The following is a 144,179-nucleotide window of genomic DNA, read 5'->3' on the forward strand; positions in this document are numbered from 1 at the left end:
TGTTCTTTAACTGAATTGCAAACAAAGCAACACTATGCCTTGATATGAAAAGTCACATTTATTTTCATTTTGGACACTAGCTCTGTGGGATCTTTCAAGTGAATGTTGCTGTCATCCCCACTAGGACTTAGTCAGCTGAGCTGGAAGACATTTTGTGTTTGTTTTGTTTATTTATTTATTTAAAAGAAAGGAGATTAGTGAATACATGTCTGAAAGCGAATTCTATTTTGATCAAAACACCAGCTCCATGCCCTGGCGATGAGTCCTCTTTCATGCATCTTGTGATGCTGACCTGGGGTCGAGAATATTAGATAATGAAAGTCATTTAAAGGAGAATCCCAAGATAAAACTCTACCATTCCCTCGTCTCACAAATGCACATTTTTCTTTTCCTTTTATGCTCTTGTGCTACATCTTTTTGGAAGCTGTTTTCTCATTCAAACAACCCCTACTGGGCAAGCCTGTCTGCAAGAGCTGCAGGTGTTCTTGCAGCCCAGCTTACAAAGCCTGCTTGTTAATCAGCCCCCCATCACGTGTCTTTTGACCGCCGTCCTACCCAGCTTTCTCCATAACTCTCTCCCAGCCAACCACTACTACTACTTCTAAAAGAGAAAAAAAACCAACAGCCAATCAAAAGAGCTATTATCCTAAAGACTCCTTAACAAGGCCTGTGGCTCTCCAGGAAATTAGTCCAAGTTTGGTTCCCCTCCTCCTTCCTCGGCATGGCGCCCCCTCCTCCCGTTCATTGGTGGCTGCAAAACTTGTTGACCCTGCTACGTTCTGTGACCACTGGACATGCTACCAAGTGTCCCTCCAGAAGCCTCTCAGCCACCATTATTGTATGGTGTGGCCATAGGATAATGTACGGCCATTACTGTATGGCTTCCCCATCAGGACCAGTTACGAATGTAAATCCACAAGAAGATCATCCTCTGACCAAACAAAGTCCAACAGTGGTGACACCGTGCAGTGCCTTTAGAGAGTTTCAACAGGGGATCTGGAAGACAAATAAGTCACTTGCTTCCAATCTTCTATGTTTGATAACTGACTGGTTTGACTCTATTAGTCCTCCTCGCCTCAATTTCCTGAGATGCAAAATGAGAATGTTAATTCTATGCACCGTGACTGGGGGAGAAGTAATTTGCTAATAAGAGCCAGTGTTTGTAGAAGGCTCTGGGGTTGGCAGAGGTAGGTCATAACTAATCTATGTCAATCACGTACTGTGGATCTGAAATTGAAGGAAGGCTGCACATATCCACAGGCCCTAGAAGGGAGGTTTAGTTGCTCCCCTCTATCACCTCGTCCCACTCCACCCCAGGCGGAAATCAGACATCTGTCTCGTGACCGAATTAGTGCTCTCAGAAACTCAACAAAAGGAAGCAAGTTTTGTGTTTTGGGGGGTTTTACCGTGTGGTGTACTATGCAGAGAAATAAGTTTTCCCAGAGTTACTTGTGTCGTATCAAAATGGGATTTCCTCAATGCTTTTTATTAGTAAAATGCTGTAAGAGTCCAAAAGATTGTCTTAAAATCCTTTCATGGCCTCCAATCCCAGCACTTTGGGAGGCAATGCAGGTGGATCGCCTGACCTCATGAGTTCGAGACCACCCTGGGCAACATGGTGAAACTCCGTCTTTACTAAAATACAAAAAATTAGCTGGGTGTGTGGCATGTGCCTGTAGTTCCAGCTACTCAGGAGGCTGAGGCACAAGAATTGCTTGAGCCCCAGAAGTGGAGGTTGCAGTGAGCCGAGATCGCACCACTGCATTCCAGCTTGGGCTACAGAGTGAGACTCCGTCTCAAAAAAAAAAAAAAAAAAAAATCCTTTTATGGCTCTATTTATTATAAGAACCATAAGGAAAAAAAGGGAAAGAGAGAAGGCCACTCTATTTCAAGGATGAATAGGTCAAAGAAACACTATTTTTCAACAGGTTTATAAAACTATTAAAAATGGCAAATGACACATTCTTTTTAGATAAATAGAAACTTTCCTTTTCCTGCCACCAAACAGGCAGACCCCAGGAAAACTTGATTTAGAGCATCTGTTTACCTTTGCAAGTAAAACACCCTAATAGATGGTCCACGTCATGACATTTTCACAGCTGGATTTTGGCACATTTAGGTCTCAGAGGTATCATCACACAGAAGCCTTCTTGTAGAAGTCAACAAACACCACCCAGAGGTCAGGATGGACTGAAGCCTACTGACCTAGTAAAACTGAAAATACACAGCTGCCTCCGGAAGGACGGAGGGAAAAGCAACATTCAGGGATGGGACTGTTGAGCCACAAGAAAACATGTGACAAGTTTTCATCCATGGTTTATCAAGCAGCAATAGGCCTGAACTTTAGTTTACTGACAGAAACAATGTAACAATGTGGCCTCTCTCTCTCTCTACAATTATAGTTTAATTATATTAACTACAATTGTAACTAATTGTAATTATGTGTGTCTGTGCGCGTGTGTATATAACATAATAAAATTCATCATTTTAACCCTTTAAGTGCACAGTACATTGGCGCATTCATTAGTACATGCACATTTTCTTGCAACCATCACCCAAATACTTATCTTCCCGAACTGCAGTTCTGCACCCACTAAACATGACCTCCCCACTCACCTCTCCTCCAGCCTCTGGCTACCAACATTCTCTCTCTATAGGTTTGTCTACTCTAGGTCCTTCCTATACGTGGAATTATACAGTATGTGTCCTTTTGTGATTGACTTATTTCAGTTGGCATAATATTCTTGAGGTTCATCCATGTTGTAGCATATTAAGCATGAATAATATTCCTTTCCCTCCCTTCCTTTCTTCCTTCCTTCCTTCCTTTCCTCCTTCCTTCCTTCCTTCGTTCCTTCCTTCCTTCCTTCCTTCCTTCCTTCCTTCCTTCCTCCCTCCCTCTCTCCCTCCCTCCCTTCCCTTCTCCTTCCTTCCTTCCTTCCTTCTTTCCTTCCTTCCTTCCCTTCCTCCCCTCCCCTCCCCTCTTCTCTCCTCTTTTCCCCTCCTCTCTTCTTTTCTTTTTCCTTTTCTTTTCTTTTCTTTCCACGGTCACCCCAGGCTGGAGTACAGTGTTATGATCAGGGCTCCCTGCAGCTGGGCTCAAGCAATCCTCCCACCTCAGCCTCCCAAGTAGCTGGGACTATAGGTGGGCACCACCACACCAGGCTAATTTTAGTATTTTTTTGTAGAGATGGGGTTTCGCCATGTTGCCCAGGATGGGCGCAAGTGATCCTCCCACCTCAGATTCCCAAAGTGCTGGGATTACAGGCATGAGTCACGGCACCTGGCTGCATTCTCTCTGTTCTTACAAACAGTGTTATTGAAATATAATTTACGTATAAACTTCAACCATTTTGAGTGTACAGTTCAATACTTTTTAGTAAGTTTGTCAAGTTCTGTAATCATTGTCACAATCCAGTTTTAGGACATTTTTATTCTGCAGTGGGATGCTTTGTGTTCATCTCCAGCCCCAAATCCCTTTACCACCCCCAGCCCTAGGAAACCACTACTCTACTTTCTGGATTTGTCTTTTCTGGATATTTCATACAGATGGAATAATACCATAAGTAGCCTTTTGTGTCTGGCTTCTTTTTCTTTCTTTTTTTGTTTTTTTTTTTTTTCTTTTTTTGAGATGAAGTGTCGCTCTTGTTGCCCAGGCTGCAGTACAATGGCGGGATCTCAGGTCACCGTGACCTCTGCCTCCTGGGTTCACGTGATTCTCCTGCCTCAGCCTCCCAAGTAGCTGGGATTACAGGCATGAGCCACCACGCCCGACTAATTTTGTATTTTTAGTAGAGATGGAGTTTCTCCATGTTGGTCAGGCTGGTCTCGAATTCCTGACCTCAGGTGATCCGCCTGCCCTGGCCTCCCAAAATGCTGGGATTACAGGCTTGAGCCACCATGCCTGGCCATGTCTGGCTTCTTTCACTTAGCATAAGGCTTTTGAGGCTTATCCATTCTGTAGCATGGATCAGTATTTCATTATTTTTTATTTCTGAATAGTATTCCATTGTATGGCTACATCACATATTGTTTATTCATTCACCAATTGATGGACATTTGGGTTGCTTCCATTCTTTGGCTATTATAAATAATGCAGCATGAATATTTGTGTGCAAGTCTTGGTGTGGACATGTTTTCATTTATCTTAGGTAGATACCTAGGAGTGGGGCTGCTGGGTCAGACCACAAATTTATGTTTAACCTTTATGAAACTGTCAAACTGTTTTTCCAAAATGGCTGTACCCTGAAGAGGTTTTCTTTGGGTAAACTGAACAGAGTCTTCAGATGAATTAGTTTTTCCCTTTGGGACCCTTCCTAATGTGAAATACTTTGCTTCTTTTAGACTCTGACCTCGGCTCAGTCAGAAAGCCAAGCAGTGGGAGTCATGAATCAATTCCTTAAATATTTCTCATTTTCATATTCTTAACTCATTGCTGAGTTCATATTAAAACCAAACAACCTTGAAAGCTCAGAAGAACAGTGTAGTGAAGCCAGGGCCTGGCTCCGTGGCTCATGTCTGTAATCCTAGCACTTTGGGAGACCAAGGCAGGCAGATCACCTGAGGTCAGGAGTTCGAGACCAGTCTGGCCAACATGGCAAAACCCCCATCTCCACTAAAAAGAAAATACAAAAATTAGCTGGGAGTGGTGGTGGGAGCCTGTAATCCCAGCTACTCAGGAGACTGAAGCAAGAGAATCACTTGAACCTGGGAGGCAGAGATTGTAGTGAGTCAAGATCACGCCACTGCACTCCAGCCTGGGTGACACAGTGAGACTCCATCTCAAAAAAATTTAAATTAAAATTAAAAAAAAAGAAAGTGAAGGATCAGACCTGGATGATCCCTAATGTTTCCCCCATCCATCAATGCGTCTCTAGAAGTGTCTCTAGAAGTGTTTGTGGACCAAGAGTTGTCTCTTGATGGGCTTTGAGCTGTCTCGCTCCACACTATCTGAAAGTAGAGGTAGAGTTTCTAATCATTCACGTGCCCATTCAGCTAAGGAACCAGCCGTTTCTCCTGACCATAGACCCTAACATTTGAGGAGGAGGGAGCTGTAGATGAAAGGATGACCATTCTCCTCGTAGGCCAGATCAAATCTCCCATAGAGAGAATAAAGGGATATCCCATTTTCCTACTGTAGTGAACTGCCTGGCATTCCACCCATAGCAGCCACTAACATGTCTCCTGTATGCCACTTTCTTATGAGTTGATTTTTGGAAAAATATTAACTTTCTAACTAAGAGCATTAGTGTATATCAATCATTGGCATACTTTAAATTTTTTTTTTTTTTTTTTTTTTTTTTTGAGATGGAGTCTCGCTCTGTCGCCCAGGCTGGAGTGCAGAGGTGCGATCTCGGCTCACTGCAAGCTCCGCCTCCCAGGTTCACGCCATTCTCCTGCCTCAGCTTCCCGAGTGGCTGGGACTACAGGCACCTGCCTCCATGCCCAGCTAATTTTTTGTATTTTTAGTAGAGACGGGGGTTTCGCCATGTTAGCCAGGATGGTCTTGATCTGCTGACCTCGTGACCTGCCTGCCTTGGCCTACCAAAGTGCTGGGATTACAGGCGTCAGCCACTGCACCCGACCGGCATACTTTAATTTTAGTACCTTTTCTCCTTTGCTGTTTTTTTTTTTTTTTTTTTTAAACAAGGTCTCACTCTCTTTTCCAGGCTGGAGTGCAGTGGCACGATCTCAGCTCCCTGCAACCTCCACCTTCTCAGCTCTCTGCAGCCTCCACCTCCCTGGCTCAAGTGATCCTCCCACCTCAGCCTACCAAGTAGCTGGGACCACAGGCAGTGCCACCATGCCTGGCTAATTTTTTTTTTGTATTTTTGGTAGAGATGGGGTTTCACCATGTTGCCCAGGCTGCTCTCAAACTCATGGACTCAAGCAATCCACCTGCTTCAGCCTCCCAAAGCACTGAAATTATAGGCATGAACCACTATGCCCAGCCCCCTTTATTAGTTTTTTAGGGCTACCAGAACAATGTACCAAAAACTACATGGCTTAAAACAAGAGAAATTATCTTATAGTTCTGGGGACTAGAAGTCCCAAATCAATGTGTCAGCAGGGCCAGGCTCTCTTTGCTGACCCTAGAGGAGAAGCCTTCCTTGCCTCTCCTAGCTTTTGGTGTTTACTGGCAGTTCTTGGTGATCCTTGGCTTGTACCTGCATCACTCCCCTCACATGGCTGTCTCCATCTCTCTCTACAGATGAACACCAATCACTGGATTAGGGCCCATCCTAATGACCTCATTTCAACTTGATTACATCTGTAAAGACCCTAATTCTAAGAAAGTCACATTCTGTAGCACTGGGGGTTAGGACTTCAACATATCTTTTCTGGGGGGTTAGGTAGGGGGAGCCACACAATTTAGCCCATAACAGTAACATTTTGAAAAAACAACATTTGCAAAAACTTAATAATGTATCTGTCACTGAATGCACACCTACCTATGGTTATATATTGATATAGGTTGGCTGTGTTCCCATCCAAATCTCATCTTGAATTGTAGCTCCCATAATTTCCACATGTCATTCCACATGAGGAGCCCAGTGGGAGGTAATTGAATTACGGGGGTGGGTCTTTTTCATGCTGTTCTCATGATAGTAAGTCTCATGAGATCTCATGGTTTTTTTTTTTTTTCAGATGGAGTCTTGCTCTGTCACCCAGGCTGGAATGGAGTGGCACCATCTTGGCTCACTGCAACCTCTGCCTCCCAGGTTCAAGCAATTCTCCTGTCTCAGCCTCCTGAGTAGGTGGGATTACAGGCACCCACCACAATCCTGGCTAATTTTTGTATTTTTAGTAGAGATGGGGTTTCACCATGTTGGCCAGGCTGGTCTCGAACTCCTGACCTCAAGTGATCCACCTGCCTCTGCCTCCCAAAGTGCTGGGATTATAGGCGTGAGCCACCGGGACTGGCCCTGATGGTTTTATAAAGGGGAGTTTCCTACACAAGCTCTTTTTGCCTGTCGCCATGTAAGATGTGACTTCGCTCCTCATTTGCCTTCTGCCACGATTGTGAGGCCTCCCCAGCCCCATGCGGAACTGTGAGTCCCTGAAACCTCTCCTTTATAAATCACCCAGTCTCAGGTACATCTTTATTAGCAGCGTGAGAACAGATTAATACATATACAAAAGGGGAAAAAAGTGTTTTTCTTCTTTACCACTGACATCTGTGCTCTGTGGTGCTTAAGCACAAAAGAAAGATCATAACAACCTTGAACCCTTGGCTCTCAGTCTTGTGTGGTTTGAGATTCTGACATCTGCAGTCATTATTTAAATAATAGCTTTCAGTTTGGGCAAAAAAAATCTATTCAGTGTTTGGAATATGATACTATAAATTATTTAGAATGTTTTATCTTGTGTAGTGCTGCCTAGAATTAACATCTGAGAAGAATGGGATGTTGGATATGTTTTTCTTAAAAAACGTGGGACATGAGGATGTGATTCCATAATCACAGGACAGGGATTAACTGATAAGAGATGTGAATTTCCACACCTCAGAGAAGAAAGACATAGCTTTGGGGTGGCAAATGAAAGAGCCGGTTATCAGTTTGAGAGGAAAGAGAGGAGTGGGGCTGTGTGCGTTTGCTAGACCAAGCTCTAACTGGCTTGCTGAGACTGTTATCTCCTAGCAGGACAGAAGGAAGCTAGAACGGCTCATCACAGCAAGTTTTTGAAAGATGTTTTTCCTTCCCTCCCTACCCAGTCCTCTCCATGGTGGTTTTGGGACCCAAATTGCCACTAGGGCAGGCTTAGCTTTCAAGCCTGGAGCAGATGGTCAGGACGTCCAGGGCACCAACCTCTCCCATCTGCAATTACCCTCCTCCCCTTGTGAAATACTCCCTTTTATTTTGTTTTGTTTTGTTTTTCTTTTTGGAGTCAGTGTCTCACCCTTGCCCAGGGTGCAGTACAGAGGCACAATCATAGCTCACTGCAGCCTCAACCTCCCAGGCTCAAACAACTCTCCTGCCTCAGCTTCCTGAATAGCTGGGACTATAGACACACGCTACCATATCTGGCTAATTTTTTAATTTAATAGAGACAGGGTCTCACCGTGTTGACCAGGCTGGTCTTGAACTCCTGAGTTCAAGCAACCCTCCCACCTTGACCTCCCAAAGTCCTGGGATTCCAGACATGAGCCACTGCACCTGGCCAAAATACCCCTTTTTTCTGTCAGCATCCCTATCGAGCCTACCTTATCGATTCCATTTGTCCTCCCATCTAATTCCTTTCTTCCATGGGGTCCTTTAGAACCTCCTGTTACTATAAACAAAGTCACTAAGAGCTTAAGCTTGTCTCAGACACTCCCTGGCTCATGCAATTAACTGGAACCTGGAATTTCCGTGATAACATCTCTTTCCTTTTTGTCCTCCACAAGAGATCTCTCTTTAGACTGCTCTGCATTTTAAAAGGTCTGGAAGGGAAGGGGTCATGCTTCTTTTTTTCTCATGGCCTCTTCTGTATTCCTGGGTCCCCCAATTCTTCGCCTCTTCCTATCACTTTTGTGCCTTCTTCACAACACTCCTCCAACCCCTTCGTTTGTTCTGGGGGCTCCAACACCACTTCTGGCAGGATGACTTCATTCACCGAATGGTGGCTACACACTTCCAACCCAACAGACCACAAACTGAATTCAGTCACTTTCCTGTTTGTAATAATGATACCATCATTCTACCACTCTCTAGGGGCTAAAACGCTGCTGATCACCTTTGATTCCTTCCTCTCCCTCAGTAATAGCACCTACTCCAGTGTTTCTGCGAGGCTTACATGAGAAAAGCCAGGTACGTCATTGAGCACACAGGGCGTGATGCTGAGTAGGTGCTCCATAACGTAAGGGTTTATTCGTTAATAGGTTATTGCTCACAGTGAATCCGCGAAGCAACGAATCCCCATTTCTCCCTCTTCACGTCTCTCAAAACCACACACAGCATCATTCTTTCTGTTTCCCTTGCCATGTTCCTTATCAAAACACATCAACTGCCATCTGGACCAGGGATAGGAACGCTAAGCCAGACTCCTCGTCTCCAATCTCTTCTCCCACTTCCTAATCCATCTGGGATACAAGATCCAGAGAAAGCTAATGAAAAACTGCCTTCGTGATGTCATTCTGCTGCTCGGAAATGTCAACACTTTCTTGATGGCTCACCTGGAAACCAAGTTCTTCCCTTCTAGTGCCACACTCAGTTTCCAGGCCTGTCTCCAATAACCATGATCCAGCCAGGCTAGAATGCAAAACCTCTGAAAAGTCTTCCGCCTCTCCCACGTCCATTCCTTTGCAGATACCATTGTCTCAGTCTGGAAAGTCCCCATCGTCCACAGATTGAAATCGTTCTCATCTTCTAAAGCTCCCCTCCTCTATAAAGCCACTTTCTGTGTTTCTTCTGTCTGTTTCTCCCTTGAACCCCCACTGCCCCAGCTTATCTTCCTCTCATAGAGCTTATTTTTCTTGGCTCTTACTCGTCTTTCTTTTCCCAATAGGACCTCATGCAGTGCTTATAAGTAGAAGGTACTCAATATGTATTCATTGAGAAAAGTGAACATCTTTCTCACTTTTAGGTGAGATGCATGTCTCTATTATTTGAGATGTATTCTCTGACTGAGGAGATAACATGTGTGGGATTTCTTCGGCTCAATCTTCATACTCTCTGATCCCTCTCGAATACCCCAGCTTGTATTTTTCCAGTATAATTTAATGGCATGCCCTTCCTAATCCTGCCATTTTGCCTAATTCCAAACTACCTTACTTTACTCACCCCAAAGCACTCCCAGCCTTAACCTCTTGTCCCAATTTCCTAAAATATAACTGCTCTTGTACAGAATGGTGCTGCTGGACTAAAACTCTGACAAGGAATTGCTTTTCTTCAAGGTCTGGTCTGCATCAGGGAGCCCACGCCCTGCAGTTAAAAGTGTCATAAAAATGGACTGATAAGTAGCTGGAAGCAGGATGCTGTGTCTACACAAATTACACTGCATTGTTACAGTTTGGAGGTTCAAGCAAGAATTCTTTATGAAAATGCATGAGCTTACCGGAGCTTGACTGAGGATATAATATACTTAACAGTCGCTGGTAGAGCACTACATAAGAGTGTGGGTATTTTATGTGCATCTCAGTGACTCCTTTGAAGTGTTTCTTGATTCTTTTCATTAGGCAAGATGAAGCCGTCTCTATGGCCATGTTGCTGGCTTTTAAAAAGATGCACATTATATGTCAGCAACTACAGTATAATGCATTTACTTTGTGTGAGCACAGCAAACCACTTGAGAACACAGTTTATTTTGTAGACACACTGAATTAACCCTTCAAGTACTGCCCCATGCCACAGAAGTACAAGTCTTGCCGCATTATGGCTTTCTCTTATAATTATGCTCTCTAGCCTGTTCATGTATTAAGAATAAATTAGGGGCCAGGCGTGGTGGCTCACACCTGTAATCCTAGCACTTTAGGAGGCCGAGGCAGGCAGATCAGTTGAGGTCAGGAGTTCAAGACCAGCCTGGCCCAACATGGTGAAACGCCGTCTCTACTAAAAAATAGAAAAATTAGCAGGGCATGGTGGCGGGCGCCTGCAATACCAGCTACTCAGGAGGCTGAGGCAGCAGAATAGCTTGAACCTGGGGAGTGGAGGCTGCAGTGAGTCAGGATCTTGTCACTTCACTCCAGCCTGATCAAAAGACAAATCTCTGTTTCAGAAAAAAAAAAAAAAAAAAAGAATAAGTTAGGTAAAGAGAAGAAAATAAAGTGCAAAAGTAAGTGCCTCTTTTATAGGTTCAGTATGGCCTTTATTCTGTGAGGTCGGTGTCTCTCTTACAGAGGAAAGAAGTGAAACATTCAGCCTGAATTCTGAGAACCAGGAACTTCTCAAACATCTTAGTTTGCCCTCTCCCATTGTAAACGAATTGCACACTTTTTGAAGTCACTTTTGTATTTCTCCAGTGCAGACCACTTTGTACCTACATGTTTAATCAACATCTTCCCTTCTTGAGTCTCGGTAGGGTCTGGATCCTTCAGCTCTGTTGGATGCTCACGAAGTGTAACCAAAGTTTTCCTTCCTTTTTTTTTTTTTTTTTTTCGAGACAGGGTCTTGCTCTGTTACCCAAGCTGGAGTGTAGTGGTGTCATCTCAGCTCACTGCAACCTCCACCTCCCGGGCTCAAGCGAGTCTCCTGCCTCAGCATCCCGAGTAGCCAGGATTACAGGCACCCACCACCACACTGGACTAATTTTTGTATTTTTAGTAGAGACGAGGTTTCACTATGTTGCCCCTTTAACTCCTGACCTCAGGTGATCTGCTAGCCTCGGCCTCCCAAAATGCTGGGATTACAGGTGTGAGCCACCGTGCCCAGCCAGTATTTGTTCAAATGATTTCTCTTCACTTAGGGAAGAGAGAAAAATAGGGCTGGACTACCTGCACTTGGCGAGAGCGGAGTGTCAGAGTAGACTTGCCTACCAGCGAAGCCAGACAGCCTTTGGTTCCAATCTTAGTACTACTACTTTTCAGCTGAGGAACCCCGGCAAATTGTGCGGCCCCATGAGCCTCAGTTTTCTTATCTGTAGAATGGGGATAATGATGCTCTCCTCATAGGATTGCTTAGCGCTAGGTAGGTCCTTAAGGAATGTCAATTGCATTCCCGTCCCTCTACAGCTTTCCCCAGATTCTATCCTCTTAGGAGGCATGGGTGTCACTGGAACATGAGGAAGAATTCCCTGGATCCTTTTTTCCCCTTTCCTCACACAGAAGGGAAACCTCAAATGCACATCTTCCCTCTCTGTCCACACCCACAGCAGCAAAGAGGAGAGCCAGGGATCTGGGGGTGAGGGTGGGGGCCCATCTTCCTCCTCTCAGTGGGTGGGGGCTCGCAGGCTGACTGGCAGAGGACCTTCATTGGAGTCACAATAAACTACCTTTCTGGGGAGGGGGTAGAGGGCGAGAGAAGCCGCAGGTGTTGTGTTTTTTGAGAAGCCGCAGGTGTTGTGTTTTTTGGGGGAGGGGGGTCCTCTTCCTGTTCCATTTCACTGAATTCTCCCCACCTGGCATGGCCCTGGGAGGTGACCGTAGCTCTGGCTCCCCGAGTAAACACCCAGGTCAAGCTACAGGACTGACTGGGCCTTAAGCTATTATACTCCCAGTTGAAAGATTTTTTAGCCCGAGGACTATCTCGAACTCGTTCTATCTCAGTGAATGACTCACTGGAAAGGGTATACACACAGGTGTATTACTGGCCTGCGGAAGACTTGGATGTCCCAGCATGGTAGAAGGCCAGCTCTCTGCAGTGCAAGGCTTGCATTCTACATCCAGAAAACTAAAGTTCAAAGATTATTTGCCAGAGGCCTGCAGTCCAGGGACTGAGCAGAACGTGGAATCCACTACCGGGACTCCCAGCCCTGCTCCCTCCGGCGCCACCCTCTCCCCAGGAGTAGGGAGAGCTCGCTGTGCTCACGTGGCTTTCAGAGCCCGCCTCGGACCCTGACCTGTATTCCACTCCCGACCCCTCACTTCCTCGTTTCCCCTTCCTTTTCCCTCTCTTCCCGCAGGGCCAGCTGGATGAAGTGATGCCGGGCACCTATACACGCATGATGGCAAAAGGAGGATTGCAACGCCAGAGCTCGCCCCTGCAGGGCTGTGCAGGGTCCCCACTGAGGAGGGGGTGCAAACGGGTGCTGGGCTCGGGGGTCAGCGCGCGCCAAGTCTGGGGCTGGGGGCGGAGCCTGCCGGTCCGGGGCGGGAGGGTGGGCAAGAGGGAGGCCCGGGGCGTGGAGACTTTGGAGGAGTCAGGGCCCTGGGGGTAGGAGACCGCCGGGTGGGAGCGGCAGGCGCGAGCCGGGCGGCGGGGCGCGCGGGCCAGGCGGGGCCGGGCGGCGGCAGGGACTGCGGAGGTGCGGCGGGAGCTCGGGCGGGCGGCGTCACCGGAGGCGGAGGGGGCGGAGCCGCGCTTGCAGCTGCCACCCGGCCGCCGGGCCCAGGCAGACGGCAGCCGCCCGCGGCCGGGCACGCACAGCGCGCAGACCTTCAGCGAACAATGCTCCGGCCGGGCGGCTGGCGGCTCGGAGACCGAAGGAGGGGCCGGGGGAGCGCAGCCCCGAGGTGAGCCCGCGACGCGCTCTCCAAACTCGGCCTCTTTTTGTCTGGCGAGCGTGGTCGCAGAGGGGAGCTTTGGAGCGGCGCTGCAATCGCCGAGCGGGCGACCCCCCGGGGGACAGGCGGCCGCTCGGGGAGTGGGCAGCGCCGGGGCCGCGTGAGCCCGGGGTGGTGCCCGAAGGTGCAGGGAGGCGCCTGGCCGGGAGGACCGAGGAGCTGGAGGGTGTTTTTGATTCATTCGAGAATCGCGCCCTTTAAAACGGGGAAACTTTCCTACGAGTTCCAGGAGGTAGGACCGACTGTTAGGATGGTTTCTCTGGTCTTGCTGCTCTGTTTGCGGCCGGAGGCTGAAGCGCTTTGAGGACTGCTTTCCACCGCTAGAGTATTGTCAAGGGGCAGAGACGGAAGGCCGCCTGGCTGCTGGGACCAGGACCCGGGGGAATGGTTTGGGGGTCCAGGGTAGCTCCCAGGTATGCAGTAGCGGGGCTCCAGAGGCAACGAGATGATGCCGTTTTCCCCGAGCCCTGGCTGAGCCCTCTGAAACGCATGCTGTGAGCACGTTCTTAACCTTTGCTGGTATCCGGGGACACACACACGCTTAGAACATAGAATCTTCTGCTGGGCATGGAGGCGGCCGGGCATTCGCAGCGGAGAGCGCCAGCTCACGGTCTGTGCGTTTCTCTCAGGTAAGCTCGCCCTGCACATGGTTTTGCAGAGCCGATAGCAAAGCCCAGTGGTCTAGGGGCGAGGAGTTTTGCGATGCATTCAGTCCGGAGTCAGGTTCAGAAGGCTTTCCTGATCACTGGCCTGAACTATCCTTAACAACTCCTCTCCCCTTCCCTTTCTGAGAAGGAAATTTGACAGGAAACCCTAGGGAATTCCGCAGTTATTTTGCTCTCCTGAGGTCTGGTTGGTTTCGACTGTAGTGGGTGCAAAACCGCATTCCTCCCTCTGAGATCTTTCCTCCAGCACTGGAGGAAGAAAAAAGAAAAGGAAAAGTTGGGTGAATATCATAATTTACCCTCTGTGTGAGTAGGGAGGTAGGGGGCTAGCGGGTGGTAAAGTTGTCACTTTCTCCTTTCTGCCTGGTCAACCCTGGCCAGTGGAGTGTGCTGAAGTTCAGACACTTTCCACACATATTTCTTTCCTTTTTCTCGCGTTGCATTAATTTAACTGTAACATACAGAAAAAAATTTTAGGTGAATGTTTTCTGCAATTCTGTCACTTCAGGATAAGGCATAAGCAACTTCTGATATAAGTCTGAGGGGGTATTTTGGGCCAAAATATTTAATCGTAAGGATCTGGCCACCTTGATTCTTCAGATTCTTTTTCGAAACGGGGTGGGAGTGTATCTGACAGCTTCAGTCTTGCAAACTGTAGCCACAAATCTAGTGCAGAAGTTTGCAGAGGCAAAGACATTTTTTTCATGACTTGCATCAGAAGGAATGCTGAGCTCTTTTTTCTAATCTGACACTGCAGCCTCCTACTGAAATGGGGGGATTTGCATAATTCTGGGGGCTGGCTCCCCTCAGAGGTAAGGAATGTGGGCTGGGAAGTGCCTTCCCCATGCTGTGGAGAGCTGGCACTGCTGCACCAGGCAAGGCAAGGCAAGGCTTTGTGCGTGCCACTTGTGTTTCTCACCATCTTTTACTTAAAACAAATAGGAGATAATTCCAGGCACAGAAGTGCAACAGGAAGAGTTTTTTTTTTTTTTTTTTTTTTTTTTTTTTTGGCTGCACGCGGTGGTAAATTCTGTTTGCTGCCACTGAGAAACCAGTTTTAACAGGATGCAGTGACTCAATGACAGTGGGAAGCCCAGGGCTTCATTTGTTCTTTTCTTATTCAGTGACTTCCCTTTAAAAATCTTTGGGTCCATCCCTGGCAGTCGTGTGATGAAAGTTGCCTGTCTAAACATCCAAGGATTTCAGAGCTGAGGGTCGGAGCAAAGACTGCTCGTAAACTGATGAGACATTCTCAAGGAAACTTCCCCCATGCTGGCAATCTAGATCCTTTCACACTCCCAGGGCTGTGCGAAGGTTGGGGAATCTTAGAAAGTAGGGCCTCTGATACCAATGTCACCCCTTCCCCAAAAACAAGTTTGTGTTCTTACTTGCCTGTTGAGGAGGCAACATGTTGCCAAGCAAAACCGCTGCTTTGTGAATCTGTGGTAGCCCCTGAGGAAGTGGTTGGGCACCCACCTCCTCAGATAGCCCAGTGTCAGGAGGAACTGTGGGAACTTGCATAGCCCACACAGAGCTGGTTTCCAGGCTGTCTTCCTCCATCCCACGGAGCAGGCATGGGAGCATCTGCCTGCAGTGCAGGTGGGCTGGACAGTGTCCTTTCTGTGGCCTAGAAGGTGTAGGCAGTCTCCACCCATGAGCGTCCCAGGAAGGGACCTACTGCCTATTCCTGAAAGCTGGAATACCTCCTCTGCTTTTTCCCCCTCCCAAAACTTAGCAGCAAGCCTACATTTCTCTGTGGCCTGAGATTATAAGAGAAAGACAAAACCTGGCTGTTTCCTCTGCTTGTTGAAGCCCAGTGACCTCTTCTGGAGAACTTGGCAAAGAAGGAACCTGCTACTTGGGCGTATTTGGAGGAGAAGAACCTAGCTAACAGTCTTCTTAAAGAAAAGGACCTGTGAGACCCTAACAATGATTGCTAAAAGATACTTTTGTTTCAGAGGATTTATTTAGCTTAAAGATGCAGTAGGCTTTATTCTTAACTTTTTTTTTTTGGTTTTTAGACAGGGTCTCACTCTTGTCACCCAGGCTGGAGTGCAGTGGTGTGATCATGGCTCACCGCAGCCTTGACCTCCGGGGTTCAGGCAATCCTCCTACCCAGCCTCCCAAGTAGCTGGGACCACAGGCACGCACACCTACACCTGGATAATTTTTTTTAATAATTATTATTTTTGTAAAGACAGAGTGTCTCTGTGTTGCCCAGGCTGGTCTTAAACTCCTGGGCTCAAGCGATCCTCCTGCCTCAGCCTCCCAAAGTGGTGGGATTATAGGTGTGAGCCACCACTCCCAACCTATTTTTTTTTTTTTTTTGAGATGGAGTTTCACTCTTGTTGTCCAGGCTGGTGTGCAATGGCGCAATCTTAGCTCACCGTGACTTCTGCCTCCTGGGTTCAAGCAATTCTACTGCCTCAGCCTCCTGAGTAGCTGGGATTACAGGCATGCGCCACCATGCCCAGCTAATTTTGTATTTTTAGTAGAGACAGGTTTCTCTATGTTGGTCAGGCTGGTCTCGAACTCCTGACCTCAGGTGATCCACCCACCTTGGCCTCACAAAGTGCTGGGATTATAGGTATGAGCCACTGTGCCCGGCCCCAACCCATTTTTCACTTTGGAGGGAAAAGAGGCACATGTAGCTTCAGCACTTGTTGAATGAACACCCCTGTCTGTGAGTGTGGAGATAAGAGAGAGCACTCACCACAAAGACTCTGGGATGATTTTTGGGGTATCCGGCTCATTCCAGCTGTTTAGTCCTGTTGACAGTTTAGAGATTATAAAACTTCAGGCAGATCCTTATGGGAGGAAAGTGGAGAGAAAATCCTAAGGCAAAATGCTCCCTATTTAATAAGAACCTGTTCACCTTATGTTCTTAAGGAAGATTTTTCTCTTGAACATTCTCCTTATGGGAAGTCAGTTTATTTGAAATAGGCTAAGAAGAGCCAGGAGCCACAGGCAGATCACCACTGCAGTGAGGAGCCGCCTGCAAAGTTGGCTTCTGTTTCTAGAACGGGCAAACTCTGTGTCTATGGGCTGGTCCAAGTTCTTGTTTTTGCCGTAGTTTCCCCACCTGTAAAATTGGGACAACAGCTACCTGATGGAATGATTTCAAGGTAATTGGTTAATGGCTGGAACCGTTTGAGCTCCTTCTCAGTGGTGAATTTACAAGGGACCATGGTGCAAACTGTCACTTGCAGTTTTACTCTCAGAAGCACTGAATTTTTTGAGCAAGCCAATCGCCTTCTCTCCAGAGCCATCACTGGGAAATAGCTCTTCGTTAATCTCTTCTCTCTTTTATCATCTATCCAGCCACCTTTGACCATGAGTTTGTCTTGCTGCTGGTTTGACCCTTTGGCCTATAACACCCAGCATTGTGGACCTCAACAGCAGAGGGTCAAGTAATGTATATTAAGCAAGGGATATTTCTCAAGATGCCAGACCTCTCCATAAGGTCTAGAGGACAGGCCAGCACCCCACTTCTCCCCTTTCCCAACCATTCCTATCTCCACCTGGTTCTCAGTGTGGATTACAATGCACCTTTCAGGGCCTAAACCTGCCTCCCCTCTCACACAGTTCTTGGTCAAAAATTATTTTCCAAAAGCCGTTGTTTTTATTTGCTGTACTACTTGACAGTTCTTGTTTCTCTGGGTCAGCGTCCCAGACTCTAGGCCCCTGGTGTCAGGGAATACATGGATGAGGTACTGGCTTCTCATCTTAACCCCTATGTGTTTTCTTCCCATAACTGCCCCAAACCTCCAAGGATTTTAGGGCACTCCCCACCCAGGATTTTAGAGGACTGAAATGTCTTTTAAATACTCTTTTAAAGCAACAAGGCTATGTTTAGTTTTTACAGCTTCTGATAAGGCCACACCACCAGAGAATGTTTAAGAGCCCTGTGACAAATGGGTGAGGGTCCCAAAATAAATGGGATCCTAATCTTTACCTTTTTCTCCTCCTTCTCCTCCCTGATCAAATAATGAGACTCTAATTGATAATGCACCCGTTGTCTGACATGGCAAATCTCTAATCAGGAAAGTGTCCTGCCTTTCTAGGAAGCCGCTCTGTGACCCACCTCTGAATCCCACAAGACCACACAAGAGAGCCGGGAGCAAGATGAACCAGCACCCTGTGGGCTCAAGATGCACCAGACCCTCCGCCTGAACCCCGAGAGCCCGAAAATGTCTGCGTGCAGTGACTTTGTGGAGCACATCTGGAAACCCGGGTCCTGCAAGAACTGCTTCTGCCTGCGGAGTGACCACCAGCTGGTGGCCGGCCCTCCCCAGCCCAGAGCGGGCAGCCTGCCCCCTCCACCGCGCCTGCCTCCCAGGTCGGAGAACTGCCGCCTGGAAGATGAAGGTGTGAACAGCTCACCTTACTCCAAGCCCACAATTGCCGTGAAGCCCACCATGATGAGCTCCGAGGCCTCTGATGTGTGGACAGAGGCCAACCTGAGTGCCGAAGTCTCGCAGGTGAGGCTGACTAACACTCGTGGTATTTTTACAGGGACTGCTCCTGTTTGAACACTTGGTGACTGGCTGGCAGCCAGGGAGGGCTGTTCCAGCAAGAAACCTGCAGGATGGCTTCCTGTCAGTTTGCCCTGAGATGGCTCCTGCCTGGGATTCGCTGTAGCTGCTCTCCTTTTTCTCTGTCCCTTTAGGCTAAGAACCATTAATCCTGGCCGCCAGAATTTCCTCCTGTGATTTGCAGACTGTGTAGGGCAGACAAAAAATGAAGATATTTTTTAAAAAACTTATAAATTTTCTTAGTTGATCATTTTAAATATATACACAAGTAGCAGTAATTGCAAAGTGAATTGCATGCGCCCAATATATTTCAATATGAACTTCAGCAACCATCAACTCATAACCAATCTTGTTTCACCTCCCCCACACTGACCCCTCTTCCCTGTGATTTTAAAGCAAACCCCAGATATCACATCATTTCAATATATACCTTTCAAAGATAAAGTCTTTATGAAAAACATAACCACAATACCATTATCACACTTAAATTTTTTTTTTTTTTTTTTTGAAACAGAGTCTTGCTCTGTCATGCAGGCTGGAGTGTAGTGGTGCGATCTCGGCTCACTGCAACCTCCGACTCCCTGGTTCAAGCAATTCTCCTGCCTCAGCCTCCTGAGTAGCTGGGATTACAGGCGCCCACCACCATGCCCAGCTAATTTTTGTATTTTTAGTAGAGATGGGTTTCACCACGTTGGCCAGGATGGTCTCGATCTCTTGACCTTGTGATGTGCCCACCTCGGCCTTCCAAAGTCCTGGGATTATAGGCGTGAGGTACCGCTAATTTTTTTTTTCTGTCACTCAGGCTGGATCTCAGCTCACTGCACCTTCCACCTCCAGGGTTCAAGCTATTCTCCTGCTTCACCCTCCCAAGAAGCTGGGGCTCTAGGCACATACCACCATGCCCAACTAATTTTTGTATTTTTAGTAGAGACAAGGTTTTACCATGTTGGTTAGGCTGGTCTCTAACTCCTGACCTCAAGTGATCCACCCGCCTCGGCCTCCCAAAGTGCTGAGATTACAGGCGTGAGCCACTGCACCTGGCGTATTTATTTAGTTTTAAATTTTAATTTAATTTTATTTTATTTTTTGAGACGGTCTCATTGTTGCTCAGGCTGGAGTGCAGTGTTGCGATCTCGGCTCACTGCAATCTCCACCTCCCAGGCTCAAGTGATCCTCCTGCCTCAGCATCCTAGGAAGCTGAGACTAGAGGTACATGCCACCATGCTTGGCTAATTTGGCGTTTTTTTTGTTCGCTTGTTTTTTTGTTTTTTTGGGGTTTTTTTGGTGGAGATAGGATCTTGCTATGTTGCCCAGGCTGGTCTTAAATTCCTGGTCTCGAACTCCTAGGCTGAAGTGATCCATCTGCCTCAGCCTCCCATAGTGCTGGGATTATAGGCATAAGCCACCATGCCTGGCCCCCCACTTCAAAATATTAGCAGTAATTCCTTAATATTATCTAATACCCAGCCAGTACTCCTGTTTCCAATTTTGAAGCTTGGATTTTACCAGTTTTTTCTAGGGTCACTAAAAACAGTTACACTCTAGAGGCTAGACCATTCTGCTCATTCCACAGGTGACCTTTACAAAGTCAGAGGACACATAGCCCAGGTCTGCTGGCCTCTGCTGTCTTTAGACACATTTAGGAAGCTATGCGGCTAAGACATATTCCAGGAACTGCTTGCTACCTGTTTGACCTCTTTGCCTGTTACAGTTTTCTTGACAAATATGGTGAGTACGTCAGGAAGGCTGTGTGAGCATATATGAAAACTAAGGTCAATTCTAAATCGGGGGAGGCTTCACTGAGGAGAGGCATTTCGTTTGGTTGCAATGAACTTGATGTCCCCTTCCAGGCCGCTCTGTTTTTTCCTAAGCTGGTTACACCCATTCTCCAGGCCATTCTCAATACCTTCAACCTTCACCAACCTGAGCCGGGGACTCTTAAGTTCAGAACCACCTCGGAAAGAAGCCAGAGGCAGGCCCTGCTTTAAGGCTGCTTCTAAAAGTGGGGGTAAGGGAGGACTTTAGACCAGAAGGAGGAGGAAACGGTGACTTCAGGGATGGTAATGACCAGTCCACATCTCTGTCTCATAGCCCAGCGAGTCCGACCACTTGCACAGGCTCAGGTTGAGGTCACTGCTGTAGGTGGGAGAAAGAGGACATCTGGCATAGTTGGAAGCAAAGCACAGAAAGAAGCGAGGGAGCCCAGATCCAATTCAGAAGCCACCTCTCACCCTTATCTAGTTCAGAAACCACCCCTCACCCTGATCCGGTTCAGAACCCACCCCTCACCCTCCTGTTCTGCCCACACCCACCCACCCAATGTGTTTCTTTTTTCTTTATTATTATTATTATTTTTGAGACAGAGTCTGGCTCTGTCGCCCAGGCTGGAGTGTGGTGGCGTGATTTGGGTCACTGCAACCTCCACCTCCTGGGTTCAAGACATCCTTCCACCTCAACCTCCCAAGTAGCTGGGACTACAGGCGCACACCACCACACCCACCAAGTTTCTGTATTTTCTGTAGAGATGGGATTTTGCCATGTTGCCCAGGCTCGTCTTGAACTCCTGGGCTCAAGCAATCTGCCCTCCTCGGCCCCCCATAGTGCTGGGATTACAGATATGAGCCAGGGCATGTGGCTCCTGTGTGTTCAGTGTGTTTTAAAAACACTTAAGACTTCAATTTCTTCAGGCATGCACTGTGATTGGGTTATCAAAAAACCCACAAACTCAAAGCAAAAATTAGACAAAACCCCAAGCTCCATTTTCCAATCCAGTGGAACAACTTCTCTCACCCAGCAGCTGGTTGTAAGGGAGGAAGAAGGCAAAGTGTTCTTTTTCAGAGTTATATTTTTCTTTTCCTACTTCACACACTTAAGCCAAAAGCATTACAATCCATGGGTGGGAAGCGCAGCTCAGTGTGGGTGCCCCAGCAATGATCACAGGGCCGTCGGGAGATGAGAAGGTGGGCGTGCACTGACTCCCCAGCCCCAGCGCCCCTGCACTGCACTACAGAAGACAATCTACAGTATCACTGCCCTTCCCTCTCACTTTTCCTCTCTCTCTTTTTTCTATGACAAGTTCTAATATAAGTCTTTTTGCGTTGGGCTTGTGTGTAGGTCATCTGGAGACGAGCCCCTGGCAAGCTCCCCCTCCCGAAGCAGGAGGATGCCCCCGTCGTCTACCTGGGCAGCTTCCGAGGTGTACAGAAGCCTGCTGGTCCCTCTACCTCCCCTGATGGCAATTCTCGCTGTCCCCCAGCTTACACCATGGTCGGCCTGCACAACCTTGAGCCCCGCGGCGAGAGGAACGTTGCCTTCCACCCAGTGAGCTTCCCGGACGAGAAGGCTGGGCACAAAGAAAAACCCTCATTTCCTTATCAAGACCGGCCCTCCACCCAGGAGAGCTTCCGCCAGAAACTGGCTGCCTTTGCTGGGACCACATCTGGCTGTCACCAGGGCCCTGGGCCCCTGCGGGAATCCCTGCCCTCGGAGGATGACAGTGATCAAAGGTGCTCGCCCTCTGGGGACAGTGAGGGTGGAGAGTACTGCTCCATCCTGGACTGCTGCCCTGGGAGCCCTGTTGCCAAGGCTGCCTCCCAGACTGCATGTTCCCTGGGCAGGCAGGGTGGCAGGGACTGCTCACCCACGTGCTGGGAGCAGGGGAAGTGTGCGGGGCCCGCAGAGCAGGAGAAGCAGGGCCCGAGCTTCCCTAAGGAGTGCTGTAGCCAGGGCCCCACTGCCCACCCATCCTGCCTGGGCCCCAAGAAACCGTCCCTCACCTCGGAGGCTGCCATTTCTTCTGATGGCCTCTCTTGTGGTAGCGGCAGCGGCGCCAGTAGCCCCTTCGTCCCCCACCTCGAGAGTGATTACTGCTCCCTCATGAAGGAACCTGCCCCAGAGAAGCAGCAGGACCCTGGCTGCCCAGGGGTGACCCCTAGCAGATGCCTTGGGCTGACGGGGGAGCCCCAGCCCCCGGCCCACCCCCGGGAAGATACACAGCCTGAACCCATCTATGCTGAGAGCACCAAGAGGAAGAAGGCAGCTCCGGTGCCTTCCAAGCCACAGGCCAAGACAGAACATGCAGCGGCTGCCCAGGGCCAAGGCCAGGGTCAAGGCCACGGCCAGGTATGGACAGGTAATGCCTGGGCCCAGAAAACAGCATCTGGCTGGGGCCGGGACAGCCCAGACCCAACTCTCCAGGTGTCGGCCACCATTACAGTCATGGCAGCCCACCCGGAAGAGGACCATCGGACAATCTACCTGAGCAGCCCTGACTCTGCAGTGGGGGTGCAGTGGCCACGAGGGCCTGTGAGCCAGAGCTCCGAGGTGGGTGAAGAGGAGACTTCCGCCGGGCAGGGGCTGAGCTCCAGGGAAAGCCATGCTCACAGTGCCAGCGAGAGCAAGCCCAAGGAGAGGCCCGCCATTCCCCCCAAGTTGTCCAAGAGTAGCCCCGGAGGGTCCCCGGTGTCACCATCTGCTGGAGGGCCCCCAGTGTCACCGCTGGCTGACCTCAGTGACGGGAGTTCTGGCGGCAGTGGCATTGGGCCCCAGCCTCCATCCCGAGGTCCTGCTGACCCAGCTCCTCCCTGCCGGACCAACGGTGTCACTATCAGTGACCCATCCAGGTGTCCCCAGCCTGCGGCCTCCGCAGCCTTGGAACAGAGGCGGCCCAGGTTCCAGGCAGGCACCTGGAGTCGTCAGTGCCGGATAGAGGAAGAAGAGGAGGTGGAGCAGGAATTGCTGAGTCACAGCTGGGGAAGAGAGACTAAAAATGGCCCCACAGACCATTCAAACTCCACGACTTGGCACCGTCTCCACCCCACAGATGGCTCCTCTGGGCAGAACAGCAAAGTTGGGACCGGGATGAGCAAATCGGCCTCTTTTGCCTTTGAGTTCCCCAAGGACAGAAGTGGGATTGAGACATTCTCACCTCCTCCTCCGCCTCCAAAGTCAAGGTGAGTACCGTTGTCTGCCTAGGACTCTGTCTGCAGGGCAAAGGGCTCTTCCAGAAACCTTTGCCCTCATCAAAGCTTTCAGGCCCAGGTCCCAGAATCTGCCCAAAGGCCCTTGTGCCTTTATGTCAATTTCCCAGGGTCCCAGTGCAGCCCTCAGAGAGCAGGAGTTGTGGCCTTCTTTGTACCCAGCAAACAAATATACATGTGGGGCCCTGCTTGGGATTGGTGATTGAAACCAGTCTTTCACCAAGCTGTTGCCATTTGTTGGTGCCTGTATTTTTATAATCTGGTTGCCTTTTTATTCCCCAGTTCTCTGAAGTGTCTTCAGTGGGCTTTTTCCAGGAAGTCCTGAATATTTTCATTCAATTTTAATATGCAAAAGAGGGCAAAAGGAGGTTATGCTATAAGATTTAGGGAGAGCTGTGTATGATGGCTCACACCTGTAATCCTAACACTTTGGGAGGCCAAAGCGGGAGGATTACTTGAGCCCAGGAGTTTGAGACCAGCCTAGGTAACATAGTGAGATCCTGTCTCTACTTTCTTTAAATAATAAAATTTTTAAAGCTAAAGTTAAAAAACATTTTTTTAAAGATTTGGGGAGGCAAACAGTTAATGCTAAATAAATGTGTGCCCAATCAACTGTTACCACAATGGTGATTAGGTCTTGGGGCCAAAAGCAGAAAAGTGGAAGCTTTACACGTGGTTAGGAACCCTCAGATGTGGGTTTTTAAAGAAAAAAATGGGGCCGAGCATGGTGGCTCACACCTGTAATCTCAGCGCTTTGGGAGGCCGAGGCGGGCAGATCGCAAGGTCAGGAGATTGAGACCATCCTCACCAACACGGTGGAACCCCGTCTCTACTAAAAATACAAAAAATTAGCCGGGCGTGGTGGCAGGTGCCTGTAGTCCCAACTACTCGGGAGGCTGAGGCAGGAGAATGGCGTGAACCCGGGAGGTGGAGCTTGCAGTGAGTCGAGATGGCGCCACTACACTCTAGCGTGGGCGACAGAGCGAGACTGTCTCAAAAAAAAAAAAAGAAATGTAGTTTTGTGTTAGCATGCTGAAACTCAGTTTTCTCTGCTGCTTCCCTGCTATCTCCTATCAGTTTAAAGTACCTTTTAAAGGCTCCAAAAATATATATATATATATTTTTTTTAGTTATTGAGCTGTGCATGGGATTTAAATGCTGGGAAAAAAAAAAATTTCTCTCAATTAGAGCAAAACTGATTCCTGTTAGGAAAAGGAGAAACCTACTGTTTTTCAAAAAATTATAGCCTTTCTGAACAGACTTTCTCGAGTCATGTCATTTCCAGTGGTTCTGTTTCAGCTGATGTGCCTCTGGGCTGATGTCAGAAACAAGGAAATTGACCACAGAGAGAAGCAGTCAGGACACTTTGAACATCAAGGCGTCTCAGGCACTGATGTGATCTAACGTGGGTGTTTTTCTCATGACCACTACTTTGTTCTGGTATTGCATTGGCTGCCCACCATGGAGAACAGACATCTTCCAGACCCTGAGGTGACTGCAGACTCTTTGGCAGCTGCGTGAAGTCCCCGAATGAATGAGGGATTCAGCAGCTAAGATGAGCTTCCATTTATACGGCACTCACTATGGGCCAGGCATGGATTTAAAAGAGTTAGACATAACAACTCATTTCCTCCTCAGAACAGCCCTAAGAGGTAGGAATTGCCAGCCCCAATTTACAGATGACAAAGCAGAGACAGAGAGCTAGAGTAACCAGCCTAAGGTTCCTGCCGTACCTGCAAGACTCCTAAGTCTACCCTCCTCCTGAACCTACAGGACATCGAGGAGGATGGAAATTGAGCAGGGCGTGAGAGTAAAACATCCGAATTGTATCTGCCTGCCTCAGTCCTGGGTAAAGTAGTGGAAAGCACAGGTATTGGCACTAGAAAACCAAGTTCCGATTCCCTCTCTCTCACAAATGGAGTGAACTTGTGTAAGCCACTCACCGTGACTGAGTCTCCAGTCCCTTCTCTAGAAGAGTGGGTCTCTAAACTGAGAGTCTGGAGTCTCTTCTCTAAAAAGAGATGATAATAGTACTTTGATAACACCCTGCTATTGTAAACCTCTAATGAGACAAAAAATGGAATCCAATGCAGAGGTTAGTTATGATGTAGGCAGAAGCCACCCGGGCTGCTGATTGCGCAGTGACACCCACACCCCATGGGAACTATTGTGGCTCAATCCCAGGAACTCCACTCTGAGCCTTGGAGAAGTAACTAAAATTTACTCCTTTAAGAATCTCAGGGTTTGGAGAAATTCCAGTAACCATAGCAACATGACTCAGGTAGGGTTTTAATTAGCATCTGGGTTGAGATCAGAGTTTTTTCGGCCCAGTTTGTTATGATAAAACCCTTAGATTGCATATAGCTCAAGCTTGATGGGAATCTTGGAGGTTCAAGGTTTCAGCTCTTAAAAAATAAACAAGTTAGAGGAGAAAAAAGAATTAAAAAGAAGGGCCGGACTTAGTGGCTCATGCCCGTAATCATAGCACTTTGGGAGGCCAAGGCAGGTGGACCGCTTGAGCCCAGGAGTTTGAGACCAACCTGGGCAACATGGTGAAACCCAGTCTCCACCAAAAAAGATAAGAAAATCAGCCACGCATGGTGGCACATGCCTATCATCCCAGCTTCTCTGGGGGATGAGGTGGGAGGATGGCTTGAGCCTAGGAAGTGGAGGTTGCAGTGAGCTAGGATTGTGCCACTATACTCCTGCCTGAGCAACAGAGCAAGACCGTGTCTCAAAAAAAAAAAAAAAAAATCTATAAAATAAAATTAGCTTAAGAGAACACAGAAAAACAAGAGCATCTTATATTATTTAAAATGAACTAGAATATATTTTCATTTGGGGAAGCATTTTCATTTCTCAAGCATCACTGAGATTATCTTTGGAATCTCCCTGTGAGAAGATAAGAGGGCAGGCCTGGGAACATATGCTGACTTTTAATTCTGGAACTCAGTACCTCCTCTGGGGATTGTGCCAGGAACCCCAGAGTCTTCCAGCCTCGTAGGTCAGGGTGTTGGCAAATCAGAGTGTTAGTGAGAATGCAGCCAACAGTTGATCCGGCACCAATTCCAGTACATTGTGGCAGGCTGATGTCAGTTTTCCAAAATGGAAAAACGTGGAAGGTCTTCAGGCAACATACAAGGTCAACTTGATTTCTTCACATGGGCCCATTTGTGAAATAGATCCTGTTTCTAACAATCAGCTTCATTATGTGCGTTACCTACGCTCACACCTCTAGAGAAAGGCCTTGCTTCATACAGGACACTGTTCCTTTCCACTTATATGGTGTGAGAGAGTCAGATCGTCTGCTTCCTTAGGCCATTATGGAAGAACAGGGAATGATTTTCTCTTTTGCCTGTTGTTCTGTTTATCGCCGTATTTTACAAAACTGATTCTGACCTGGAGGAAAAAAAATAGATGTTAAGAATGACTTGGCTTTCCTGTGGTCCTGTTTTGAATGTTTGGCAATAGCTTATCTGTCTTTTTGAGATATTGTGCTCTGTAAACTCCCTTTCATGTTCCTGAGAAACCTCTTGTTGTGAGGGCCTGCAGGACAAAGGCTCTCCATGCTCATTTTATACACAGAACAGTTCTTCTTTGGAGGAGTTTAAGTGCATGCCCAACTCTCCTCCCCAGGCGGGTACGGCAAGGCCTGGATACTTCCTTCCCTGTTGCTGTCAACCTTTTATACCCACAAAGTCACACTCACTAAGAATGATGGATCTCACAGAGTCTCTGGGTCACCCCTTTCCCAATATAAGGCAGAATTATAAGATGAGGATCAACAAGTACTGCTGGTTAGGAAACAAAAATACTTCAGGAAAGAAGGGTGAACTCTTAGTTTAAATGTCATGCTTAAGACTTAATGGCAGTTTGGCCAGGCACTGTGGCTCACGCCTATAATCTCAACTTAGGGAGGCCAAGACAGGTGGATCCCTTGGGGTAAGGGGTTCGAGACCAGCCTGGCCAACATTAATGAGAACAGCAGAGCTGGGGAAACAATTAAGATGAGAAAGAACCAAATTGCTTTGTGCCTTTTGCTTTTTCACAGATGCAAACCCGGTTTTAAATGACTTAACGGCTTTGGGGTGACCAGGTCAGTTGAAAGAGAATCATCTGGTTAGTGCAGACAAGCGTTTCACAAAGAAACCTCAAATTAGGAGAAGAGGCCTGAGCCCAGGTGGAATTGAGGATGACAGGCGACTAAGAAATAAGACAGATTTATGTGGTTTCAGTGTCTAAATGGTCTGGCCCCAGGTGAGACTAATCAAAAGAAAAGTTTCCCCAAGAAAGTGGGTGACGTCTTTGTTTTTTGTGTGTTTTGTTTTGAGACAGTCTCACTCTGCTGCTCAGGCTGGAGTGCAGTGGTGCCATCTCACTGTAGCCTGCACTTGTCAGACTCAGGTGATCCTCTCACCCCAGCCTCCTGAGTAGCTGGGACCACCGGCACATAGCACCATGCCCCACTAATTTTTATATTTTTGTAGAGACAGTGTTTCACCATGTTTCCCAGGCTGGTCTCAAACTCCTGGGCTCAAACGATCCACCTGCCTCAGCCTCCGAAAGTGTTGGGATTGCAGGCATAAGCCACCACGCCCAGCGGATGTCTTTGTTTGAAAGTTATCACTCATGGCCGGGCACAGTGGCTCACACCTATAATCCCAGCACTTTGGTAGGCCGAGGCGGGTGGATCACGAGGTCAGGAGATCGAGACCATCCTGGCTAACATGGTGAAACCCCATCTCTACTAAAAATACAAAAAATTAGCCAGACGTGATGGCGGGTGCCAGTAGCTCCAGCTACTCAGGAGGCTGAGGCAGGAGAATGTCGTGAACCCGGGCGGCGGAGCTTGCAGTGAGCCAAGCTCGCGCCACTGCACTCCAGCCTGGGCCACAGAGCAAGACTCCACCTTAAAAAAAAAAGAAAGTTATCACTCAATTGAATTTGAATTTTAACCCACTACTTGCTAAATTCACCCCTTTTTTTGTGGGGCTGCTGGGAAGCAGAGGTTAAATCTATTCTTGGGCTTTTGCTCACCCTTTTTTTTTTTTTGAGTCAATCTCTGTCACTTAGGCTGGAGTACAGTGGTGGTACCTTGCCTTACTGCAACCTCCGCCTCCCGCGTTCAAGCAATTTTCCTACCTCAGCCTCCCAAGTAGCTGGGATTACAGGCGTGCCACCACGCATGGCTAATTTTTGTATTTTAGTAGAGATGGGGTGTCGCCATTTTGCTCAGGCTGATCTCGAACCCCTGACTTCGAGTAATCCACCTGCCAAAGTGCTGCTATTACAGGTGTGAGCTACAGCCCCCTGGTCTTTTGCTCACTCTTAATTCTCCTCCGAAGCTGCTTCTCAGTAGACAGGTAGTGACAGTGTCATGAGTGGAGTTCATTTCTGTCCACAGAGGTGGCCACATCAGTAACCAGAGGAACTGGCGTGATTTCACTGTGTGGTCTCTCCTGTAACATGATCTCTGGCCATGAACCGGGAGGATGGGCATAGGATGAGTGAGATGGGTGTTTGTCTCCAGTGTCCACATCCAATCTGATTAGAGCTTCCAATGTGTTCTTCTAGAGGCCCTTTCTGCTATAATGGATGACAGTTGGGTGGCAACATTTTACTAGGAAATCCCGTACTCTTGATGCATAACGGCCTTTTCTGGGCGGCATTTTGAAAATCACGGTTTGTATTCGGAAGCAGTGTATTTAGAGAATCTTCATGGACTGTGTTTAGTCTTTTTGACAAAACTTAAATAAGTAGGCTGGAGGTCAAGTTGGTCAGGGGAGAATGAATACTGGCTGTATTTCAGTGGCCCCCACAGATACACAGAGTTTGGCAAACAGAACAAAGCGTATGTACCAACAATGCATGTTTATATTCTGTTCCGTGCCAGGTTCATATTTGGCCTGTTCCCATAAGTATGGGGATGGAACCTTGAAACACAGGACGTCTAAAGATGCTGTAAGCAGGGACCATTGAAATTGATTCCCAGAGTCTTGTTCTACAATTTCTTTAAAAATTACTGAATTGACAGCAGTATGTATTCAACATTTAAGGCTTTCTGATTTTGAGCATACATTCTTGACTAACGCTAGCAATCAGAGATTCTTTATCAATTTAATTTATTAATTGATTTATATAATATATTTATATAATATAATATATACAATATATATTTATACAACATACAATATGTTGTATATAATTATATAATATATTATATGTATTATATATACAATATTTATTTATATAATATATAAATATACAATATTTATTTATATAATATTATATAAATATACAATATTTGTATAATATATAAATATACAATATTTATTTGTATAATATATATTTATTTATATAATAAATATATATACAATATATACAATATATAATTATATAATAAATTTTTAAATTGATAAATTTATTAATTTAATTTATCAATTTAATTTATTAATTTAATTGTCTACTTTTGATTAGGCTCTGTGCAAGGCGCTAAAAAGCCAGTTACTGGGGTTCTGTTCCTTAAGGATCCTGAGACTTGAGTTGGTAAGAATTAAATCAGCAGGTGTGCAATATGACTGTCAAAGTTTCACCCGTGCTTTGATTCCCTTTGTTGAGACAGGTTCTTATAGGACCTGGATTCTCACCACATCCTCTGTTCTGTTTAGGGAACACAAAGGTAAGCTCAGCTCTGTGTCCAGGAGTACCTTATAGTCCTCTCCCTTAACTGTGTTTGTTTCAGCTTGATCCTAGATCAGGATTAGTACAAGCTTGTAAAAAACAAACAAACAAAAATTTATTTTTTACAAAATAGACGAGATGTACTTTGAAGGTAAAGCACATGCTTAACCATCTGCAACTCCTAAGATTGAGCTCAACGCATCGCATGTAGTAGATGCTCAAGAAATGTTTGTTAAATGGGCAGTCGTAAACAGAGACAGTGCCGTGTTTATTTCATTTTCCAGAAAGACACCTGACTCCTTGCTTTGCACACAAGAGGTGCTCAAGAAATCTTGAAGAAAAAGGCAAATTGCCTTGAATGCAGTGTATCCTAAAACCAGATTTCCAGGTTGCCCCAGTACTCTGTTTAGGCCTCCGTTTTGGCTGTTAACACAGTGTATCTTTTATTACATTAAAATGGGTCCATGTTTGCATCTCCTCAAGAAATTATAAACTCCTGGGAGTGCCGAGAAGTGTCTCATACATTCTTCCTTGACTTCTCCATAGCATCACCTTAGCACAGAGTTGCATATGTAGTAGATATTCAATGGTAAGTTACTGAATTTTCTTAAAAAAAAAAGCAAGCCAGAGTGAACTACACATGTAATAGTTCCTGGCCTGATATTTCACTGGGGACCCATCATGATTCTGTAACTATTCTCGCTCAACAGAACATTACCACCTTGAGTTAAAGAAGCTAAGAGGCTAAGGTTAATCATTATTAATGATTCAAGGTGGGCAAACACCATGTGGGCACAATGCATCGTTTCATGGATTAATCACTCCCCAATGATTGTACATTTCACTCTTGCTACTGGTCTCTATTACCCTACTTTTTTTTTTTTTTTTTCAACCTGAGCAGGTGTGTAGAGCCAGCACACTCTTGCCAAAATAATGTTTTCTCAGGTAGTAATCATCTAAACACTTTTTTTTTTCCACCAGGGAGTTACAAGGAATTCCAGGGTGTGGTTTTGCTTCTCTGAGAATAGATTTTTCATGCTTTCTCAGGTGCATTGGAAAATACAAGCTTAGGCAGTATGGTCAGTCGCCCTCTGTCCCTCACGTCGTCAGAGGGACTTTGTTCCTAGAATGGCCAGCCTACATTTGGTCTGCATTATTGGTTGTGAAACTCACCAATTGGTAGGAAACTTTCTCTGTTAGTGGCCCAAGGAATTTTTTGTTCTTTTGGGATTGTTCATGTCCTCATTAAAGATCTTACATTTCCTCCTATCAGGGTTCATAGACCACTACAAAGAATATCCTGTGTGCCTTTCTGCAGTAATAAGTTTCAGAGTTTAAAGATCAGAGTCTGCATCTTCTGTGCTTGCATTGCTCATTATTTCTTTCTATTGACTTTTGGGCAGAGCCCTAAAAATGTTGGGCGTTAGGAGTGTTTATACTGTTCCCATACAACTCTGTAAAATTCCCTGCTTTAATTAGCTTCAGTTCGATGCACTGGTCGGCTTCTTGCTCTGTGCTTCTCTGACAGGCAGATTTATATAAACAGCTGTTCTTTGTTGGATGACGAGGGGAGCTTCTAGACCGAAGGCTACTTTAAAAAGTCATTCCTTTTTATTCTCAGATATTTTCTCTCCAGTATACCTATCTCTGTTAAATGTTCCCCCCAACTTCCCAGTAGTTTGGTTTTTAGCCATTTCATACCAGTTTATACGTGTGCTATGATATCTTTTCTAAAGTCTAAAACCTTTAGCTGGTGGTGACATTACTTTATGCTCCTGAGCTGTAGAAAGCTCTTCAGAATAGCTTCTGCTCTTTGCGAGCTCCATATGGCAGTCAAAATTAATGAAATTAAAAAACACTAGACACAGCCGGGTGCAAGCGCACATGCCTGCAATCCCACCATTTTGGTAGGCTGAGGCAGGTGGATCACAAGGTCAGGAGATTGAGACTATCCTGGCTAACATGGTGAAACCCCGTCTCTCCTAAAAAATATAACAAATTAGCTGGGCATGGTGGCACGCACCTGTAATCCCAGCTACTCGGGAGGCTGAGGCAGGAGAATCACTTGAACTCAGGAGGCGGAGGTTCCAGTGAGCTGAGATCGATCCACTGCACTCCCGCCTGGGCAACAGAGTGAGACTCCATCTCAAAAACAACAAAAACAAAAAACAAAAAACAAAACCACTAGATACATACGAGAACAGTTGAGATAAATTGACATAGTAGTAAGTAATATGACCTTATGATCTTGACGGTCAGGAAGAAAAGGAGGGAGAGTCCCGTTTTAAAAGCAGTGAGAGTGGTGGCATCACTTAACGTAATTCTTTTTTTTTTTTTTTTTTTTGAGATGGAGTCTTGCTCCTTTCACCCAGGCTGGAGTGCAGTGACATGACCTCAGCTCACTGCAACCTCCGCCTCCTGGGTTCAAGCAATTCCCCTGTCTCATCCTCCCAAGTAGCTGGGATTACAGGTGCCTGCCACCATGCCTGGCTGATTTTTGTATTATTAGTAGAGATGGGGTTCACCGTGTTGGCCAGACTGGTTTTGAACTCCTGACCTCAGGTGATCCACCCATAAATCTTATAATATGCACAGATCAAAAAGATGTTAAGATTTTATGACTGCATATTCTTGAACCTTGAGGACACTTGGGTTGTATCCTGCTTGCCAATTCTGATCATTTGGAGCCCATGCATCAGGAAAGCTGGCCATGATCTCCTCGTGGTGTCTGCAGGTTATAGGGAGGTGGGGGTGCAGATACATGTCATGTGCTGGATATTTGCTGATTCAGCCATAAAATCTAAAATTTGTTTTCTAAAATGCATACTGTGGCTGGGCACGGTGGCTCATACCTGTAATCCAAGCCGTTTTGGGAAGCGGAAGAATGACTTGCACCCAGAAGTTCAAGACCAGCCTGGGCAGCATAGTAAGACACTACCTCTAAAAAAATACAAAAATCAATAGAGCATGGTGGCACATACCTGTAGTCACAGCTACTTGGGAGGCTGAGGTGGGAGGATTGCTTGAGTCAGGGGATCAAGACTGCAGTCAGCCATGATCACACCACTGCACTCCACCCTGGGTGACAAGGTCAGATCTTGTCTCAAAAAAATAAAGTGCAAAATCTTCTGTGGTGAATACCCATTTTTGTTAGTAATTCAAGAGTTTAAGAATTTCCGGCTGGGCTCAGTGACTCACATTTGTAATCCCAGCACTTTAGAAGGCCTAGGCAGGAGGATCATCTGAGGTCAGGAGTTCAAGACCAGCTTGGCCAACATGGTCAAACCCTGTCTCTACTAAAAATACAAAAATTAGCCGCACATTGTGGCAGACGTCTGTAGTCTCAGCTACTCAGGAGGCTGAGGCAGGAGAATTGCTTGAATCCGGGCGATGGATGTTTCAGTGAGCCGAAATCATGCCATTGCACTCCAGCCTGGATGACAAGAGTGAAACTCAGTCTCAAAAAAAAAAAAAAAAAAAAAAAAAGAATTCCCATGTCTATGGGTGGTGGGGGGGACTCTATCTAGCCACTTCTGTTTGGCAGATGATGGCCATTCTCTTTGAATACAGGCTCTAATTTTAGACTGAAATGCCAAAATGTCTTGTTTCCTCTTAGTGAGTGATTATGAACGGCCCATGAATTTTAACCATTTTTGGAACTCTGAATTTTAGTAAATAACAGTTAAGTTTATTACCCATTATTTAAAGGATTATTTTCCTTTATAGACCTTCAATTTACTGTTTCTATCCTAAATCTTATTAAGCAATGTGTTTTCACTTAGCCTTATTTTGTTTGTTTGTTTGTTTGTTTTGAGACAGGGTCTCACTCTGTTGCCCAGGCTGGAGTGCAAGCGCGATCTCAGTTCACTGCAACCTCCGCCTCTTGGGTTCAAGAGATTCTCCTGCCTCAGCCTCCCAAGTAGCTGGGATTACAGGGGCATACCACCATGTCCAGCTAATTTTTATATATGTATATAGGGTTTCACTACATTGGCCAGGCTGATCTCAAACTCCTGACCGCAGGTGATCCGCCCTCCTTGGCCTCCCAAAGTGCTGGGATTACAGGGGTGAGCCACTGCACCCGGCCCACTTAGCCTTATTCTCTTTGGCTTGTTGCATGTATTTATTTATTTATTTATTTATTTTTGAGTTGGAGTTTCACTGTTGTTGCCCAGGCTGGAGTGCAATGGCGTGATCTCAGCTCACCACAACCTCCAACTCCGGGGTTCAAGTGATTCTCCTGCCTCAGCCTCCCAGGTAGCTGGGATTACAGGCACCTGCCACCATGCTGGGCCAATTTTTTGTATTTTTAGTAGAGACGGGGTTTCTCCATGTTGGTCAGACGGTCTGGAACTCCTGACCTCAGGTGATCCACCTGCTTCGCCTCCCACAGTGTTGGGATTACAGGTGTGAGCCGGCCATTGTATTGATTTTCAGTGTCCAGGATTGCGGAGTGAGGTGGCAGATGCAGGAGCTGTGTCAGAATCTTTGGGAGGGATAGTTGAACAATGAAAATTCAGTGACGTAATATAAATTTAAATTGGGAAGATGAAAACAAAACTATTGTTTTCCTAGCACATACTGCTTATAGTTTTTCTGAATCTTCTCCACTGGTGAAAAGATAGACCACCGTTTTTATAGAGATGCTTCATTGAAAACAGGTCATGTCTCCCTAGGAGAAAGTAGAAGAAAGCCAGGACAGAGATATTTGCCGATCTGTCATATTTCCTTGGTATCCTTTCTCCAAATCTTTCAAAATATCTTCTCTGTATTCACATCTTCAAGACGTGAAACAGGGAAATTGTCCATACAGACAATTTCCAGACCCTTGGTCTCAAACACTCTCGATGTTTGTCTGTGTTTCCTACAAAAAGCAGAAACCTGAGAAAGATAAGGAGTACTCTGCACGTAGAATAGACAAGATCCTTACAGTTCAGGGTCTGAGATTCCATCTTGACATTAATTTGATCGCTAAATATTGAAGACTTGTTGTAGGTGGAGCCATGACCATACATTGGTAGGAAAAGTACAGACTGCTTATGAGATGATTTTGGCACACTTGTTGACCGTATGGAGAAAAAAAAAACCACATTGAAATCCTACCATATAGTGTCATATAGTGTATGTAAAAGTGGACTGCAGATGGAATAATGATCCAAATGAGAAAAATAAGACCAAAAACCAAATTTAAAAACATTCACAGCATTTTTAAGACCCTAGAAGAATAAGCCATAAAATGATGGCTTTGACTTCATCAAATTAAGGATTTTTGTTGAACTGAGGATGCCATCAGCAGTTAATAGGTGGGTGAGAAATTAAAGCTGTGTATCAAAGACTGACAAGTGATTAACATGTAATGTGCTCTTCTAATTCAAGCAGAACAATATGTGGAAACCAGTAGAAAAACGGGCAAAAAACATGGATAGGCACTTAACAGGAGGGAAAAGCTAAATGCAGGGCAAGAATTTGAAGAGCTACTTAACTTCATTAATAATCAGAGAAGCATAAAGCAGGAAAATAGCATGTTATGTCCATCAGATTGATGAAAATTACAAAGTGGAATAATACCAAATTTCAGCAAAAATACAGGAAAATGGCTATTAAACAGCTGTTAAATTAAGTATGAGACTGCATCATGTCCCCACAACCTTCATTCCTGAGTATATATTCACACAGGTCAGTAAGGGGATATAAACAAGGAAGTTCGTCATAACATTATAGTAGCAGGGAGTTAGCGCAAGTCCAGGTATTCATCTCTAGTGAAATAGTTAAGTAAAATGTTATGATTATGAAATAAACTATTTCATAGCAGTCAGAAGCAATGAACTAGAAATATGTCCAGAAAAATGGGTGAACCTCATACTGGTATTGACTGAAATAACTAAGAGAATGAAATCTATAGCACAATATATTTAATATAAATAAAATATAAACAGATTCATAAAATAACACTATGTCTCTTTTTAAGGAAAGCTGCATTTTTACCTTTTATGTAGTTTTTAAAAAATAAACATACACATAAAATATGTATATATGCTACATATAACATAAAATTCACCATTGTAACCATTTTAAAGTATAAAGTTTAGTAGTATTTTCCATTTGTTGTATATTAAACCAGTCTGCAGGGAAGTCTTTTTGCAAAGCGGAAACTCTCCGCCTTTAAACAACTTCCTATTTCTCCCTTCCCTTAGCCTCTGGGAACCACCATTACTTTGTGTCTCTGATTTTGACTACTCTAGCTACCTCATAAAATGGAATCATCCAGTGTCTTTTTGTCGTTTGCTTGTTTCACTTAGCATAATGTTCTCAAGGTTCATCCATCTTGTAGCATGTGTCAGAATTTCCTTCCTTTTAAAAGTTGAGTGATATTCCATTGCATGTATATACCATTGTACTATTGTGAAATACATATTTGGTCTTTTTCCAGTGTCCTGACAAACAACTCCTAAAATTTTTGATATCTTCAAAGTTGTGAAAATTAACAAGTTCCTCTTCAAAGTTTCCTTTTTATTAAGGAATAAATCATAAGTGTTAGAACTAATAGTTTCTCTTAAAGACTAGCTTTTTGCAGTAACTGTTAAACCTTATATAGTCATTAAGTGTAAAAGGATAAGCATATTATATATATGTGTGTGTGTGTGTGTGTGTATATATATATACACATATATATATATATATCTTTATACTTTAACTACAGTATTAGTTTTGGCTTGCTCAGGCATGTCTCAGCATGCCCAGGCATGTCCCAGCTCACAGCTTATGTCTCTTCCTTATTTGGAAATGTTATTGCTTCTATAAGCCTTTACATAAGCAACTTCCTCTTTTCCTTTGTTCCACACATTCTTTACCTATTTAGGAAAGTTTTAGATTGTTAGCCAATCCGGCTAAGCTTAGACTGTGAGGTCCAGCTCCAGCCAGAGATAGGACACAGCAATAGGGACTTTACATGTAAGGGATAAACACTCCTGTGTCTCTTCGTTCAATGTGCTCTCGTGGCAGGATTGCTGACGGGCAGCACCCTTTCTGCAGAAAGTACTGAGAAAACTTTTTATCTGATTACTGATTCTTCTTTGTGGCACTGAGGAATAAGCATTTATTTCCAACAGTTTGGGGGCTCATCCAGGATCACCCATTCTCCTCTGGGGCAGGGTCTCTGATCTTTCCCTCAGGGGTGGTGCCCCACTGACTTTTTGCGGTGGCCTCAGGGGTTGGGAATCAGAACTCACCTGTTGCAATGAATAAACCCAGAGTCTCAGCAACATGGGAAAGGATGGACAGGCTTACACTGCCGTGGCAACCAGGTAAACTCTGTTCACAGACCAAGGTAAGAAACGTCACAAGAGTGTGACAAAGTACTTCCTTGGTGGTCCGGATACTCTGGAAGTTGAAAGTGTGTGTGAATGGTCTGAAGCCATGTGGTGTTGCATGTGTGGATGGTGACAAGTCCTGCTGGATGGAGTGGGTGGGTCCTACCTGCAGTTCCATGGCCACCTCATACACCTTAGGGTGGATCCTGCCATGAGGTTTATATCGGCATTCCAATGCTAAGAGGAGCCTAAATTTCCATTAGGGAAGCAGCCAGGTAGGACGAAGTGAGTGAAGAGTGTAAGAAACCTCCGGGGGTGGGGGAAGAGGAGCTAAGATCCTCCCCAGGGAAAATGAAACCTCAAGTGCCTGAGGTTAAGAATTTAAGCCAGCCAGGGAAAAACAGGATAGACAAGAAGTCTCTAGAATTAACAAGTTGATCAAGAAAAAAACAAACAACCCCATCAAAAAGTGGGCGAAGGACATGAACAGACACTTCTCAAAAGAAGACATTTATGCAGCCAAAAAACACATGAAAAAATGATCATCATTGGCCAGCAGAGAAATGCAAATCAAAACCACGATGAGATACCATCTCACACCAGTTAGAATGGCCATCATTAAAAAGTCAGGAAACAACAGGTGCTGGAGAGGATGTGGAGAAATAGGAACACTTTTACACTGTTGGTGGGACTGTAAACTAGTTCAACCATTGTGGAAGTCAGTGTTGCAATTCCTCAGGGATCTGGAACTAGAAATACCATTTGACCCAGCCGTCCCATTACTGGGTGTATACCCAAAGGACTGTAAATCATGCTGCTGTAGAGACACATGCACACGTGTATTTGTTGCGGCACTGTTCACAATGGCAAAGACTTGGAGCCAGCCCAAATGTCCAACAACGATAGACTGGATTAAGAAAATGTGGCACATATACCCCATGGAATACTATGCAGCCATAAAAAATGATGAGTTCATGTCCTTTGTAGGGACATGGATGAAACTGGAAACCATCATTCTCAGTAAACTATCACAAGGACAAAAAACCAAACACCGCATGTTCTCACTCATAGGTGAGAATTGAACAATGAGAACACATGGACACAGGAAGGGGAACATCACACTCTGGGGACCGTTGTGGGGTGGGGGGAGGGACAGCATTAGGAGATATACCTAATGCTAAATGACGAGTTAATGGGTGCAGCACACTAACATGGCATATGGATACATATGTAACAAACCTGCACATTGTGCACATGTACCTTAAAACTTAAAGTATAATAAAAAAAAATTGGTAGAGAATCCAGGAAAAAAAAAAAAGGTTGTGATCTCATTCTTTTCTGTGAATGAATGATATTCCATGGTGTATATGTGCCACATTTCCTTCAGCCAGTCTGTCATTCATGGGCATTGAAGTTGGGTTCGTGTCTTTGCTGTTGTGAACGGTGCTGTGGTGAACATTCATGTGCATTTGTCTTTATGGTAGAATGCTTTGTATTCCTCCGGATATACAACCAGTAATGAGATTGCTGGGTTGAATGTTAGTTCTGCTTTTATCTCTTCGAAGTATTACCATACTTCTTAATTAAAATAGTTATTGCTTTATTTAGATTCTCTCTCTCCAACATTTAGCCCTTATGTTAATAAAATACATTTTTTACAAAGCATTCTAATATATTAATTATACTTTAATTTTAATTTTGATTTTAATTACTTCCTTTTTCCTTCTTAAGCTGGTGTTACTGCTTATTTCTTAACTTTTTGCACTTAAAGAAATTTTTCTTTATTTTCTTACTTTCCTGTCCAGTAATAAATAGAAGTTTTTAAGACTCTGAAAAAAAAAATGAAGTTGAGTCTACCCAGCATTCAATATGGGAAATGTTTCTAGTAAATCTGGAGCGAAGAAAGATGCAAGTGATCAGATTCCCCCTAATAATCCTTTAGGGTTTATGTTAAAGATTGGTAAGATAATGAAATAACTAAATTCAAAAAGAAGTAGTAGATGATTAAGTACTGTTGCCTCATTTGGACTAAAGAGCCAATCCTCAAGATAGCAGTTTTTTGGCCAAAATTTGGGTCAGATGAAGATTGAGTCTGTCAACTTTTAATAATGTATGTTAATGACAAGAGTCCTGTATCACAAGAAGAAATAAATTATGCTCTATGCTGGGGGCAAGGGCCTGTTCTTCTTTACCCTCTGAAAACAGGTGAAGGGGGACAGGAGAACAAGAAAGAGTCAGAGATTGCCTCATCTGATAAGAAATGGGACCCTCTAGACCACCTTCCCCCATTTCTTAATAACCCAGCGCCACCTCCCCAGGCAGTTGCTGCTGCCCTGGACCCCCTTCCGGACCCGATCCCAGACCCGATCCCAGACCCGATTGCTGCTCCAGGCCCTTCCATGTTATTTGCCCCCAACATATAACCCAGATTCTTGGGAATTCCAGGAATCTGGGCATTCTAAATATCTTTCTTTAAAGAAAGGACTTCAGCGGGAGATAGAGCAATGTAAAAAGGATATTCAGAATCTTCCCTTTCCTCCCCTACTAAGAAGTCAACTTCAATGTTCTTTCCTTTAAGGGAAGGTCCTCATTGAAGGGGATGTTGACTTTGTAAATGCTCCCCTAACTGGGTCTGAAGCCTGAAGTCTGAAAAAGGAATTCAATCCACTGTTAGATGATCCTTATGGGATGTCAGATCAAATTCATCAGTTTTTAGGCCCTCAATTATATACTTGGGCTGAATTAATGTCCATCCTGGGTATCCTCTTTTCAGGGGAAGAAAGAAATATGATCCATAGAGCTGCTCTGGCAATTTGGGAATGTGAGCATCCTCCAGGTCAAAATATTCTGGCAGCAGATTACAAATTCCCTGTTCAGGACCTGCAGTAGGATAAGAATAATGCTGCCCGCTGAGATAATATGAACGATTTAAGGGAAATAATAATCAAGGGGATTCGGCAATCAGCACCCTGAACTGAAAATCTTTCCAAGGCATTTAACATACAACAAAAAAAGGATGAAGGACCTATGAGTTTCTTAGATAGACTAAGAGAACAAATGAAAAAATTTGCAGATTTAGACCCAGAAAGCCCACTTGGGCAAGCAATATTAAAACTGCAGTTTGTTACTAAGAGTTGGCCAGACATTGCTAAGAAGTTACAAAAATTAGAGAATTGGAAGAATAAGTCAATAGAGGAGTTGTTAGGAGAAGCTCAGAAGGTATATGTGAGGAGAGATGAGGAAAGACAAAGGCAGAAAGTGAAAATCTTTTGGCAGAATTCACCAGGACAGATGATGTAGAGGGCTAAGTCTAGACCCACGCCTGTAGGATTTTCTAGAGGAGGCAAGAGGAGAAAGTTTGGTAATTCAGGAATGCAGAGAGAAAGAAGGCAAGGTCAGTATTTTAGAGGAGAAGGTAAAAGTAAGTGCCACAGGGGCTGTGGATGTGAAAATAGGAGAAGAAAAGGGGCGCTGGTCTTGGAAGACACGGAGGGCAAGACAGATGTTACAGATATGGGAGACCAGGTCATTTTAAGAAGGAATGTCCTGAAATGGAAAAAGCAGAGGAAGCTCACCCATTTGTGACTAGTTTTGAAGACGAATAGGGGGGTCAGGGGCTCTGTCTTTTCTATTTCAAGTCCCACCAAGAGCCCTTCATAAATTTGGAGGTGGGACCCAAACATGAATTAATCACCTTTTTGATCGACTCAGGAGCAGCTCACTCATCTGTTGGTTTTCCTCCAGCTGATTTAGCTCGTTCCCCACAGGAACTGACAGTTTCCAGGGTCAAAGGAGAAGGTTTTAAGGCAAAAATTTTAGAAAATACGGAAGTTAAATAACAAGATCAGTTGACTTGTATACAATTTTTATTAATTCCTGAAGCAGGAACCAATTTGTTAGGAAAGGATTTAACGTTAAAATTCTTACTTCTATGCCAACTGTAATAGGCATACTCCTTCTTCTTGGGTGTTGTATTATACCATGCATCTGGGAATTAGTAATAAGATTAATAAAAGCAACTCTTACTAAAACCCATCTTAACTCTCCTCCACCTTATTCAGAAAAAATTCTCCTTTTAGAAACTCAATCAGAGCAATTAAGCCAAGAAATATTAAAACAGTTTGAAGAGGAAAACCTATAAAAAAAAAAAGAGGAGGGAATTGTGAAAAGTAAAAAGTTCCTCTTCAAACTTACCTTTTTTATTATGGAATAAATCATAAGTATTAGAACTAATAGTTTATCTTAAAGACTAGCTCTTAACAATAACTCTTCATTAAAGCTTATATAGTCATTTAGTGTAAAAGGATAAGCATTTTATGTATATGTGTATATATATATATATATATGTATATACTTTAACTACCATATGAGTTTTGGCTTGCTCAGGCATGTCCCAGCTCACAGCTTATGTCCCTTCCTTATTTGGAAATGTTATTGCTTCTATAAGCCTTTACGTAAGCAACTTCCTCTTTTCCTTTGTTTCGCACTGTCTTTACCTATTTAGGAAAGTTTTAGATTGTTAGCCAGTTGGGCTAAGCTTAGACTGTGAGGTCCAGCTCCAGTCAATGGAGGTAGGGCAAAGCAATAGGGACTTCACGCATAAGGGGTAAATATCCCTGTGTCTGTTTGTTCAGTGTGCTCTTGTGGCAGGATTGCTGATGGGCAGCACTCTTTCTGCAGAAAGTAAAATTGTCTTGCTGAGAAAACTTTTTGTCTGAATGCTGATTGTTCTTTGTAGCACCAAGGAATAAGCATTCCTTTCCAACAGAAATGATGTGTCTTTTTGTATGCTTATGAATTGACTGAGGGCGGCCGCCCCTTGGTCACTTCAGGAGGGGAGTTGGTCACCTGAAAAACCAAGACAAGATTAGAGGGTTGAGACTTTCAGTCCCACCCAAACCCACAGGGTTGGGGAGAGAGGCTGAAGGTTAAGTTGATCACTAGTGGCTGATGCTTTAATTAATCATGACTATGTAATGAGGCCTCCATAAAAACCTAAAGGACAGAGTTCAGAGAGTTTCTGAAGAGCATAACCTCTGGGGTTTCCTTGAGGGTGGTGTGCCCAGAGAGGGCATGGAAGCATCGTACCCCTTCCCACATGCCTTGCCCCATGCTTCTCTTCTGTATCCTTTGTGATATACTTTATAATAAACTTGTAAGCATTTCCCAGAGTTCTATGTGCTGCTCTAACAAATTAATTGAACCCAAGGAGGAGGTTATGGGAGCCCGAATTTGTAATTGATTGATCAGAAACACAGATAAAACAACCTGGGCTTTGGATTGGCATTGGAAGTAGGGGGAAGTCTTCTGAAACTGAACCCTCAACCTGTGGGATCTGACTCTACTTCTAGGTAGATAGTGTCAGAATTGAATTGAATTTGGTAGCAACCAGCTGGTGTTTGCTGCAGAATTGATTGCTTGCATGGTGTCGGGGTGGACAACTAACAAGATCTGAGGTCACAGAAGTATTTTGTATTGTGACAGTATAGGAGGAGCTGAATTTGTTTTTCCCACACATTCACAGAACCATATTGTGTTTATTTATTCATCTGTTAACAGATACTTAAGTTGCTTCTACATTTTGGCTATTGTGAATAATACTGCTATGAACACAGGTATGCAAGTACCTCTTAGAGACCCTGTTTTCAGTTCTTTGGAATATATACCCCAAAGTGGAATTGTTGGCTCATTTGGTGATTCTATTTCTAATTTTTTGAGGGACTGCCTGTTTTCTGTAGCAGCTGTACCATTTTGTATTCCCACCCATAGTGCACAAGGGTTCCAATTTCTCCACATGTGTCTTCAAAACTTGTTTTGTTTTTGTTTTTGTTTCTTATAGTATGCATCCTAATGAGATGAGTTGTCTCATTGTGCTTTTGATTTGTATTTTCCAAATGATTAGAGATGTTAAGTATCTTTTCATGTGTTTACTGGCCCCTGTGGGTTTTTGTTTTGTTTTCTTTTTTGACAAATTTAAGTTCTTTGACCAGTTTTTAATTGGATTGTTTGGTTTCTTGTTGTTGAGTTTTAAGTGTTGTTTGTTTATTTTGGATATTAACCCCTTATCAGATGTATGATTTGAAATATATTCTCCCAACCCATGCATTGCCTTTTCACTGTTGATTATGTCCTTTGATGCACAACATGTTTTTATACTCATGTAATCCAATTTATCTATTTTTGCCTTTGTTGTCTTTGCTTTTGTTGTCATATCCAAGAAATCATTGCGAAATCCAATGTCGTTAAGGTTTTTTCTTTTTGTTTTCCACAAGGAATTTTATAGTTTTAGGTCTTAAGTTTAGGTCTCTTTCCCATTTTTAGATAATTTTTGTATACAATATTAGGCAAGGGTCCACTTTCATTTTTTTGCATGTGGATATTCACTTTTACCAGCACCATTCGTTGAAAAGACTGTCATTTCCACATTGAATGCTCTTGGCACTCTTGTTGAAAATCACTTGACCATATACATGAGGGTTTATTTCTGGGCTTTCTAGTCTATTACATTAGTCTGTATGTCTATGTGCCAGTACCCCACTTTTTTAATTACTGTAGTTTTGTATCAGTTTTGAAATCAGAAGGTGTGAGACCTCCAACTTTGTTCTTTTTCTAGATTGTTTTGGCTATTAGGATATGTTGAGGTTTTATATGAATTTTAGGATGTATGTTTCTATTCCTGCAAAAAATGCCGCTGAGAACCTCTAGGCCAGTCGTGGTGGTTCAAGCCTGAAATCCCAGCACTTTGGAAGGCTGAGATGGGCAAATTCATTGAACCCAGGAGTTCGAGCCCAGTCTGAGAAACATAATGAAACCTCATCTCTACAAAAAATACAAAAAAGTTAGCTGGGCATAGTGGCACATGCCTGTAGTAACAGCTACTTGGGAGGCTGAGGCAGGAGGATCACCTGAACCCAAGAGGTCAAGGCTGTGGTGAGCCGTGATTGCACCACTGCACTCCAGCCTAGGTGATAGAGTGAGACCCTGTCTCAAAACAAACAAACAAAACAAAACAAAACAAAAACCTGTATATTTTTCATAATGATTTACATTTCCACCAAAAAATGCACTAGGGTTCTCTTTTCTCCACACCCTCACCCACATTTGTTGTCTTTCATATTGATAATAGCCATCCTAATGGGTGCGAGGTGATATCTCACAGTGGTTTAAATTTGCATTTCCCTGATTAGTGATGTTGAACACCTTTTCATATATCTGTTGGTGAGTTTTATGTCTTCAGATAAATGTCTGTTCAGATCCTTTGCCCATATTTAATTTGGTTACTTATTGCTCTGCTATTGAGTTGTAAGGATTCTTCATAAGTTTTGGACATTAACCCCTTATCAGACACATGGTTTGCAAACATTTTTTCCCAGTTCCTAAGTTGCCTTTTCATTTTGTTGATTGTTTCCTTTGCTGTGTGGAAAGTTTTCTGTTTGATGTAGTTCTATTTATTTATTTTCGCTTTTGTAGTCTGAGCTTTTGGTGTGATATCCAAAGAATCATTTCCAAGGCCAATATCAAAGAGATTTTCCTATGTTCTTTTCTCATAGTTTTATGACTTCAGGTCCTACATTTAGGCCTTCTATCCATTTTGAGTTCATTTTTGTGTATGATATAAGATAAGGGTTCAGTTTCATTCTTTTTCATGTGGAAATACAGTTTTCCCAGCACCATTTATTGAAGAGATTATCTTTTCTATTGTGCCCTTTTGATGCTCTTGTCAAAAACTGGTTGACCATATATGTCTGGATCAATTTCTGAGCTCTCTATTCTGTTTCATTGCTCTATGGTTCTGGTTTTATGCCACTACCATACTCTTTTCTGATTAGTATAGCTTTGTAATATAATTTAAAATCAGGATGTATGAAGGCTCCAAATTCATCTTTCCTTTTTTCTTTCTCAATATTGCTTTTACTATTTGAAGGGGTTTTTTTGTCGTTCCATATGAATTTTAGGATTGTTTTTTCTATTTCTGTGAAGAATGCCATTGGAATTTTGATAGAGATTGCGTTAAATCTGTATATCGCTTTTGGTGGTGTGGACATTTCAACAATATTAATTCTTCTGATCCATGAACATGGTATATCTTTGCATTTAATTATGTCCTCTTCAATTTCTTGCATTTAATGTTTTATAGTTTTCAGTATACAAATCTTTCACCTCATTGGTTAAATTTATTCCTAACTGTTTTTGCCATTGTAAGTTGGATCGTTTTCTTGATTTTTGTTTTTTCAGCTAGATTGTTTTGTGTAGAAATGCTACTGGTTTTCGTATGTAGATCTTCTATCCTGCAACTTTACTGAATTCACTTTAGTTCTTTTTTTGGTGGAATTCTTGGTATTTTCTACATAAATATTATGTCATCTGTAAATACAGATAATTTTACTTCTTCCTTTTTTATTTGGATGCCTTTTATTTTTCTTGTCTGATTGCTCTTGCTAGTACCTCCAATACAATGATGAATATGAAGTGGTAGAAGTGGGTGTATTTGCTTACTACTGGATCTTAATGGAAAAACATTTAGTTGTTCCCCATTGATTATTATATTAGCTGTGAGTTTTTCATAAATGGCCTTTATTATGTTGAGGAACTTTTCTTTTATACCCAAGCTGTTAAGAGTTTTTATCAAGAAAGGATGCCGGACCTTGTCAAATGCTTTTTCAATGTCAATTTAGATGTGGTTTCTATCTTTCATTCTGTTAATGTGACATATCACAATGATTTATTTGTATATGCCAAACCAGCCTTGCATGCCAGGGATAAATCCCACTTGGTCACATTACCTAATCTTTTGAACGTATTGTTGAATTCAGTCTGCAATACTTTATTGAGAATTGAAGTAATGTTCATCAGCAACATTGGCCTGTACTTTTTCTTTTCTTGCGGTATCTTTGTCAAGCTTCAGTATCAAGGTGATGCTGGCCTCATAAAATGTTTTTGGAAGTATTTCCTCTAGCTTTATTGTTTTTTTTGTAAGAATTTAAGAAGTATTGGTAATAATTGTTCTTTGAATATTTGGCGGAATTCAGCTGTGAAGCCATCTGGTCCTCGGGTTATCTTCGTTGGAAGGTTTTTAATTACTTCTTCAATCTCTTTATTTGTCACTGGTCTGTTCAAGCTTTTTGTTTCTTCCTGATTCAATATTGAATCTAGGAATTTATCCATTTTCTCTCTGTCATCCAATTTGTTGGCATATAATTGTTCATAATAGTTCCTTATGATCATTTTTATTTCTGAGACATCTGTTACAGTGTCCCCACTTTCATTTCTGATTTTATTTGAGTCTTCTCTCCTTATTTTCTTAGTCTATCTAGGGGTTTGTTGATTTTGCTTGTTTTTTTTCAGAGAACCAATTCTCAGTTCTGTTGACTTTTTTTTTCCTTATGTGGCTTTTCTGTTCTTTGTTTTATTTATTTTTGTTCTAATCTTTATTATTTCCTCCCTTGTGCAATGCGTGGTCTTCCTCTTCCTCTTCCACTACTACTACTACTACTACCACTCCTACTTCTTCTTCTTCTTCTTCCTCTTCTTCATCTTCTTCCCTTTTGAAACAGGGCCTCACTCTGTCACTCAGGCTAGAGTGCAGTCGATCAATCATAGCTTACTACGGACTCAAACTCCTAGGCTCAAACAGTCTTTCAGCCTTGGCCTCCCAAAGCACTGGGATTATGGGCATAAGCCACCACACCTGGTTTTGTCCTTTTTCTACTTCCTTGAGGTATATAATGTTATGCTATTTATTTGGGATGTTTCTCTCTTTTTTAATGAAGGCATTTATTGCTATAAAATTTCATCTTAGAACTACTTTTTCTGCATCTTATACGTTTTGATATGTTGTGTTTCTTTTGTCATGTTTCTCGACAATTTTTTAATTTCTGTGATTTTTTTCTTTAACTACTGGTTGTTGTGGGAGCATGTTGTTTAATTCTTACATATCTGTGAGTTTTACAAAATTCCTCATATTATTGTATTCTAATTTCACACTGTTGTGGTTGGAAACAATGCTAGATATGATTTCAATTTTCCTGAATTTCTAAGACTTGTTTTACGGCCCAACATGTGGTCTATCCTGGAAAAAGTTCCATGTGTGCTAGAGAAGAATGCTGCTGTTACATGGAAAGTTCTATATATGCTTTTTAGGTCCATTTGGTCTAAAGCTTAATTCTAGTTCAGTATTTATTAATTTTCTGTCTGGTTGATCTATCACATTGTTGAAAATGAGGTGTTGAAGTCTCCTACTATAATTATACTGCTATCTATTTCTTCTTTTTTGTTCATTAACATTTTCTTTTTATATTTAGGTACTTTAATGTTTGTACCTATGTATTTACAATTGTTATGTCCTCTTGATAAATTACCCCCTTTATTATTAAATGATCTCCTTCTTTGACTCTTGTAACCATTTTTGACTTGGAGTCTATTTTATCTCATATAAGTATTGCCACCTCTGCTCTCTTTTGGTTGTTATTTGCATGGAATATCTTCTTCCATCCCTTCACCTTCAGCTTATGTATGCCCTTAAAGCTAAAATGGATTTTTTGTAAGCAAGTACAAAATCTTTATTCAAAGAAAAACTCACGATATACAACAAACATACAGGTATACCAAATATAGTGTGTATACCTAGAAGTGAGATACTGGGAAAGTGAAGAATTAGAGTAGAGGTAGAGATGAAGGGAAAAAGTAAAATAATGCAGACCAATGTAAAAATGTATCATTAATTAGGCATATGATCATCTCACTACTCTGCACTTAAGAACTAACAGGAAGAGAAACTGTGAGTCATGGAGAAGTAGAGAGAGGACTTAGTTGAGAGAGATGAGTATGGTGACTAAGAAGATGAATAAAAGTGATGAATGCTTGGAACAGCTGATTTGGGTCAAGTAGAAGCATTACCAGGGAACCCTGAGAGCTGGTATGAATTAACTGTGGCCCCAACCTGCATAGTTGTGGACTTTCCTGGAGAAGCACTGGGCTGCCTGGTACAGGAATGAGGATGGAAAATGCTTGGGGATATCCAGAATGGGGAGGTCAACTGAGTCTGAAGACAGAGAGCTAGACCTGTTGAGATGCAGGTAAGAGAGTGAAGAATTGATCAGGGAGTGTGGAGAGAACCTGTGATGGTGTCTGCTCCTTATTGGGCAAAAGGCTGCCCCAGCATGAAGAATGGGGAAGTAGCTCATCCTAAGAGCTTTGGTCCAAATAACCTCCCAAGCTAGGAGGGTAGAAATGAAGTCTAGTATAAAATACACTGAAGCTGGGTCAACAAAGTGGATTTGGGAAATTCACCAAATCAAGAAAATTAGGGTCTGAGAATTCTGAAAGCAAGGTCACCAAAACCATTAGTCTAGAAACACAAAGATCTTGGTCAGGCACAAGTGATCTTGGTGGGAATTCAATAGGATTCGATCAAGCTCAGAACTGCAGTGACTCCCAAGTGGGTAACAACTCACTAGTGTTTTTGTTTAACCAAACACCAGAGGTAGGTGTGTGCTGGGGGATGAGGAGACGGTGTGAAGGGAGAAAGGAAAGTTCTAGGAGGCTAAGGGTATTCATGGGAGATTCTTTTTTTGCACGGGGAAGGCAGGCTGATGTAATAGAATAGGTTGTTCTCTTTCTAGATCTTTATATACTGAAAGGGAAGTGATAGAGCTAAGCAACCTGATTAGCTGAGGAATATGTCAACTCCTGGATCTGGGGCTATACTATAAATTATTTAGTTCTTGAACACACAAATTCAAAATGAGGTCTCATCAATGGACAAATCAACTCTTTCTCATGATTTTAGAATAATGGATATCCTCAAAGCATCATTATATTTATCTTTCCTTGCAGATCTTTGAAGTGTTGTAGTAAAAGTAGAGAGATCAAAGTAGGGTGAACTTCTAGACTATCTGAAGATTTCTGCTTCTGTCGATAGCAAAAAGAATTACTCAGTCATATGGTTTGGATCTGTGTCCCCACCTAAATCTCATGTTGAATTATAATCCCCAATATTGGAGATGGGGTCTGTTGGGAGGTGATTCGATCATGGGAGTGGATTTCCTCCTTTGGTGCTGTTCTCATGATAGGGTTCTCATGAGATCTGGTTGTTCAAAAGAGTGTGTGGCACCTCCCTCACTCTCTTCCTCCTACTCTTGCCATGTGAAGTGCTCACTCCCCATTTGCCTTCTGCCATGTTTGTAAGTTTCATGAGGCCTACCCAGAAGCCCACCATGTGCCAATATCATGCTTCCTGTACAGCCTGTGGAACCATGAGCCAATTAAACCTCTTTTCTTTATACATTACCCGTCCCAGGTATTTCTTTATAGCAATATGAGAACAAACTAATACACTCAGTTTACTGGAGACTGCAGAAGTCCTCTGTCTGCCTGTTTATCCATCCATTGATCCATCCATCCATCCATCCATTTAACCAGCACTTTCTATGTACATGGTGCTGTTTTTAGCAGTTTATAAATATTAACTCATTGAATCTTTCTAATAACTGCATGAGGTATGTATTGTCGTTATCCACATTTTATAGATGGGAAGCTGAAACAGAGAGAGATTAAGGGCCTTTTCCAAAACACACAGCCAATAAGCAGTGAGTCAGGACCTGAACCCAGGCGGTGAAGCACCAGTGTTCATGCTTTTAACCACCACATCATTGGCCATCCTTGGTGACTCTGAAATCCGTCCAGGAAGTTACTCAACTGCTAGCATCATTGTTCTTCCCAGTAGCTCCTGAGGGCCCTGGGACACTGTGCTTGCCTGTAGGCAAGGCAGCTGGTAGGAGAGGCCATTTGTGGATTGCAGTTACTCTGTCTTTAGTTCCCACTTTTCCTCTTTTCGTCTCCTTCTCTTCCCATCTGCTCGTCTTGTGTGAACAGATGTTGAGTTTCCTCCTTGACTTTCCAGGCCATGAGTTGGAACACATTGTTCTTAGGTGATCATTGTAGAGATGAAAGTGTAGTGTAGAAGGGTGATGGAGCCATGCTATGAGTTCTTTATCACTCTCTTACCTGCTCTCAGCAGCTCCATCTCCCTGTCTGCAGCCTCAGCTGAAACCTCCGCACCTGGATACCCCCAAACATCTGCCATTCTCACTGCTGCACCAGGCAGCGCAGCACTTCTTTGGAAAACTCCGCAAGTATGTAGGCTGGGGCCACAAATAAAAGACTTGCTTTTCTGAAATCTGAATGGTCATCTTTAAAAAAATGTTTGTATCTCTCATGCTAAAGTATATCTGTATATAGTCAGCGCAGACTTCCATCTGACCAATTTAAGAATTTTTATCCTTGACTGAAACCAACTAGTAACCCAAATGTGTGTGTGTGTGTGTGCAGGTATGTGTGTTTGTGTGGTGTATGTGTGTGTGTGTGTGTATTTTCCTATCTTTTAGTGTAACTATGACTTTACTCTTGTGTTAAATGGTTTCTACTGAATATGAAGTTAAAATAAAGGGCTTTTAAACTTGTAGAGCTCCAGAAGAGTCACTAGTGCATTAACTGAAAATGCAAATTAACAGGCCTGCACCATGGGGACCACAGAGATCATCTGACCAAAGATGAAACTGCTTTCCTATATTTATGCATGCTAATAAATCAGCAGGGGGAAAGCATGCCCCCAGAGCAGATTGGCCCTATCAGTTTCTTCAGGTGGCATTTAGACATTTGCAAAATAGCTCCCTTAGCATCTTCATCAAAAAGCTCCAACGATAAAAATAATAGAAACTGTCAGGGCGCGGTGGCTCACGCCCGTAATCCCAGCACTTTGGGAGGCCAAGGTGGGTGGATCACGAGGTCAGCAGATTGAGACCATCCTGGCTAACACGGTGAAACCCTGTCCCTACTAAAAATATAAAAAAATTAGCCGGGCGAGGTAGCGGGTTCCTGTAGTCCCAGCTACTAAGGAGGCTGAGACAGGAGAATGGTGTGAACCTGGGAGGAGGATCTTGCAGTAAGGCGAGATTGCGCCACTGCACTCCAGCCTGAGTGACAGAGCGAGACGCCATCTCAATAAATAAATAAATAAATAAATACATAATAGAAACCTCCCCAGCTTAGTTGTCTGCCTTTCTCATCTTATCTTCTGGATAAAAAAGCATTTAAAAACTACAAGATTTGTGAAAATTCAGAATATTTTAGAACGGGTGTATTTTGTACTAATGGCAAAAACCACAATTACTTTTGTACCAACCTAGTAGATATGAGAAAATTTCAGCTATTGAATCTGGTATTCTTGATGGTTATTAGTTGCTCTGTGTTCCTGCCTTTTGTAAGTTTTGCTGGGCAAGTGTAATTCTTTCTTAAAGGAAACATTTATTCTCCCAGATGCCACTGTGGCCTCCAAACAGAGGCAGATAAACTTAATCAAGAACTATTTAATAATGACTCTGTGTTCCAGCACGTCTCAACTGTGACACAGCTCCTCAAACCATTTATAATTTTGGGATGGTTACAAGCCTATTTCACATCAAACAATTACAATAATTTAACCAGGATTATAACCAAATTCTCAGTGATGTGATTCAGACTCAGTGCAGTGTGAGCTCCAGAAGGATGAGAAGGGTCAGAGAAGACTGAAATAGTTTGGGAGGAATTCGTAGGTAAGTGAAACTGATGCTGGGTTTTGAGGATGGAGATGGTTTGAAAGGGAGAGAGGAGCATTTCCTCTGAGCCACAGTTAGGAGAAGAGAAGGAGCACTTTGGTGCTTTGGGGACAATCAGAAGACAAAGATCAGCCTGCTTGGAACAGAGGAGTTAGGAGAGGAAATAGCAGTTTGTTAAGGAAAATGGTGATACTTTGTTTTCTAAACCAGAAGTCTAGGAATGTGTACAATGGAATGAATAGACTATGGGGGGAATATTGGAAATTGAGATTGTCAAAGAAAATTTGAGATGTGTGTTTCTGTCACTACAGAGGACCTGAGTCAATCCAACATGGTGGGTAAGCTAGAGAGAATCCTTATAGGAGTGCCAGGTAGGACCCTTTCAGGATCGTCCGTCATTATGAGAACAGTATTTTACAAAGATTTTGAGTCAGAGTGCTTTCACCAAGGTTGCAAATATTCTCTGAAGATGTGAATTGCTGGGTGTGGTGGCTCATGCCTGTAATCCCAGAACTTTGAAAGGCCGAGGCAGGTGGATTACTTCAGGTCAGGAGTTCGGGACCAGCCTAGCCAACATGGAGAAACCCTGTCTCTATTAAAAATACAATACTTAGCTGTGTGTGGTGGTGTGCACCTGTAGTCCCAGCCACATGGGAGCCTGAAGCATGAGAATCTCTTGAACCTGGGAGGCAGAGGTTGTAGTGAGCCAAGATCACGCCACTGCACTCCAGCCTGGGTGACAGATTGAGACTTTGCCTCAAAAAATAAAAAAAAAAGATGTGAACTGATCTCTCACTAGAGGAGCTTGATAAATATTTCTCTTCTAGGTCTGCAGGTTTGTTCAAGCACAGGGATCTTGTCAGCTCTGTTAACCACTGTGTCCCCAACACTTGACAGCACTTGGCACAGAGTAGGCTTAATGCTGAAAAGCCTGGGAAAAGTATTCAGGATAGACAAGGAGGAAGATCCCCTGCAGGTAACACAGGCATATGATAAGTTAAAAACAGGGTGTTCTTATTCACCAAGAAAACTCGAATTGCTTAATGATTTTGACTTTAGTAAGTGGCTAAATAGTAGAGAATAAATGAAGAGAAACTTAATGTGTTTTAGAGCATAGTTGAATTGCTTTGAATCATGGAGCCAAATAAGACAATTGGAGATTGAAAGCTGCAGGTCAGAGAGGCAGAGCCGTCTCTGTTTTCCTGTGCTTTTGCAGGAAGTGCATTTTATAGAAAAGTCAGAGAGGAACTGAGGGGAAACAGAGAGCTCTGAGCTGGTGAATTCACAGCAGCCTGGAGAAGCATTCCGGCTGCCTCTTCACCCCCAAGGGCTGCCCCCTGGGACCCTGAAGTCACTGTCCCAGCTAGTCACAAGGCCGGGGAGGCCTCACTGATGAGGACAGCACTACGGGCCCAGAATGGTAAGAGGTTCTCAGTCTTTGATTGAGACAATTATTGGTTGTTTGAGTTTAAAACCAGTCTTTTCCTTTCTTCTTCGTAATTGAAAAAACATGTATAGACTTTTTAAAAACTTGTTTATGCTTTCAGAGCATTCTGTTGATTCTCTAAAACTTTCCTTTAGATCTTCTCCAGATCATTACTAAACTTACTAGTGTGTTTGACCAATCCCAAGAGCCAGCGGTGTGAATGCGTGCTGGGATTGCGAGAGCCAGTCTGAAACTGCATGCTGGCACTATGTGGGTTTTCAAACGTTCCGCTCCAGTGGTGGAAAGCTCTCGGCCAAATGCATGTGAACCGAACAAAAGTCAGGGGCAGTGACAATGAAAATTGGCCTCAATCACACTTTGAATATCGCTGTCATATGAAGATTCTAACAGCCACGGAAAGTCTGAGATTCACTCTCTGCTGCACACTGGGGCCCGGCATCCGTTAAGGATTGTGGCCATTCTGAAAGCTCTCATTCTGAAAGCTTCGGGGGTATTTTTAGATGAGGCTTGTTCCTACAAATGCGGAAGTCTGGCAGATGGCTCTTCCGGCTGGAGTCTTTTTTTCCAGCTTTCCACCAACACAGTACGGAGACCTATGGCAAGACCTCTCTCTCTAAGGACAATGGAGGGAAAAGCTATTCTCAAAACACTGGGCAGCAGCTGCAAGGCTGGGGCTCTGAGGACACCGTGCCACTGGCCTGTACATTTCACCCTGCCGGCCTGGACTGTATGTAATCAACAGTGGGAGGCAGAAAGGAAGTTTGAGGTTAAGCACAAGACGTCTTTTATCACACTACGTGAGTGAAGACATCTGTGGAGACTGTACTCTCACTGTAGATGATAAGAATGTTATTCACCAACCAGAGAGAAAAGACTGAAGTATGAGGTTTTTGTCTGTGGAAGTATTTTGCAGATGGTTTGCACCAGTTTTGTGAAAGACAGATCAAATTATTATTAATGAGGGAAAAGTGCCTTTAAAAAAACTAAGTAGTATTGCTATACCGTGTTGAGTACACTCATTGTCATTTGGCCTCACATCTGATAGAACAATCCGTTAGGGCTCGGAAAAGTCACCTTTGCAATAGTAAGCCTTTTCCTGGGATTCTTAAAAAGTCTATTTTACACACGGTGTAAAGACACAAAAACAACTTGATTGCAAATCTGTGCTTTGATGGCAAGCTTCCTTTTCATTTTTAAATTTGATGTGGTTTTGCTCATGCCCTAATTAAAGTGGCAGTTCTCAAAAAGTGCAGATTGCACAGATTTCCAGGGCAGATGTTTTTTAATGCAGTTCATAGGAAAGAGTCATCAGTCCTAAGGTTTTGTTTTGTTTTATTTTATTTATTATTATTATTTTTTGAGACGGAGTCTCGCTCTGTCACCCAGGCTGGAGTGCAGTGGTGCCATCTCAGCTCACTGCAACCTCCGCCTCCTGGGTTCGAGCGATTCTCCTGCCTTAGTCTCCTGAGTAGCTGGGACTACAGGCATACACCACCATGCTGGGCTAATTTTTTGGTTTGTTTTTAGTGGAGATGGCATTTCACCATGGTGGCCAGGGTGGTCTCAAACTCCTGGCCTCAAGTGATCCACCCGCCTCTGCCTCCCAAAGTGCTGGGATTACACGTGTGAGCCATTGTTCCCAGCCTTAAGATTTTGCTATTAAGCAAAAGGCTCACCTACGTGTGTATTAGAAGACCTGTTATATCCCCATTTACAACTGAGCATTCCAAATGCCTACTGATTTCTGATTTTCTTCTTTCTTTCTTTCTTTCTTTGTGGAGACAGGGTCTCACTATGTTGCTTAGGCCGGTCTCAAACTTCCAGGCTGAAGTGATCCTCCCACCTCAGCCTCCTAAAGTGCTGGGATTACAGGCTTGGGCCACGATGCCTGGTCACTTATTGGGTTTTAGCGACCTGGCAGGAACCTGGATTTCTTGAGCTTTTCCAGTAAAGAAGCAGCGGTTAGATCCCAAAAGCCATGAAAATTCCACTTGTGGCTTAGAAACTAAGGTTTACCAAAGTCCACTTTGGGAGGCTCCCTTCCTCCCTAAAACACACACACGCACACACACACACACACACACACACACACACACACCCTGTGGATAATTTATCCTGTAATTACAGGGATAGACTAATTTTGTCTGCATTCACTTGATGAGAGTTTTGACAGCAGTGACTTCTGCCTCATATGAACTATAGACAGAAGAATTAACTCCCAAGTCTTAAAAGAGTGGTTAGGTCTATGATGCAACTGTTTCCAGCCACAGGGGTGCTCTGTGGTGGAACCAACCCTCGTTGATTCTGCCTGTTCCCGCTGAGGGGTCTGATGGAAATCCCACTGTGTTATTTTGTGTGTTCCTTGCCTCCCAGAGGCCCAACAACAGATCAACAGGAGCAGCCACCCCTGCCTCATTCAGGCGCTGTGATTTGCTTTCTCACTAGAAATTTTCATTTTTAGTGTGTCAGATATTCCAAGCATGCAATGAAGTTCAGATAATAATTTAACTGACCTGCAGGTGTTCCCTAACATTTTTCAAATATTAACATTTTGCCATTTGCTTTAGATTTTTTTAAAGTAAAATATTACTGCTACTGTGGAAGATCCCTCCCTATCCAATTCCCATTTCAACCTCCCATTGCTACCCAGAGCAATCACTGTCTTGAAGTTGATGAGTATTATTTACATTTTATTATGTGCTCCATAAAACATGGATATATCCTTATACGTTTTTAATCTGTATACAAATGGCATCACACTTGAGCCTTTTGTAAATTACCTTTAATACTCAGCATTTTAAAATATTTTTTCATATTGCTACCCTAAAATCCAGTTCATTTTTTTGACTGCTATAAAGTATCCCACCAAAAGACTATACCACAATGTTTTCATTCCTTTGTTGAAGCGCAGTTCAACAGTTTACAAGGTTATTTGCTATTGGTAACATTGTGAACACCTTTCTCCACTTATAAGAGTTTCTCTAGCTCTGTACTGCACAGTATGGTAGCCAGTAGCTTAAAATGTGGTGAGTCAGAATTGCAATGTGAGTAAATATAAAATGCATGCCATTGCATTTTATATTAATTTAGGGTTAGAGTTAGGGTTAATTATTAATAATTAATAATTTACTTGATTGTAAATCTGTAATTATTAATAATTGAGATGGGTTATACTGATTACAGATTAAAATGACAATATTTTGAATACATTATGTTAAATAAAATATATTACTAAAATTATTTTTTCCCATTTATTTTACATTTTTTAAATGTGGCTACTAGAAAACTTAAAATTACATATATGGCTTGCATTATAATTCTATTGGACAAGGCTGGTCAAGACCAGCCAGTAACTGATTGCCCACATGCCAGCCATCTGTTTTTGTAAATAAAGCTTTATTAGAAAACATGCCACTAATTTCTATGGTGGCTTTCCAGCTACAACAGCAGAGTTCTGTAGTTGCAACAGAATCCTTATGGTCCACGAGCCTACAATGTTTACCATCTGGCCCTTTAAGGAAAAGTTTGTTCACTCATATTCTAGAGCAGTAATTTTTAACCTTTTTTAAAATCCATGACCCACAGTAAGGAACATATTTAATATCATGACCCAACAAACACACATCTGAAACAAAAGTTTTACAAAACAAAGTTTTATAAATCGTTTCTGTTTATTTTCATATTTTCTGTTCTGTTCTATTTTGTTAAAATAAACTGCTGGTCAATAAACTGCTAGTGACCCACTCAAGTGACTTAGCCATTCATTCATTACTAGTTATTTAAGTAACATTGCTCAAGGACATATACCCAAAAATGGAGTGACTGGATTATAGGAATGTGTATATTTAATTTTACAAGATTCATCACATTGTTGTCCTGTGTGTGAGTTTACCAATCTACAGTCTCACAAACAGTGTAAGAGAGTTCCTATTTCCCTATAACTTTAGCAAAATCTGATGTTGCCAGTCTGATCTGATGGGTATGAAATGGAATCTTGTTTTAATTATAATCTGATCATTCATAAATTTAATCATCTTTTCATGTGTCGACTGGCCTCTCGTGTTTCATTTGTGAGTTGCCTGTTCATTTCCATTTTAAAAATGGAGTCATTTGTCTGTTTCTTAGATTTATAAGCACTCTTTTTCTATTCTGCATACCAATACTTTATTAGTTGTGTGGGTTGCAAAGATGTGAGTTGGCCACTCCAAGGTTTGTTTTTTTTCGCTTTTTAATGGTGCCTTTTATGTTATCAGGCAGAAGTTTTAAATTTTAAAGTAGTCAGATTTATCTTTTTCTTTATATTGCTAATTTTTAGCCCTTATTTTAAAAATTATTTCCTACCCCAAGTCCATAAAGTTTTCTGTTACATTTTCTGATGAATTTAAAATTTAATGGGTGTTTCTTTTCTGTTGAAAATTCGTGTTTCTGCATGGTATGAGGTGTGGCTCTACTTTCTTTTTTTCTTCACATCATAAATAGCTGGTGTGAGTACCATGAATTGACTTGTTAATCCTCCAGTCTGTTTCTTAGGTCTCTGTCCTGGAAATGTTGGTCCTAGATTTATCAGAACCAGATCTTTACTGATCTCATTTATACAGCAACTGGTCCTTGATGGTTTTATAGGCAAGTTTTCGCAATCTTTCAGAGAACACATAATGTTTATCTTATAAAAATTACATGAGCTAAGGCCGGGCGCAGTGGCTCACACCTCTAATCCCACCACTTTGGGAGGCCGAGGCGGGTAGATCACGAGGTCAGGAGGTCGAGACCATCCTGGCTAACACGGTGAAACCCCGTCTCTACTAAAAATACAAAAAAATTAGCGGGGCGTGGTGGCGGGCACCTGTAGTCCCAGCTACTCAGGAGGCTGAGGCAGGAGAATGGCGTGAACCCGGGAGGCATAGCTTGTGTGAGCCAAGATGGTGCCACTGCACTCCAGCCTGGGCAACAGAGTGAGACTCAGTCTCAAAAAAAAAAAAAAAAAAAAAAAAAAAATTACATGTGAGATAACTGAAAAAGTGAAAGTTACTCAATTCATTTTATTATTATTATTATTTTTTTGAGACACTGTTTCACTCTGTCACCCAGGGTGGAGTGCAGTGGCGCCATCTTGGCTCACTGCAACCTCCGCCTCCTCAGTTCAAGTGATTGTACTGCCTCAGTTTCCCAAGTGGCTGGGATTACAGGCACACGCCACTATGCCTGGCTAAGTTTTTGTATTATTAGCAGAGATGGGGTTGGCCTGTTGGCCAGGCCAGTCTTGAACTCCTGACCTCAAGTGATCTGCCCGCCTTGACCTCCCAAAGTGCTGGGATTACAGGAGGGAGCCACCGTACCCAGCTGTCATTTTCAAATTCTAATTTAACCTTTATATCGAAATTGGACAAGGACAGAACAAGAAAGAAAAATTATGGGCTAGCCTCTATTTGAATGTAAATGTAAAAATCTTAAACTAAATATTAGTAAAACTGAATCCAGCAATGTGTAGTAAAATAAGTTCATACAACATGTGCAAGCATGGCTTAATTAAGAAAAGCTATTAACATAACTCATCACATTCACAGAGTAAAGGAGAAACATGATACGATTTTTTTCCCATAGATGTAGAAAAGGCATTTAATAAACCCTAATAGCCAAAAATGATTTTGAAATACAAAACCTTAGAAAACTTGAAATAGAAATAAAGATCCTTAGCCTGATAAAGAGTGTCTACTGAAACCTATAGTAAACATACAGTTAGTATTGAAGCATCCCTTGGACTACCTGTGTGTGGACTTCCGTCTTTGTATCTGGCACCTGAGAATTGTTCTTTCTTTTGATCTTGGCTGTTACTTTAAATAAGTGTGTGTGTGTGTGTGTGTGTGTGCATATGTATATGAGTATATATATACTCATACATTCACATATTTATGTATTTTTTAGTTTTGTCTATTTACATACATTTCATGAAGTTTGTGGAGTGGGAAGCTGTGCCAGCTCTGTAGCAATGGTGCTGGAGTTTCTCCCTTGGTGATTTTCTGGGCCTAAAGACCAAGAAACTCTAGAGAGCACTTTGGAAGGGGCAAAGTAGGGGGTAGCCACAGAGCTGGCTCTGGCTTCTCTCCTAGACTGAGGAGTTGTTATGCATGACTTCATATCCTGGCTTCCCTTAGAGAAAACTATTAGTGAGAGATCTGATGTGAATATAAGAATATTGTATGAAACTGTCTTTGATTTTATTTTGCCAGGAGATTAAATAAGGATCCGTTACTGCCACAGCATTTCCTAAGGAACTGATATTTCCAAGATTCCAACAGCGATACTGAGATACAAAGATGAAGATTAGTCATAATGTTGCTGTCACTGTCACATTTTTTTGACAGCTTTAACACATTTTAAAAATACGATTCTAAAGATTGGGAGTGGGGAGAGGGACGTGTTTTCTAAGGAGCATTTTTTTGTGGTAGCAAACAAACTTTAAACCCTCGTGTTAATACACAAGGGATTCCTGTGACTGTGAAAATTAAAACAGGGCCTGGCAATGTTGAACACAAAGAACAGCCGATAAATTCTTGACTGTAAGGTGATGTGCATTAAATAAGGCAGTTCTGATGCCAAATCAATACTGTATTGTGTATTTCCCATAGCAGATATTGAGATATGGATCTGCTGTAGTAGGAACAGGAATGTCAGCAGGAAATATCAGTTCAGACAAATGTGGGTTTCCCCCAACAGGGAAAGAGCTGGACGTGGTGTGATCTGTCTCCCTTCATGGTGAAAATGTCAGATCAGAAATGAATATTCATGTGGCCCTTGGAAAGTGGGAAGGAGAAATCAATAAGCTAAACACCCAACCTAATAAAAGAGCTGTTTTCTCCAATGTGAGTGTTTTTCTCTTGAAGTTGGTATTTCTGTCCTTGATCTGTTGGTGGTGCTTTTTAGAGATGCAACAACAGATTTCATAGAAAAGCAAAAGGTTGGTTCCATTGTTCTGGAATAAGGGTTATGTCAACTTAGTTCTATCTAAGCATGTCACTGGAAGTCTGGTTCACATCTAAAGTTTTCCTTTAATTCCAAGAAACAGTCTAGACCCTTTGAAGCTTTGGCAAAAGAGTACCAGGTAAAAAAAGAAATCCCACTTGTAAAGGCCTAGTTTGCAATTCATTTGTCCTGGGATCTTGCAAAAACAACCCAATCTGTGTATATCTCTATACATTGGTGTGTATGATAATGTCTTCATTTCTCTTTGTAGAGATTTTACACAGGATATAATAGGTGACACAATTGTTTTGGCAGATGGGGTCAGAATATGAAGGCAGTTCCTTCCATGTAAGAGTTTTGGTGCTTGTTTAAATTTAATAGACTCGCTTCTCCTAACCACACTCCGGAAGTCTCCTGTCATTCATGCACATAAGAACTCAGAAGAGAACCTCTACTGTCTCCCCAGAATCTTTTTTTTTTTTTCCTTTTAATAAACTTGCTGACATTGGCCAGGTTTCAAGAGCATGGTAAGTTCATGATCCATCAGCCTGGTTTCTGAATGGAAACCAAATGAGTTATTTCTATTGTTTGTTCCTACCTTTTCCAGGCACCTTTTAAAAATGAACAAGAGCAGCTCTGATTTGGAAAAAGTGAGCCAGGGCTCTGCAGAAAGCCTCAGCCCATCCTTCAGGGGTGTCCACGTCAGCTTCACCACCGGCTCCACGGACAGCCTGGCCTCAGACTCCAGGACCTGCAGCGATGGAGGTAACAAACTTGACCTTGACGGAGAGGCTTAGGTTCTCCTGGACCTTCAAGACCAGTCCTGCGTTGCTTGCAGGATTGGAAGGGCTGAGCGAGGACTACTGTCTTGGTCCTGCTTTCTCAATGAAGTAGACTCTTCCAGGGAGCTGTTGAAGTCGATTATCTACTGAATATATGGCAAGCCAGCCCATCCATATTGCCCTCTCCAAATTATAAGAGTGTGTACGTGGCAACATGGTGGGAGGAAGATGAGGTTGAAAGGCTCCTATTTCCTTGGGCAGTGAACCATCTATGTACAGGCCTGCTTTCTACTTCTGTCCTCAGGATGAGTCCTGAACCACACGGTCTCACCATCTCTTTCTCTCTCTCTCTCTCTCTTTTGCATCTATATGTGCATGTCCGCACGTGCACACACTGGACACAGCAGATGTTTACATAATGTTTGCTGAATTAAGCATGAAGACTTCATTCGGCCACCATCTAGCCTGCTTTTTGGATTACGCTCTAAGGCCTGTGGGTGGGTCTGTCCTCCACTGGGCATGTCCCTAAAAAGGAATTCTTGTTTTTCCATAGTTGTGTCCTGGATGGGTCATATTTAAACTCTCTCACCCTTTCAGCATTCTTTGTGTATGTGTCCTCTCCTGCGTTTCTCTTAGACATGCGTTAGCATGTTGGATTTAGGCTTGTACTCACATGACTTCCTTTTTCACTCCTATGGAAATATTTCTTCTCAGTAGGCAGTGACACAGTAGAGGGTTCCACTGCAAATTTACTGTCAGCTACATTATTCTACCTAAACGATAGGTACTGGCTGAGACAAAAGTGTGTGTTATAAGTCAGTCTGTAGTGTGTTCTGGTGAGAAACCTCTGACAGTTCTTACTTAAAAACAGGAAATATCTTAGTCTTGATTTGGGAGGAATGTAGCAACAACAGATTTTCCTTTTCTGTAGATTTTTGTAGGCTCTTATCTTCTTCCTTTTCCCAGCCCATTGTACAACAAATTCAACAAGGCAGATTATTCCATAGAGGGCAGGGCATCTCGACCATGAGCCCCTGTGCTGTTCAGCTGTGATCCACTCTCTGGGAGATTGTAACCAGTTCTGGGGAGTGATCTACAATGAACCATCAGTCACCAGCCAGCGGGTGTCAGGCAAACTGGACTTCATGGCTTCACCACTTTGTTTCCCAGAAGCAGTAAATCATGACGTCCACTCGCAGGGTTCCTAAGAACTGACTAGGGAAGATAAGGTTAAAACACATGGCACATGGGCGGATGGGATACGGTAGGAAACTGGGCAGCCCATAACATGAGTGCTTCTTATAAAGGCTTCCAGAAGAGAGAGAAATCATTGAAGGCTGATGGAGGGTTTAGGGAAGACTTTATGAGAACATGGGATGTAGAGATCATATCTGAAATATGGCCAGAATTGGGTAGGTAGGGGGTGAGGACGAGAGGGCTTTCCAGGTTCAGAAAACAATAACAGAGAAACGAAGCCACAGGGATGGCAGTGCATGTGGGAGAAGGATGAGACCAGTCTGACGTGCTTATTAGACACCGGCAAGGGGAAATGGGACATGAGCTTGGTCGGAAGCTAATTGTACATGGCTGAATTGTACATGGCTCTCACAACAATCTGTGCAGGTAGGAGACAGAGCTGCTGGAGGTTTGTGAGTTCAATGCTGGAGGTTTGCGAGTTCGATGGGGAAACCTGTATTCAGACATTTTCTCATGTTCGTTTCTGAATAATAGGAATTAAAATGAATATATTGTCATGGTATTGCTTTATCACAAGCTAGTTGTTCAGTAGAAATGCACTTCAAAACTTGGACTCCCAGACCAACAAGAAGATATGTACCTTGTCCCTGGACTCTGGCCGCTGAAAGCCAACCATTCTATCTGCTGCCCCTGGGCATGGTTCTCTGTACCCGGAACCATGTTTTGAAACTGGCAAGAGACCAAAGGCATGACATTCTCTCTCTCTCTCTGTCTCTCTTCTTTTTGACGTCTTTTAAACACTAATCATTAATCTGGAGAATATACAGAACTACTGGTCATGTAATATGAGAAATCCTTCATTCACTTCTCACTGCTTACCAAAGCAGCTTATATCTGTTATTGCACAATTATCTTCCAGTCCCATGGATCCTTAACTCACTTTTATCTTGTAACTGAAATATTTATCCATTGCAACTTTAGTTGCTGTTTGGCATGCAGTACCGAAGCTGAGAGATTAGATCCAAATAGAAGCAGAACTAGTTCATGCTGAAGTTCTTTGAAACGAATGTAGTGTCTGCCTTTCTAATATTATACATTAAGCCAAAAGATACCATTAGACTCTACATTTATTTTGTCAGTAAGAATCTGCTAGTGAAAACTATGCGTTTCGTTGACTTTTTCCATCCACAGTATAGGCTGGCCTGCATGAGTGGAGGAAAAAGTCATTCCAGGGCATATCATGATAGTAGTTTGTGTAAATTCCTTGCAAATGTATCAGAGTTAATGGCTAAAGTTAGTGATTCAGGTTTTATGGCAGGGGGAGGGGGGCGGAGAGGGTGGGGGGAAGGTTTTAGTTGTATAGGGAAAACCCTAATAGAAATCTGTAACTTTGTTACATTTTTAAAACAGGTGTTTATTCTAAATGTTTCAGTGGCAAAATGCCACTTTTGTATCAATGTTAATTTCACCTTTTTATACTTTTATCAGAGTTAATGGCTAAAGTTAATGATTCGAGTTTTATGCGGGGCGGGGGGGGGGGAGGTTTTAGTTGTATAAGGAAAACCTAATCGAAATCTCTAACTTTGTTACATGTTTAAAACAGGTGCTTATTCTAAATGTTACAGTGGCAAACAAAATGCCACTTTTGTATCAATGTTAATTTCACCTCTTTATACTTGTATCAGATTACATATTCCTCCAGTGCATCTGTTATCCCATTTGTCCAATTCAATTGAACAGCCAGTCAACTCAGTGCAAGGAAAATTTGTTGAAGCAGTTGTTTGGTTTATGCTTGGTTTAGGAGGGACAGACTGCATGTGTCAGGACAGATCCATGAAGGCTGCCAAGGGGAAGGTTTTTGCAGGGAATGGATGGTTGGATGTATGAGGGAAATGATGATCAGAAATGGTCATCAGGAGACCTTTTTGCTTTAAGTGGTTACTTGTAAATTTGCAAACCTAATGTCTCATTGAGATCTTTTCCCTCTTTGATGTAGGATACCATTAAAATTCAGTTCAGCAGTTCAGCAAACATTTCTGAATGCCTGGAGATTAGAGGAGATTAGAGAGTTCTCTGTTGAACTGAAACCATTGGCACCAGCAGTAGATAAGAGGTCTGAAAATACAGCTCATATAGATATTCTCACTTGCATGAATACATGTGCCAGGGCAGTGATATCATTCTTATTTTTATAGCTGGCAAACCGGAGATACGGAACACTAATTAAATATATTGACGGTAGTCAGTCAGCTTGTTTTTCTCAACAAGCTGACTACTACTAGCAAATTTTTAAAAAAATGTATATTAATTCAGTCTTGCATTTGATAGATATTGTTGAGTGCAAACTCTGTGCTGGGTACAATTCTAGATGCTGAAATTTCAGCAATGGAAATCATTCCCAGTCCCTTCAAGGGGCTTACATTCTGGTAGGAGAGATAGACAATAAGAAAGATAAGATGTAAAGTAGCTACTGGTCAGAAGGCAGCGAGTGCCGGGAGAAATCTCAAGCCAGGAACAGGGTGGGGAAGGGTGGGAGTGCCCCAAGGGAAAAAAACATTTATTTTTAAAAATTTTCTGTGGCCTGAGCCATAATATCACTGAAGTGAAGCTTCAACTTAATTTAAACCTTCCCTGTTAAACTGAATTTTAAATAATATATTATTGCTCTGATAAAGTTAATACTTTTTTTATAAAAATTCAAACAACAGAGAAAGGAATAAAATAAAAAGTCAGTTTTCTGACACCCCATCCCAGCTCCTACCGTCATTTTTAAGATTTTTTTCTGTATCATCCTAAAAACATACGTGTATCCATATGTCAAATATAAAATTCAGTTCTACAGATTTTTGTACTTAATATATCTTGGGGCCTTTCAAATCAGAATGGTGGAGTTAGGAGCATTGTTTTGGGGGCAGGGGGTGGATCTCGCAAAGTACATTCTCAGGGGTGGGGAGAATTACAAAGAACCTTCTTAAGGGTGGGAGAAATTACAAAGTACATTGATCAGTTAGGGTGGGGCAGAAACAAATCACAATGGTGGAATGTCATCAGTTAAGGCTATTTTTACTTCTTTTGTGGATCTTCAGTTACTTCAGGCCATCTGGATGTATATGTGCAAGTCACAGGGGATGCGATGGCTTGGCTTGGGCTCAGAGGCCTGACATTCCTGCCTTCTTATATTAATAAGAAAAATAAAACAAAATAGTGTTGAAGTGTTGGGGTGGTGAAAATTTTTGGGGGGTGGTATGGAGAGAGAATGGGCGATGTTTCTCAGGGCTGCTTCAAGCGGGATTAGGGGCGGCGTGGGAACCTAGAGTGGGAGAGATTAAGCTGAAGGAAGATTTTGTGGTAAGAGGTGATACTGTGGGGTTGTTAGAAGAAACATTTGTCGTGTAGAATTATTGATGATGGCCTGGATACGGTTTTGTATGAATTGAAAAACTAAATGGAATAAGAGAAGGAGAAAAACAGGTATAAAAGGTCTAAGAATTGGGAGGACCTAGGACATCTGATTAGAGAGTGCGTAAGGAGATTCAGCATAGTCCTGCCAGCAAAGATTATTTATTTACTGCAAGAGCTAAGAGTGGCAGGTTGGGGATAACACCAGGAGATATCAGCTGCGATGGCTTGGAGAAACAGTGTAAACTGGCAGTGTAAACAAGAGCAGGGCATGTATGAGTAGTTGAGAATGGAGAATAGGAGTATGAGTAGACAGAAAATAGTAGGGATGACAAGTTTTTTGGGGGGCACAGTGTAAGTTGGTCTGGTGTCTGGAATGAGACTGGCGCCTAATAAAAAGGAGCGTCTATACAGGAGCTTAAATGGGCTGTACCTTGTAGCATTCTGTGGACAGGTCTGACTTCTGAGAAGGGAAAGTGGTAAAAGTATTGTCCAGTCCTTTTTAAGTTGGTGGCTGAGCTTGGTGAGGTGTGTTTTTAAAAGACCTTTAGTCCGTTCTACTTTTCTTGAAGATGTAGGACCGTAAGGGATATAAAGGTTTCACTGAATACTAAGAGCCTGAAAAACTGCTTGGCTGATTTGACTAATAAAGGCCGGTCTGTTATCAGACTGTATAGAGGTGAGAAGGCTAAGCTGAGAAATTATGTCTGACAGAAGGGAAGAAATGACCGTGGTGGCCTTCTTAGACCCTGTGAGAAAGGCCTCTACCTATGCAGTGAAAGTGTCTACCTAGACCAAGAGGTATTTTAGTTTCCTGACTCGGGGCACATTGAGTAAAGCTAATTTGCCAGTCCTGGGTGGGGGCAAATCCCTGAGCTTGATGTGTAGGGAAGGCAGGGGGCCTGAAGAATCCCTGAGGAGTAGTAGTATAGCAGATGGAACACTGAGAAGTTATTTCTTTGAGGATAGATTTCCACGATGGAAAGGAAATGAGAGGTTCTAAGAGGTGGGCTAGTGGCTTGTACTATAGCATAGCCTGCTTTTGCTGGTGTGTGGCGATTAGGCCTGGTGGAACAGCCATCAATAAACTAAGTGTGATCAGGGTGAGAAACAGGGAAGAAGGAAATGTGGGGAAATGGGGTGAATGTCAGGTGGATCAGAGAGATGCAGTCATGAGGGTCAGGTGTGGTATCCGGAATAATGTGGGAGGCCGGATTGAAGTCTGGGCCAAGAACAATGGTAATTGTGGGAGACTCAACAAAGAGTGAGTACAGCTGAAGGAGCTGGGGAGCAGACGGTATATGTGGCAGGTGTGAGGAAGAAAATAGATTTTGGAAATTATGAGAGCTGTAGAGAGTGAGCTGAGCATAGTTTGTGATTTTAAGGGCCTCTAAAAGTATTAGGGTGGCAGCAGCTGCTGTACGGAGACATAATGGCCAGCCTAAAACAGTAAGGTCAAGTTGTTTGGACAAAACGGCTACAGGATGCGATCGTGGTCCTTGTGTAAGAATTTCGACTGCACAGTACTGCACTTCGGCTGTATTTAATGAAAAGGGTTGGGATGAGTCAGGGAGAGGTAGGGTGGGGCAGTCTTTAAAGCTGTCTTCAAGGAATGGAAAGAGGAGTGGGGGAAGGATTTAGGATCTATGGGGTCAGCTAGGTTTCCTTTTGTGAGTCTATATAATGGTTTTGTTAGGATGGCAAAACCCGGTATCTAAAGGCGAAAGTATCCAACCATGCCCAGGAACGAAAGGAGTTGTTGTTTTGTAGAAAGGGTTGGGGTTGGAGAGATTACTCGGACACGATCAGCAGGGAGAGCACGTGTGTTTTCATGAGAATTATGCTGAGATAGGTAACAGATAAGGAAGAAATTTGGGCTTGGCTGAAGTAATGGGGGCTGTCTGTGAAACTTTGCGGCAGTACAGCCCAGGTAATCTGCTGAGCCTGATGGGTGTCAGGGTCAGTCCAAATGAAAGCGAAGAGAGGCTGGGATGAAGGGTGCAAAGGATTAGTAAAGAAAGCATGTTTGAGATCCAGAACAGAATAATCGGTTGTGGAGGGAGGAATTGAGGATAGGAGAGTATATGTGTTTGGCACCATGGGGTGGATAGGGAAAACAAGTTGGTTGATAAGGCATAGATCCTGAACTAACTTGTAAGGCTTGTCTGGTTTTAGGACAGGTAAAATGGGGGAATTGTAAGGAGAGTTTATAGGCTTTAAAAGGCCATGCTGTAGCAGGTGAGTGATAACAGGCTTTAATCCTTTCAAAGCATGCTGTGGGTTGGGATATTGGCATTGAGCGGGGTAAGGGTGATTAGGTTTTAATGAGATGGTAAGGGGTGCATGATCGGTCGCCAAGGAGGGAGTAGAGGTATCTTCTACTTGTGGGTTAAGGTGGGTGGCAATGAGATGTAACTGTAATCCAGGAATAGTCAGGGAAGCAGATAATTTAGTTAAAGTGTATCGGCCTAATAAGGGAACTGGGCAGGTGGGGATAACTAAAAGGGACTGCTTAAAAGAGTATTGCCTAAGTTGGACTAGAGTTGGGGAGTTTTAAGAGGTTTAGAAGCCTGGCTGTCAATACCCACAACAGTTATGGAGGCAAAGGAAACAGGCCCTTGAAAAGAAGGTAATGTGGAGTGGGTAGCTTCCGTATTGATTAAGAAGGGGATGGACTTACTCTCCACTGTGAGAGTTACCTAGAGTGTCTGTGATGGTCCTGTAGGCTTCGGAGGCGATCGATCGGGCAGTGTCAGTCTTCAGCTGCTAAGCCAAGAAGATCTGGGAAGGAGTCAGTCAGAGAGCCTTGGGCCAGAGTTCCAGGGGCTCTGGGAGTGGCTGCCAGGTGACTTGAATAGTCCGATTTCTAGTGGGGTCCCACACAGATGGGACATGGCTTAGGAGGAATCCTGGGCTGTGGGCATTCCTTGGCCTGGTGGCCAGATTTCTGGCACTTGTAGCAAGCTCCTGGGGGAGGCGGTTCTGGAGGAATGCCTGGCCACTGTGCTTTAGGTGTTTGGAAGTTCTTGTGTGCTGGAGATGTGGCTGGGGTTTGTCTCACAGTGGAGGCAAGGAATTGCAACTCAGAAATATGTTGCTGCTTGGCTGCCTCTACTCTATTATTGTACACCTGGAAGGCGAGGTTAATTAAGTCCTGTTGTGGGGTTTGAGGGCTGGAATTTAATTTTTGGAGCTTTATTTAATGTCAGGAGCAGATTGGGTAATAAAATGTATATTGAGAATAAAACGGCCTTTTGACCTTTTAGGGTCTAGGGCTGTAAAGCATCTCAGGGTTGCTGCCAAATGAGCCATGAACTGGGCTGGATTTTTATATTTGATGAAAAAGAGCCTAAATGCTCTCTGATTTGGGATAAAGGAAAAGGAGCATTTACCTTGACTATGCCTTTAGCTCCAGCCACCTTTTTAAGAGGAAATTGCTGGGCGGGTGGGGGAGGGCTAGTCACAGAATGAAACTGTAAGCTGGACCTGGTGTGAGGAGCGGAGGTGCTAAAAGGATTATAGGGTGGAGGAGTGGAGGCTGAGGAAGAATTGGGACCTAGTTCAGCCTGGCTAGGAGGGGAGAGGTCAGATGGGTCTGTAGAAAAGGAAGATTAGAAAGACTCAGGGACGCTTGGGGTTGGGACTAAGGTGACAGGTGGGAGGGAAAGAAGGAAGATATGGACAAGTTCCATTGGGAACAGAGACTAGGCAGGGACTGATGTGTAAAAGGATGCCTGGACATCAGGCACCTCAGACCGTTTGCCCATTTTATGACAAGAATTATCTAGATCTTGTAGGTTGGAAAAATTGAAAGTGCCATTTTCTGGCCATTTGAAACTACTGTTGAGTTTGTGTTGTGGTCAAGCGGCATTGTAGAAGAAAATAAGGCATTTAGGTTTTAGGTCAGGTATGAGTTGAAGAGGTTTCAGGTTTTTAAGAACACAGGCTAAGGGAGAAGAAAGGGGAATGGAGGGCGGAAGCTTGCTTGTAGTGAAGGAGGCAAGCCTAGAGAAAAGAGAGAGTAGAGACACAGAGAGAAGGGGTGGGGGGTTCTTGCCTTCCAGAAAAGTGGGAAAGGGGTCGGGGCACAGAAATAAAGGGTTGGGGTGTAGAGACAAGAGGTCGGGGCACAGAAATAAAGGGTTGAGGCAAATAAAGAGATAAGAGATCAGGTTGTGGAAATAGGGGATCGGGGCACAGAGATAAGAGGGCGGGGCATGGAAATAAGGGATCAGGGTGCAGAGATAAGAGGTCAGGGTTCCTGCCCCTCCCCCAGAAAAGCGGGACTTGCTGCTAAGGGTGAAGGAGAAGGGGTTGAGGGCTTCTTGCTCCTCCCCCAGAAAAGCGGGACTTGCTGCTAAGGGTGAAGGACCAAGGCAGGCATCCCTGCATGGTCTGACACCTCTGAAACCTGGGTGAATTATCAGAGAGGTATCTCTGCAATGATTAAACACCAAGGTAAGGCTGCCTTCCCGAGTCCGTGACTGGCGCCGGAGTTTTGGGTCCACGGATAAATCGTGTCTCCTTTGTCTCTACCAGAAAATGAAAGGAATTGAAATTAAGAGAAGGGAGACATTGAAGTGTGGTGCCAAGATTGAAAGGAGAAAGAGGTTGAGGGATAGTGAGGGAAGTTGGAGAAGAGAGTAAAAAGAAGCCGCTTATCAGATTTGAAATTGGTGAGATGTTTCTTGGGCTGGTTGGTCTGAGGACCTGAGGTCATACGTAGGTGGATCTTTCTCACGGAGAAAAGAGCAGGAGGACAGGGGATTGATGTCCCAAGGGAGGGCCCCCCATCTGAGTCACGGCACCAAATTTTATGTGCGTCCGTGTGAAGAGACCACCAAACAGGCTTTGTGTGAGCAACAAGGCTGTTTATTTCACCTGGGTGCAGGCGGGCTGAGTCTGAAAAGAGAATTAGCAAAGGGTGGTGGATTATCATTAGTTCTTACAGGTTTTGGGATAGGCGGTGGAGTTAGGAACAATGTTTTGGGGGCAGGGGGTGGATCTCGCAAAGTACATTCTCAGGGGTGGGGAGAATTACAAAGAACCTTCTTAAGGGTGGGAGAGATTACAAAGTACCTTCTTAATGGTGGGGGAGATTACAAAGTACATTGATCAGTTAGGGTGGGGGGCAGAAACAAATCACAATGGTGGAATGTCATTAGTTAAGGCTATTTTTACTTCTTTTGTAGATCTTCAGTTACTTCAGGCCATCTGGATGTATATGTGCAAGTCACAGGGGACGCGATGGCTTGGCTTGGGCTCAGAGGCCTGACGCTAGGACTGCCTCATTTTTTGAAATTGCTGCTTATTTTTTCATTGTATGAATTGGTTATAAATGCCTCTCTTGCTGATGCATGTCTAGGTTGATTTCATTGCAAGACTTACAGTAAGACTCTGTGCCATACATTGGCATGATTTGGTGAGCAAATCTATAAGATAAATCCTTAGAAGAAATGGAACTGACATATCAAACTGTATGTGTATTTTAAATAAATATTACCAAACTATCCTCTAAAAATGTCAATTTACTTTTCCATCACAGCATCTGAAAAGTGCTTTTTTTTTTTTTTTTTTTGAGACAGAGTCTTGCTCTGTTGCCCAGGCTGGAGTGGCACAATGTCTGCTCACTGCAAGCCCCACCTCCAGGGTTCAAACAATTCTCCTGCTTCAGCAGCTAGGACTGCAGGCGTGTCACCACGCCTGGCTAATTTTTCTGTTTTTAGTAGAGACGGAGTTTTGCCATGTTGGCCAGGCTGGTCTCAACTCCTGACCTCAAGTGATCCACTCACCTCAGCTTCCCAAAGTGCTAGGATTACAGGCATGAGCTACCGTTCTCAGCATGGAAAGTGCTTTGAATTAACTTTTAATTTTACTAACTTGGAAGAAAACCCTTAATGATTATGTTATAACAGGAGATTGAAAGATCACAATTCCAGGACCACATGTGAGCTGTAGGCAGGGCATTCGAGGTACTTAGAGCCTGTTTTCCAAAGTGAGACAGAGGTTTCTCTTCTTTTGCATGTAAATCACATTCACATCTTGATTATTGTTTCCTGGGATGATTAAGTGGTCTGGAGAGACTCCTCACAAATGCCACATTTTCCATCCAGTTGTAAAATGCTAATAACCTGCTTCCAGTTTCAGAACACGTTTATCTTCTTGAAAAAAGCAAAGCGTTTCTTTTAAAGAAACGCTTTGCTTTTTTTTTTTTTTTCTGAGATGGAGTCTCACTCAGTCACCAAGGCTGGAATGCAGTGGTGCAATCTCATTGCAACCTCCACTTCCAGGCTCAAGTGATTATTGTGCCTCAGCCTTCTGAGTAGCTGGGATTACAGGCAAGCACCACTATGCCCAGCTAATTTTTATATTTTTAGTAGAGGCGGGGTTTCACCATGTTGGCCAGGCTATTCTCAAACTCCAGACCTCAGGTGATCCGCCTGCCTCAGCTCACCAAATTACTGGGATTGCAGGCATGAGTCACCGAGCCCGGCCTGCTTTGCTTTTTGCTTTTGTTTTTTCTTCTGCATTTAATGTTGAGCCTGCTCTGATTGTGGAACCAAACAAGAGATTGCAAAACTTGCCTTCAGAGGAACAAGTCAATGTGAAGCCAAAGCATCCCTCTGCCCCACCCTTCATCCTCTCCGATGCAGGAATAGTTAATGGGGGTTGGCAGAAACCTGCATGACAGCCACTTCCTGGGTGATATTGGCAAGGTGCCCGTGCAGATGGCTTTAGTTTTCTCACCTCTCATATGAGAGAATTGCACTAGGGCCACAGGGCACAGGGTGTGGGTGAGGTTTTCTCCATCTATATTCCTCTTGCTTTACCTTACCCAAAGTTGGAGAATGGTCAAACACAAAAGCTAAAGGTTTGGGGAAACTTAATTGGGACGCTGCCCTTTGCTTCTGCATTTGTTCTGACCCAGCTGCTATCAGACAGCAGAGCTGTGCAAAGAAAGAGCCAAAACAGGACTGACCACTTCCTCTGTCAGCTCAGCTCTCATTTTGGCTGCAGAGAACAATGAAAGTGCCTATTAAACCCCAGCAAGAAGAGAGGACTCTATAATAAGGAAAACCTCAGAGTACCATGTTTGAACTTCTGGCCTGCATTTCTGCAGAGAGGTTAAGCTGTTCTTCCCAACCACTGAAATCCTGATTTCTCTTCTCTGCGTTCTAAATATAATGACACCAAACTAGTGCACCTTCCCTTGGTCTTTTTTTTTTTTTTTTTTTGAGACAGAATCTCGCTCTTTCGCCCAGGCCGGAGTGCAGTGGCGCTATCTCGGCTCACTGCAAGCCCCGCCTCCCGGGTTCCTGCCATTCTTCTGCCTCAGCCTCCCGAGTAGCTGGGACTACAGGCACCCACCACCGGCGCCCGCCTACTTTTTTGTATTTTTAGTAGAGATGGGGTTTCACCATGTTAGCCAGGATGGTCTCGATCTCGTGACCTCGTGATCCGCCCGCCTCGGTCTCCCAAAGTGCTGGGATTACAGGCGTGGGCCACCGCGCCCGGCCCCCTTGGTCTTTTTAAGATCCCTTCCAGTGCAGCATATGTGATATGTAGCTTCCCACTAGAAACGCTTTCTCTTCCCTGAAGCATATTCACTAAAGGCATGGAACGTGTTGTACTCTATAGCCAGGAACTTCCTTTATATGCAGAATTGGAAATTGGAAGGAAAACTTAGGACCTGGGGTTTGGAGCCCACTGGCCCAATTAGTATGCAAAATTATTAAAAACCAACAAATGAGGCAACTGAGATATAGGCCAAGGTCCCAGAAAAATGTTGTCCCCTCTCACCCCTTTTACACCCTTAACTGTAAGGCAGAATTTGGAAACAGCAATCCAACACCAGCATCAAACCAGGATGTGTTTGAATTAGTCTCATGTCCCTTGGGATCCAAGTCTGGAGAATATCGGCCGTTGGCTAAAGTCATGGAGGATTTTTTAGGCAGACTTTTCTGAACTGGTGGTTTGCCTGTGAATTCAGAACTATTTTAGGTGTCCGGGTATATTTGTTCCCTGTTATTTCCAGCTTTCCTAATCCAGAGTGTGGCAGCTGTTGCAAACAGTAAGAATGTAGCTGCTGTGTTGCCTAAGGCCGTGTTTATGGAGAGGTAGTTCCCCAGGTAAATCAGGAGAATTAGCCAGAGGAGGTCTTTAGGAGTGCCTTCAGATTCCCTAGAAGACAGCTACCATTTGCCATGTAGTGGAGAAATCAGTTTCATCTACAAGGGCTGCGTGTTAGCATCTATTTCAAAGTATCCCCAAGAATATTAACACCCGAGAGAGTGTAGGATCCTCAGAGGCCTGGAGTGGCCTGGAGGTGGTGGGGTGGGGGTGGGGGCTCCAAGAGTGAATTCTGACCTCTCACCAGCTGTAATTCCACACCTGGAGAGCTTTAAGCATCCCTAAGCTCAGAGGAAGGATGCATTAGGTTGGAATGTAGTATGCTTGTCATAGAACCAGGCACATCTTTTCTGAATACAAAAGTGATAATAGGCCGGGCACAGTGGCTCACACCTGGAATCCCAGCACTTTAGGAATCTGAGGTGGGTGGATCACCTGAAGGTCAGAAGTTCAAGACCAGCCTGGCCAACATGGTGAAACCCCGTCCCTACTAAAAATACAAAAAATTAGCTGGGCGTGATGGTGGGTGCTTGTAATCCCAGCTACTTGGGAGGCTGATGCAGGAGAATCACTTGAACCCAGGAGGCAGAGTTTGCAGTGAGCCGAGATCCCACCATTACACTCCAGTCGGGGCAACAAGAGCAAAACTTCATCAAAAAAAAAAAAAAATCATAATATGTGTAGATAATGCCCAGTTATCCCTGTGAAGTCCACATTTCAGGGGAGCTGTATTTCACCTGATGAGGTTTGTGTAGCTACAGGCCTTTACTTCTGCTGGGCAAGGGTGTGGTTAGGGAATGTTTGGGGATGCAGTGCTAGCCTCTGATGAGTGTGTGTATAATGCAGTGAGTACTGAGTTGGGTGCCCCAAACTGATAGCATCTAAGAAATAAAGAAAAATTAATCAGCGCATGTGCTAATCCTTGATATCAAGCTACTGTCCTAATACCTGGTACCCCTTGTCAGATTTACCCAAGTAGTGATAGGGTGTAGATCTGATCAAAGTCACTGACGAACAGCTCCCACAAGAAAGCAAGAGAAAACAGAGGGAGGGACAAAATCACTTCCTTTTACCTGAATACACGAAGTGTTTTTTGTGCTGGGACCTACCATACAGTCTAAAGCAGAACCTCTTGATTCTCTTTGGTCATCTAGGGAATTAGAAGTGTTACCGATTATGTTGCTAAAAGATCCCTGGTCTCCTCACAGATTGGAAAATGTACCAGTGGTAATTTGTGGGAACTACAGATAGAAGGAAGAACAATTGAAGCAAGATAACGATCTGCCTAGAGCTATTTGATTTCAGTGGCAGCTTTGAGACAAAATGCACGTTTAGAGAGGTTGAAAATGGAGAGACTAGCTGAAATTATAGACTATTAGTGCTGCAAGGGGCCTTCACAATGATGTCATCAGTCATTTTCTAAAGGAGGAAACTCAGGCGGGGCAGGCCAACAGCTGGTGAAGTGTTCACTCCACTGCTCACCCACAAATTGGAGCAGAAGCAGAAAGGGGCATACTGGTGGCATCAGGAGAGCCTTGTAGTAAAGACAAGGAAGACAAAACCAATTAACATGGAGAAATAAGCCTAAGGCTTAAAGAAGAGACTAACCAGGAAACTGATCTGTTATGAACCTCCCTGGCCGACTGGACTTGGCACGGGAAGGAATCCTGACCCTAGGCAGGTTGTTCTTGTCTCCTAGAGCACTGATGAAAGCATTGACCAGGGTTCTGATCACACCCCACTCCCATCCCCCAGCCTCAGCTTCTGTCATGTTGATGATAAACTGAGAATCAGACTCCTCGCTGGTGATGGTTTCTGCTGCCCAGAATGCAGAAAGGTCAGGAAGTGGATGTGTGCTCACGGCTCTCAGTCCTCCTGCTCATCAGGCTGGGAGTTTGGTGGCTGAGGCTTACAGTCCTTTGAGAGCCCCATAAGTAGGTGGTCTTGCTCTCCCTTTTTTATCCAGGAGGTGGCAAGTGATCCTCCAGCTCCTCCTCTCAGCCTCTTCTGCTAGAGGGAGGAGGGAGAGGAAGTGAATCATCTGCCCTAGCCTCCGTCTGTCCCCGTTGCTTTCCTGGGGAGCGTGGGATGGGGAGACCTGTGGACTGCAGGATTTCAGCACCTGCTGAGATCACTGCCATCTGGATCTTCCCTCTTCTGGCTCGCTATTTCTTGTGCACCCTTCATTCTGACTATTGAGGGGGAAATTCGTGGGCATGTAAAAGTGACTGGTCCAGACTGCACCACCACTGCTTGATTTATTATTAACTTGAGCCCTCCTGAAAGGGGTATAAATCACTCACTCAGCCTTGCTGCCAGGGGCCCCGCCTGTCATTAGCAAGTGGGAGGGACGATTCCCTATGATCTTAATAAACCACTGGGAAACAAGGATTGCTTACTACAGATGGGAAAGTGGGCAAGGCGAGCTTAAGAAACACGGTGCTCCCTCTTGAATTTCTTTTTCACTTCTCATAGTCTCACTCTGTAGCCCAGGTGGGAGTGCAGTGGCACAGTCTCGGCTCACTGCAATTTCTGCCTCCTGGGTTCAAGCGATCCTCCCCCTCAGCATCTTGAGTAGCTGGGATTATAGGCGCGCACCACCACGCCCAGCTAATTTTTGTATCTTTTGTAGAGTTGGGGGTTCGCCTTGTTGCCCAGGCGGATCTCGAACTCCTGAGCTCAAGTGATCCTCCCACCTTGGCCTTCCAAAGTGCTGAGATTACAGGCATAAGTCACTGTGCCCAGCCCCTGTTGAGTCTTATGATAGATGATAGAGCCCAGGAGGGTATTGGTGCAGGGACCCCATAAGTCTTGCTCAGCTGCCCAGGGCTTTTCTTTGCATGAACCCATTGGTTCTCTGCTCCTGTGTTCAACAGGTTGCGTGCACTGTGTTTGTCCTCCCGTCAGCGTTGCATTCAAGGTTGTGCCCTGCTGTCTCTCACTAATGCTGCCTCAGTCACTGAGGCTGAGGCATGAATGTCAGCCCATGGCCATCCATCTTGCTCCCTAGAGAGACCCTCCTCCCTGTGGAGCAGCAGAAATAAAGAGACCCAGTCTTGATCTGAGTGGCTTGTAACTGGTGTTTGAGCTCAGGGGTCTATTCTGCTCCCTCTTGGGTTGGAGAAAGCAGAGAAGGGCTCAGTGTGAGCTAGAAGGTTATTAACTGTTCAGGAGCAGCCCTAGAAATGTCCTGTGCAGCTGAGTGTGGTGACACAAGACTCCTAATTTGCTTCCTTTGGGGCCTTCTACCCCTTGTCTGCTGCTATGCTTTTGTTCTGCTTTTTTTTGTTGTTTTCTTGTCCCACTGCCAAGGTGTGGAAAGGCATAGAGACACTCCATGCTCTTCACTTAGGGTGATGTGGCGTGGAGAACTCAATGAGGGGTACACATCCTAAGTACGCATTTCCTTAGAGCTGAACCCATTATTTATTATTATTATTACTTTTAGATGAAGTTTCACTCTGTCACCCAGGCTGAGTATAGTGGCACAATCTTGGCTCACTACAACCTCCATCTCCCGGGCTCAAGCGATTCTCCTGCCTCAGACTACTTAGTAGCTGGGGTTATAGGCACGCACCACCACCCCCAGCTAATCTTTGTATTTTTAGTAGATACAGGATTTCACCATGTTGGACAGGCTGGTCTCAAACTCCTGAGCTCAAGTGAGCCATCCACCTCAGCCTCCCAAAGTGCTGGGATTACAGGTGTGAGCCACCACACCCCATCTGCAAGCTGTATTTCTTTCATATTTTAACCCTCAAGATAATAGGATGCATTTTACAAACTATGAATGTGATTTATTATTTCTTTTATCCCCCTAAAAGCTGTTATTAAAATAGCAGATAACACCTTAGAGCTGTTCTGAGAATATAGGAAATAAGTACTATTTCAGTTTGCCATTTGCTCTAATAGTGTATATCTCTTTTATATATACATATATATAATATATATATATATTTTTTTCTTTTACTTAAACTCTTCTTTCATTGTGAAGCCACTGTTTTATACCTTGATGCCAAGAGTGAGGTCAGCCCTCACCTTTGTAGAGACTGGACCTTCATCTCACCATTTTGTCTGCTACCTAGAAAGGTTTTCTGATTGTCCCCATGCCCTGCAGACACCTGTATCCCTGAGTGAGCGTTTGCCCAGGCAGACTCTTTATCCATATGCCCCACTCCGGGAACTGTGGGGCCTTGAAAAGACTCACTTTTCCTTAAGATCCATTTCCTCATTTCTAAAATCATGACCTTCCTGCCTTCTAAAATCTCTGTGGGCCCGCCTTGCCCACTAAGCCAGCAGGGTATACATGCAATCTCCAGGGACTGCATACTAAAAAGGGAGAATTTTTTTTTTTTTTTTGAGATGGAGTCTCACTCTTGTTTCCCAGGCTAGATTTCAGTGGCGCAATCTCAGCTCACTGCAACCTCCTCCTGCAATGTTCAAGTGGTTCTCCTGCCTCAGCCTCCCAAGTAGCTGGGATTACAGGCATCTGTCACCACGCCTGGCTAGTTTTTGTATTTTTAGTAGAGACGGGTTTTCGCCATGTTGGCCAGGCTGGTCTCAAACTCCTGACCTCAGGTGATCCACCCACCTCGGCCTCCCAAAGTGCTGGGATTGCAAGCATGAGCCACCACGCCCAGCCAAAACGGAGAATTTTACCATTGGCCAATTACACCCTCTATAAACCTGACTTTTAAAAAATTCCACTCAAACCATACATGTTCAAGTTCGTTATTGCTGTTGCAGCATTGTTTGCAAAATATTGGAAACAATTTAAGTGTCCATCAAAAAGGGATGGTTAAATAAATTATGATACTTGCATATGATGATATATTATGGTAAGACTGTTTAAAATAATTAAACAGATCTGCATATTTGATTAAAAAATCTCTCCAAGGTGTGAAAGGAAAGCATTATTCCAAGCAGTAGCCACTGTTTGCTCTTTTCTATGTAATTTTATGTGTGTGTGTGTGTGTGTGTGCGCGCGCGCGCACGCTCGCATTTGTTTGGATTGTTGGAGGGATGCATGAAACACTACTGGCAGTGGTTTCCTCTGATAAGACAGGCTGGGTGCTGAGGGACAGGGTAGGAGGAAGACTTAATTGTCAGTCTATACCTTTTTTGCATTTTGATTTTTTCCATTGTGCATATATTGTCTATTCGAGAAATAGAAAACAAGTAAAATAAAATTAATTGCTCTGACCAAATAAATAAATAAATAAAGGGAAAAAAGTCTGCAGGACCCTAGAATTGAGTGGCATTGGCCTTGGTCTTATGGTTTCTGTCTCTCCTCTTCAGGTCCCTCGTCTGAGCTGGCTCACTCGCCCACCAACAGCGGGAAGAAGCTCTTTGCTCCTGTTCCATTTCCTTCAGGCTCTACTGAGGATGTGTCCCCCAGTGGCCCCCTGCAGCCCCCTCCACTCCCCCAGAAAAAGATAGTGAGCCGGGCAGCCTCTTCACCGGATGGCTTCTTCTGGACCCAAGGCTCCCCCAGGCCCCGAACAGCAAGCCCCAAGCTGAACTTAAGCCATTCAGAAACCAACGTCCACGACGAGTCTCACTTTAGCTATTTGTTGAGCCCCGGGAACCGCCACCATCCTGTCTTCTCCTCTTCTGATCCTCTGGAGAAAGCTTTCAAAGGCAGTGGCCACTGGGTTCCAGCAGCAGGGCTGGCGGGCAACAGAGGCGGCTGCAGGAGCCCTGGCCTCCAGTGCAAAGGGGCCCCCTCCGTCTCGTCCTCCCAGCTGAGCGTGTCCAGTCAAGCCTCCACTGGGAGCACCCAGCTTCAGCTGCACGGTCTCCTGAGCAACATCAGCAGCAAGGAGGGCACCTATGCCAAGCTGGGGGGACTCTACACCCAGTCCCTGGCCCGCCTTGTAGCCAAATGTGAGGACCTCTTCATGGGCGGCCAGAAAAAGGAGCTCCACTTCAATGAGAATAACTGGTCGCTCTTCAAGCTGACTTGTAACAAGCCCTGCTGTGACTCAGGGGATGCCATTTATTACTGTGCCACCTGCTCTGAGGACCCCGGCAGCACCTACGCTGTGAAAGTAGGTACCACTCTCTCCTTGCATTCTGCTGTGCCACTGGCTGGTGCTGGCTTGGGCAGAACTGTGGCCTGAGCAAGTCATTTCACCTGTCTGGGCATTAGAAGGGGAGCCGATTCCTAACCATTCTTTTCCAAATAAGAGAGTCTCACTTTGTCGCCCAGGCTGGAGTACAGTGGCACAATCTTGGCTCACTACAGCCTCCACCTCCCACGTTAAAGTGATTCTCCTGCCTCATCCTCCCAAGTAGCTGGGATTATTTGTGTACACCACCATGCCCAGCTAATTTTTGCATTTTTAGTAGAAATGGGGTTTCACCGTGTTGGCCAGGCTGTTCTCGAACTCCTGACCTCAGGTGATCCACCCACCTCGGCCACCCAAAATGCTGGGATTACAGGTGTGAGCCACCACCCCTGACCCCTAAGCATTCTTTTAACACTTAGTGCTCGACAGCTTCACTCTCTCTCTGCCCCAGGACATGGTGCAATGAGATTTGTAGTATGAATATAAGACACATCCTGTGCTTTAGCTGAGTTAAGAAAACAGTTGCCTTTTAGTGCAACAGAGAGTTTATTCATTTACTGACCAGGTTTTTATTGAGTGTCTACTATATGCCAGGTACTTTGCCACAATCTGAGTATGTAGGGGTGAATATAAGCTTCCTTATAGACCTATGATGTAGTGAGGGAGATGGATAATGAGGTCATTCTTCTAATGTTAGATCCAGAAGGAGCATTTGACCTAGGAATCATCTCGAACAATAATAGTAATAATATCACTTTTGTGAGCATTCACTCTACAACTAGACTCTTACCTCTAATCCTAACAGTAATCCTACAGGTTAGGTAGGTTTTACAGATGGGGAATCTGAGGCTCAAAGTGGTTAAGTAATTTGCCCACAGCTAGTTGGTGGCTGAAACGGATTTGAGCTCTGTTGTGTCTGTCTCCAAAGCCTAAGTTATGTCCCTACCATTTAAGATAAATGAAGTTCAGAGACATTAAGCGACTAGCTCAAGGCAGCACAGCTCTTTAACCTTTGATGCTGGATCAGGCCTCTTGCTACCCACACTGCATTGCACTGTCAAAGTGCAGCTCTGTGTGAGCTAGTTCAGCCATGTGCACTCATTTGGACCACTGGGGTCTCTACCATGAACGCCAGTCCTTCCTGTGGTCTTATTTCTCATCTTCTTTTGCTGTTCCTTGATTACCTATTGAGAGCCTGGCCCTTCTATAAATGTAGGCTTTTACTGGGAGTCAGGAGAGAGACCCTGAGCTGTCTTCTCTCATCACCTGCCCTAAGACATCCTTTTTTTCTAGTTAGAAAAGTGCAAAGAATAAGCTAATTTGAAATGGCCTTGGTGGGGTAGCTTGCTTACCAACAATTTTAAAAAATAATGTTGCTAACATTTTTAAAATAATACTATTAAATAATATTTAAGTTATAATATTATTACTATTAATAACATTATTCAGTATATATAAATAATATATTGTAGTTATAATTAGTAGTAGTAATACTACTATTCAGTATATATTATTTATAATTATTTATTATTTACGTATACCAAATATTCTTAATAGTAGTAGTAATAGTGTTATTATAAATAATATATACTGAATAATATTAATCAGTATCAAGAGACAGCTGACCTTTCTGTTTTGAGGAGGAAAAAGCCTGGTGGAAGAGACTGAATTCCTCTTGTCCGTGGTATAGAAAGTGAGGTGACCCTTCTGCAAGAAGTAAGGGGCCCTTGGGACAAACGTTTTGTTTTTTTTTTTAATTATTATTAATGTATTTATTTAGAGACAGAGTCTCGCTCTGTTGCCCAGGCTGGAGTACGTGGTGCAATCTCGGCTCACTGCAACCTCCACCTCCTGGGTTAAAGCGATTTTCCTGTCTCAGCCTCCTGAGTAACTGGTACTACAGGCACTGCCCCCCCACCACGCCTGGCTAATTTTTGTATTTTTAGTAGAGATGGGGTTTCACCATATTGGCCAGGCTGGTCTCGAACTCCTGACCTTGTGATCCACCTGCCTCAGCCTCCGAAAGTGCTGGGATTATAGGCATGAGCCACCGTGCCCCGCCAGTTTTGTTTTTCACAAACATAAATAATTGTGCTGTGCAGCTTGGATTCTAGTGCCCCATATATTAATGCAGAATTAGCCGTATTCTCTAATAAACAACACAAAAGGAATTTAACTTTCCTTAAGAATGTTAAAAACAAGTATTGCTCCTTGTTTCATTAGAAATAGAAGCCACACAGAAACCAAAAGATAAGCCTTAGCCCTCTAAACAAGAGTGGCAGGGATTTCCTATTTGACTTTCCGGGAGACGTGGTAGCTCAAGGACCGTCTCTGTGCGACGTGAAAAAGGAAATTTGGATACTAGCATCCAATATGCAGAGGATGGTAATCCTGGGAACAAGGTTACCAGGAACAATATTAATTTGCAAATGTGCCTGGCCTGGTCATTGGGGGTGGGGGGCGGGTGGGCCGTGGGGGCCCTGGAGCATCATTTCGCACGGGCAGCTGTTCCACTTCATTAGCTCTCCAGTCTAGACGAAATACAGTCATCTGGGGATCCGCAGGAGGGAGAGTGGGTCTCCCTTCCCAGCCAGCGAGCTGCCTGTCTGAGGCTGAGCGTATTTCATCTGCGCATGTTAAACAGGGAGCCGGCACTGAAGGCACACAGAGCCTCGTTCGGTCGCGGAATCCCATTTAACAATAGCGGGGTCACACCTGCTCCTTGCTGATGCTGGAACCTACTCCTTTGGGCTCAGCGCCCTGCAGCAGTGAGGAGATAAAGCTGGTTCTTGTAGCTCCACCGCATGAATAGGTGACAGGAAAAAAAAAATCATGAGTTGTGTGTGCGTTTTCGAAGCAGTTTCATTTCTCAGCCATCTAGACAGAATTCTAGTTTGGTAATTAGGGACCCGTTTTAAGCTGCTGGGCCTTTTTTATTTAACAGACATGATTTAGCCCAGACTTTCGCCCGGGAATGAGGCCCTGACTCCAAAGTTTAAATGAGTCCTGGCTCAGCAAAACGTTTGAAACTTGAGCTGAACCAAGAGTCTGTGTAAAGTTCTAGAGCTAAAAATCTGAGTGCAGGGCTCCCTGAAAATGAAACGAGGTTGGGGGCAGGGAGTAGGGAGATGGAGATGGAGAAAAAGCCGCTCCCTCCCCCACCGCCCCTTCCGCCATCCAGTGCTGTAGAATGATCTCCGGCGCGGGCCCAGAGCTCACTCTCAGGGCTGGTTAGCATGCGCCCAACGCAGCCCTCTGCGTTGCTGGGCTTTGAGGAAGCTGCGGGTCTTGCCAAAGGCCCAGTGCACTGATTTTGAAATGCATCCAGCCCAGTTGCCATTTACTCTGCTCCTTCATTTACATCTCTGTGCAAAATGTCAGCAGCCTGACTGGAGCTCCAGGCCTCAAGTGTTTGCTGGGCCCAGGCTTTTCATATCCCTGAGAAAAAGGAGCCTTGAAAACTCTTCCCAGGCTCCTGGGCAGCTGTGCTCTTCGGGTTTGTACAATACCTCCGCACCACCAGAGGGCTACAGCCGAGATGGCAAGAGCAGTCACCATAGCAACTCTCCCCATTGTGCTTGCCCTGGGCTGGGCCTGGCGCTGAGAGCCCTGCCTGCATCATTTCATCTGATGCTCACAATGGCCCTACCAGGAAGGACTATCCCTGCCCCTGTCATTCGGAGGAGAGAACATGCTTTGAGATAAATACCATCCATCTTGATTATTTATGGATTCTGAATTTGCAAAATCATCTACCTGCTCAAATTTCTGTGTAATTCCAAAATCAATACTCGAAGCGATTTCCAGTGGTTTCTGGATATGTGTAAGGCAAGGAAAAATTTGAGTCACCTGATGTTTAGTTCTCACACTGCTAACAAAGACATACCTGAGACTGGGTAATTTACAAAGGAAAGAGATTTAATTGACTCACAGTTCAGCATGGCTGGAGAAGCCTGAGGAAACTTAGAATCATGGTGGAAGGGGAAGCAAACACGTCCTTCTTCACATGGCGGCAGCAAGGAGAAGCCAAACAAAAGGGGGCAAAGCAGCCAGGTGCAGTGGCTAATGTCTGTGATTCCAGCACTTTGGGAGGCAAAGGCAGGTGGATCACTAGGTCAGGAGTTCAAGACCAGCCTGGCCAACATGGTGAAACCCCATCTCTACTAAAAAATACAAAAATTAGCCAGGTGTGGTGGCAGGTACCTGTAATCCCAGCTACTCGGGAGGCTGAGGCAGAAGAATCACTTGAAGCCAGGAGGCGGAGATTGCAGTGAGCCGAGATGCGCCACTGCACTCCAGCCTGGGCAACAGAGGAAGACTCCGTCTCAAAAAAAAAAAAAAAAAAAACAAAAAGGGAGGGAAAAGGGAAAGCCCCTTATAAAGCCATCAGATCTCATGAGAACTCACTCACTATCATGAGAACATCACCAGGTTCCTCCCACCACATGTGGGGATTATGAGAAGTACAATTCAATATGAGATTTATTTGGGGACACAGCCAAACCATAGCACCCAATGTGCATGTTTCCAGCTGAAGGGGAATGAGGCAACAGTGTTTCAGCCCTCATCCTGGAAGCCAGGGTCATTTTTTGCAGTCTATTTAGTGTCTTGTTTTTCACATTTGTGTGCTTTTTGCTTGTCAATGAAAAGAGTCCAAGTCTGTAAAATATTTGAAAAGATGTATTCTGAGCCAAATATAAATCACCTATGGCCCATGACACAGCCCTCGGGAGATCCTGAGACTATGTGCCCAAAGTGGTCAGGCCACAACTTGGTTTTGTACATTTTAGGGACACATAGGTTTCAATCAATACATGTATGATGTACATTGAAGTTGAGGGGGCCGGGGGAGCTTCCAAGTCATAGATTCAAAGATTTTCTGATTGGCACTTGGTTGAGAGAGTTATTATCAACAGAAAGGAATGTCTGGGTTATGAGAAGGGTTATGGAGACCAAGGCTTTATCATGCAGTCGCAGCCTCCAGGTAGCAGGCTTCAGTGAGAACACATTGTAAATATTTTTATCAGACTTGAAGAGGCTGCCCTATCAGTAATCCCAACAGGGAGGAGGGTAGCATGAGGCATGTCCAGCTCCCCCTTCCCATCATGGCCTGAAGTCTTTTTTTTTTTTTTTTTTTTTTTTTTTTGAGACGGAGTCTCACTCTGTCGCCCAGGCTGGAGTGCAGTGGCGCAATCTCGGCTCACTGCAAGCTCCACCTCCCGGGTTCACACCATTCTCCTGACTCAGCCTCTCCGAGTAGCTGGGACTACAGGTGCCCGCCACCACGCCTGGCTAATTTTTTTTGTATTTTTAGTAGAGACGGGGTTTCACCGTGGTCTCGATCTCCTGACCTCCTGATCCGCCTGCCTCGGCCTCCCAAAGTGCTGGGATTACAAGCGTGAGCCACCGCGCCCGGCCTGAAGTCATTTTTTTATGTTCACTTTGGAATGCCCTTGGCTGAGAGGAGGGGTCCATTTCAGATGGTTGGAGGGCCTTAGAATTTTATTTTTGGGTTTACATGTTGGTGATTTTGCTGTTTAAAATGGCCCAAGCTGGAGATATATATATATATATAAAATAAAATGGCCCCAGCGTAGGGCTGAAGTGCTGTCTAGTATTCTTAACCACCACAAGGCTGGGATGTGCCTCATGGATAAAAACATGTGTGTTAGATAAGCTTTGTTCAGGGATGAGCTCTAGTGCTGTTGCCTGTGCGTTCATGTTAATGTCTCAACAAGGTATGTTAAACAAGGTGTCTCTAAACAGAAGCATACATGAAACAAGGTTGAATACTGGTGGATTAATGAAAATATTGTGATCAGAGGTTCCCAGGAAACTTACCTTGTATTTTTCCCCTAGGAGCAATGGTTCACTATTCACTAATTCAGTGTGTATGGCTTCTTCACAGAACATAACTCCTGCAAATAATGAAAATCTCCTGTAACTTGCCAAAGGTTACAGAGCCAATTCTTAAACCCAGGCCTTTTTTCACTCCAGAGCCCATGCTTTTGACCTCTGCAACACTTTTCAGTTGTATATTCCTGAGCAAATAATTTAACCTCTGGAAGCCCCAGTTTCCTCCTCTGTAATACCATCTTCCTCCTTGGATTTAATGAGATTGAATGAAATGCCGCATGGATCCCTCACAGTTGGCACAGTCCTTGCAAATGCAAGAGCCCAATCTGTATCTGTTAGGGGCGAGACAATAACAGTGATGTCCTCCCACATCTCCACTGACAACACAGCTGCGTACATGCAAGATGCTTTCTTTGAGGACTCTCCCCACCGCCATTGCCACAAATTTCCTTTAGTTTAATAGGGCTCCAGAAGCCTGCCATTTGAAAACCAAGTGCCGACCAGGCACCGTGGCTAATGCTTGTAATCTCAGCACTTTGGGAGGCCAAGGCGGGAGGATCACTTGATCCCAGGAGTTCAAGACCAGCCTGGGCAACATGGCAAAACCTTGTCTCTACAGAAATTCCAAAAATTAGTTGGACGTGGTGATGTGCACCTCTAGTCCCAGCTACTCGGGAGGCTGAGGTGGGAGGATTGCTTTAACCTGGGAGGTCAAAACTGCAGTGAGCTGTGATTGCACCACTGTACTCCAGCCTGTCTCAAAAAGTAGAAAATAAAAACCGAGTACAGTTGGGTAGGCCAGAATAAGAAAGAGCCTGAACAGTGTCTTTTAGACATGTATTTCAAAATCGTTTTTGTTAGTGTAATAGGAAGCAATGTCTGGGGTAAATGTCTTTCCCTTTTATTACCATTCTGCTTTTATAACAGAGAGATTACTAAATTAAATTGTTACCCACCATTCCCCACAATTAGCTTTAAAAACATCTCTTGGAGGCTGAGCTCTTGTATGCCAGGTTTCATACTGAGAAGGTTTGTGGAGCTGCAATATAAATAAATCTCCGTGAAAAGGTGCTTGCAATAGAACTTCTAAAAGTATCGCCTGTAAGCATTGAGGTACTTCAAAAACACTGCGTCATCATCATTCCAACACTGCAGCCTGAAGGCAGGGTTATTTTGGGAGTGTTTGCGGGAAAATATTTTATAGATAGATGTGAGATGCCTTTCTTCTCACATCTGATCTTTGTCTTTCTACATTACACACTGATCTTTGTCTTTCTACAAGGCCTGGGTGAGGTTGCATAATAATATTCATTTGCGAGAGGAGACTTCAGTCCCTTTCAGGGTAATGACAGGGAGATTGAGGCCTGACAGAGGACCATTACGGCTGGTTCAAGACTCTCTAGTTGAGTGGCAGCCAGATGACGACTAGGATTGCTAGAGATCCCCAGGTGGCTGGCACTGTCATTTGTACAAGAAGAAATGGAGGAGGCGAGAAAGACACAGTTGTGTGGATCCCCAGCTACGTTTCCCACAGAGAAGCTTGAGACCTTCCATCTTGTTTTTCCTACCTTCATCTCAGGTGGTGCCCTGGGGTTCCTATGAGGGTTCCTTCTGGTTCCTTCTTCCCTGGAGAGCTTTCTGGTTTCTTTCAGCTGCTGTGACTCACCTTGGAGGAAAAGTATGTGGGAAGTGAGGCTGCTTTCCTATAAACACTATTTGGCTTCGTGAGAATTTGTCCGCACTGTGCACAGAGGGATGTCTTCCTACCAATACCTCCCTACCACACTGTGTGTTGCTTGGCAGGGACCCCACTCACTGGGTCATATGATCATTTTATGTTGAACTTCTTAAGAAATTGACAAACTGCTCCAAAGGGTCTACCCCGTTTAAATTCCCATCAGCAATGTCTGAGGGTTCCCATTTCTGCTCATTTTCATAGACACTTGGGACTGTGTTTTTTTAGAACTCATTCTAGTGGGCATGAACTGATATCTCATTGTGGTTTTGACTTGCACTTGCCTGATGAATAATGATGTCCAACATCTTTTCACATGCTTGTGGCCATTTACAAATTTTTTTGGTGAATTGCCTGTTCATATCTCTTGCCCATGTTTTTTTTTTTTTTTTTCCTCCATGCCGTGATTCTGTATTCTTTTTTAGTTGGGTTGTTTGTATTATTGAGTTGTAAAAGAGTGATTTTTTAATATAAATTCCAGAAACAAGTCCTTTATCAGGTGCGTTTTGGCAGATATTTTCTCCCAGTCTATTACTTGTCTTTCCACTTTCTTAACGGTGTCTTTTGAAGCCCAAAAGTTTAGAACTTTGAGGTTAAGTTTGTGATTTTTTTTTTTCTTCTGTGAATGATGCTCTTGGTGTGGCAGTTAAAAAATCTTTGCCCAACCCAAGGCTTCAAAGACTCTGTCCCATGTTTTCTTCTAGCATGTGTATGGATTGCTCTTACCCTTAAGCCTATGAGGATAGGCTTATTGCACGTAGATACTCAAATGTTTCCACACTCTTTGTTGGGCAGAACCATGGGCCCCACTCTTGATTTCACTTCTCCTTCTCCCTACAGATCTGTAAAACCCCTGAGCCCAAAACAGTCTCCTACTGCAGCCCGTCTGTGCCCGTGCACTTTAACATCCAGCAGGACTGCGGCCACTTCGTCGCCTCGGTGCCCTCCAGCATGCTTACCTCCCCCGACACGCCCAAGGACCCTGTGCCTGCCCTGTCCGGACACCCCCCTGCCCAGGAGCAGGACTGCGTGGTGGTCATCACCCGAGAGGTGCCACATCAGACCGCCTCCGACTTCGTGCGGGACTCGGCGGCCAGCCACCAGGCGGAGCCCGAGGCGTACGAGCGGCGCGTGTGCTTCCTGCTTCTGCAACTCTGCAACGGGCTGGAGCACCTGAAGGAGCACGGGATCATCCACCGGGACCTGTGCCTGGAGAACCTGCTACTGGTGCACTGCACCCTCCAGGCCGCACCCGGGCCCGCCCCCGCCCCCGCCCCCGCCCCCGCTGCCGCCGCGCCTCCCTGCTCCTCTGCCGCCCCGCCAGCTGGTGGCACTCTCAGCCCTGCAGCCGGCCCCACCTCCCCGGAAGGGACCCGGGAGAAGCAGCTGCCCCGGCTCATCATCAGCAACTTTTTGAAGGCCAAGCAGAAACCGGGCGGCACCCCAAACCTGCAGCAGAAGAAGAGCCAGGCCCGGCTGGCCCCCGAGATCGTGTCTGCCTCCCAGTACCGCAAGTTCGATGAGTTCCAGACAGGCATCCTCATCTACGAGCTGCTGCACCAACCCAACCCGTTTGAGGTGCGCGCCCAGCTGCGGGAGCGGGACTACAGGCAGGAGGACCTGCCGCCGCTGCCCGCGCTGTCCCTCTACTCAGCCGGCCTGCAGCAGCTGGCACATCTGCTGCTGGAGGTCGACCCCATCAAGCGTATCCGCATCGGCGAGGCCAAGCGCGTGCTGCAGTGCCTGCTGTGGGGGCCCCGACGCGAGCTGGTGCAGCAGCCGGGCACCTCCGAGGAGGCGCTGTGCGGCACACTGCACAACTGGATCGACATGAAGCGGGCCCTGATGATGATGAAGTTTGCGGAGAAGGCGGTGGATCGCAGGCGGGGCGTGGAGCTGGAGGACTGGCTTTGCTGCCAGTACCTGGCGTCTGCGGAGCCCGGGGCCCTCTTACAGTCGCTGAAGCTCCTGCAGCTGTTGTGAGCCAAGCCCCAGCCTGCACTGTCGCTGCCGCTTCCCTGCCTAACCCTTGCCTTGGAAGCGCCCGTGTCTTCCTGGGAAATGGTACAGATGACTGTTATACCTGGATGTAAAATATATAAATATATAGAGAGAAAATACATATACCATATATAAATATGAAAGACTAAGGATGTTGTTGCCCGTCCACACTGGTCTCCTCTCTGCACCAAGTCCTCCCTGTTTTCTTCTGTAATTATATACATTTCTAGTTCCATGCAACGTCCTGAGGACAGTTCTGTGAACAGAATGCAGCCTGGACACTGGCCTCAATACCTTTAGGATTTCTTCACCCTTTTGTCAAATTGTTATTTAAAGAAAAAAAGAAGAAGAAGAAAATTCCATTAAAAATTTTTTTGCTTGAGTCATGAGCAAAACTCTTTATCCTTAAGTGCCTGAGTGCATTAATATGTTTGATGGGTAAAACGAAGCTGTCTTTGGTATTACGCTTTTCAGGAGATAGAGCAGCAGTCTACAAAGGACCAGGCAAGTGGGCACCAATTAATCTTCCCTGTTTCTCTTCCCACCTGCCAGCCTCCTGGAAAGAATCCAGACACAGCCGCTGTGATCCCAGTGGTTTGGAATTCAAACCCATTTCCAGTTTGCTAAAGCTGGTTGCCATTTGTATCATTCAGAGACGTGCCTGAAAACACAGTCCACCCCAGATGGCTCAGATGCAAAGACCTTAAGGGGACCACTTAGCTAGGTGTGATCAGGGTTATGAGAACAAAGGGTGACAAGGCCAAAAGCAAGGGCCAGAACAGCAGGACAGGGGAACGTACAGGAGGTATTTGCACTGAGATCTCTACAGCCAGAGATGGGAGTCTCTGTTTCCCATCTGTCATCTCCAACCTAATAGGATGCCAGACAGCAAGGGATCTTGGTGATGCAGTCTGAAGGATCAGCCTCCTGGGGCAGGGAGGAGGGAGAGAATGCGTGGGATGCCAGGTGGCAAACAGCCCACTGTTCCTACCGTACTGGATGCTGGCAGGGCAAGAATAGAATTCAGGTGTTTCAACTCCCAGGCCAGTACTCCCTCTGCTGTTCGGGCCTCCTTCAAGTCTCCTTTTCTAAAAGCTCATTTAACACATCTATTGGCACCTACAACTTACTGTAGTCAATATTTGTTACTATGCCTTTAAAAACACCCAAAGAAAATGAGGAGGCATTAGATCTTTCCTCCTCTAAACTAGATACAAGCACAAAAGTCAAAAATTACCTATTTGAAGAGAAATAGCCCCAAGACTCTTGTATTTCTACCTAATGGGTAATCTTCCAACTACAGAACTAATTAATTTCTTAAACCTTGTTAATAACTCTGGACAAATTAAAACAAATACAAGGATCTGAATGGATGTTTTAGAAACCTGGGGATGCGCTTAGCAGAAAGCGTAGGGAACTCTCCCAGGTCCTGTTCTGCATATTAATTTCAATCCTTTTGTGAGTTCCACCTTCCAGCCCCTGACTACATGTAAACACATTCATATTTCCATGCATCGGTGGTGAAGACAGCACCTGGGGCACATTTGTAATTTCAATTGTTTTCTGAGCATTGAGGAAAGAGCTGAACCAAAACCAGCTCCCAACCCATTTGTACAAGAGAAAGAGTCTGCAAACGTGGAAATCTTATTTCTCCCTAGGACCTATCTGTTTCGGGGTGGGGGGGGCATTATTTGCCAGTTCTTTCTTTGTTCCTCAGAATTTTCCAGGCAAACCTTCTGCCATCAATTTGCTGTCTTTTGCTTTTTTGTCCTTTTTCACTTCAAGGAAATAAACAATGGAGGGGGAGGAGCAAATATTCTGCCAGGGGAATGCAGTGCCATTAGAAAATAAGGCCCGGTGTGGCGGCTCATGCCTGTAATCCCAGCACTTTGGGAGGCCAAGACAAGTCAATCACCTAAGGTCAGGAGCTTGAGACCAGCCTGGCCAACATGGAGAAACCCTGTCTCTACTAAAAATACAAAAATTAGCCGGTGTCGTGGCGCATGCCTGTAATCCTAGCTACTTGGGAGGCTGAAGCAGGAGAACTGCTTGAACCCAGGTGGTGGAGGTTACAGTGAGCCAAGATCATACCACTGCACTCCAGCCTGGGTAACACAGTGAGACTCTATCAAAAAAAAAGAAAAGAAAGAAAAAGAAAGAGGGAAGGAAAAAGGAAGGAAGGAGAAAGAGAAAGAAAAAAAGAGAAGAAAGAAAAGAAAGGAAAGAAAGAAAGAAAGAAAGAAAGAAAGAAAGAAAGAAAGAAAGGTCTTAGGAGCCACATTTTTAATTCCTGAATTAATTGCAACTTTTTTATGCCACCCACTTCAGAAAAAAAAAAAAAAAACAAGGTTGTAAAAACTGTTCTAAGAACCAACATGAACCAAAAAGTAAAGGGTAAAGAAGAAACAATAGCAATAAATTCTGAATGAGAGGAATAAGAGCAATTAAACATAAAACTTACTTCTGAGCTGCCCACCAACCTATAAAAAGAAAACTGGTTGCGGAATTCTTTTTTGTGTGCAATTTTAGGAAATAGTTCATCAGGAGGCAGAAATTTTTGCCCAGTGCTTGGTTCTGAAGGAAATTTGTCAAGGATTCTGTGTTTGAAGACGTTGAATAACGCCCTAATAGCAGTTTTAAAAAGAAAAAAAAAAAAAGAATTTTTTGAAGATAGGTGTCATAAGTGATGCCAGGTTAAAAATAACCAGGTCCACACATGCTTGTGTCTTTCCACAATGTCAGGCTTTCATTGATGCTAATTCAGTCACAAAAGCGAGAAGCTACATGGAGTTCCCAAGGAGGCAATTCTCTTTATTACCTCCTCTTCTGTTGGTAGTCAGACCCACAGGCACACAGGCTTGAGCCACTCCGCAAATCTCAGTATGGCAAACCATACATAATAGTATGCTTAATCAATATACATATGTTACAGATTAAACATTCCACAATAAACAAAGTAGCATTGAACATCAAGAGGAGAAAGAGATAGGAGAAAGGTTAAGGAACCAGTCCAGTGGGAGCAGGTCAGTCTTCCAAGGAAGAGTGTTTGAGGTGGCAGAAGCAGATGCCAAGTTCTTATCATGAGTGGCTGCAAGACAGTGTAGTGTCAGTTAAGACAGGCCCGTTTGGAGCTGCTGAAGGCCTGATATTTTAAAGTCACAGAGTCCTCTGGTGAGAACTGATCTTGGATCAATGTGCTTGTTTGTGTCTTTATCTGATTGGATGCAATCTTTATCTTTTTTATTTATTAAACAAAACATCTTATCCTTGTTGGCAAAGTGCCCTCTGAAACATAAAATGAAGTCTTATTCTGAGATGGAGTTTGTTATGTCAAGGGTACTCTATATGATAGGGCATTTTTTTATCACTACCATTGGTGAAGTTTAAATATGGAGTGTTAAAACCTAGTTTCCTCAAGTTCTCTCAAAATGATTGCCACTCATTCCTCTCCATGGATTGGCCTTTTCCATAAATGATTAGTCATGTGGCTATAAATACTAGGTTTAGCAAACAACTTCAGTCGCACTAAGTTCAGAGGTTCAATATAATTGGTTTTTTGTTACTTCAAAATACACCTAGGCTGCATGGCTTTATCTCACAGAAAACTCTAGCATGAAATCCATTATACCCAGAAACAGTAGTTTGTTCTGCAGAACTGAGGTTCAGAAATAATCAGGGACTTTTGTACGAGGACAGTTGCAGGGCATCTGGCAATTTAATACTCCTGTTATCAGTGACTTCATCTCCCATTTTTCTTGTCTCTAAACCCAAATACTGGTATTTAAATCTCCAGTTTTTCTTCTCTCCCACTGAGTCAAGTCACCCCCATTATGCTTTCCACTATGTAATTTTTGTTGTTTGTAAGCCGTTCTCATTTTCATGCCAAGATGTGGAATCGTTTTTCTTCTAATTTTTTAATGTAGGCGTTATAAAGCCTCATATCTAAATGGTTATATCCTTGCCAGAAGTCAGATAAGCGCTTTAGGGATTATTTATTTATCATAACATATGGCTCAGATCTGAAAAGACTGGTTCTGGGGAGCCGTAGTTACCACTTTATATAACACTTCATGGTTTCCAAGAGCTTAGGGCTGAAAAAACTCTTTTGAGATGTACGCATGTATACAAAATAATTATAAAGATTTTTTAAAAAGAAGACACATGTTACTTTAGTGAGTTCTAAATTTGCTCTTAAAATACACAATCAATAAATGAGGCAGCCCTTTTCTGCTCTGTTGAATATCTGAAAATCTTTGGAGATCTAAAGATTAGCATACCAAATCCCACTAAAAGTAGTAGATTTGTAACATAAAACCAACTTGCCATTTTTAAGAGAGGGTGATGTGAATGGAATTTATTTATTAGAAATCAAAGTTTAACCCAGCTGATGTCATTGCTGAAAAAAAAAAAAAAACTAAAGGCAAGAATAAAATGGTTGGAACAAGTACCATGGGGTGACTGTCTTGACAAATTACCCTTTCTTTCTTTTTTGCAGGGCTAATTAATGCAGGCAATGGGGCAACCTCCCTGTAAAAGATGCCCTAGAGGAAGGAATTGCACCCCGGGAAAGTGGTCAGCAGGTAGCCCGATGGACTCTAGGGTTCCGGAAAAACAGGCCAAATTCATTCAGAAGTGATATTGTTGGTTTAGGGGACTCTGGGGTTGGGCCAGAACTTCTGTGACCAATCTGCATCTTTACCAGATCCAGGATACTCAGTCTTGTCTGATCTGGATCTTTTCCCCCAGAACTTGACTACGTCCATGCCAAGCTTATGGAACTGGGGAAGGAAAGTCAAGTTCAGTCAAGATTTTTCTGCATGTCAACAGGCTGACTTTGTATTGCATTATCCCCATGGGGTTTGAACATAGACATTGATCACATATTCTAAATGTTAGATTCAATTATTTCCAGCTCCTATACCAGAGGTGATTACAGCTATTCCCTAAAAAAATACTGCCCTAGACACCAGATGGGCTTAGATTGTTAAGATGTTTGTGCATTGTAACAAACTTAAAGGCCACTCTGCAGACTTCTGCTTTACTGCCTTATCAGGGCAAAGCAGACATGGAGACAGGTTGAGGGAATTGAATGTGGAGGTCTAAGGAGAGAAGACAAGGCAGGAATTGAGATCACAAGATTCGAAGACAAACTACCTGCTCTGTTCACTTGGTGCAAAAGTTATTGTGGCTTTTGCCATTACTTTTTAATTAATTTTAATGGCAAAAACAGCAATAGCCTTTGCGCCAATTTAATATCGTATGTGTGGATCCAGTCCTGGTGACTTTCCACAATCTTGAAAGGGTAATCATGCCTTCACTCCTTTACTAGGATTACACAGACATTTGTATGTCTATTCTCTTCTGAAAGATTTCCAGGAATGAGGAAGCTGTAACCATTTCCTCTTTTCTAGATTGTGTAGAGTTCAATTTCAGAACTTACAGCAGATTCCTTAAAAAGTCAGAAAGACTTTAACAATTGAGCCTTTTATTTAAACCCTTTATTTACTGCCCATTCCCACCACCACAATGACATAAGCAAGTTCTGGTTTTCCTAAAAGAGAAATGGATTTTCTTTTTCCTACCCCTCAGCTTTGTTGGTTTTATTTATTTGAGTAGGCAAGCCCTAACATGGCACTCAAAAATAAAACTATCCAACAGGTATACTCAGGGATTGGCACAGTGGCTCACGCCTGTCACAGCATTTTGGAAGGCCAAAGCTATAATTCCAACACTTTGGGAGGCCAAGAATTCCTTGATGCCGGGAGTTCGAGACCAGCCCAGAGCAATAATGAGAGACTCTGTCTCTACAAAAAAATAAAAAATAAAAAAATTAGCCAGGCATGGTGGCACACACCTGCAGTCCTAGCTACTCAGGAGGCTGAGGTGAGAGGATCACTGGATCCCGAATGATGAAAGCTGCAGTGAGCTAGGGTGGTACTACTGCACTCCAGCTTGGGCAACAGAGAGACAGGGAGAGTCTGTCTTAAAAAAAAAAAAAAAAAAGGATGCTCAGAGCACTCAGAGCAGGTGTCAATCCCAATCCTCCATGCTTTCTCCTCCATGCCATTCTCCCCTCCTTTCCCCTGTGAGCACCCACCAACTGTGGTCACCAAACTCACCAATTTCTGCTTGATACTTCTTGTGTTTGTCCACAAATGAGCAGATACAAGTATATCCTTCTTTCTTACACAGAAGTTACCATGCCTGAGATGCCAGAGCACTTTGCTTTCCTCACTTAGCAGTATGTCAACAAGAACTTTCTTTCTTTTCTTTTTTTTTTTTTTTGAGATGGAGTTTCGCTCTTGTTGCCCAGGCTGGAGTGCAATGGTGCAATCTCGGCTCATCACAACCTCCTTTTCTGGGATTCAAGCAATTGTCCTGCCTCAGCCTCCTGAGTAGCTAGGATTACAGTCATGCGCCACCACACCCGGCTTATTTTGTATTTTTAGTAGAGATGGGGTTTCTCCATGTTGGTCAGGCTGGTCTCAAGCTCCCGACCTCAGGTAATCTGCCCCCCTGAGCCTCCCAAAGTGCTGGGATTACAGGTGTGAACCACCGCGCTCAGCTGGAACTTTCTTAAAGAGCAGAAGTGACTTGATTTCTCCCCTGAGTCAGGGAATTGACAGGTTTCATCACCTTTTCCCCAGGTGTTAAAACATCATTTGCACTGCTTGGAGAGCATTAATTCATCAAAATTTTAATGATCTATTATTGGTATTGCTCCTTGTTTTTGGTCTTAGGACAACTCATTTAATTTCCATTGGGAGATACAGACTCTTTTTCTTCCCAGATGGAAATCCTGAGGCTTGCTCTAAAATGCAGTTAACACTGGCAGCAGAGCCCTGAGTTAATGATAAAATTCACCCTCAGGCCCTTACTAGTCCCTGGAGTGACTCTGCTAGTCTTTGCACTTGCAACTCAACACTTCTTTGACAAGGTCTGTATTGGTCCCTTGAGGCAAACCCAACCGGGTGGCTATGGTTGGTTCTTCAAGGAAAATGCTTGAGGATGATGTTTCAGAGACAGTGTTTAAGGAAGAGTAAGGTTGTGCTACTCTGTGCCTTGGCTTTTCTCTGGCTCCAGTGTGGTCATTTCTTTCCATGACTTTAGAGAGCTGCAATGTAAGCAACAAGGACTCCACTCATTGAAATCGTTCATGGAACTTGGAGTCAGCTCTTGAACAATAGAAGCCTGATGCTGTTAGTCTTGGCTGAGTACAACATGAGTCATGTGCTGTTTCAAGTACCCAACTGAACATGGGTAGAAAGTAGGGGCTCCCTGGGTGAGAGCCAGCGGAACAATTCCATGTGGAGATAGGGTTGGGGGAATGAGGTGGGATGGGGGCTGCGCTCCCAGCACAGGAAGCAGACAAGGGTGCAGATCAGCGCGCCTTCCCGGCCAGTGCGGACTGTGTCCTGCAGCCGGGGTTGGCAGCCACCTCCCAACTATGAGTCACACATTTGATTGCAGCGTTCATCCTGCAGACAGGCCTCGCTGGAGCCGGCTGCTGGGCCATGGCTTATTACCCAACAACCCCTTTTGTTTCATCTCTGAAAAGACAACACTTCATTGGAGAAAGAGTCAAAATGAAGAAAACCAAGGGCGATGTCAAATGGCGAAGGCAGCCATTTATTCTTTTGGTAGGATATTCATTTCTATTTTTTTTTTTTTTTTTCAGAGATAGAGCCTTGCTCCATTGCCCAGATGGAGTGCAGTGGTATGATCATAGCTCACTGCAGCCTCAACTTCCTGGGCTCAAGTGATCCTCCGACTTCAGCCTCCCAAGTAGCTGGGGCTACAGGTTCATGCCACCATACCAGACTAATTTTTTTGTAGAGATGGGGTCTCACTGTGTTGCCCAGGCTGGTCTCGAACTCCTGGTTTCAAGCCATCCTCCCACCTCCATCACCCAAAGTGCTGGAATTGGATGAGCTACCACATCTAGGCCGAGATAACCATTTCTAAACAACACCTGTCACAGGTGCTCCCATAAAAGGGATTTTCACTGGGTCACAGGCCTCCGGTAGCAGTTTGATGAAGGGTTGGAATCACGACCTTCAGTAGGACAGGCTTGGTGAGGTCTGGAGTGTTTCCTTTGTGGTAACCGTAAGGTTGTCAGGAAGGGAAAGAAACAATGCAGGAGACAGACAGTGAATATTCCTGCAGTGATGTTAAGAGCATAATACAAGCCCTGATAATGGCCACAGCTTGGCTCTGCAGGGTATCTGTGTTTCTGTAAATGGACACTACTCAGTTTAGCAAACAGAAACTGGCATTACATCCAGGTCCTCTGTCTCATTTTCATTCACAGATCCTTGTGGGCTGAGCACTGAGAAAGGAATTCATTAATGCCACTGACCTGTCATTCAAAGACTCCCTGGGTTGCTTGAACAGAAGATTTTAGTTTGGTGTCTGATGACAATGTTGGAAAACTATGAATGACAGAATAAGAGTGTCTTTGTTTACCTGACTTCTCTGCTCCAAGATTTAAAGTCTTGTCATTTGAAATATTATTTTACCTTCTTAAAACATTCCTCTGATATATGGAGAAATCTAGAAAGATAATCTCTATTTTAAGAGAAAATTAAGGTGTGGAAAAGTGAATTGATAAGTGAAGTGTAAATTCAGGACTAGAGTCTAGGCTGTATGCCTTCCATTCTCTACTAAGTACCCTGTACCTCCATGTGTATACCCTAGTGTTTACTGGGTACCCATCAGCATCTTGCCCGTCCTTCAGTTTTTTGTTTTTTTTTTTTTTTTGAGATGGAGTCTCACTCTGCTGCCCAGGCTGGAGTGCAGTGGCATGATCTGGGCTCACTGCAACCTCTGCCTCCCGGCTTCAAGCAATTCTCCTGCTTCAGCCTCCCAAGTAGCTGGAATTATAGGTGCCCACCACCATGACCGGTTAATTTTTGTATTTTTAGTAGAGATGAGGTTTTGCCACGTTGGCCAGGCTGGTCTCGAACTCCTGACTTCAGGTGATCCGCCCACCTTGGCCTCCCAAAGTGCTGAGATTACAGGCAAGACCCGCCACACCCAGCCAGTCCTTCAATGTTTGACTCAAGCCACACCTAATTCAAGAACATAGTATAAGGATGGTTACCAGAGGCTGGGAAGGGTAGCAGGGGGCTTAATGGGGGGAGGTGAGCATGGTTAATGGGTGCAAAAAAATAGAAAGAATAAAATCTACTATTTGATAGTACAACAGGTGACTATAGCCAATAATAACTTAATTGTACATTTTAAAATAGGGAGTGTCACTGGATTGTTTGTAACTTTAAGGAAAAATGCTTGAGGGGATGGATACCTCATTTTCCATGATGTGCTTATTTCACATTGCACATAATATTTATCTCATGTACCCCATAAATATATACACTTACTATGTAGTCCCCCAAATTAAAAACAATAAAAAAGAATAACTAATAAAAATAAAAATAAAAAAGTCCTCCCCTGCTTATGAAAGCTAGTGTCCCTTTCTCCTCTGCAATTATCCACTACTGCATCCCTCTGAACCTGGGAGGCAGGCAGTTTTTAAAAATCTGAACATAAGTATATTCTTTCTCACTGAGTAGACTGTAGGACCATTGAGAGCAATGACAATGTCCTACACTGCTTGCTTCCTCAGTCCCCCACCCCCCTGCATTGTATGCAGTAGGCGCTTAATAAATGTGTTGAGGACATTTATGATGATGCCTGGTTTTTAGTTAATGACTGTGTCAACCGCTTAAGAAGAATGATGTTCCACAAATGACACAGAGCTTTACAGTTGGCAAAACACTTTCATGTTCCTTATCGCCCAACAACCCTCTGAAGTCATACAACATCCTCACCTGTAGAGCATGACAGGGAGCCTCTGAGAGTCAAAGCAACTTGCCAGAGAGTCCTTATGACTGGCTGGTGAGAGGACTCAGATTGCAACCAAGGTCTTCTGTATTCAAACCCAATGTTCTCTCCACCCCAGCACAGCCTCACCTCTGTTTCTGATCAATGGTGCCCCGGCCATCACCCTAGGATCCACACAGCCTCTGTCTTTTACACTAAAGCTGGTATTTACTTTTCCTGTATTGAGTGGCTTCCACTGCAAGAGTGACTATGTAGTGAGTGCTCTATTGGTGACATCAAAACTTGGGTTCACGGAGACATTTTCTATTTTCTTGGGCATGTCATCCAAACACCATCCACCTCTCTGCAATGTGTAGCAATGAGGGGTGTCACAGATGCACACAAACTTTGTTAAAACCATTTTCAGTTGCAGTACCCTAAAGGCATTCCCAGGGTGATGAAGCCCCTCCAGTATCCTGGAGGGAGAATATTCTTTCTTGGTTTATCTGCTCCATCCAACCGTGGACTATGCCAAGCTGCCCCGCTGCTTAGAGGCCTTGTGGGGCTAGTCAGGTGGGCATGTGGGGGATTTCAAGGTGCTTGCCCAGTTTAGCCCCTGCCAGGCCCTGCCGCAGGCTCTGCTCCTGCCCACCTGCCGCACCACCAATCCTCCTAGGCAGCAAACCTGCAGGCAAGTGGCTGCGCCTCCACAATCACCTGCCCAAGTGACCCCCACCTCAGGCTTGTCAGTTGGGTGTCCAATTTTAGCAGGACAGGTGGACAAAAGGCATAGTACTGTTCTGCTGCCATACTGCTACAAAACATCACATTCCGTTTTCTCCACCAAACTACCAGGACAGAAAGGGAGCAAGAGTCCTCAAACCTCCCAAGCTGCTTATTTTTCCCTCTGTATTGTAAGATTTTTCTCCTTAAAACTGAGGCTGGGCTGAGTGCAGTGACTAATGCCTGTAATCCCAGCATTTTGGGACGCCGAGGTGGATAGATCACCTGAGTCAGTAGTTCGAGACCAGCCTAGCCAACATGGCGAAAACTATCTCTACTAAAAATACAAAAATTAGCCAGGCATGGTGGCACGTGCCTGTAGTCCCAGCTACTCAAGAGGCTGAGGCAGGGGAATTGCTTGAACCCAGGAGGCGGAGGTAGCAGTGAGCTGAGATTGTACCATTGCACTCCAGCCTGGGCAACAAAGTGAGACTGTGTCTCAGAAAAAGACAAAAACTGAGGCTGAGTGTTAATGAAACGGCAGCCTGATGAGCCACCTCAGGTTTATGCTGAGGCTGTCCCTGCACTATTAGGAACTGAACCTCTTTCAGGGGTCTCAGGTCAGCAAGATTTGGTGCTGAAAGGCATTGATATGGTTAGGCTTTGAGTCCCCACCCAAATCTCATCTTGACTTGTAATCTCCCTCCAGGTGTTGAGGGAGAGACCCGGTGGGAGGAGATTGGATCATGGGGGCAGTTCCCCCATGCTGTTCTCATGATAGTGAGTGAATGCTCATGAGATCTGATGAAGCATCTGGCATTTCCCCTGCTTGCACTTTTCTCTCCTGTCACCATGTGAAGAAGTTCCTTGCTTCCACTTCACCTTCCGCCATGACTGTAAGTTTCCTGAGGCTTCCCCAGCCATGTGGAACAGTGAGACAATTGAACCTCTTTCCATTATCAATTATCCAGTTTCAGGAAGTATCTTTATAGCAGCATGAAGATGAACTAACATAGGCATGCTAGACACATACAGATAACTTAAAAGTTTGTCAGCGATTCTTAGGGAATATTGACAAAATTCCATGAGCAAAATATTCCATGTATGTAGGGTTAAACGCTCTCTAGGTTTCCCCAAATTTGGATCGGCTTTCAAAGACACACTTCTATTTCTTGGCTATGGATCATGGATGCCTTCTTTTTGAGATGTTTCCTAATGTTATGTTTTTATAGCAGGAATTCAGTTTTCCAAAATAATTCCTGAGAACTTATGGAACCTACTGCAGTGTCCCTGACAGCTACAGTTAGCAGGGTCCAGACCTTGGCCTAGTTTCTTTCCTATTTCTGGTCAGAAGGGTCTGTCAAAGTGAACTAAACCCTGGGCTGATTATTTCATCAGCCCCAATAAAGGCTTGTCTGAGTTCTGCCAGGAAGAATCTGGTTTCTGAAGCAACTTTCCTTTTAAAGTGCCAGGGTAATCGCTTCTGCCCAGACTCATGAAGTTTGCATTGCAGGAAGTAAAAATATGATAGCACAGCATCTTGGCAGAGAAGCTTTTCCCTGTCTCAGCCTCCAAACAAACAGCTCTCTGGGGGAGTGATGTCTACATCAAAAGCTACTTGTCACTCAGTGGGCCTCCCAGATGGAGAACTGTTTATTTTGGCTGTGACAGACAATATTTTCTATGTCCAGACCTGGGGGCTGTCTGCAATGGACTCTTTCTGGCAGCAACAGGGCAGATTTGTGGTTGCCATGCCTTTTCCCTGGCTCCCATTATCCAGAAAGATCAGAGGAAGTTAAGACCAGAAATCCAACCATCTTTCCAAGGGCCATCAACATGAACTGAAAATCTCTGAAAATGGGCTGAGGCTACTGGGTATGGCAAAAGGCCGTAGAACCTCTTCTTAGTCCTCTGGCTAAGTTGGTAATATCTAGTTCTGGGTAAAATCTGGGATCTTGAGATTCGCTTAAATTTGGTTGTTTAGAAATAGCACATACAAGGTAGAAATATGTGAGTCTTACTATCTGACTTGTTCTCATACCCATAGTCCTCCTCAGGAAATTTGTCTGCATTCAAAAGTAAATGAAACAGACAAACCAGAATCCTGGAGTGAGAAGGCATGCTTCTCATGACTTCTCATGACATTAAACAGTTTAATGTCCCCAATCATAAACAATGTCCTCAATTATTGCTTTTTTCACTGATAGAAATCTGTAACCTTGTGCAGTTATTAAGAGCTATGATAACCTCAGAAAGTTTTCCCAAATCACTTTTTACAGCCAGGTAAGACTCTCACTCTCAGTTTGTGCACCACCTGTCCAGCCTCCTTTAGTAAGGAACAGGGTAGCCTGTTGGTCCATTCATCAGTTGATGGACCTCTGGTTTGTCCACTCTTTGGCTGTTATGAATAAAGTTGCTTTGAACATTCACATACAAGTGTTTGTATGAACATCTATTTTCAGCCAGGCACAGTGGCTTACACCTATAATTCCAGCACTTTGGGAGGCCAAGATGGTCAGATTGTTGAAGGCTGGGAGTTTGAGACCAGCCTGGCCAAAAAGGTGAAACCCCATATCTACTAAAAATACAAGAATTAGCCGGGCGTGGTGGTAGTTACCTGTAGTCCCAGCTACTCAGGGGGCTGAGGCACAAGAATCGCTTGAACCTGGGAGGCGGAATTTGCAGTGAGCCAAGATCAAACCACTGCGCTCCAGCCTGGGTGACGGAGGGAAACTCTGTCTCAAAAACACAACAAAAAAAAATCTATTTTCATCTCTTTTTGGTATATACCTAGGAGAGGAATTACTGAGGCATGCCTTAGGTTTTTAAAGTATTTTCTTCTTGTAATCCAGACAGCAAGTTCTGCTGTCCACGTTTAAAAGATGAGGAAACTGAAATTCAAGGGGTTGACTTACCTGTCTAAGGGGCGATGGTCTAGTCCTGTCTTTTGACTTTTAGTTCATTAGACTGGTAGATGGAATAACTGAAAGAGAATAAGTTAGTTGGTCTTTCCAAGATCACCCAAAAGATTTAGTTTAATGAAGGAAAAGAATGATCTTGAATTTACAATACTCTTTCTCCCAGTCCTAGAGTATAACTGGAAGCCTCATAGAGTTCTTTGGCTTTTAGACTGAATTTAAGTCAGAAAATGAAGTGTTTTATAACTGTCAATTTCCAATCAATGTTTGAAGTATACAAGACAGTCTGAAGGGGAGCCACTTTTAAAGACAATCACACACACACACACACACAAAAACAAGAACAAGACAAGGTCTCTTTATTCCCTTTGCTGTTTTGCTAATTAAACTGCGTGGTTCTTTTTGCTTTCTGCCAGGCATTACAAGTTGATGTCTTGAGGGTTGCCTTTAGTAGAACATTAACTTTAAGCTTTTCTTTAGGACTTATGTATGAGATTTCTGTTGTACCTTTCTGGTTAGAAGCTCAAGGTGCTTGTCATATCATCTTTAGGATGTTATTTTTATCATAAACTTTTCTAAGCATCTTAATGCTGATGGGAACATCAACAGGAATGCTTCCAGTGTAACTAAAAAGAAAAGGCAACAAAAAATTATTAGTGACTTAAATATGAGCTATAATGGAAAAATGATCTAAGGTGCAAGGAGTGTACACAGGAAGAAAAAGCTAATTGAGGCTCGTGAGGTGGATGAGAAGAGGAACTGGAAAGGTCACAGAGGGACTTGTATTGAAGGTGAATTTTGTTGTTTGTTGGTGTTGTTGCTTTTGAGACAGGGCCTGGCTCTATCGCCCGGGCTGGAGTACAGTGGCACAATCTCTGCTCACTGTAACCTCCACCTCCTGGGCTCAAGCCATCCTCACACCTCAGCCTCCTTCATGAGTAACTGGGTCTACAGGCACTCACCATCAAGCCTGGCTAATTTTTTTTTCTTTTTCTTTAGAGACAGAGTTTTGTCACATTGCCCAGGCTGGTCTCAAACTCGTGAGCTCAAGCAATCCACCCACCTTGGTCTCCCGGAGTGCTGAGATTACAGCCATGAGCTACCTCACCCAGCCTTGAAGGTGAATTTTGAAGGATAATTCGAAGTCTACAAGACGGACAAGATTGGGAGGGACTTTTTATTTTTTAACAGCTAGTTTGAGGTATAATTGATTTTCATAATAAACTGTATATGTGTAAGTGTAAATAAACTTTATAAATAAAAAGTTGATAAGTTTGGACATACATATACGCCCATAAAATCTTTGCCATAATCAAGATGATCAACATTTTCTTCTTCTTCTTCTTTTTTTTTTTTTTTTTTGAGATGGAGTCTCATTCTTGTCCCCCAGACTGGAGTGCAGTGGCGCAATCTTAGCTCACTGCAACCTCCACTTCCCCGCCTCCCGATTCAAGCGCTTCTCCTGCCTCAGCCTCCCAAGTAGCTGGGATTACAGGCACCTGCCTGCACACCTGGCTAATTTTCATAAACGATGAACATTTTCATCACCCACAAAGATTTCCTGTGTTTCTCTGTAATTCCTCCCTCCTGCCTTGCTGCCCACCCATCCCGAGGAAGCCACTGATATGTTTCCTTTCCCTATACATTAATTTGTATTTCTCTAGAATTTGATATCATTAAAATAAGAGAATTCATATCCTTTTTGTCTGACTTCTTTCATTTGGCATTAAACATTTTGAGACTGACCTGTGTTGTTATGTATATCAGGAGTTTATTCCTTTTTATTGTTGAATGATATTCTGCCATATGGCTATACCGTAGTTTGTTGTATTCATCATTTTTTGGTGGATATTTGAATGCTGTCAGCTTGGGGCTACTCTAAATAAAACCACTAGGGACACTTACATACAAGTCTCTGTATAGGCATGCCTTGTTTAACGCATTCTGCATTATTGCTCTTCACATATATTACCATTTTTACCAATTGAAGATTTGTGGCAACCTTGCATTGAGTAAGTCTGTTGACGCCGTTCTTCCAACAGTACATGCTGACCTCATGTCTCTGTGTCACATTTTGGTAGTTCTCGCGATATTTCAAACTTTTTCATTATTATTATGTCTGCATTGAAGTCAAAATAAAAATGTAGAGACAAATCTCTAAATTTAAAGTTTTTTTGGGGAAAAAATTGCAATTTGGGGCATACACAGAGACTAGGTGGTCTCCGGGATGTCCAAAAAACAAAGAGAAGGTTAGAAGTTTTATAAAAAAAGAAGAAATGTTACATATTGCTTTTTCACAAAGTTTACTGGTGCTAGTAAGTGTTTGGGGAGATGGCAAACTCTGATTTGTGAGCGATGGCAGTGGGCAAAATTAGTCCTAGAGTTGCAGCAAGTTATCACCAAAGATAAATAATGCTGGTTTCAGGTTACCACAAGCAGTTACAGCAGTCAGGCTTGCAGAGAATTGCGTTCTTTAAACAGTCTTTTGTACCCTGAGTGCCTTTTCCTCCCTGGCTTCTGGTCTCTGTTTCAGTTGGGTATGACAAGTATGACCCAATTCTTATGATCAGCTTTGACATCTGTTACGTGATCTGTAATCGGTGTGATCATTGATGCTTTTCGTTGTAATTGTTTTGCAGCAAAACAAATCGTGCTCACATTATATTATTAAGGGATAAATGCTGTGTGTGTTCTGAGAGCTCCACTGACCAGCTGTTCCCCCATCTCTCTGCCTCTTCTCAGACCTCCCTATTCTCAAAGATGCAACAATATTAAAATTAAGCCAATTAATAATCCTACAATGACCTCTAAGTGTTCAAGTGAAAGGAAGAGTCACATGTCTGTCAATTTAAATCAAAAGCTAGAAATGATGAAGCTTAGTTTCATAATAAGAACTTTCAAGCCTTTTTATCTAAGAAATACATTTAATAAGGCTATATACTGCCATAGATAGAAGAAGATATGGTGAAAGCCAAGATAGGCCAAAACTGGCTTCTTGTACCAAACATCCAAGCTGTGAATGCAAAGAAAAAGTTCCTGAAGAAAATTAAAAGTGCTATTCCTGTGAACACACAAATGATAAGAAGTGAAACAACCTTATTGCTGAGATGGAGAAAGTTTAGTGGTCTGGATGGAAGATCAAACCAGCCACATTTCCTTAAGCCAAAGCCTAATTCAAAGGAAGGCCCTACCTCTCTTCAGTTCTATGGAGGCTGAAACAGATGAGCAATCTGCAGAAGAAAACTTGAAAGCAGAGGTTGGTTCATAAGGTTTAAGGAACTAAAACATCTCCATAACATACAAGTCCAAAATGAAAGCAACAAGGGCTGATACAGAATTACAGCAAGTTATCCAGGAGATCTAGCTAAGATCATTGATGAAGGTGGCTACACTAACAACAGATTTTTAATGTAGATGAAGCAGCCTTCTCTTGGAAGAAGATGCCATCTAGGACTTTTATAGCTAGAGAGAAAAAGCTCATACCTGGCTTTAAACTTCAAAGGACAGGCTGGCTCTCTTGTTAGGGGCTAATGCAGCTGGAGACTTCGAGTTGAAACCAATGCTTATTTACCATTGCAAAAATCCTAGGATCCTGAGAAATTATGCTAAATCTTCTCTGTCTGTGCTGTATAAATGGAACACCAAAGCCTGCTAACAACACATCTGTTTACAGCATGGTATGCTGAATATTTTAAGCTCACTGTTGATATCTACTGCTCAGAAAAAGATTCCTTTCAAAATATTACTGTTCATTGACATTGCACCTGGTTACCCAAGAGCTCTGATGGAGATGTCCAAGGAGATAAATGTTGTTTTCATGCCTTCTAACCCAACATGCATCTGCAGCCCACGAATCAAGAAGTAATTTTGACTTTCAAGTCTTATTATTTAAGAAATACATTTCATAAGGCTGTAACTGCCATGCATAGTGATTCCTCTGATGGATCTAGGCAAAATCAGTTGAAAACCTTACGAAAAGGATTTACTATTCTAGATGCCATTAAGAACATTCTTATTCATGGAACAGGTCGAAACATCAACATTAACAGGGGTTTGGAAGAAATTGATTCCAACCCTCATAGATGACTTTGAGGGGCTTATGTCTTCAGTGAGGAAGTAACTGCAGAGCTGGTGGAAACAATAAGAGAACCAGAATAGGAAATGAGCCTGAAGATGTGACTGAATTGCTGCAATCTCAAAATAAAGTTTGAACAGATGAAAAGTTGCTTCTTATGGATGAGCAAAGAAAGTGGTTTCTTGAGATGGAATCTATCACTAGTGAAGACACTGTGAACATTGCTGAAATGACAACAAAATATTTCAAATATTACATAAATTTGGTTAATAAAGCAGGGGCAGGATTTGAGAGAGTTGACTACAATTTTGAAAGTGCTATTATAGATAAAATTCTACGCAACATTCTTACATGCTACAGAGAAATCTTTTGTGAAAAGAAGAGTCAATCAATGGTGGAAACTGCATTGTTGTCTTATTTAAAGAAACTGTCATAGCCACCCTCACTTTCAGCAACCACCATCCTGATCAGTCAGCAGCCATCAATATTAAAGCAAGACCCTCCACCAGAAACAGATTACAACTCCCTGAAGACTCAGATGATCGTTGGCATTTTTTAGCAATAAACTATTTTAAAATTAAGGTGTGTATATTTTTTTCAGACATAATGCTATTACACCCTTAAGAGAGTACAGCATATTGTGAAAATAACTTTTATATGCACTGGGAAATCAAAAAAACCTTATGACTCGCTTTATTGAGGTATTCGCTTTATTGAAGTGGTCTGGAACTGAACCCACAATATCTCTGCGGTATCTCTGTGTAGACATGCTTTCTTTTCTCTTGGGTAAATACATAGCAGTAGAATGACTGGGTCATAAAGTAGGTGTTAGCTTAACTTTTTAGAACCTGCCAAATAGTTTTCCAAAGTGGTTGTGCCATTATATATATAATCGCCTGCTGTCTATGAGAGTTCCAGTTCTTCTATGTGACTTGGCATGACCAGTCTTTATCATTTTAATTTTACATATTTGTGTGTGTTTTGTGTGCGGGTTTGGGGGAAGGATTTCTTGTGATTTTTTGGGAGAAGAGTCATTGAGGTGATATGAACATTTTAACTCTTTTGTTTCATATCGTAAATTGTTTTTCACAAAATTCTGCTTTCTGTTTACCTTCCTACCAAAGATTTCATCTTATTGGACTTCACATCTAAAATCCCCTTCATTTCCCTCCAAATTCCTGTACTGCAAGGCCCCATGTACCATCCATCAGTTGGGGTAGTGTGTGTGGAGAAGAAAGGTTTTGGGGGGTTTCTTGATATTATTGTTGGCCTCCACTATGGCCCCCTGCTCTTCCTTGAATCTTTTCAGGGGTAAAGATCTCAAAGCATAAGGTAGGATGGAGTTGATGAGGTAGAGATCGAGGAAATGCAGACTGTGGTGGGAATGGGAAGGTATTGTTATGAGCATCCAAGGCTGATTTCCAGACCATGAGCTGGCTTTTGCCCAAGAGTAGGATTTAACTGGAGTTCCTAAAAGCCTGATTAAAACTGCAGCTTTTATTTTTCTGTCTCTCGAGCAACACTTCACTATTTGTAATCACTTATGGATATGCTTTTTTTTAAATAATTGCTCCATCTATAATATCTTCTTGGAAAAATTCAGCCCAGGGGTTACATTAGAAGGTCATCTTTCATGTCGTTTACAGTTTTATGGTTCTCCTAAGGCTATTTTCCCTTAAAAAAAAAAAAAAATTCAATGACTACTGCATCTGTCTCTTTCGCAGTGAAGGTTTCTGCTCTTGCACAGATGTTAGAGAACTTTATCATGGCTGCAGCCCCATCATCTTACCTGAGCGCTGAGCTTGGGGATCCACGAATTTATTTTTCCTGTCAAGTTTTAGCCCGTTAGCATTCTTCGTATGGGCAGTTTGGCAGAATGTGGAGGTTTATTTGCTTGGACAACTGGCTCAGCCCAACCTCTAAGGGACTGGATGGGATGACTCTTTTCAAACCTCAGCCAGACCTAGCCGAGGGCCTGCACCAAGGTGATCCCTTCCCAGCCTGGCTAGCTCACATTGGGGTCTAGGCAGGGGAGTCTGACGTGCCCCCTTGTTTTGATGGTCACAGGGTAGCATCTGAGTTGGCTTTTTCTGTGCTTTGTAGGAGATGTGAGGGCCTTGACTTGGGGGAATATGAGAAGATACAGGACGAACTATTAATGACTGGATGCAACTGTTCTTTTAACTTACAATTAAAGTTATTTATTTATTTATCTATTTATTTTTAGAAGTGGGGGTCTCCCTCTATTGCCCAGGCTAGAATGCAGTGGCGCGATCATGGCTCACTGCAGCCTCAGACCCCTGTGCTCAAGTGATCCTCCCACCTCAACCTCAAGAATAACTGAGACTACAGGCACATGCCACTACACCTGGCTAATTTTAAAAATTTTTTGTAGGGATGGTGTCTCACTATGTTGCCTGGGCTGGTCTTCAACTTCTGGCCTCAGGAGATCCTATGGCCAAACAGATGAATGAGTAAGATCTTCACTAAACACTATTAACAATGAAGGTTACTGAAGAGTCTCTGTCATGTTCTTCTTACCACCATCCTTTTGAAATATCTATTGGGTTATCTCAGTCTATTTAGCATTGCTATGAAAGAAGGCCTGAGGCTGGGTAATTGATAGAGGAACATGTTTATTTGGCTCACAATGCTGGTGTCTGAAAAAGTCCAAGTTTGGGCATCTGCATCGGTGAGGGTCTCAGGTTGCTTCCACTCTTGGTGGAAGTTGGAGGTGAGCCAGCGGGTGCAGAAATCACATGGAGAGGGAAGAAGAGAGAGAGAGGAAGTGCCAGGCTCTTTTAAACAACCAGTTCTTGCAGGAACTGATAGAGAACATACTCACAATCCCCTACAGGGAGGTTATTAATCTATTCATGAGGGATCTGCCTCCAGGACTCAGCACCTCCCATTAGACCCCACGTCCAACATTGGAGATCAAATTTCAACTTGAGGCTTGGACAAACATCCAAACTATACCAAGTCTTTGTATTTAGCTAATACTTTGCTTCCAGAGGCTAAGCCTTTCTCAAGATGGCCAAACAGCTTACTTTAGGAGAGGTTTTCTTGAATGTTAGCATGAGTTTTTCCCCGACAATGAACCCTCTGCTATAGATAGTGGTCCTTTCTTCTTTCCTCTTGTCACATTACCTTTCTGTCTCACGCTCTTTGGCCTTCTCTTGATTTCCACCTGCTCTTTGTTGCAACCCATTATTCCATGAGTGGGGAGACATTTCCGCTTATTAAAATCCCTCCCCCAGAGTTCCCCTAATCCAGAGGAATTATCCAGCTGAGCTAGCCGCCCTGTCTGGGTGGTCAGCCCTCAAAGGGGGCTGTGCATTTTCTGAGCCTGCTCACCTTCCTAAGTAAAGCTTTGAACCGGAAATCCTAACCCCAACAGCTAAAGTCTGGAGAGGAATTTATTTCCCACAGTTTGTCTTTCCTGGCCATTTAGCAGGTCATTCCAAGTCTTGCTTTAGCAAAATGAACCCTCGTGATTTTTTTTTGCTATGATGCCACCACCACTTCAATGTTTATATTTCCTCTGTGTCCTTCTGGGAGGTGGCAGGAGATACCATTAGCTCCATTTCAAATAAGAAAGAAACTGGAAGACATCAAAGTCCCCACATCATCTCGTTTATACAACTCAGAGGCTAAGGAAAGACCTAAATTTTAAGCGTTCTATTCAAAGCATCATCTTAAATCAGTAGGCTTCACTGTGTTATTTGAACCAATCTAAGCTTTTCCGTTGCCCATAAGTGTTCTCTTTTTTCATATCTATACTGGGATTTTCAGCATGGACCCATGAACATGGAGAAGGTCCCCACCACCACCTTTTGCTTTCCTGGTGTTCTTCCAAGCCCGGCTGAAGGCAGAGGCTCCCTTGACGGCCCGACCACGCAGAGGCTTGGGAATAAGAAAATGTCCTGTTGCTCTAGAGAGGATGCAAACAGTGGGTCAGGATCCCCATAGCCTTGCTCCGGGGACGCAACCTTCCTGGTCTGTGGGTGCCTCTGAGTAAGCTTTGTCTTGCTGCTCTGCGGAAGTCTCTGAGAAGGTATGACTTGCTGAGTTCCTAGGAAAACAGCCCACCCTTAGAAAGTGGATGTGAGAAGGAAAGCAGCAAGCCGGGAACAGTCATGAACTGGTGTCCCCAGTGCCCCTTCCGCCCAGGGCAGAGGTGACTGCTGAAGTCAGCCTCTTGGAATGCTTCCAGGTAACCCTCCCTTCCTATCAAGGTCAATGAGTCAGAGGATAGGAGAGAAGCCATGAGAAAAACTGCACACCAGGTGAAAGAAAGGGAGGAAAGCCACATGGGCCCTCCACTCCCAGCAGAGAGCAGGGGGTGAGTCACTCAGCTCCGCTCTAGGGCACAGGGCAGGACTCTCGGCGCAAGGCTTCATCCAGCAAGTCCAGCACATTCTCCTCTTCAAACAAATGGAAACTTTCTGCTGCTCCATGATGAGTTCACTCCTTCTGGGCTCCTTGGGAGCAAGTGAGACGAAGCCCTTACCTGTGCTGGCAGCCTCCGTAAGGAAGGGAGCATCCGATCAGAGGTGGACAACGGAAGGCAGTGTCTTGCCCCTGGCACATGGGGTCAATCTACAAATATTGATTCAGGGGCATGAAAAATGGGAGCTTTGCATGGGAAGCACTTTCCAGAGATCCTGCTCTCCAGTCTTTGCAGAGTCACATTTTCTCCACAGAATGGGTTAGAACTAAAAAAAAAAAAAGGCTCTGGCTCAGAAACGGCACTGACGGCTCAGCACTTCCATTTATTTTATTTTATTCTTTTTTTTTTCTTTGACCTCACCTTTCCTTTGAGGTACGTTCAAAGAGAAGACTGGCAGCTGAGAGAAGATGATGGTGATCTTGATGGTGGAATGTGGTTTGTGACCCAAAAAACAGTAGTTTCCACAGAGGTGGCACACCCCTTCCTAAGTGGGCTCCACGGCCATGGACCTAAGGCCACAGGCCAGGGTGAGGCTGTGGGTATCCCACACTGCAGCTGAACAGTGAGGCTGCCTGGAGCCCTGGCATGGTGCCCAGGGTTCTAAAGCCACTGCTGTGAGCCGGGTAGATCATCCAGGTGAGTGCCCAGAGGTGGGGAAACAGGCCTGCAGCAGGGGGCACATCAGCTAGGCTTGCTGGCCTTGGATTCTCACAGTTACTGCTTTTTGTTCAAATGTTATCTTATTTTTATTTTTATTTTTTTAGGGACAGGATCTCTCTTTGTTGCCCAGGCTGGAGTGTAGTGGCACAATCTTGGTTCACCGCAGCCTCGAACTCCTAGGCTCAAGAGATCCCTGCATCTCGGCCTCCCAAGTGGCTGCAACTACAGGCGTGCGCCACAGCATGTGGTTAAGGTTTTTTTATTATTATTATTTTTAGTAGAGTCAAGGTCTTGCTATGTTGCCCAGGCTGGTCTTAAACTCCTGGGCTTAAGCGATCCTCCTGCCTTGGCCTCCCCAAGTGCTGGGATAACACGCATGATCTACTGTGCTAGGCGTGGTTTCACGTACTGGGGTCCACACCATACTCAGCACCCCTCATTCTACTGGCAGAGGCCAGTTGCACAGTCAGGAAGGGGTGAGTGGGAAGTGGTGGACTTGGCCTCAGCCATGGTCAAGCGGTGGGGGATTAGGTGGAGGAGGGCGCCAGCGAGGCAGAAACAGATTCTCAGTGTAAGGCCCAGTCAAGTGCCTCATTCACAGGAGGAAAACCACTGAATTCCGTCTTCCCATTGCCTCCTCCCACTCTCGCCTCTTACAACATGGAGCCATCTCACTACGCTGGACTTCACCGGCGTCCCGTTGCCCTTTCTTTGCACACTGGCAATCTCTCCTCTTGACAATATCTCTTTATCTTTCTTCTTCTTTCATTGAATCCAGCATGTAATTACCGCTGAGCAAGTACCATGTGCCAAACCCTTTATTAGGACAGGGGTGTGAAGTCCCAGCCTCCATGGGCGCCCAGTGGCATTAGGGAAATGTCACCGCATCATCACAAGAGCCCAAGGTAAGTCCTGTGCTCGTGATGAGAGGGGAGCACAGAGGGCCAAGGAATAGGGACTAGACTGGGACACGGGGAAGGAGGGGCTACTTCTTAGGGGATGGTTAAGCCCATGCTTTGAGCTGAGTCTTGAAAGGTGGAGTATGGTTTTCCCAAAGAGACAAGTGACGCTCAATCCAGGAAGAAGACACAACTGCACGAAGGCTCCGAATGTGAGAAGCATGCGGCGTTTGGAGAGCCACGGCAGCTGAGGGTGCCCAGCGCGCACTGAAGCGCAATCTGCAGGGTGAGCTCGGCGCAGGGCTGAACTTCCCTTTCCGGACTCTCCACGGGGTCGTGAAAGCCTCATGCAGTCCGTGAATCTGGAAGAGGCTGTGGGGAGGATCGAGAACTCTCTTCTCAGCCCCCTCCTCTTCTTCTTTTCCAGGATCATTTATTTCTACATCCTCTCACCTGGATCCTGACTCGCTCCTGCTTGTCCTTGATTTGACCCTGAAGCACCACCTACCCTCCCATTTGCCCAGAGCAGGGAGGAAAAATGAATGAGATCAGCAGCTGTGTGAACGGAGAAACCAACCATGTCAGGAATCCTAGCAAAAGTGCTCAACAAAAGCAGGAAGGATGCAAAAAAAAAAAAAAAGGAAAGAAAAAAACAATCCTCACACAGGACGTAGGGAGGCAAAAATTAGAAAGAGAAAAACAAATTTAGGTCACCTGTGGAAACTACTAAGTTCTCTAATGAAATCCAGGATATGAGAGCATGAGTTAAAAAAAGCCCGGAAAATAATAATAGCTAATAATTACATAGTAGTAGCTATATAAGTATATTTCTAAGCATAAAACATTTGTTAACTCACTGAAGCCTCACAGAAGTCCTATGAGTTGAATACTATTATTATCCCTGCTTTCCAGATGGGGAGACTGAGGCACAGAGGAGCCAACCTACAGCTATATGCAATGGATTAGAATCAGTAAACTGGCTGGGCGTGGTGGTTTATGCCTGTAATCCCAGCACTTTGGGAGGTCAAGGCTGGAGGATCACCTGAGCCCAGGAGTTGGAGACCAGCCTGGGTAACATAGGCAGACCCTGTCTATACAAAAAATAATTTTAAAAAGCTAGGCACAGTGGCTCATGCCTGTAATTCCAGCACTTTGGGAGGCCGAGGCAGGCGGATCACTTCAGGTCAAGAGTTCGAGACCAGCGTGACCAGAATGGAGAAATCCCTTCTCTACTAAAAATACAAAATTAGCTGGGCCTGGTGGCACATGCCTGGAATCCCAGCTTCTCGGGAGGCTGAGGGAGGGGAATCGCTTGAACCTGGGAGGCAGAGGTTGCGGTGAGCCAAGATCGTGCCATTACACTCCATCCTGGGCAACAAGAGCGAGACTCTGCCTCAAAAATGATAATAAAATAAAATTTAAAAATTTAAAAATTAGCTGGTTGTGGTGGTGCATGCCTTTAGTCCCAGCTACTTGGGAGGCTGAGGAGGGAGTATGACTTGAGTCTGGGAGATGGAGGCTGCAGTGAGCTATGATTATGCCACTGCACTACAGCTTAGGTAACAGCAAGGCTCCATCTCAAAAATAACAATAAAAATAAAAAAGAATTAGTAATCTGCATATAACACCAACTTACAATGATAAGTAGGTAAGGGGTTTGGGAATCTTCCCTCTCATTCTCTTCCTATATAACTTTCCTGCTCTTCTCACCAGCCAGCGTTGCATTATCCAGAGTATCTTGACAGTGTTAAGTCTGAATACATCAACTCTGGGACCCAGACGTGGCTTTGGCAAACAGCAGTCTATTTCCACGAAAACCCAAGTGACCCCCGGGGAAGAAAAATACACACATACATAAAACTTGTCCCAAGGGGAAAGAGGAGCAGCCGGGCCCATGTCTTCCAAGACTGAAGAGTCAGTTATCCAGGAGAAGAATGGCTATGTTTGTCTTTCAGATCTTTCCCTGGTCCAGCCTAGTGGACTCATGCCTGAATCTTATTTTAAATAGAGTAGGGGCTGGGCACGGTGGTTCACATCTATAATCCCAGCATTTTGGGAGGCCGAGGCAGGTGGATCACTTAAGGTGATGAGTTTGAGACCAGCCTGGCCGACATGGTGAAACCCCATCTCTACTAAAAATACAAAAATTAGCCAGGTGTGGTGGTGGGCGCCTATAATCCCAGCGACTCAGGAGGCTGAGGTGGGAGAATGAATCGCTTGAACCTGGGAGGTGGAAGTCGCAGTGAGCCAAGATTGTACCACCATACTCCAGCCTGGGAGATAGAGGGAGACTCCGTCTCAAAAACAAAAAATAAATAAATAAATAGAGTAGAGGTAATCATATAATTACAAGTTAAAATGCCTGTTTTCCAAAACCTTTTGGTATAAGCTTTATACCCAAACTTCTAGACAAGTTTAATGGAGCACAGCCCTCAAAGGGAGGAAAGAATTGTCTCCCACTTTACCAAGGAATATCGTGCAGCTCAGCATCTCCTCCCCAACCCTGAGGTTCCAGTACCTCAGCATCTGCTGTATGGGCTCCAGGGTGTCTGCAGTGAAAGCAGCTAATTGGAGGCAGTGATGTCAAGCAGGGCCAGAGAGGGTGGCAGGGGCTGCAGCACCAGCAGCCAGGCGGTGTTCAGCCTGAGCATGGCCAATGCACCCTGTGTAGCATCCAGGAGAGGCAGCGCATCCCTACCAGAGCCGTGGTACCAAATACAAGCCACCTGGGTATCTGGAAGCAAGGGTGGGGCTTGGTAATAATGACTAAAGCATGCAGCACAGCAACAGCCAAAGAGAAGAAATGGAAAAAAGTGAAATATGTAATCTTATTCACAAATAAATATAAGAACAAATTCCACTGAATCCCTGAAAACAAAATGTGGGGCGAGGGCAGTAAACGCAACTGACTACTGTAAATGCAACCTCACCTTAAAAGATTACCAACTAGCCAAGCATGGTGGCCCACGCCTGTAATTCAAGGACTTTGGGAGGCTGAGGTGGGTGGATCATTTGAGGTCAGGAATTCGAGACCAGCCTGGTCAATATGGTGAAACCCCGTCTCCACTAAAAATACAAAAGTTAGCCAGGTGTACACCTGTAATCCCAGCTACTCAGGAGGCTGAGATAGAAGAATCACCTGAATCCGGGAAGCAGAATTTGCAGTGAGCTGAGATTTGACTACTGCACTGCAGTCTGGGTGACAGAGTGAGATCCCATTTCAAAAGAAAAAAAATTACCAACTACTAGCCTTATGGAGCAATATTTAAGTTGTTTTTATTTTGACTTAGACTTTAGGCTAAATCTGTGTTTTAATGAAGAAAAAAATGCATTCATAAATAATTCTTTTCCTCAGAAGAAAGAACATATTTTATTTTATTACGATGCGTGCCCAAAGGAGAGCTCATCTTTAAAAAATCACAGTGTTAGTTCATGACCAGCCTGGGCAACACAGCAAGATCCTGGCTCTACCAAAAAAAAATTCTTTTTTAATTAGCCAAATGCAGTGGCACATGCCTGTAGCCCCCACTACTCCTCAGGAAGCTGAGGTGGAAGGGTCACTTGAACCCAGGAGTCCAAGGCTGCGGTGAGCTATGATCACGCTACCATACTCCAGCCTGGAGGACAAAGCAAAAACAACAACAACAGCAACAACAGCAACAAAAGGCCAAAATCAGAGTGTGTCTTAGGACTCAGGTCCATTTTCATGTTTTTAAAACTCTGCTAATTACTGATTAATCTTTTCTATTCCCTGTTACTTGAACAATATTAGAATGTTTCTGTGGACAAGATCCAAGACTCAGAAATACAAAATAAAATTCGATGGCATTTAAGTAAAAATTTATTACTCAACTTATTTTTCCCCCTGATTTAGATTCATTGTGATGTTGGAGGCATGACCTTATCTATTCATCTGAATGACATTTCGTTTCAACAAAAGGGCAGTGCTCTCAATGTCAAATAATAAGATAGAAATATTTAATCCCTTCAGTCCTTCTGTATATCTAGGTCATTGTATTTTAGAGTGTATATGTACATAGAGTATACTAAGCTAAACTTGGTAGTGATTACACTGGTTATACCTAATGCAACGAATACTATTCAACTTTAACAAAATAAGAATTTTATACTGTCTGGCTTATTCTTAATTCTTCCCTAAGGGCCTATTTGGTTTAGCATCAAATACAAGATTAAGAGACTCTCAACTTTAGCTGAACAGGCACTCAAGGGATTTAGACATGATCTCTTTACACAAAAGAGTTAGCATACATCTGATACCCCCTGCACAGAGAACACATGTTTATACATATAATAATCTCCTTTTCCTACGGATGATTATTTATTTGAAAGCAAAATGAAAAACAACCTTATCATATCCTCAAAAAAATCTACGCCGGTAGTGAAAAATTTAGGGCAAGGTGAATGTCTATTAATTTACACTGAACAAAGCAAAAAAAGTACATAAAGATTGTAAAATATGTGTGTATATCTACAGGTGTTTATGTGTGTATTTATGAGCGTATTTGCATGTACCTTAAATTTGCATGACACGAATGAAATGGGTGAGCATGGAAGAGATCCTTAGGAGGCTAACTGACTTGTGAAACCTAGCAGTAGCCTCAATAGCAATGCGAACGTTGATCTTCCAAGACCAATTCCAGGGCCCATTGCATTACCCTGTGCTGTAACCCAAACTGCAACAGAAACTTGTAGGGCAGAGAAGAAAAACATGCAGGGTAATATTTCTCAGTCCTACTAGGTAGCTAATGATTCAATCTTTTTGCATGTGTAGTGAACCACAATATGCATTTTCCTCATATATTTAGATTTAATAAAATCATTTTAATGATCTTAAAGAGATAGCCAGGGTAGAGAAACAGGAAAGGAGAGTCAGATGGTAACAGAGATAAAGGGAACCTCTCTCTTTCTCTCTCTGTCTCTTTCTGTGGAGCAGCTTTTCTCCAAAGAGTTCCAAAATTCCAAAATCTTACCCTATGAAGATACAAACTGAAGAATCAGGCTTAGAAATAGGCAAGGGGAAGGAAGAATGCAACGGGGAAGGTCCAGGAAGGCAGAGAAGCAGAGGCAACTGCGTGCGAATTAGCCAGACCTGGCTGAGTTGGAAAAGTGTTCAAGTCACTGTCACCGTGCCCCAGCAGAGCAAGCTCACTCTCCTAGTTTATTTGCATATGAGAGGAAATGTATTTTTTAAACATTTGACTATTGTTTTTGCTGGGTAAATGCAACTATTTGTATACATAAACACATTTAAACCATGCTGGTGTGATAGTTATGTTTTCTAGAATTCGTTATTTCCATGTGTATAGTGCTTAGGTGCACATCGAATTGTCTGCTGGAGGGAGAGCATAGGAGTAGTATACCAATCCTTCATTTCCGGAGGAGGGAATGGATGTGGATAACACACATGGTTTGCATATCTATAGCTTACCTAAAGTTATATTCTTAAATATGAGGGAGTTACTAAGCATTCAAAAATTATTTAGACTTTCTTGGCTTCTCCAGAGCCCTAAGTTTTCTACAGATGGAATTAATATAGTAGCCTTTGTTGCAACTTCATTTCCTCACCAATGCATCAGCCCTTCCACTCAGCAGGCCTCTGGCCCTGGTAAGAAATGCTAATCCTATGGCAACAGCAACCAAATAAAAGATTAGGTGATGTGGGGGAATGAGTATTAGTCATGACTTTGTATACATCCTGTCAATGATCTGTCCTGATGAATAGTGTGTGACCGGAAACAAGGACGTGATAAAACACCTGGCAACCTCACCTCCGTGAAGAAGGCAAGGCGGTTGAGTGATTGCATAACGGGCACCTTGCCACATGCATGCCACACAGGAGGGGCTGGGTTCATTCAGCACACACCCTGCTGTGCACAGCCTCTGCTCCGTGATAAAGTGCAGGTCTAAGAGGGTTTGATATTCAGGTCTGAGTCAATGAGCCAAGAGTATAAAGAGCCCAAATGGAATGTCTTGTCGCAAGCCGAAATATTAGTTAAGAGAGCAAGATGACAATTTCGCAAGCAGAGAATACAGCATTGCTTACACTCGGGGTCAGGAGTTTGAGACCAGCCTGGCCAACATGGCAAAACCCCATCTCTACTAAAAATACAAAAATTCACAGGGGGTGGTGGTGTGCACCTGTAGTCCTAGCTACTTTGGAGGTTGAGGCAGGAGAATCACTTCAACCCAGGAGGCGGAGGTTGCAGTGAGCCAAGATCGCACCACTGCACTACAGCCTGGGTGACAGAGTGAGACTCCACCTCAAAAAAAAAAAAAAGAAAAAAAAAGAAAAATAATCCTTTGTTCATTCTCATTTTCCAGTTTATAAATATCCTGATCTAATCAATATACAATGAGTCTATTTTTCCATATCTCTAAGTTTGTTAATGGAGAGTAAATAATTTAATTTTAGAATTCTGGCCAACCCAGAATTGCAGGTATCCTGGTGGACTTCACATCTAAGTTCTCACCCAATGAAGGGACACCCTCTCTAATTTCCCAGATCCAGTTACTTCCAGAATATCACCACTATTGTGGGCAAACCATGACCTAACCAGCATGTAATTCTACTTTCAAACAGTTCTAATGATTAAAAAGGACTTCTGTGATAGGATAGGCTGATTTCGAGTATTTCTAAAAGGTTGCATCTCCTTCATCAGGTATCCATGTGCATGAAGTGATAGGATTGGAAGGTTTGTTCTGATCAAAAGGAGGAAGAGAAACGGAAGACAGAGAACAGAGGCTACACGGTTTCCTATCTAGCCCTTTGGCCTGGTTGGAACCCCAGTGGAAATAAGGATTAAGGGCCAGAAAATGAAGGACTCTGAGCGCAGGCACAGGCGTGCTGCCGTGGGACTCAGTAACAAACTGGCCAAGAGGGAGTCTTTCACTGCAGCTGTTCCTGGATCCCAGCTCTGCCCAACTCCGTTGAGGAAGGGCATCTTTGGGAGAACTGGGCGAAAGTACCTTTGCACAGACATTGGGCCTTATTTGGGATTCTATCAGCTATAGCAAGAATGTGGCTCCTTCAAGTCGGCAGCTGACATGGAAAGAGGAGAGAGTGGGAAATGAAGCATGTAGCAGATGTCTTGGGGGTACTGATGCAGTCAGGCTTGTTTGGTAGCAAAGTGAACGTCTGGAAATTCCCAGAAATATTTTGGTCGGGAAGGAGAGGGACAGGAGCACTTTAGGCAGGGAACAGCCTGTGTGGAGCAATGTGGGCAGAACTGGCTCCGTGAGTCACTGATGTTGAAGTATATCCAGACTGGGGAAGAAGAGAAGCATTTGGACTACTTCCTTTGCAACAGAGGCTAATTAAAATATTCCCCATGTCTCTAGATGATGGGGATAAAAGGTGTTACTAACTCCCCGAATAATTTTTCTTCCAAGTCACGAATTGTTTTTGTTAATAGAAATAAATTGTGACTTCTCTTATTTTCCCTAAGACAGTCTCTAGTCTTAAGCCAGATAAGCAGAGAGAGGCACTGCAGTAAAGGCAAAAGCTGTCACTTAAAGGAAGAGTGACCGTATCATCCATCATCCAAACCAGGACAAGACTGAGAGTGAAAGGGGATGTTATTACTCATTATGCTGGTGCAAGAGGCAATAATAGGGGCTGTTCTGGGTAAATGAGAACATCCAGTTACCCCACCTGAAGATTATGGGTGATTAGTACAACTGAAATCAACTGGCCATACTTGTATTTATCCAACAACATGGAATGCAGCCTGAATAGAGAGGGGCTGACCTGAAGCCAACCTCTGCCTGCTACAGCCAACCTTCCTAGCCAACAAGAATAACAAAGAAAGAGGAAAAACATGCAGACTATTCCAGAAACCTCCAAGAGTAATGTAGATGTTTCTTTGAGGTTTCCTTGAAAGGAATTTAAATGAGTGCATTACACACACAGCCAAACACCCCAAAATTCTTCTTTTCTGCTCCCGCTCCCCAGAGTCACCATTGCGACAGCCTGCCCTGTCCTCCCCATGCCTAAAACCTTCCTTTTTCCCCACAGTTGTCTCTCTCGTTATTGCCCCTCAGATCTGTCCTCTCCCCTTCCGCCAGCCTCTCCCCGTCACGTAAATATGTGTGATGGGGGAAAGACAGAGATTGTGAATATCATTGTGATAATGAATACGCATGCATTAAATTGTGCTGTGTGTTTGTCACATTTTTTAGATTCTGGTTACAATAAAAATTAAAAGTTATGTTGGAGAGCTTGGTGATCCCAATTTGAGACACAGGGAGCGGGGGCTGAAATTCAGATGGAGTTACGAGAAGCAAGAAAGCTGCTAGTTATGAAACACAGTCCAGTGATGAGTGCTTTACTCATGCAGTGTGAGAATGGCACTTCCTGTCTGGGTTTGATTGAGGTGTGAAGACAATAGATGCCATGCTTCTCTCCCATGGAAACATTTTTATTTGATTTTATTATTTTTTAGAGACAAGGTCTCACTCTCTCACCCAGGTTGGAGTGCAGTGGCACAATCATAGGTCACTGCAGCCTTGAACTCCTGGACTCAAGCAATCCTCCTGCCTTACCCTGCTGGCTGGGACTACTGGCATGCACCACCATGCCTAGCTAATTATTTATTTATTTATTTATTTATTTTGTAGAGATGGGGCCTCCCTATGTTGCCCAGGCTGGTCTCAAACTCCTGGACTCAGATGATCTTCTCCCCTGGCCTCCCAATGTGCTGGGATTACAGGCATGAGCCACCACACCAGGCCACCTGGAAATTCGAAGCAAGTTAGAGATTCACCTACACCAAGGGTGAGAGGGATTGGGTTGTTGGAGATGGAAGAGGTTTGTGGAGATGATCTGGCAAAGGCTGCTGGAGTATAATGAGACCCACCATCCCTGCTCCTTACTTCGAGCAGAGAGAGGGGCCTTCAAAGGACCCCTCGGAAAATTCATGTCCCTGAATCTAGATGGACGCAGCTGACCTGGATTTGACCATACCTGTGGATCTGAGATTCCAAACTGGCCGGCTAACTTGATGGCAAACTAAAGTGAATTCCCAGGAGAAGGATCAACCAGATGCCCAGAGTCTTTGGTCGGGGGGTCAAATAATTCATGAGAGTTTCTTGTAGACCTGATGTAATGAGCCCATGATGAAGAGAAGGAATGGGGATGCATTCCAGAACTTGTTCAAGTGGCCGTTAGAAAAACACCAGGCTCCAGCGGCGGAGTAGCTGGAGCTGCTCTTTCTTTCCCAAAGGGGTAAGGGGAATTCAGCAACCACAAACTAGATTCCACGTGCCCAAGCCAACGGACCTTCAATGCCTGAGACTGGATGGATCAGGGGTTGGCAAAATGTGGCCCCTGGCCTGGCTGGCTGTTACTGTAACTGCAGATTTATTGGAACACAGCCACGAGCGTTCATTGGCATTACAAGGGCAGCGTTGAGTAGCTGCAACAGAAGATGTGTGACCTGCAAAGCCTAAAATATTCACTATCTGACCTTTTACAGAGGACATTTGCTGACCCTCAGCATAGGTTCTCGGAAAACCCCTCAAAAATACTGGGGCAGCTGTGACAGATTTGGACTTAAAATAGTTTTCACACTCGGAGTGCATGAAACCATCTTAAAATATTACCATTCAAGTAGAAACTTTCCATCTCCTCTTACTTCTTGCTTTCCCTACATCAGCCAAATACAGTCAGAAACTTCTGTGGGCGGAGGAGCAAAGAGAGAAATGACCGGCCTTCCTTACCCACTGGAAGATTCCAGACCTCAGCAGACCCCAGTGTTGGGTGGATGAATGGGAGGAAGGACAGTGTGAGATTTTACTGTAAGTCAAATTTGAAACTTTGCTTATTCTATAGGCCTTGCCACTAATTACCACACTGAGAAGCATCTGATTTAAAGTAAATATATTTTTCATTCAGAGATCAGGAAACGACTTCCACCCCAGGCAAACATACAGGAACGGTGGGAGATGAAAAATGAACTTCTCTTTGACATAACATCCTAAGACTCCTGCTTGGTATTCTCTTGTTGTTCTTGTTTTTAGTTTTGTTTTTTTGTTTTTGTTTTTGAGTTAGAGTTTCACTCTTGTCTCCTGGGCTGCAGTGAAGTGGCACAATCTCGGCTCACTGCAACCTCCGCCCCCAGGTTCAAGCGATTCTCCTGCCTCGGCCTCTTAAGTAGCTGGGATTACAGGCGCCTGCCACCACGCCCAACTAATTTTTTTTATTTTTAGTAAAGACGGGGGTTTCACCATGTTGGCCAGGCTGGTTTTGAACTCCTGACCTCATGTGATCCACCCGCCTTGGCTTCCCAAAGTGCTAATATTACAGACGTGAGCCACTGCGCGCAGCCAAAGATCATCTTTTCTGGAGCTCAATTTTCTTATCTGCAATGTGAGTGTTGGGCCAGCACTAAATGATTCCTATCAGTACTGATATTCTGTGATTCTGAAGCTCAGCGTCTGTCCTTCAAGATGGTTCATGTCTCTGTGACTCTTGCAATTCTGCATGCCATTACTGCTGTAGCCTGTGTGTAGCTTGTACCCGAACAGTGGAGAAATGATCCACCTAGGGGCCCCCACTCTCACCTTCAAGATAGTCCTTGAGTGCTTAGTGAGGAAGCTGCTCTCATTTGCATAGAGTACAAACAGCTGAGACAGGCCTTGAGTGTGAGCTTCTATGTTGATTTGGCCAGGAGTTAGGCTGTGTTTACTGTTTGCTATAGCTGTGGTGGCAGCAGCTAACATTCCCTTAGTGTCCTTTTTGTTCTCTCCCCTGTGGTCTTCTAGTTTGTCTAGAGACTCCTTAAATGGGGTCTGAGGCTTGTAATTCTTTCAGCTATATTCCCCTGCTATTATATAAAACCTCTATTGATGTGGTGGTGAGGTGTTGGGGGGAGAAGAGGCATTTATACTCCTGAGATTAGGTCTCAGTCCTTCAGTGAGCTTCCCTTAGGTATTTTCCTTCTTCTTGATTGGTTAGACTTGGTAAAATGTTTCTCTTGAGGGAAGGCCTTTTTAAAAAGAACAGAAGGAGCCAGGCACAGTGGTTCACACCTGTAATCCCAGCACTTTGGGAGGCTGACGCAGATGGATCACCTGAGTCAGGAGTTCCAGACCCACCTGGCAAACATTGCGAAACCCTGTCTCTACTAAATATACAAAAATTAGCTGGGTGTGGTGATGGATGCCTGTAGTCGCAGCTACTCGGGAGGCTGAGGCAGGAGAATCTCTTGAACTTGGGAGGCAGAGGATCTGGGTATATTTCAAATGGTTTATGCTTGTCCCAGCTGCAAGGAGCACAAGGGGATTTTTTTCCTGATCTTCACAGTGACTACCTGGTAGGGGTCCTGGAGGTAAAATTCTTGAAAGTGTGCCCCTCCCAAGACTGGGCCCCCAGAAATTTAACTCTCAGGCTGCTCCGCTGAGCCTCCAGCAATTCATCGGTTCCCAGTGCCAGAGTTCTGATGGAAACTGGCTCCAGCCACAGGCTTCTTCTGCTCCTGGGCTTCTGTTCCATGAAGCTGTGATTCTTTGTCTGCCTTTCTTTCCAGTTGTAGGGGTTGCAGTTGACCCTGTGGCCTCAGTTCTCTGATGGAACTAAGAAGAGTTGACTTTCACTTCGTTCAATTTGTTTTCCTTGTTGTAAAGACAGGATTAATAACTTTCTTTCTTTCCTTTTTTTGTTTTTTTGAGACAGGGTCTGAATCTGTTGCCTAAGCTGGAGTGCAGCTGGAGTACGATCTCGGCTCACTGCAACTTCTGCATCCCAGGCTCCAACAATCCCCCTGCCTCAGTCTCCCAGGTAGGTGGGACTACAGGTGCATGCCACCACACCCAGCTAAGAAGCAATAACTCTCAAGCTCTTTACATGTCAGATGAGAAACCAGGAGTCCTCTCATGTACACAGAAATTGTCTTGTATATGAAATTGTATATAGTGTACAATATGTTTCAAACAAACTGGCAATTTCATCTTTTCAGGCAACTAAAATAATTCATAGAGTGCAGGGAAATGGTGAAATTTGAGATTCAGAAGACATTTTCCAGGAGACTCTGGAATTCTTTTAAAAATGTAATATAAAATTCTATCATGGAAAATCAGTTATGTAAAACTCTAAAGCAATTTTTAACTATGACACCTCAGCACTGTTTCATACAGATTCTTACTGCAAGTCCTTTAAATAATACGTGACACATATTTTGTTTAAAAATAATAATTACTTCCAGCACTTTATCCTTTACACAGATTTTCATATATATTTCCTCAAAGATGGGTAGAAATCTGTGTGCTTTGCAGGTATCTTTGTCTCAAGACCTTCACAACTTCCTATGACAATGGGGCCAGTATGGTGTGTGGCCAACCTGGGAATGGGTGTTTCTATTCTCTGACAGATATTTGTAGAGCATATGCATTTGCAAACCTAAATTCATGTTTAGAAGAAATGCAATGATTCCTATGTTTTCACTTAAAGTAATTGCGATTTAGGATTCCTGTTCTGAAAGGGAGCAGCAGAAAATTCCATTTCTATTATTACAAAGGCCCCTGTCCTCTCTGAGATACAGAGAGCCCAGGAAGTCTATAGGGTACTCAAAAGGGAGAAGGATCCACATATGTTCTTCAACCCGGTAGAGCTGCCATGATTATGCAATTCTCTGAGCCTGTGGTCCCTGGAAGTGAGCTGTTCCTCATTCTCAGCCCAAGCAGATTTACCTTTCTCCTTTGCCAAGGAGCCCAGGTGTCTAGTTATACATGGCAAAGTCTCCCTTAGAAGTGCTATCAAAGATTGGGGTATGGGTCTCCAGTGCACTTGGACTGCATGGTCTTCCTACAGCAAAAAAGAGAGAGAGAGAGAGAGAGAAACAGTAACAACAAAAAGTCTTTCCTTCCTTCCTTCCTTCCTTCCTTCCTTCCTTCCTTCCTTCCTTCCTTCCTCCTTCCCTCCCTCCCTCTCTCTCTTTCTTTCTTTCTTTGTTTCCTTTCCTTTTCTTTTCTTTTTCTTTTTTTCTCCCTATGGGCACAGAGCATATTGTCCTCAGTGAGTTCCAATTTTTGAAAAAGAGAGGTAGCAATATTATCCATTATTTTATGCTTTCTGTACTGCTAAAAGTGCTAGAGGCATGGGATTGGCATACGTTATCGCTAAAAGCTAGGGGAGAAAGAGAAAGAAGAAACACATTTTAATGTTTCAGTGAATTATCCTGGCACACATTCAACACATCAGTTAAGAAATCAAAACTTGCCCAGAATAATTACATAATTTGATTTAATTCCTGAACAGTCTTTCCTAATTTCCTAGATTTGAATATTAATTATAGAAGGCATGTGATGAAATGATGGAACGCAAATAAATCTGCAGAATAATACTCAATAAAACTCGAAGAAAAATTATAGATTTCTTCTGAATAAAGTCATCCAAAGACAAACACATTAGAACATGTGATTGAAGAAAGTGGGGAAAAGATAACAAATATTTCCTTGAAATTAAGACAGAGCTGTACACATAGAATTATATTTTTAAAAACAGATGGCACCATTAGCTTGATAAAAAGAAGACTCTGTTGTAGCTTTAGACAGAAACTGACTAAAAATTAGAACATTGTGAAGAAACAGTAAGAAAATTCAGAGTAAGGAACAAAGCCTTAAACATAAGTCAATTACTTTATTAAAGAAATTATCGCTATTTTGCTTTAATTGCCATTGAGTGTGGGTCTATAGGAATTGAGAGACGTTTCTTGAATCCAAAATGTAGCACACCTAGACAGAAGATTCTTTTCATTACTTAAAGTTCACATCAAATGATGTTACATTGAGTGTAATTTTAGTTATCTAATACCTATCACAATCAATCATCAATGATCAATAACCAAGTACACTACAAGACTTAGAGATTTCTATGTTTTAGTTTACTGACATGTACCTACGTTTTCTTTCATGCCTTTATTTCTGTGTTTTGCACCATTCATTAGTCAACATTATAAAATTATTCTGTACTCCAGAAATGCACTGAAGCATGTTATTCTAATTTTACATGCCTACTGGAGAACAGTCTCTGAATTCTTACTATAAGATATGAAAAAAATCAATCTATCTTAGAACGCTTTCAGGGTATCAGAATAAGGTAGAGGAGGATGAGGGAGCCCAGCTGAGGCAGTAAGATAACTCACATGTTAAGGTACGGCACTGTGAAGGGCTATGAATATTTCCTTGAACAAATCAACAAGTTTTGTGCATGTACATACACATACACACACACACACACTCACACGACCACTTCAATTTCTAGTAATATGGCAGATAAGATATTCAAATAAACTTTTAAAAGTATATCTCACTTAAAAATGATAAATGTATATTTACATAAATATATGTGACAGATGGATAAATGGATGGATAGAAAGATAGATAGATGATAGATAGATAGATAGATACATAGATAGATAGATGTATATTCCATGACTTGGCCGGTGAAAAGTAAGGGATTTAGTGTTCAGAAATGACAAGAAATATTGAATCCAAGAGGAAACACTTGCCCTGGAATTTTCCCTGGAGATATCTGGGTGGCCTGGTAACCTAGAGCCTTAGTCACAACAAGCCACACATGGGGACCAAGATATGAAGCCTCAAGCCTGAACATCGTGAGAGGTCATCTATGAGACCCACTGCATAAAGCTGTACCTCCGTAGGTGACACGCACAGTTTGAACTAAGAAAGAAGTTGCCTTGAAGAGGAAAACAACGATCATACCTGCTTGTGTTGGTTTTGGTTGCAATGAGACTAGAAGAAGGTAGGTGCAAGGCCAGAACTTCTACTGTCTGTATGTTCTGGAAGACAGTAAGTTTAAACTTCTAGTAGTCCTGAACTGGTAGTGCCTATAAGGTGATAGTGTTCCCAGACCACTGGAAGAAAACTCACCATTTAAACCAGACCTCCTGCCCACAAATGAGGAAGGAGCACATCATCGTTAAGCATGAGACTCAGCAGAAACAAGAAATTGTAAATTCAGATAGACAAAAACAATAGATGTTGGAATCGCTAAACATACAAAATAACCATGTGTAGTATATTTAAAGAAAAAAGACAAATTGAAGGAACGACCAGCTAATAAGAGATTATGAAATTTGACCAGATCAACTTGAAAAACAACCGAGTGAATATCTAAAGATGAAAAACTGGAAATTGGAAACTCAATAACTGGATACATCACAGATTACAGAAAAACAGAGCTGGTGAAATTACTCAGACCGTAGCACAGACAAACGCGGAAATGGAAAATCTGAGCAGTTAAGCCACATGGAGAGGAAAGTAATATCAGTCAACATTAAAGCATGTCTAATGCTTCCTAAAGGAGAGAACAGAGAAAAAGGAGAAAAGGTAAGCGTTTGAAAGAGAATGATGATTGAGCACTTTCTTGGACTGCTGGAAAAACCATCTCTTAGATTCTGGAAGCCCAAGCAATCCCAAGTAGAGTAAATTAAAAGAAATTCAACACCAAGATATATAATAAAATTGCAGAACACCAAAGTTTATTAAAAAAAAAACAAACAACCTTAAAGTTATCCAGAGGGAAAGGATAAATTGCTTAACAATTGGTTAACTATATAATTTATTGGCCAAATTTATTGACCAAATCAGGATACCAGGATACCAGGATACTCTTTTTTTTTTTGACGGAGTCTCTCACCCAGGTTGGAGTGCAGTGGCGCAATCTCTGCTCACTGCAACCTTGGCATCCCAGGTCCAAGTGATTCTCTTGCCTCAGCCTCCCTAGTAGCTGGCACTACAGGCATGCACCACCATGCCCAGCTAATTTTTTTGTATTTTTAGTGGAGACGGTGTTTCGCCATCTTGGCCAGGCTGGTCTAGAACTCCTGACCTCCCGTGATCTGCCCACATCAGCCTCCCAAAGTGCTAGGATTACAGGCATGTAATTACATTACACCGTGCCCGGCCAAACCAGGATACTCTTGAGAATGAAAGGGGTGCTAACTAACCGGTGAAGAGTATCACAGAAATAAATAGGAATTATGGCAGGCAAATTAGGGCATATGTCAAAATCTATAAAAAAATAACAATTCCATTGACAGCAAGGACAATGAAGGTCAGGAAGACAATGCATAACATCTTCAAAGCACTGAAAATATATTCAGCTGGAACTGCATGTAACCAAACTCTCTTTTAGTAACAAGGGACAAAGAAAAACACATTTAGAGAAGCAAAAACTGAGAAGTCATGACGAACAGACTCCCTCCAAAGTAATTTCTTTATAAGAGAACAAAAGAATCTCAGAAAGAGTCTAAGGGGCATGAATGTGAATAAAGAAAATTCATATGACTGATAAGGTTATGATAAAAATGTTCAATGTATAAGACCACAAAAATTAAGATATATACACAAATTTCTATACAAAAAATAGCATAAATGTCAGGAGGAGAAGAAAATGGGAGAAAGGCCAACCGAGGCTCTTAGATTTTGGGGAGGAGGGTAAAGCTGTTGATTAACTTTACATTTTGTTAAATTAAACATGCATGTTGTATTTTCTGGGCCATTACTAAAAACAGAAATAATTTATCATTTAGAAAATACTAAGGAATGGAACAAAAACTTAATCCAAAGCAGAGCAAGAAAGGACTAAAAGGGAGATAAACTTGGGAGAAAATTAGAAAATACAAAATAATAGTAATCACATTAAGTATAAACGGACTAATATCTGCAGTTCAGAGATAAACATTGTCAGACTAGATTTTTTTTAGAAATCTAATTATATTCTGTTTAGAAGAAGTAAACTGAACAGAACACAGTAAGGCTTAACTGGAAAAGATATATTTACGAAGACGAAAGTAGGAGAATTATTTTAATAATAGAAAAAATAGACATCAGAAATAAAAACATTAATGACAATGAAGAAGATTACTACATGTTCATAAAAGTTGCAACTCACCAGAAAGATGTTCCATTCTAAATTTATACAAATTCAATAAAATAGCTTCAAAATATATAAAGGTTAATTTGGAAGAATATAGGAAGAATTTTACATACCAGTCGTGGTAGTGGGGGATTCCAATGTACCTCTTTAGCAATTGATAGATCAAGCAGGCAAGAAAACGTAAGCTGGATCTAAAGGTCATTACATATAAAAATTACATTTTGGGCCACAAAGCAAATGTCAATGAATATTTGAAAAACCTATTTCATATAGACAACAATCTCTGGCCATAGCACAATTAAATTAGATACCAATAGCAAAATGTTCATTCTACACACTCAAAAATCAAAGTTTTAAAAATTAAAAATAAGCTGAATCATCCATGGGTCAAAAGAAGTTCTAACTTCTTTTTTTTTTTTTTTTTTTTTGAGACAGAGTCTCACTTATCACCCAGGCTGGAGTGCAGTGGCGCGATCTCAGCCCACTGCAACCTCTGCCTCCTTGGTTCAAGCGATTCCGCTGCCTCAGCCTTCCAAGTAGCTGGGATTACAGGCATGCGCCACCATCCCTGGCTAATTTTTGTGTTTTTAGTAGAAACAGGGTTTCACTGTGTTGGCCAGGCTGCTCTCCTGACCTCAGGTGATCCGCCTGCCTTAGCCTCCCAAAGTGCTTGGATTATAAGCATGAGCCACCGTGGCCCAGCCTAGAAATTCTAACTTCTTAGAAAATATTTGGGATTACAAAGTAAGGAAAATGCTGTACATTAACACTTGCGTATTGCAATAAAAGCTGTACTTAGCAAAACAACAGCAACAAACAAAAAAAACCACTCATAGCCTTAAATTTTAAATCTTTTTGGGTTTAAAATGTACCCAAATAATACAGAAGAAAGAAAACATTAAATAAATATACCTCTCATTACTTTATGGCTGCTATTTAACATTGTTATTCTTCTGTTTCTCTTCTTATTTTTGTTGGTCTGCTTCTGTTGCTATATATTTTATCTTTATCTTGTTAATTTTGGAGTTCAATCATAATATTTCATTCAGTTAATCACCTGGCTGTCTCCTGCTCTCTAAATCAGACCAAATGACTCTATTGTCCTATTATTTCGATGCTGTCTCTCCCTCTGAGCTCCACTGTCTCCTCTACTAATTTCTTCTTGATTCCTTCATATTTTGCTCACCACCTAACGGAATGAAATCTTTAGAATTCTTCATTTTCCCCTTTTCTTCCTTCTCTCATATCCCTCAGTCCTTAATTAAACTTTGAGTTGATTTCACTTCCTCTTGCGTTCTTAATTCCAGTGTATTGCTAACATAGTTTAATACACCAGATTTTCACTTACTATCTTTTTGTTCTCAGGGTCCACATTTGGGACTTACGTAACACATTGTATCTTCATCCATGAGCATTTAGTGACATATTTATGCAGCCAAGACTTTGTTCATCTCCCATTCTTTCCTGCTCACCTTCCCCCATTTGATGCCTCTTATCCAGTTCATTTGGTCTTTGGAAAGCTCCTTTTCTCAAGTATTTATCTCAGGTGGGGTACTCAATGATTTATTCTCTGAATTATGCATGTTCTCAAATATCTTTGTGTGTTTCATGTTGCTATAACAGAATACCTGAGGCTGGGTAATTTTTAAAGAGGTTTATTTAGCTCACAATTCTACAGACTTGGAAATTCAAGGGCATGACCCTGGCTCCCGGCGAGGGCTTTTGTGCTGTGTGCAATATGGTGGAGAAGGTAAAAGGGGAAGCAGGTACATGAGAAGAGGCAAAACCTGAGGGGCATTCTGTCTTTGTAGCAATCCACTCTTCAGGAATTAATCCATTCCTATAACTAATCCAGTCTCAGTAGATCAACAACTCACTCACTACCTAGATAATGGCACCAAGCCATTCATGAGGGATCCACCCCAGTGATTCAAACGCCTCCCACTAGCCCGCACCTCCCAACATCACCACTTTGAAAATCAAATTTCGGCCGGGCGCGGTGGCTCACGCCTGTAATCCCAGCACTTTGGGAGGCCGAGGCGGGTGGAGCACGAGGTCAGGAGATCGAGACCATCCTGGCTAACACGGTGAAACCTCGTCTCTACTGAAAATACAAAACATTAGCTGGGCGCAGTGGCACGCGCCTGTACTCCAAGCTACTCGGGAGGTTGAGGCAGGAGAATGGCGTGAACCCGGGAGGCGGAGCTTGCAGTGAGCCGAGATAGTGCCACTGCAGTCCAACCTGGGCAAAAGAGCGAGACTCCGTCTCAAAAAAAAAAAAAAAAAAAAAAAAAAATCAAATTTCAACTTGCATTTTGGTGGGCACAAACCATACCCAAACCATAGCCCTTTCTCTCACCTTAGCAAATAAACAACTGCCTAGTGTAGAATTCTTGGGATTTTCTCTCAGTTGCATGAATTTACAAATTGACTATCTTCTAGTTTTCCGAGTTGCAGGCAAGAAATCCAATGACGGCTTTATTTTTTTTCTTCCAAAAAAGAAAAAAACCTGGAAATTTATTTTACCAAGATATGCCCACCTGCCTGTTTTTCTTACGAATTCAGCTAAGAATTCTGGGCCTTTCTACTTTGAAGACAGGCTTAGAAAAACTTTCTCCTACGTTGTGTAAAATTACTTCTTCTACTTCATGCTTTTTCTTCCTCTTTTACAACGTCTGTTATTCAAATCATAGGCATCCTGCTTCCATTTTCCAAATGTCTCACCTTTTCGATTATGATTTCTACCTCTGTATTTTGCTCTGTGATTTGTGACGCTGACTGTAGTTGACCTTCCAGGCCACTCATTCCATTCTCATCGATCACCATCCATTTTCTTAATTCCCCTTCTGAAATAGTAAGGTTTTCAAAAGCTCTAGGAAGTCTTTTACTTGTTGTTCTGTTGTTTTGTCCTTAAGGGTTCTTTGTAAATTTTATTTAGGAACCTATTTGCACCACCAGGTCTGTGCCACTGCTTGTGTTATCTGATGGTTGTATCGATTTGTACTCTCTTCGGCTTCTGAACAGAGTTAAATATACTATTATTTTTCTCTGATGGCCTGTTTGAGCTCAGGCTTATTTTTTTGTGTACTACCCTAAAAATCAGGAAATTCTCAGGCAAAGGGATCTCCTTCCTGTGAGCCTGGGTGTAGAAAATGACACACCTGGGGACACATCCTCTCAATGGCTCAGGTGTCTCAGAGGCATTTAGAGGAAGCATCCCTGCTCCCAGGATTATCTTGGGCTCTCCCAGTGCTAAGGGCAGGAAAAACTTGTCCAAATCTTTATGTCCCTTGGGGAATCCTGGCACACTCAGGTAGGACAGGGTGGACGCTGTCCCCCCAGAAGGGTGCACATGGCTTGGCAAGCCTCGCACTTGTCTCCAGCTCACCTGGCTCAACGCCACCTCTTTCTGCGAGGGAGGGGAGCTCCTGAGAGCGCACAGTCGCGTTTATATCCACTGTGGGTCCTGAATCTTGAAAGGCAAATATCTTGGATTTGGGTGTGGAAGGGAAGGTAATTTCACTTAAAGGACCATTTTCTGAAAATTCCCCGCCCACTTGTTTCTCCTGTAAAAATAGAAAATTTAGAGTAGTGTTAGATAATACTCAAGAGCTCTTTTGGCTCCAAAATCATCTATACATTAGACAGCTACAATAATTGATGGGATTAGAACATGTCACAAAAGGAACATTTTAGGGCAGGCTCTTCTACTAAGAGAAGAGTTTTTGGGCTGTAATGCTGATAGGAAAAATCGGGAGACAAGAAACTGAGCTTGAGACTGGATGACAAATGCCTCCAGTTTTCATATCTTCAAATTCTGATCATATACAAAATTTAAAATGTTTTCTTCCCATAACCTAGAGAAGAGATGGAGTCTTACTCTGTCTCCCAGGCTGGAATGCAGTGGTGTGACCTCGGCTCACTGCATTCTCTGTCTCCTGGGCTCAAGCAATTCTCCTGCCTCAGCCTCCCCCAGTAGCTGAGATGGGGTTTCACCATGTTGGCCAGGCTGGTCTCGAACTCCTGACCTCAAATGATCCACCTGTCTCGGCCTCCCAAAGTGCTGGGATGACAGGTGTGAGCCACCGCGCCCAGCCTAGAAGTTCTCAAATTTTAATGTGCACATGAATTCCCTGAAGTCACATCGCGGCAGGTTCTGATTCAGCAGGTCTGGGGTCAGCCTGGAGATTCTTTCTTACCAGTGAGGGTACCCACACTGCTTGCCTGTAATCACATTTCAGTAGCAAGGCCTGGAGTATTTGTAATGGTGCATAGCCCTCTGGTGGCCATAGCGGGAATGTACAATCATTTTGTTACACACTGGTAAATTCTTTTTCTGTGAATGTTAAAAAAATATATCCCTCCCCAAAGCCAGCAACTGATGTAGCTGTAACCAGCATAATATTGGCAAAGCCAACATAGTTTATTAATTTGGACTCTATTAGTTGGGAATTTGGAGTCATTCCAGACAGACCACACTGCCAGTGATGATTAACGAAGAGACATGTTTAGTCTACTTAAATGCTAAGGCAAATGCATTTTTTCCAAAACAACACGAGAAACCAACCTCGTAGTAGCCTTTATATACAAATAATAAGTGAGTAACAAATGATTCATTTTTATTAGTTTTTAAAAAATTCTCTAAGGCTTTTGATTCCCCTATCCCTGTCAAGTGCTGCCATAAATCACATTTTTTATACAGTGTTCTCCAATTCAGGCCTGTCTCTATGAATCAGACTAGCCTACTCTTTAATTAAGAAAAATGAGGACAGTTTTATAGTAATTTTAAATTTCTCAGACTTTTGGCTCCTCTCAGTCTATGCTTCTCAAACAGAAAATTTAAAAAGGTCTATACCACTTGACTAACTATTGTCAGTGGTTCAAATTAAACAAAGAACGCATAAATGTTTGGAAGGTCTTCAACTTAGGAAACACTACTTTTTTCCGTTTTTTTTTTTTTGCTACAAATATGCTTTTTATTTTGAATGTTAATAGACACGTTTCCTGCCTTTGCCATGGTAAATAGATAAATGTTCCAGAAATCATTCAATTTTTTGAGATAACAAAATTATTATCATTCTAGGATGGAAAGTGAACATCCTACCCGAAGAATGTGCATTTTCTCAAACTCGAAGTCCACCTCATTGAAATAAACTTGCAAACTAATGTCAATATCAACTTGATGCTGACATAAACCTCTTACCTCATATACCACCCCTTATCACTGGACCATAGCCCGGAGCAGATACTGGAAAATTGTTCATTGGCTCAGGGGAACTTTCCTGAGAATAGTCATGACAGTGTCCCTGTTTGTATGTGGACACTAAACGAGATCCCAAAATGAGCCTGTTTCCTTTGCTGGTTTTCCGTAGTATCATTATATCCTTTATGTTACAAGAGTTACACAGATCTTGTACATTCTAGGAAGTTTTTTATGTTGATTCAAACCTTTTATTGATCAGCCTTATAAAAACAACTGGAGTAATTACTACTAATGATCTGGGCTTGGCAATTATTGAGAGAACTGTCTGCATACATAATTTCAAAGGCTCCTGTTTGGGGGTTTAGGAGTTAGGGTGACTTTTTCTGTAAAGGCTTGATGGGAAGTACAGAAAAATGGTTATTTATAGATGTTTCCCTATCCTTAGAGCCTATAAAATCAAACAAAAGTTTATATGCATTTCTGACTCAGGTTCATGTGGATCATGTATATAACCAGACGTCACCTGTTAATGGCCTTGATGGTTGGTTTATTAACCTTGATAATTTCATTGCATTTTAAAATATCTATCATAGAGGTAAAGTAGGTGAATATTCCCCATGCCTAGCAGCTGGTTTTGCTTATCTGCAGTTCATAAGTGTTCATTACATCAAGGTATAAGGAAGGAACAGAACCTGGATTGATACCTAAAATTCAAGACATCAGTCACTTTCTACTTTAAAATCTAATTGATCCCTTTCTTAAATTTAATTTCATTTAATTTTTTGTTTTTGATTTTGTTGTTGCTGTTGTTATTGTTTTGAGGTAGGGTCTCACTCTGTCACTCAGGCTGGAGGGCAGTGGTGCAATCTCAGCTCTCTGCAATCTCTGCCTCCTGGGTTCAAACGATTCTCCTGCCTCAGCCTCCCGAATAGCTGGGACTACAGGCACTCACCACTACGCCTGACGTGTACCAGAGATCTAGGATGCTTTCCTAGGAGACAGCTGTGAGAAGGGGGAGCTTCTCTTCTTTCCCTGTTGCACACTTTGCCTGAAGCTAATTTTTAGAGCTGCCATCTTGCTACTTGCCTGAGGTTGAAACCTACAAAAGGAGAAAGATGGACCAAGAGGGCCACCGAGAAATGCAGCCAGGGATCTGCTATTCCATCCCTGGGGCAGATTACGTTTTCTATAAGATAATGCATCTCTTTATTTTTTAGCCAATTTAACTGTAGATTTCTGCTTGCTGCAGTCAAATCATCTTAACTGCCACAACAATATGAGGCACGCTTTTTTTTTCCTCCCTATTCTATAGATGAGAAAATTGCAGCTTAGAGAGGTTGAGCAATATTTCCAAGGTTTTACAGCTTCTTAGGTGGGGTCAAGACTTGAAGCCAAGGGGGCTCAACTCCTAAGCCTGTTTTCTTAACACGCAATTCTGAACCCACACGATATCACACCTGGGTGATATGATTCATCTGATTCTGGGTCAGAAGGTCGTAGGCTATGGACACAGACGCAAAAGGCTTTGAGTATGCTGGGAGCTCCCAACTGAGGGTCGCTGACTCCTTGTCAGTGTGCTGGTCGTGGAGTTGGCCCGATGGGGATGGTGACAATGGAGACCCAGGACAGCCGGAACCAGGGGGTCACATGTGATTAAGAGAGGAATTCATATGGATCGATAGGAATCTCTCTACGTTAGATAAAGACTTTCATTCGTCTTTCATGAGTCATCTTAAATGCCATTTCGTCAGAGATGGTTTCCTTCTACACCCAAGACTTGGTCAGTCCTAGCACCACATGCTTTTGGAGCACCCTAAATTTATTATATGTATCTCAATTGCAGTTAGGTGATTGGTTCATATTTGCTTTCCTTACAGACTATAAATTCCTTCCTTTTTTCCTCGAATCCCACCTAGGTCCCAGCCATTTATGTGGTTTTCACACCAGGTGAGAAGGGTGCATTTGTCAAAATGGACAATACATCTACAGGCAATGGGCCAGTCCTGAGTGCAGTGCTACATGTAGACAAGGAAGTGGGGGTTCCAAGGTCAGGCTGCAGGAGAGGGCTGAATCCCTAGGGTCTAATGTGAGCGTGCCACCATGACATATATAGCATGCATACATGACAGCATGGCAGAGTAAAGACAGGAAATCAAAGAAGATCAAAGATAACCCCCATCTGTTTCAAAACTTTGATATTAAATTCCATATGTGGAAAAGAAGGAGCAGCATTACATAATCTCTTTACCAGACACACACACACACACACACACATACACACACACACACACACACAGAAAGGAAGTTGAACTAATTCCTTTGTAACTACAATCAAATTAAGAAGATTTTGGGGACTGCTTTAAAAACTTAATTGTCATTTGCAATTTAATTCTTATTGGAAAACACTTTGAGAGTTCCCACAAATATATGCTGCCTACAGAGTTCATAAAATCCAATTATTGCTTTGTGTTGAAGTGAATTTTGTGATTTCGGCTCCTTCTAAAGACAAGTGTAATGCCTGGAACCTAGCAGATGCTCAATAAATAATTATTTAAAAAGGAAAGAAAATTGAGTATTAACCATGTGTTATGTCTATGCAGAAAATAAAAGAAAGAAACGCATTTACTTTAACAAAGAGTGCATATGCTACTAAGGATATTGTTGCAAATGGAATTCTCTTCAACCAATATTGGCTGAAGAAGAAGAAAGAAAATAGCTAAGAGCCGGGCGCGGTGGCTCAGGCTTGTAATCCCAGCACTTTGGGAGGCCAAGGCGGGTGGATCACGAGGTCAGGAGATCGAGACCACGGTGAAACCCCACCTCTACTAAAAATACAAAAAATTAGCCGGGCATGGTGGCGGGCGCCTGTAGTCCCAGCTACTCGGAGAGGCTGAGGCAGGAGAATGGCGTGAACCGGGGAGGCGGAGCTTGCAGTGAGCTGAGATTGCGCCACTGCACTCCAGCCTGGGCGACAGAGCGAGACTCCGTCTCAAAAAAAAAAAACAAAAAAAGAAAATAGCTAAGAAACGTCAATGTTGTTAGAAGCAAGAGGAAGCTATAAGAAAGTAAGGCCAGTTTAGGGCCTGCTGTTCCTTCCTTCATCATGAATAGGTGTCTATTCAGCACAATACTCACAGTACTGCTGTAGATATCACTTAATTGTGAAGTGCACTTAAAGAGGTATAATACATGGTATAATACACCACAATCACACTGGCCTTTTAAAGTCATAATATGATCATGTTATTCTCCTGCTTAAAGATACCACATTGCCCATAGGATAAAGAGAAGAATCTTTAGTTTGCATGTTCAACCTAAATCACCAGCCGCTTCTCAAATTGTTCTCCTGCCCACTTTCTGCCTTTCAAACTTACTGGGCTTTGGGTAGTTTGAATGCTTCATTCTCCTTTCCACATACAGTACAGTTTTACGTACATGACATGATTACCCTCTCCCTTCACCTAGTTAATGCCTACTCACCCTTCAGAGGTCAAATGGGACCTTGCTTATGCAGGAAGACTTCCCTAAATCTCCCAGACTGGTTCCAGCTGCTCTGCCATGACCTGTCATGCAAGCTCCGTGCCTCTTCATCCAAATAGTGATTAAATAGATGGGCAAATTATGTGTTTAATGTTTGTCTCCCCTCTAGAATTCCAACTTGAGGAGAGCAGGCATGTTTTGCTTATGTTTTTCTTATCTCTGTTGAATTTTCAGGGCCTAAAAATTGCTTTGTGCATTTTTGTTGAATGAATGGAAGAATGGATGCTGATTGCAGTTATCTGCTCATGCTCAAGCTTCTGTTGTGGGCTTCTTTTCTCAAAAAAAAGTCAGAGTTGTTTAGGATTCTGCCCTGAGTCCTTATTTTTCTCTCTTTAGTTAGCCTTCCAGTGAGATGCCAGGGCATCGTTCACCATCCTGATATTTATTTGTTTATTTTTGAGATGGATTCTCGCTCTGTTGCCCAGGCTGGAGGGCAGTGGCTCTCTTGGCTCACTGCAGCCTTCACCTCCCGGGTTCAAGCAATTCTCATGACTCAGAGTAGGTGGGATTACAGGCACCCACCACCATGCCCAACTAATTTTTGTATTTTTAATAAAGAAGGGGTTCTGCCACATTGGCCAGGCTAGTCTTGAACTGTTGACCTCAAGTGATCTCCCTGCCTTGGCCTCCGAAAGTGCTGGGATTACAGGCATGAGCCACTGCGCCCAGCCTCATCCTGATGTTTATGACTGCAAAATGTGTATCTCCTGCCAAGACTTCTCTCCACAATTTCCCACTCTCAGAACAACCGCTTCTCGGACACCCTCATGTTGGTCTCACACACAAGTATCTACACTTCATTTTTGGTACAAGCCCCTTTGTAAAACTCTCATCTAGTTATTCCAGTAATTTCATTGTTCACTTTCTCCCCAGGCTTTCAGAACAACTGGCAACTCTAGAATGCAGCTTCTCCCTGTCACTGATGAGCCTTTGCACAGCTGTGTTCAAACACGCAGAGAGGAGTTGCAGGAACGGTGAAATGCAGGATATTTTGTAGGAGAGTAGCATAAGGACAGTATTTCAGGCAGCTTTATTTCCCTTATTCTGGAATCTTTTTTTTTTTTTTTTTTTTGAGACATAGTCTCGCTCTGTCGCCCGGGCTGGAGTGCAGTGGCGCAATCTCGGCTCACTGCAAGCTCTGCCTCCCGGGTTCACGCCATTCTCCTGCCTCAGCCTCCGAGTAGCTGGGACTACAGGCGCCCGCCACCGCGCCCGGCTAATTTTTTTGTATTTTTTAGTAGAGGCGGGGTTTCACCGTGGTCTCGATCTCCTGACCTCGTGATCCGCCCGCCTCGGCCTCCCAAAGTGCTGGGATTACAAGCGTGAGCCACCGCGCCCGGCCTATTCTGGAATCTTAAGCATTATATTTCCATCAATGACTTGGAAGATGAAATAGCTATATTCAGGAAGTTTGCAGAAAATATTTATAAGCTTTTAATTGAAGGACACTACATGAATTGGGAAAATAACAAAAACATAATTAAATGAAATGAGAGGAAAAGCAGAGTACTGCAAAAAGGGGAGAAACTTAAGAAAGGAAAAAGAACATTTGCTCTAGGCAAGCGTGGCTATCAAAGATTAAGAAAAGGAAAATAGGGTCTGATATGGTTTGGCTGTGTCCCCACCCAAATCTCACCTAGAATTGTAGTTCCTCTAATTCCCATGTGTCATGGGAGGGACATGGTGGGAGGTAATTAATCATGCGGGCGGTTACCTTCATGCTGTTTTTGTGATAGCGAGTGAGTTCTCATGAGATCTGATGGTTTTATAAGGGGCTTTTCCCCACCTTTGCTTGCACTTCTCCTTGCTTCTGCGTGTGAAGAAGGACATGTTTGCTTTGACTTCCACCATGATTGTAAGTTTCCTGAGGTCTCCCCAGCCCTGAGGAACTGTGAGTCAATTAAACCTTCTTTCTTTATAAATTACCCCGTCTTGGGTATGTCTTTATTAGCAGTATGAAGACAGACTAATACAGAGTCTTAGTGGAAAATGCCACAGCATCACACTTCCAAAGCTTATTTGCTTCTGGTTGCATAAACACAATGTAGGGAGGAAGGAAAAGGAGCTGATTGGTGCAAAGAAAACATCCCTGATCCAGGAGCCTGAAGACGAAGACAAATTCAAGTCCTGGTTCTTCTGTACATGAAGCCTCAACCGACTAGGAGCCCACTCAATTTGGGAGAAAACAGAGATCATCTAATACAAACTTCTCACTAAAGACAAGAAATTTGAGCCCACAGAGAAGGAACTTCCAACGTCACACACTAGGAAATTGTAGCGAGAGACCGTCTTTCTTCCAAACTTGGCTATCTCATAAACTTATAGGGAAAAACAAATGAGATTCTGTTCGTGAGCAATTGTTTCAGCATGCGATTTCAATGGAAGTATTGTTGAAAGGAGCAGCCACTGGTAATCCTCGTTTATAAAGTAACACTGGTGAAATTAAAATTAGCTGTCAACACTAAAATACACAACTGGACCTATTCCACTTCTCAAGAGCCAAGAGAGCACCTAAAAGACAGCAAGAGAACTGAGGAGTAAGTGGTACAATGGAAAGCTAGGAGAAACAGTTAAGGACACTTATTTTTATTAGTGAATATTTATTAAGCACTTATTACGACATCGAGGTAGGTGTTGGGGATCCAAAAATGACAGGCACAGCCCCATCTCACCAGAACTTACAATCTAATAAGAGCAGGCAAATGTGTAACAAATACACTCACTAATGCAAAAGAATTAGGACAGAATTGTGCTCTGTGTCACAGAATTATGTTCTGGGACCAATGGGGGCACTAAGGAAGAAAGGACAAATGTTCCCGTGAGTGGTGATCTCGTGAGAGTCATTATTAAACCAGAAATGTGTCCTGCCCAGGAGTGGCTCCTTTAGAGCAATGACAGACCTAGTTACACTTGAAATTAGGAGAGAGGTTCAGCTCTTGTTGTAGCATCAAAAAAGATGGGCAATAATGAGGAAAAATAGCTTTACAACGAAAGTTACTCCAAAAACTATTTGCTATAAATGGTGTAGACTCTTCTTTCTTAGAGAAAGGATACACTGTCATCTGACTGGGGTGGCTTAACTGTGTTCACTAAGATTCTCAAGACTCCTAAACTGTTATTTTTGCAAAAACACAATAGCTTTAAAAATTGACTGTAAGCATGCCCACTTAAGCACTCTAAATGCAGACAATTACTGCTTATATAACAGTGACTCATACCCTATGGTGTCTCCTAAAACCTGTCTATTCTCCAAAGCCTTCTAGTTATAGATGGAAATTCTCATACTTAAAAACTTGTAACGTACAAGCCATCACAGGAGCAAAGCGATTTTTCAGAGCAAGAACATATCAACTCCATCTGCTAACAAGACATGCAGTAACAATTATGCACCATCCTTTTAGTTCGAATATACTTTGACCTGAGGCACTAGCCATTATTCTAGTGTGTATTTGCTATGTTTACACTTAGTTTTGAGGTACTTTATGAACATTTACTCCAGTGTCTCAAATAAATGCAAAAACAATAAAGCTGGTAAAAAAATAAATACTAGATTGAAGAAGAAGACAATCACAGGTGAAACAAAAGTAGAAATATGGTATTAGAAAAAAATTTAAGAAAATGATATGTGCATAAGACGTTTCTCTTTGGCTCATAGGAATAATTCCGTATGGCAAAGCAATGTGTAAAAACTGCTGCTCTAATCATCTTTAGCAAAAGATGAGAAAGAATAACTACCAAAATGGGAAAAAAAAAAACAGAACAAAAAACCACAGCGAGTGTGGCAAAATTTAATGAAGAAGAAGCCTGGAAGATTATCCAAAGCTTCAGCATGGTAAAAGTAGCCAGACACTAGAGTGGCCAGCCATACTTCTAGGTGCCCACGTCTTTTCAGATCTGCATAATGCAGAAGTCATTGGTGACATGTCCATCACAAGCAAAAGTCAGTGGTGACACGTCCATCACAAGCAAAAGTCAGTGGTGACACGTCCATCACAAGCAAAAGTCAGTGGCGACATGTCCAACACAGATGGGGCACCGGTTCTCTGTTGGTAGACTCCGTCCCATACTGGGGAACAAGGCTTAGTGACTAGAAAAAGGCTGCAATTCAGCTTCCATTTGCCACATCAGTTGGGTGGCCAACCTGCATCTACAAACTGCTTGCTAGAAAACTCCTCACAACACAAGTGGCACTCATCCTGAAGTGGGGATACCTACCCAAAATATTTTTGTTATAGTGAAAATCGATCTGGTTTGGAAACAGATGCCAAGTGGAACTTACATTATCAAGGAGGAAAAGACTGTGATTGTAAAGCTCTAAGAAGAACAATTCACCGTCCTATTGGATGATAATGCACTGAGGAACCACAATCGCAAGCCTCTTGTAGCCATAAAAACTTATGTGAGGGAAATTGGCTTATTTACAACTTTTTAGGGTATGATTCGTTGTAGGCAAACATGTTCACCAGCAATTCCTTCTACCACTGGTTGCATGCGCCATTTCTTCCATTAAGAAATGGAGTCTATTTCCTTTCCCCTTGAACTTGGCCAGATCTCGTAACTTGCTTTACTTGCTTTGATTTCTCCCCCAAAAGAATATAACAGAAACGATACTCTGGAACTTCCCAGCCCAGGACTTAAGTTTGACAGTTTCTTCTTTCTCCCTCTTAGAAGCCAGCTGCCATGTACAGAGTCCAACTACTCTGAATCAATATGCTACAAAGAAGCTCAGGCTACCAAAGGAAAAGATAAAATAGAGGAGAACCAAGGAAACCCAGCTATGCCCCCAGCTCATCAGCCAACTAAATGCAGTTGCTCCAATGATCCCAGGCAAGACCGTCAGGAAAACTTAACTAGTTAACTTACAAAATCATGAGATAGAATATATTGCTTTACTTTTAAGCCACTAAGTTTTTTGGTTGTTTGTTTTGCAGAGCCTAATTAGATCATAAAAATGGAGGAGCTTTTGTAATAACAGATGTGTGAGCCAAAAAAATACATAAACAGATGCCACCACAAGATTCCATGGAAACCACAATGAGTGCCAGGACGGCAATAATCCACACATGAAGAAACAAAGGCAAAAAGAAAAATTTTCTATTAGAACCTCTGAAAATAGAAGGGCTACATTGTCACTGGAGGAACAAGACCAATGACCACTGATAAAGGCTGTTGGAAGAAGATTCCTACATGGGGTAGGAGGTTTGCATAGATCAGTGGTTTTCAAACTATTTAGCAATGGAACCCCAATTGCAAAATTAATAACATTATATTTTATTAGTAAATTATTTTTAAGTTTAAAGCCTTCCTTTTACTTCTTATAAAAGCCACTGATATGGTTTGACTGTGTCCCCACCCAAATCTCAACTTGAGTTGTATCTCCCAGAATTCCCATGTGTTGGGAGGGACCCCGGGGGGAGGTAATTGAATCATGGAGGTTGGTCTTTCCTGTGCTATTCTTGAGATAGTGAGTAAGTCTCACGAGATCTGA

The 144,179-nt window shown here is 43.5% G+C and overlaps 1 protein-coding gene and 1 long non-coding RNA gene across 6 annotated transcripts; both read left to right on the forward strand.

Moving 5' to 3' along the window:
- The first annotated feature begins 12,841 nt into the window (after positions 1-12,841).
- On the forward strand, positions 12,842-89,859 carry PRAG1 (PEAK1 related, kinase-activating pseudokinase 1). Of its 4 annotated transcripts, none has more exons than XM_055288911.2 (6): positions 12,842-13,084; positions 17,865-18,281; positions 21,450-23,287; positions 60,914-61,071; positions 79,113-79,864; positions 88,317-89,859. In XM_055288911.2, exons 2-6 carry the CDS (start codon positions 17,952-17,954, stop codon positions 89,457-89,459), a joined length of 4,221 nt encoding a protein of 1,406 aa, XP_055144886.2. In that variant the 5' UTR covers positions 12,842-13,084; positions 17,865-17,951; the 3' UTR covers positions 89,460-89,859. The 4 variants fall into 4 exon arrangements, with proteins under 4 accessions (XP_055144886.2, XP_055144895.2, XP_063493985.1 ...); XM_055288920.2 differs by lacking the exon at positions 12,842-13,084 and adding an exon at positions 13,111-13,764; XM_063637915.1 differs by lacking the exon at positions 12,842-13,084 and adding an exon at positions 13,111-13,367.
- Positions 89,860-121,666: 31,807 nt separating this feature from the next.
- Positions 121,667-132,177, forward strand: LOC129487710 (uncharacterized). Of its 2 annotated transcripts, none has more exons than XR_010120490.1 (3): positions 121,667-122,846; positions 124,723-124,827; positions 131,314-132,177. It is a non-coding gene; the product is annotated as an uncharacterized lncRNA (long non-coding RNA). The 2 variants fall into 2 exon arrangements; XR_008659438.2 differs by lacking the exon at positions 131,314-132,177 and adding an exon at positions 128,152-131,294.
- Positions 132,178-144,179: the final 12,002 nt, after the last annotated feature.

This window comes from Symphalangus syndactylus, chromosome 1, assembly GCF_028878055.3.
Source record: "Symphalangus syndactylus isolate Jambi chromosome 1, NHGRI_mSymSyn1-v2.1_pri, whole genome shotgun sequence".
Lineage (NCBI taxonomy): Eukaryota > Metazoa > Chordata > Mammalia > Primates > Hylobatidae > Symphalangus > Symphalangus syndactylus.

What these genes read in the sequence shown, in the direction of transcription:
- PRAG1 (XM_055288911.2), top strand. Translation starts at nt 17,952, where the DNA reads ATGCACCAGACCCTCCGCCTGAACCCCGAGAGCCCGAAAATGTCTGCG. An exon ending in TGAGTGCCGAAGTCTCGCAG is followed by an intron (nt 18,282 to 21,449) that starts GTGAGGCTGACT and finishes GCTTGTGTGTAG; the next exon opens with GTCATCTGGAGACGAGCCCC. An exon ending in GCAGCACCTACGCTGTGAAA is followed by an intron (nt 79,865 to 88,316) that starts GTAGGTACCACT and finishes TTCTCCCTACAG; the next exon opens with ATCTGTAAAACCCCTGAGCC.